The following is a 137,790-nucleotide window of genomic DNA, read 5'->3' as shown; positions in this document are numbered from 1 at the left end:
CAGCTCTTCATCCGACGGAGCAAACTCCTGCCACAGCACACGATGGAAGACCGTCACACAAAGCAAAATAAGTAATAAATGAACGATATACACCAGAGTTGAATGAGGGAGTGTTCAGACCTTCTTGAAAAGCATGACATAGCGGGTCTCCTCATCCTCCCCAAAAGAAAACGAGGTCAGGCCCGCCACTTCGGCGACATCATGTCTGCGATGAAAGGAAGTGACAACGTGCAAATGCCTGTGGCAACACAGCACGTTCTTACTCAGAAAGCAACAGCTACTCACAGAATGCTCCTTTCAATCTTCCCCATAGGGTTGTATTTCCTCTTCTGTTGGGAACTGTCCTGGATGAAATCACACACCTCCTTCTCCATCTAAGCAACACATGGGAAGCCACAAGGAATAGAAAGGAAGCCACACCAATTAACAGCGACTGTATTTGTTTTACGCTTGAGCGCTCACCTTTTTCCTGAACTCTGCTTTTTTCCTCTTTTCATCTTCCTCCATCTTCTTGATTCTGGCTGCTTGTTCTTTGGGAGGACAGAAGGTAAAATGAATACGCGTCTCGCAGAGTCCTGCAGCTACGAGTGACCTACTTCTATTTTAATGAAATAACAGACTTGTAATAACATTGGGTTGAAAGTGGCACAGCCCTTATTTGTGTCTGCATGCAAGGACTCATCACTCATATCATTGAGTCCTTGTTACAGTGTCATGTTAAATGATCCCACGTTTTATTTACAACATCGCCTAAAGTCCATACACTAAGTAGAGAGAAACGTGAAAAAGATCAAGAGGAAACTTCGTCGACGGAGAAACCATGAAACTACCAAGGATAAACAACAGGGCTCACAACACCCTAATGTCTGACAGAAAAAGCCCAGTTCAGTTAAAGTCGCATCCAGGATCAGGACCATGTTCCGGGACCAGCAGCTGCCCGCGGTCTCGACTCTGACCTCGGCTCCGCGGACCTGCGCGTTACGCGAGGCGGCGCTAACTCGGGCCACCGGGCTTAGTTGAAAGCTCGACCATCCAATGGCAGCGGCGGACGCTCGTACTATTCTAACAGTCGCGTCACGTCCACCCCTGTCGTTTCAAGCGTACGCCAGACCACTCGTTATTTAGACAATGCGTTTCGTACCTCGGGCCTTTCGTCGGCTTTCCTGGTCGCCGACTGTTGGAGGCTTTTCCATCGAGTTTAAAATTGAACCCAGGAGGTCCGCCATCTTGGAAATGATAGCGCACACCGTCCAGACACAGCACTGTTGTTGTTGGCTACAGCTGTACGAGCTGCGCACGCGCATACGGCAGGATTTTCTTCTATGTGTTACAACCCGGATAATAACAGTACTACCGCCACCCTGCGGTATAGAGTTGAATTACAAGTAACTGCAGAAAGGGTAGAATTACTAAATTAATAAAAAAAAAATAGGTAGGGTTGCATCATGAAGGGCTCCACAAATAGAAACATGTATAAGTATAAAAGTTTGGACTACCTAGTTTTGATCAATTTATGAATAAATGATTGCATTGTTTTCATTTTAAGCTTTAATTAATTGGCTTTAATTTTCCCTGCATTCACGCTGTTAGTGTAACATTTGTAGCCCGTTTATTTCAACACTTCATTGAAAGTCTAGGTGAAAGTCTCCCTACAAGAACTACTCTACCTGTAAATACAGATACAGATCTGTTATAACATTAACCACTAGGGGGCGCGCGCGACAAGTCATACTGCGTGTCGATGCCTTCTGTTATTGTGGCGTTAACAATCCTCCCCGGTGGCACTGGAGCAGTGTGTTTTGTGCAGTAGAGTGTGGTTTCACAGCATCAGCATTAAACACATGAACTACAGTACAGTACTACATGCGGGCAGAGCAGTGACCAAACTAAGAGCAGCGCTGAAAACACAGCAGCACAGACTGCACCGAGGCTTCTGCTGTGTCTAAAACAACAGTCAACCCTTTAACTGTATGTTTTGCAGGACCTTATGCTTTGAATATGTTTTCTCTGGTTTAGGAGAAGTATCTGTCTGCAGCTGTATGTAGGTGCAATACCTATATAGCCTTTCCCCTTTTTATTTATGGTCGATAGGGTTGTGAAATGCATCAAAGAACATGTATTTCCAAATAAAACTGATACACTAATTAATATTGCTGATTGGAAAGTTACAAGTGTCTTTGTCTGAACTAACATCAGTCTAATACTTTTAAGAAGCTGCGGCTCTGACCTGAAGGGAGAGAGCCGATAACCTTGACCTTCAGCTCTCAGACTCCCATCATTCAGCGATACGTTGTTATTGTGATTTGGACAGAGCACGACTGACTCCTCCCCCGCGGTTGAAATGCTGTATAAATGCAGCATCAGCGTGTCGACGGTGTCTGAAAGCTTGCTACCACCCAAACATGAAGGGCCTGAATTTGGTTCTCCTTGTACTTCTCCTGATGATGGCAGTCGGGGAGGGTAAGCGTTGTATACATATTTCTTCGTATTGTCTGACATAAAGGACATTATTATGTGGCAAATACTCAAACTCCTTCTGAAAAACAAATTAGCACCATCATTGGACAATTCTTAAAATTCCTAACCTTGCTTTAAGATTTGTTATGATTTTCTTTAGGCAATGATCCAGAAATGCAGTACTGGACATGTGGGTATAGGGGACTCTGCAGGCGGTTCTGTTATGCTCAGGAGTACATCATTGGTCACCATGGTTGTCCCCGGAGATACAGGTCAGCCTGCAGTTATTGCAACACAAACTCCTAATATCTGTACCTCTATAAAGCCTGGATGGTGACACTGGCTGTGCTGTCCTCCCTTTAAGGTGCTGTGCTATGCGATCTTAGCGTCTGTCACAGTATGAGGCCTGACGTTCAAGGCAGGAAGCTGGGATCCTGGTGACTGACTGTTCTCCTGGATCAACAGTTCTGCCAGCGTTCCTCAACCAGCGCCTCTTAGACTCCCAGCATGCTGTGCTTGAGTGAACGGATTATTATAATTAGACTGCTTCTGCTGCCCACTACCCCAACCTGTATCTCATATCACATGAAATGTCATAAGCAACCACTTGCGAGGGGTTAGTTATATTTTCTGCAATGCAGTGTGGCTAATAAATGCATGACAATAAGCACACTCTTGTTTGGTTTGTTGCTGTAATTTGATTCACCTGGGGGAAATAACAGCATGGAAAGCAGTCTGAGCTGGGTCTGGCATGCTCTGGTGCAGTGCAGTACCCACGGCAGACAATACCGGTCAAGTGACTGCCCCGAATAGCTGTCATGGAATAGAGCGTTTGTGAATGAAGTGTTATGGCTCTTGTCTGTGTTTATATTATCTCTCTATTCTGTCTGGACAACATTGTCTGGAACAGACGGACAGCGTCACCACCCACCAGTCAAAGCAAATTCATTGTCATATTGTCAGCCTGACTCCAACCAAACGGCCATCCTGCTTAACTTGGTTTCAAAAAAGCAAACACTAAACACTGACACCTCATAACCACCTGACTGATCCCATTCATTTTATCCCCAGAGTGAGCAGAATGAGGACCTGAAGGCGGCTGATGCCTGGCATGGATGCTCTCTGTAAACACCAGCCACTGCATTGTACACGACATAGTCACCTGGGTTCAATCTTTGTACTATTCAGACAGTGCAGTGTGAACAAACTACAAAGGGCTAAAAGGCCACAAACCTGCTCATGTGAGGCAGCCAGTCTTCACACATCTGACACTAAACAATGCAGAGCAGACTGTTACTGCAGGATGGATGGGTGTTTAGACTGTAACCATGTGGGCCAACGCTACAAAGACTTCTAATAGTGTCAACCTCAACGTAATCATTCAAAACATGTCATCGTTAGTTAATAGAAACAGCAAGGACAATTCAATAGAACCACTGGCCACTTTATTAGGTACACCTGACCTGAACCGTCTAATTCAAAGCAACACAGAATAGTAATCCAGGCAGTGGCCAACAATGCTACCAAACTGCTTCAGCAATGACTAACACAAAACAATGAAATGAAAGTGGCATTGCTGTAATGACAGTGATGGAGAAGGTAAGGTGTGGCCGAGGCGATACCTACAGCCTGTAGATCAGCCGTCGCCATCACTCAGCACATCCAGCCCATGACTAACTACAGCTCATGAATATGGAGGTCTCCCCTGGTCAGCTGTCACTGTCCCTATCTGTATGGGAAAAGACAATTCGAAAACAAAAAGTTTAATAACGTATTTTAAACCTACTTCCAACAAATGTCTGAAATATTGAAAGTAGCTGCAATAAACACTACTGGAATATTATTGAGTCAACTATAAAAAGTTTGTCCTTTGTGTCGACTTTTCTTTTCAAACAAACTCTGGGACTTTTATAAAGTTTGACTGCAAAGATAAAAAAATATGCCAAAACCAAATCTGGAAGGACTTTTAATCAATGAAAACGTTAAACACAGAGAAACATTCAGGTATATGTTCTTGTTCAGAGGCATGGAAATTAAAAGCTTCCCTGACAGAGGGGGTGTCAAATTCCAACAGCTTTTCTCCCACAAAACTGATTCTATGAAAGTTAAAGTACATGGAGAACACCAACTTTAACTGCAAACATTAACTAAACTAGTTTAATTCCCTCGAAGCTTGTCAGTGCAAAGTCAACATGAAACATGTGAGTGCCATTTAAAATCATACACCCCTTGAGTTTAGACATCTGTTGTGTCACTGCAGCTTTAGAATGTGTAGCTCTGGCTGGTTCAGAAACCCTGTGTGTACAGTACTTCTACATTAGACAATACATGACAAGTACCAAATAGTAAATAGTGGATTCGTGTCTGGTCCTTAATGTTTTTTCAGGTTATTGCTACGGAATGAATTGCCACTGTGAGCATCATTATCACTATGGAACTTTTGTCATATCATTTTATAAGCACAACTTCTGGAAAACCTCAAGGGGAGGACAAAATGTTTATATAGCACTCTGTATGACAACATGTAAATTCACATTTCCAGCAAAGATATGCTTTAGCTCAGATACCTCGACTTACAACTCTGGCCTACTGGGTTAACGTCTGTGAGATACTGCTGCAGACACAGTAAGGTGCAATCATAGCTTTAAACCAGTTGCTTAAAAGAAGCTCATTTCATGATGTGCCACTAAAAAGTTACATTAATAATGCAAAAAGCAAAATGCCCTTGAAATCACAGCAGTGGGGAGATCTAAGCCTGAGGATTCGATTGTCGTAGCTTAGGTAGGACAGAATTTGGCGTGCTGCATCTGACAGGCAGGACGAAGCCCGAGGTCAATTCAGTTTCAATTCAATACGAAACCTGACATTTTATTTTGTAGTTTAATATGTGTTCCATAAATCGCTATAAAAGGTTTGATTGAAACGTTTGGACTTTGAGGAAATTAAAAATGTCTACATGTCAATGATGTGTCAAATGATGTGAAACAGAGCACATTAACACCAATCATCCTTTCAAACAGTTTATAAAACAAAATAAAGAGCTAATCTAGGGATCCATGTTCCTGCCAGGACAGAACGAAGCAAACTCCTCTTGCTTTTGCAGTGTACATAGTCATTTGCTGTTACAGAGCTGGAATCGGGATCCGTTTCAGAACAAAAACTCGTGACGTACTTACAGATTGGCCGCAGACATTTGCGATAGAAAAAAAAAAGTCCACTAAAAAATGAAAATGAAGTGAACTTATGACCGACAACAGTAAAACAAAAATCAGCAAATGTATATACATTGATCAGCTACTAAAATAGAGTCAGCTATCACTTCCTACCCTAGTGTGCCAAACGCTGACTGAACCACTCTCAGCGAACATTTTCCTTGCAACATTTTATGGAAATAAAATGTTGCAGAGGACTCATGTGCAGATCAGTAAAGATACAATCACGAGAATGTAGTAACTGTCCTCATGAGGCCAAAGACTAAGAGGCGTGTTATATCAAATTTAAGAGCAAAAGACCCATTCAGTACTTTGGCAACAATTCAAACAGCATATGTAAAATTAAATTTTGGTTAAAAAAATGATAATAACAAAAACACTAATGGATATGTTCCAGTCATTTTAGTAACAAACCAATATGTACATGTGTAAGTTTTCATCAGCCAGCCTCACAGAAGCTGAGTAACTTCAGAGCTAAAAAAAAAAGCTCCTTGGTACTTTAAGGACGCTGTTTGCATTAATGCCTTCCCAGTGCCCATAGAAAAACAACGCATGTGCTTGATTTACAAAGCACTGTAGCAATAATAGGGTCCTGCCTTAAATTTGACACTCATCTGCATTCTCGGTCAGCACCTCATGGAGGATCGTAAACACCGTTTAAGGTCAGACTATGGCTTAACTGTCATTAACAAAAATACTGCATGCTACAATTTACCATTGCAAAATAGTCCATGGGGTCTGTGTGCTGCATTAAGCTGAGCTGATCCAACACCTGGGTGTCATCACGGCTCAAAGGTGCCCCCTACCATTACAATTAAGCATCAGATGGGCCTAAAGACATACATACAGTTGTTGTTGCTTTCTAAATGGTTTACACCCAAGACAGCCCAAAGTCTTTAGATGCCAAAACGAGTACATGTAAGATGATGAAATATTTTGTGGCGGTATCAATTTCATCGACAGTTAAACTACGGTCACTGATTTGCTCAATAGCCCGGGATCACCTCTGTACAGCCCTTTCAACGAAAGCTGCCAGTGAACTGTTAACATTCAGCAGGTCACTGGATGTTCCCTGTTCTGCCTGCTTTGAGTTTACCCACCTGTCACCTACACCTGCCCATCTTCATATAAAGGCCAAGGCTCGTGCAGTTAAGGAGCTACATCGAATGGATGAAAAGCTTGGTAACAGGTTAAAGTTAATTTAACTCTTAGACCCATTTAGCAACACTAATGCGAACACTACAAAATATTAGGGTTAGGAAATGACAAATAGATCAGCTTTTAATCATATTGTTTCAATGGCTCATTGACCCATTTAGTCTATTTTATAGAAAGAAATACGTATTCCTGCATCATAAAAATTCATGAATCAAATATTTAACCACTTTTTAAGCCAATACATTTGTTTTCATCAATATCCTTGTTTGCTCTTATGTGGCATTTCAAAAGACACCTTGTGAGTGATGATTTTTTTACAGACTTTGTATTCCAGTGTTGTGCTGCAATCTATCCCCCAATGCTAATATTTCTAATGCATGGTGATATGGTGGCACAGAACAATGATAAAGACATATGGCCAAAGATATTAAAATATGTCATGGTTGTGCATCAGTAGCACTAGGACAGTCCAGGGAACCTGTCAGAGCAGCACTCCTTCCACAGTGTGGCCAAGCAGTCTCCTCCAGGTTATACATTGTGGAGTTCCAGCTGAGTTCACTCCATACCTTGTAATCATGGAACATCCAGAGAGTTATTATTTTGACAGGCCTCATCTTAATGAATTTAATTCCACTTTTGGTCCCATTCTTCTGAATTTCATCTTGAGCCTCTGAGTATCCGGAGAAACCTGATTAATACTCCTCGCAGCACAGGGCAGCTGGCTGGCTTCAGTGTATTCGTGGTGGTCTTGGGCTTCTCACATTCAAAGTTCTTCAAAGGCAGAAGTGGATTTATTTGTGAAATAAGTAGATGGGCCTCTGAAAACCTGAAAAAGGTTAAACATGATAAGAAGCTAGAATTATGACTAAAAGAAATAATTGATATAGATCTGTATTAATAAATGACTGGGTTACCTCTTATGGAACATTTGGGGGCTCCAAGAAACTCAAAACTTGTAAATCCCACCTCAGTTGTAAGGTATGATGAAAACTGGTCAGGCTTGAGACAGATGCTGTTATAATTTCTGTTAATATTATCCTGTTAGGTGAGAAAGAAAAAAGCAGACATTCAGAAAACTGAACATTAAAATCTCCACGTGCTGTCAATATCCAGGCAAATATGTCTCTTACAGTCAACTTCTTTCTCCTCACGTAGGATTCCCAGGGCTGAGGTTCCAGGATGAACATGCCACCAGGACGGAGATGTCTGTAGGCTCTCTTGAAGAGACGCTTGAGGCCGCTGTCCCCCCAGTTCAGGTGAACCCATTTGGTAACGCTCAGGCACAGGATCACATCATACTCAGGTCGCTGAGTCTGAAGAAGATGGTCATTCTCCAAAACATAATTGGCCTAAAGGAGAAGAGATCTGGTGAGAAAAATATGAACTGCACAGAAACAGGTTTTGGAAAATTACAATAATTAAAAAGAAAAAAGGTAAATACGCAGCTTAATATAATAATAAAAGCCAAAGTTTCACTTGCATATCAGTGAAATTTCAGTCCATTTTCGTAAGGCATATTGTTGGTAAACCATAAATAAAGTACTTCCTAAAAAGAAGCTTTTTTTATATCTAGTAATATACTATATATTGACAGTAGTCTGGTGCAACATTCACAGACACACACCATCTAACCAGTCAATTTCACTGCTGCTCTGCCAAATAATTTGACTTACAAACATGTAGAGGGATGTAAGTAATTATTAATATCAGCGGACTTCCAGAAATTAATCTAAACCAAGGCTAAATCAGGAAGATTCTACTTTATAATGATGAAAAAAAATCATCATAATCCAACAGAAGCAGAATCCATAAAAGTAAAACAAAAGGATAAGGGTCACAGCAATAAAACTAGACTCAGGTTAAATATTGCTTAGTAACTTATAACTACCAGGTAAAAAGACAAAAAGGAAGCGTCCAGATCACAGACAAGTGACAGGAAATAGCTAAGATTGATATTTGGAAATTTAACGTAAGGAAAAGCACATACGTTATTAATATCAGCTCAAGTTATTTAATCACATCGAAGATTAGTAACAAAGAGTCAATATTTTAACATTTCATAACTTAGCAAGTGTTTAAAAATATGTACAACTGCTCTATTATATAAAATGTGCTCCCTCACATTTTTACCTTCATACCGGGGGAAGTTTGTCAAGCAAATACCACAGCTCAAATAGGCAGCCTGACCTTCTAACATACATTCTCGCTCCCATCATCTCTAATGCTCGTTTGCTTTCATTCAGAAACGCTACGGATTCTGCAGAACCAATTAATGTTGGTGTCTGCAAAGCACAAAACAAAACCTAAGTTTTACATTTATGAAAGAAAAGCTTCTACAGAGCTTCCTCAAACTTAGAGGACAATTATCATTTTCATTATGAAGCTCCAGGAAAAAAAAAAGTGGATGCACAGACTCTGCCCATTCCTTCACTCATATCAGTCAGAGGCCGCTGTGTTTTTGTTAATTGTACCTGCATCGAGGCTCATGCAGTAGTAACTACACATCCTGTATCAGGGAATCTGTGCCGTCTTACCTTGATGAAAGACACATTGGAGGGGAACTCCCCCGGCTGCGTGGTGGAACTTTCTGTCAGTGGCGGTGCAGCGATGGGTCCCCTGGAGATCCGTAGAGACACAGGGAAAGCACAGCTCCCGGGCTGATCGGCGGGGGGTGACTCGCAGTCTTTCTGCGCTATGCCCTCTGCTGTAGCGTGCTGCCCCTGGGTCTGTGCCTCGTTTGTGTGACAGTCATTGTCATTTACAGCCTCCGCAGGGCCGCTTTCTCCTTCAGCCGCTTTAACATTAGCGCCCCTGCTTGCAGCTCGACTGTGCTCCTCTTCCTCGCCCGTCTGACCGTCATTTCCATTCGTCTCCTCCTGTTTGACGCCCTTTTTCTCCTGGACTGCACGTCTGGACTCTTGGGTCTGCAGCTCAGAGAGATAATGTCTGATGTTCTTACGGGCCGCGTGCACCAGACCATTGTCAATATCCAGGCCCAATATGCGTGCGGGTCTCAGCATTTTGGCAACATAGAGCGTTAGGTGGCCAGCATTGCATCCTAAATCCAAAACATCTTTACCTTCGAACCATTCTGGACGAAACACACGTACCCGTGGGTCTTCATTAGCACCTGGGTTGCGATAACCATAGTACTTGTTGTAGTTTCCATACTGGAACTTCTTCTTCTGTTGCTCCCTTGACTGACTGTGGGGGTGGTGCTGCTGGCGCCCTCCTAGCACTGCTTTGGAGCCACTCCTGGGTGTGTGAAAGGTTTGAGGAGTTCTCTGTCCCCCTGTACCACAACTCCTGTCCCCACACCCTGCCTTGCCAACAGGGGTGGAGTGTGTCACAGGTGGCTCCAGCTTGCCAGAGTTGCGCCTGCGCTTGCGTCTGCTTATGTGCTGGTTTGGGCCTCCCGATAAGGAGGATGCAGTATCCTCCAGAGGCACCGATGCAGTCACTGGCTCCCTGCAGCTGGCTGAGGTGTCAGCAGAGTGCTCGTGGGAATTCCCTGTGCCACTGGAGAAACTGTCTGATTCTTTGGAGACATCTAGTGCAGAACATGACTCTACCACGCTACTCGGCAGTGTGGAGGTGTCCATTTTGACCTCGCTTTTTCCTAATTCTGAGAGGTTTATCTGTGAGGTTGAAATCCCACTACTGCCTCCGCCTCCTCCATGGTGTCTGTTGCGGTGTCTCTTCCTGCCGCCGCTCTTGTAGGGCAACGCCAAGAAGCTGCTGTCTGCTATGCCGCTGTTCAGGTTGAGCGGATCCGTGATGTCTCTGGGGATAAGAATTTCTACAGGGTCTCGACTCTTCGCCGGCAGTGGGGAGGATTTGGGCGTTTCGGCATTCAGCGCCCTATTGACGTCCTCATCCAGCAGGCTGTTGAGGTTCAGTGGGTCAAAGATGTTCCCACCTAGGAGGAAGTTGGTGGGCAGGACAGAATCGCTCTCAGAATTGGCCCTTCTTCTCCTCTTGCCATACGCCGGGTGCTTGAAACTGGAGTTTGCCGTGTTGCGACGCTTCGCCAGTTTCGTTTGTTGCGGTTGTTTTGAATGTTGAATGCTGTTCCTGCGATTGATGTTGTTCTCGGTCCCTCTCGGCCTCTCCCCAGCTTTATTTGTGTGGGTCAGCGTGTCAGTGGCGCTGGCTTGTTTAGGGGACGCCGTGGTACCTGGTACAGGGCAAGCAGCCGCAAAGTCGGGGGTGGGCGCAGTGGCTTCCACCATTACCGATATATTGCTGAAACTTCCAGTACAATCGGAGAGCTGCAGAGATGCAGACGAGCTGGCCTGTGGGCTGCCAATTTTCACCGTATCCTCATCAACAGACATTTTCCTTGGTTTCCAGATCTGATGCAAACACGAAAATCCCTCTGATAGACACAAAAGAAAATCTCATTACATTTTACAGAACAGTACAAATCCACTCAGTCGTGACTTTAAGGTGGGGGCTAAGCCTCTGGTTTACACTTTTTAAATACAAAGCAAAGTCACACGTATAAGCACAAGTAAACCAATATTACACCTGCGTTTCTCACATCCTGAATCTGAGGCTAAACGAGACATCGCTAATCAATCAGGCTAAATTTAACTTCAGGTCGTGATCAGTCACTTGTTATTTACAAGTTGGGATGTTTAAGATCACCTTTAGTTTCTGTTATCGTTTCTTAACACTGGTCTAGATTGATTATAGAAATCCGTGTGTGTGACTGCACCGCGGTGAGGCTGGTGATCTGACACGTAAAGCGCGTCTCTTCAGAAGCCACTGACCTGAAAAGTTTGGAGTCCTTGTGTTGGACAGTTACCCTGTTAGCAGGTTAGCTCCTAGCTGCTCTATCGCAGGCCAAACACTGAAACGTCGACTAAACGTTCAGCTGCACTCCGGCCAAAAGGCGCTATTAAACAGCCAGTAGAGCGCCCGCCTCGACCCGCCGCCGAATGAAGCCCTGTAAATCTCGGGTCACATTAATGACAGTGATACAATCTCGCAGACGGCTCTCCCCTTCCAGAGCAGTCACATCAGAATAACAGTCTCACCTCGCAGCTCTCCCCGCCTCCGGCCGGACTGTCACTAACGTTACCCAGCGCTCTCGCGACTCGAGCTAGCGTTAGCGTAGCTAGCACGCAGCTGCCCCTACATCCACGGCAGGCTAGGCTAAGCTAAGATAAGCTAAGCTAAGCTAGCAGGCGAGCAAGCAAACGCCGCGCGGCTATTCCGCGCTAGTCCGCCCGCGTCGAAGGCTCCGCTGCTCTCAGAACTCGCCTCGTCGACTTGTTCAGTCAACTCCTAGTCGCCCAGCGTCCGCCAGGTTGGTGAATAAATTATTCCACGCGCTGACAGAGTCGGCATGGCGGCGCATCCGGGCTCCGAGCGCAGCCCAAAGACGGTTGGGGCGGAGATCGGTGAGTGGGACTCCGTCAACTGGACTAATGTAACGAGCCTCACTTATCCACACGTCAGTCATATTTATTGACTTATTAAATTAGTTATTGTTACAATAATGAATGTGAAGGTGAAAAACACTAGTAATTTCTGATTAACCAACAGTCCAAACCTTATAGAAACAGAGTTTGAGGCAGCAGAACAGTTTAGAGACACGGACACTTTATCCAAGAACATTACGTTAAGATTCAAGATTTTTTTTAAGTATATTACGTTAGGATTTAAGATATGTTTTTTAATAATAGAGTTTCATGTTAATCGATTTATCGACAATCAGCAGATCCGCCACATCTCTTGTTTACACAGTATGTTTGCTGCTGCTGCTGCGTAGTTGTGTTCTAATGTTTTTAATAAGCTCTGTGCCAGTTTACACATCTAAACTAGTAAAAATAAATTAGTATGTTCATTACAAGGCAACGCATTCCGTTTTTATGATTTTAACTTCAAATGGTTATTTAATAACTGTCCAGCAAACATTTGGCAGGGTGTTTCACAATAGTCACTCACGCATGTTGATTTGCAGTCATCATTTTTTTTTAATCCATACTCACAGGGTTTGCTATCAGTATTATTATAATTATTATTATTTGACAGTCAGGTGATGAAGCCCTGCTCGGTGGAAGCATTTATGTGCAAGCTCAGTCCCAGGTCCACATTTACTCATCATACTAGCTTATGGCCAATAGATGGAGCCAAAATATGCATCTAACACAAGAACTGGTCACAGCAAATTCTGCACCTACAGAAATTTGGATTAGTACTATTTCACTTCCACCTTTGCCTTTTTGCTCTGTCATCTCATTTGTACTGAACAGTGGTGATCAAAAAGATTAATGAATACACAGTGACTGTTGTGTTGCCGCTATTTAGCTTAAAGTGGTTTTATAGGTTCTTTCTGGAAAAGGTAAACGCCGACATGTCTGTTAAAACAGAAATATTGTGGTCATGACAAAATCTGACATTGTAGTTGGTATGATGGATGAGTTAAAACAGCAGCGTGGCCTCATTGCACCGTGCGAGAGGCTCCAGCACCAGAATTCTGCAGCTGTGGCAACAGGAGTGTTTGTGTTTTTAGTTCAAGTTGCCTACAGTGAAAAGAAAGGAAAACACTACCAGGCCCCAAGGAATCTTGTTTTAAAAGCTAGTGGGATTTCAAGGTATTTTATGCACTTTCTTTACTCGTGCTCCCTCTAAAAGATCAGGAGAAATCACAAGTTTTCAAACAGGCCATTGTTCAACATTTTATTCACTACAGAGTTACAGAAATTCTAAAAATGTAGCAAAACCATGTGGTTAAAATAATAAAACCACACAAACCAAAACCCACTATCCATAATACTCACATATTTAGTCTTCATTCACAGTGTTTTCATAAACTGTTAATCTTGAGACAGTTATTCCTGGAGGCCAATGCTTAAATAATATATGATCTGAACGTCTTAAATATGGATAAGAAAACTGCATTTTTTATGCAACTTTTATCAAACAGGAGCCTCATAATAGTCACTGCTGTTGAGTTGACAGCATACTCCTAATTAGGTTCCAAATCTGTCCTGCAGATCTGTTGAGTAAATGAATCACCCCCTCTCTAATCTCTATGGACGGGGGAAATGGTAGAGGGTACCTGTTCCTCCTGCTTATGTCCCTCCCTATTCTTATGATAATAGGGGTTTGGTCCTCGATCCCTGGGCACCATCTGCCCTTCCTCGGGGTTTAGGCCCCAAGCACTCCAGACGTGTCCTATTGTTTGTGTGTGTCCAAGCAGAAAGTGGTGAGTACACATGGTTCTTGTGGCCCAAAAGGCTCCTCCATCAAGAGCACGAGCCTGCTGTTCATTAGCCTACATGTGACAGAGGGAGGGAACCGCTCGCGTGCCCCCTCAACGGGAACATCAGGGCCGGCCGTCGTGTGCTGCTCTGAGCCCTGTTCAGATTCAAAATGGGTCGTAATTGTAACTGTTCACTGATGGACAGACGGGTCAACAATGTGGAGGTTTTCTTATACTGCATTGATAGATATTTGAACAAAGTAAATTTTGTTCTTGACATTAAGATGCAAAGTTTGTCCAGTAATGTGGGGTAGTGAAGAGTTACACACATTATGATTCCCTGTCATAAATAATGTTATATCCTTTATTTATCTACTTCTTGCACGGAACTAAATGTTCTGTTTCGTGCTCCCTACTTGAGTGAAGCCTTTTTGTCTTTGTCTCCACGGAGCATAGTGAAAACATGGTGTCAGGGTTGTGACAGATGGGGAGCAAAATACGTAGATGCCCTTTGTAAATGTAATTATGGCGTGGCAAAAGTAAAATGACTGATTAAAATGCCTTTTGTGATCTTAATGATAATTGTAAATATGCCTTGGTAACCTTTGATGTAACTAGTTTAAGTAATTCAATTTATTCTGCAGAATTTGCAGAAAAAAGGCTGAGTAAATGTCAATATATATAAGTTAAACTACTTGACTGGGTGAAATAAAGTGGGTTTAAAATTGAAATATAAAAAAAGTAACCCAACGCTGGCAAAGGCATTACGGCCTTCCACATGCTGCTGGCTGCGTTGAGATTAGTTATTGAACTATCCAAGCAAAGGGAAACGAGGCCGCTTCACAGGCACAGCACACAATAAAGCAGCTGTCAGTGGGAGGGGCTCACTGGGCCAGACCAGCGTTGTCATGGATGGGGTTCTGCGTTGCCCTCTGAGGTCTGATTGGTGCTTCCTTGCTCTGATTAATATTGACACAAGACTTGATGGAGGACATGCCAGCGATCATAGCAGAAGAGTGCAGCACCATAATGTCAGTGGAGGTGAAGTGAATATGATTAGTGGGCGGATTGTGAACGTCCATGAGGGAGTCAATGTGTGAAGTGTGTGAGGCAAGCAGCGTGTGCATATTGACATGGTGATAACCCAATTTTCCCCTAAATAGGATAATAAACTACAGGATAGTTAGTGACATTGCCGCAGCTTACTCTTTTAAATACATGCATCAGAACTGACTAATGCTGGCCTTTATACGAGCACACACACCGTCCCTAGAGGCCACGGATTTGCCTCAGCACACCTGCTTTACATGCAAAGGTGTGTCTGTGTCTTTTTGGAGCATCAGAGCTGATGTGGATGCACCACAGGATGAGGCCCATAACTGCTCTCAAACTGAAGTAATACATTGTAGTTGATTGTGTATTTTATAGTTATGGTTATAATGTGGGCATCAACATCTGTAGGACTGTGTCCCATTTTGTCTTCTGTTTTCTGCAGTTTGCCAAACACAGTTTTAAAGACATGAATCCGAAGGGCCAACAGGCATCAAAAATCCTACTAAGACCAGATTTAGCATCCAGCGCAGGCTAGCATCACATTAGCATCACACTTATTAGAAAGTGCTATACAGACGATGGCACACACCGCATCTAATGTGGGGAGCCAAGGATTAGCAGTGTGGGGATGTGTTTGCTCTACTGTAGCATGTATGATCCACATCACAGAGCGGCACGGGTGAGATGAAATGCTTCCTTTTATCCGTAGCATCCTCTTTGAGTAAGCTTGTTGAAACGTGCATTAGAAACCTTGGCAAATCAGACAAGGTGTTAAGTGCTCTAATCTGTAATCACTTCTCTAGGTTGGCATGGTTTGCCGTGCTGTATGAGCTCTACCCCTGTTGGGGTCACGTACTCATATCTTTTCTAGAACCAGGAGGCGTTCTAACCTCAGTCTGATTCGTTTCGGGCTCATATCACCCATAATGCAAACAGAAGTTGATTTTCTTGTATTTCTGTGTGTTAATGTAGCTGTATCATGGATGAGCATGACTCATTGTCTTTCATGTGCCAAAGAGGGTTTATAGAAGTTAATCTGACCTGGTAAAAGGAGGACCATTTCATACACTGTTCACACCATCCCCATCGCTTCCCACATGACTATTACATTACAGTGTAATACTAAACAAAGCACATATATGATGTTTTCTGATGATTTCTGTTTTGTAGATTCAAATTTCAGGTCAGTAGGACTCACCTGCCCATCTCCTCTCATATGGTATTATTGTTTCCTGTGAGGCTTGCACGTCTCGCAGAAGCTTCCCCTACCTCCGCTCCCAAGGCAGAGCGAGTTCTACCGTAATATAATCATCTAAACCATAATTTGATGTGGTTTTCACAGTAGTGATTGACCAGTGCAGCGATTATTTGATTCCAGACCAAAGAAACTACCATCTCCAATTTCTTCCTTCCATTTAGCAGAATGATAGGTTCGTCTCGAACTGATTGAAATACACATTACTATTTACCATTCCATTCATAATGGAAGAAAGACTGCATGATTATTTCTGCTGATGAAATTTATGACTAGCTTTGCTACATTGGTAATCGAAGAGGAGCTAAAGAATTAAATAGTTGGATCACAAAATTCAAAAGACAAACAAGGAGATTATGAGTGAGGTCATGTTTAAGTTCTATAGATACATTTGGAACGTAATTGAACTAGTCCTGCTCAAAACACTAGTAAATTACAGATGTGGCCTAATGTCACCACAGGGATGTGGTCTGCCTCGGAGGATATTTATAGGATTCATTATTTAAACCTGATCACTGACAGCAGCCTCTGGATACTAGTAAATCATGCTCCTCCTCAGTGCGGCTTCCACTGGTCCTGTCAGCTCCTGATTCAAGCTTTTACATCAAAGCTTCAGAAAATAATCTGCCTTAAGGTTTACTTGACTACTTTTATAAGCAAACATGATATGTGTAGTGAGATGAAGGAAAAATTACATCACATTCACAACAATACTATAATCACTATTGGATAGATTAACTATATATACATATTATAATTATTATAGATATATTATTATAATGCTTTTTTCTAAAGGACACGAAAACACACAGAACATCACATCAATTTATAAAACCTTTTGTAGTTTTATCATATTGCAGTATTTGTGTTGTCTCAGATCCTGAAACGCTTTGATGCATTTCTATACAAAGTGTCCCTCTGTGTGACTGTGCAGTAATCCTTAGTGTCTGCTGTCAGGAGTCAGAGCCAAACATCTCTGCATAAAACGTTTGCACAGCACTTCTGAACTAAATCGCATTTGTATTTCCCTGTCTTATCTCTGTTCACACTAGTATGCCACGAAAAAACTAAACAAAACTAAAACTAAACATGTAAGATACATTTATTTCTTATTAATCTATTTAAATCTTCAGAAAGTTCAGATTTTTACAAATTTTTTTAAAGTTTTAGACATTATTGAATTATTGAATTGTGTCTTGGGAGTGTTTATAATTATGTCAGATCAATTTAATGCAATTAGCTGGAAAATGATATGAATGAACGCTCATTGGGAAGCCTGTTTTTGTACTCATTAGGTTTAAGTCCATCTGAGTGAGAGCTGTCACAGAACAGCCATATTACTCTCCGACAAGGAATCGACATTACAGGGGTTGTCAGGACAACCAGCCATGATTCAGAGAGCCTCAGATAGGCCTCCACCTAAGGCTAGAAGCACTAGCCATGAGACCAAGCAGATGCTGTGCCATCCAGCCAATCACAGGTGAGATAGAGGAAAAAGATGACATCATAGGCAAATTAGGGCAAACGCTTTGAATGTTTTGGTTGGTGTGTCCGCCTGCCTCTGAATCTGGAGTCACTATCGGGCCTGAAAAAATGACTTTAGACATCTGGCAGCAAAAGAAAAATATTTAGCTTTTTTATTCTTTTTTTTTTTCATTGAACAAAAATAGGGAAAGCTAAGACGCTGAGGAATTCATTAATGCCATAAACATAACTTTGAATACATTATATATATTGTTCAAGGACAAATAATATTTGGAGTTAAATATTCTTTTCTATTAATCACAGATAATACTCTCTACCTCTGCATCACATCTTCTTTGTGCACATTGTGCAGGTGAAAGTTAACAATCTTCCCTGTACCATTAAAAGTTACAGTAACACAGAACAACCCCTTGCCCCCATGAAACATTCGTCACAGAGGGTCTGAACACGTAACCCCTCCTTCCTGGCGTTCTCTCTCAGCTGGTTGAGACTGTGAAACAGGAGATCAACGGCGTCTGCCCGTTGGCTGCCTCCTCCCCCAAACCTGCTGCCTGCATTAATATTCAGCCTCTCAGCCAATCGGCCGAGCAGGGTGGATGACATCACGGGCTAGGGAACAGTGAGCAGCCAGTGAAGCATCCAGCCTGCCGAACAAGCTTGCTTTTAGGGTCAGGAACTGGTCTGACAAGAGAATGGCAATCCTGCCTTTAAACTGTCATTAGGACTCTGTGGCTGACGATGAATCCGCCGCCTCTTCAGGCCTGAAGGCTCAGCACTGAACAGGAGAATGTGAAGACATATTACAGGTAATTCCCTCTCTGTGTATGCAATATCGGATGTAGAGCAGGGAGGCAAAGGAGGGAGGAGAGGAGGAGGAGGAGGAGGAGGAGGAGGGGGCTGTGCATGTAGGGGTGCTTTGTAGCCTTTTTCCCCCTTCTCCCACTCTTCATTCTGCCCTGTTACAGCGGCAGCTGTTTGATGAGCGTTCGGTTGGTGAGGGTGAGATGGAAGGGGAACAGGCGGATGTCAGATGTGCTGGTCATGTTTTGTGTGCTCATATACCCCCCTCTGCATCCCATCATCCCTGCGCGCGTTCCCTTGTGCCTCACAAATAGCATCTTTAATGACGGGGAGGTGTTAGAATGAACGGGGGCGTTTGTATGGGCCTTGTCTGTATGTATCTGGGTGTGTGTGTGCGTGGGGAGGGGGGGGGGGGGGGGGGTCCTGGAGTAATGCAGCAGCTGCAGTGGCAACACTGGAACAAAAACGAAGCAATGCTATTTTGGGTCTGTGGACCCGAGGCTGATGGATGGGTCTGAGCTGTGTATGCTGTGGATGGGAGGGTGATGGATGCTTAATATGCTGATGGATGCTCTTTTGTTATGTCTGCACTGCCTCACTTACGGCCTTTTCTGGGGAGGATCCCGCGAAGAAACTGCCCGTGTTTCCATTTCTGTCCCTCTGTGGGCCTCACACAGCCCAGAGAGGCGTCTTCGCCTCCCCGACTGTGACATGGATGTGTGTAGCAGTTTCATGGCGGCTCTAGTGACAGCGAGATATACAACATCTGGTCACCTGACTTCATTGGGGATCAGAGTGGGGGTGGGGGCCGGTCCTGTGAAAGCTGAGCTATTCTGTCTTGGATTCTTCCACAGCCATCGCTGGGTGTAGGAGGATGGAAGAGGTGGAAATAGCAGGGGCTGAATGCGACGTGTGTCTCCCCATCACCTCTGCTCATTCAGATTGCAGTGTCAGGACCGGTGGAGAGCGAGCGAGAGATTCCTCTCCCAGGAAGCGCAGTCCTCCTCGGGTTTTGAGGAGCGGGGCCTGATGGGAGACCTGTTGTCTGGCGCTGGTGTGAAAGAGGGATGTTAGGGAGTCATGTCAGTGAGTGTGGGAGGGTGAGCTGATGGTAGAGGGGAATTGGGGGATGGGATATTAAAGGTGCTCCTCCTTTTCCTACACTGGGCTGTTATGTAGCATAGATGTCATACATGCTCTTCTATTCACTACATGTGTCCATACATGAACGCACAATAACTGCACTCTATTCCTTTTTTGACCGTGTTCAGTCAAGGATTTCTACAATATCCTCTCCTGAAACATAAACTGTTCCCGATGTGTAGCATGACTGTTTGTCCCTTTTCAGTTCAAATAATACGATCAACATAATTGTTGTTGTTATACAAAACTTGGTGTTTAAACATCCTTTAGTCCTAAAGTGTCACTGCTTAATTGGCTTGTTCCTCTTAGTCTTGGACCTTAAGCTCTACATGCTACAAACATCACATATATTTATCACACCTTTATCTCTACAAGCTTGTTACAGGCGTCTGGACCATTTAAAGCCCTGTGCTGTATATGCGTTATGTCTGCATGGGTTTGTGCCGAGATGTTTCAGATAAAAGTATCCATCCCTGTTTGGGCTATTGTGTGTGTCTAGGTTGCATGCACCTCATGAAAATTTTATGTGTGCAAAGAAAGAACACAGACAGAGGCGGTTGCCATTCACCATGTGAAGCAACTGCTCCAATATATACTGTGTATTCAATATTAAAACGCGTGCAAAACTCTGGCCTATTGTTTATATTGTAAACATATGTGCTGCAGGCAAAATCTAAGTATACTTTGTTGTGCCAAATGATGAACTAACTAAGGCTCCCACCCTTTTATATTATTTTGTAATATAATGTACAGACAAGAAGGAATAAAGTATAAAATATAAATAAATAGAAATATAATTTACTTCATTTATGATTAAGAATTTACGGTGCTTTTCACAGTATATTTATTTTAACGTATGTCCATACACTATAAAAACGAAGCTATAGCTGTATTTTCACCAGCAACATGTGACCTTTTGCCTAAATAATGAATGATTTTATTCTAGCTTGATTTGTCATGCAGGAATCCTTAAGGTTTTATCTCGCAGCCACATGCAAAACTCTTCCAGATGTTTCCTCTTTTGGCTTCTTTGTTTTCAGTGTGATCAACTGGACCAGCAAATACTAGGCACAAGGACATTCACAATAAAGAAATATTAATTTGTGCATTTAAACAATGTCAGGCATTTCTTTTTTGGTATGTCTGCCTGTTTGTCTCCATGTGTATTAGTGTGCCATTCTGGGCTTCCCCTTGTTTTCCATCGGCCAGTGTAATCCAACACACACAGTTTCTCTTACCTCACCTCAGTTAACAAAAGCATCAGACATAGGACCTCATCTTGGCCTGTAGCCTGCTAACTGGACTGCCTGAAATGTGATATAGCACACACAGACACAGCACAGCTCATACAAGTCGGCCTCCATCTGTTGAGGACTTAGTCCAAGTGAGCTGTGCTGCAGTTGTTCAGCGTAGCTGTTATCGTTTAGTCCTGTTGACAGTTCAAAAATGTGCAGTGGACTCATGTGGGTATTTGTGTGTGTATGTGTGTGTGCTTAAGGGCATAGCTGTCTAGAGGGGAGCAATAGTCTTATGGTAGGTGTGTCAAAGCTACAGTCTGTGTGTTGTGGATTAGCATGTAGGATTGGAAGCCATCTGGCCATTTTGTCTCAGAAAGGGAGGGGGGGTAAGTGAGAGAGATAGATGGAGAGAGACAGGGAGAGAGAGAGAGAGAGAGAGAGAGAGAGAGAGAGAGAGAGAGAGAGAGAGAGAGAGAGAGAGATATGGAGGAAGCACTCACACACTGACACATTGACACAGCTCCCTCCATAATCTCCCTACTTGATGTCTGTTGCTACTTAGAATAGCGTTGGTTCTGGGTCCATGTATTTTTCTGCTGACTGACCGTGTGCACTGCTGATATGCATTTGTCATATTTCATATGCATGAAACTTTATTTGCAGCCATGGCTGTAAGGTAATTAGAGTCCAGGGAGGGGTCAGTATGCCAGAAATAAAAAGGGTGGACTGAAGGGGTGAAAATCTTCCAGATGGACAGAGAGTGTTGAGAGTAAAAGGATGAAATGTTGTAGAGGAGGTAGTGAGTTCAGAGGGTTTATGAGATTAACAAGTTTCAATAGGTCAAGACTTGGAGAGGGGAGTTAAATGCAGAGGAACCAGCTGCACAATGTCAAATGTTGGATGATTTGGTTTAAAGGTGACAGTTTCATCCCCTTCATGTTCCCATGAAGGGGATGAAACTGTATATTCCTGAAAGGATATCACATAAAGTGTTATTCTACAAAGGGTGTGTTTTAACCCTTGCAGCTCGGAGCTGTCTGCACCAGCTGGCACAGCAGGAGCGAAGCGGCTCCCTCCAGCTGGTCCTCCAACATGCCCACCCATGAGGCCATACCTGGGCTTAGTGGTCAGTGCAGCCAAAGTCAGGGCAGGCGCCACCAGCAACTCCAAGTAAAATGTTAAATTTTTATACCAAACCCTATAAATCTGTACTAACACAAGTTCATTTATTACATTAAACCACTTACAACGAGGGCCAGCGGGGAGGATACCTCATAAACAATACAATACATGTATTATTCTCATAACTCAGCAAATTAAATGATGTCACAACACACCTAACAGCATGAGACTGTCACTCTGTGCGCGTCTGCGTGGTTGTTTATGAGAGAGCAGCACAGGAGACGGATTCAGCAGAACTAAATATTAAATGAGGGTGTGAGCTCTCAAGCCTCACTTGCAGGAGAGCTTGAGCAAGGACGGTGTCTGGTAAAATGAGATATTGTGGGTCTTGGCCTCTGTGGACCAACGGGCTGTTTTTGTGTCCAAGTATTCTATTACACGACGTGCAAGCGTTCAACCAGGAAGATCTTGTGTGGAATAATTGCTGAATGACGTAATCATTGGGAATGAATAAAATAATCGCTCATGGTTGAAGTAATAGTTAAATTGCAAAAATAATTCTCCTGTAGAGTTTTCTAGACAATCAAGAAGAAAAAGCTGACAATCAAGTGAAATATAATGAGACACAGATGACGTCTTGGTGGCTAATAATAGATCACTGGTTAAAGAAAGAGATGTATGTGCTTGAACTGAAGCTTCTAATGTCTTCAAAGAAGAGCCAATAAACCAAAAACTGTGTGAGTTCATAAATATTCTAGCCTCAGATGGCGTGTGGCAGCTTTTGCCCATTGTTCCACTAAAAGTGCTCATAGTAGGATAATATACTGTGGTAGAGTCTAGATTCTGATAATGGTTCAGTGTTACTGGACTTTTCAAATAGAGAAGGGGGTACTTCAAGTTCAATAGTTGCCTTTGATATTGTGTAATCATGCTCTAGTTAGCATATTGTGAATAGGTATAAGCCTTTTATACCAACACGATTAAAAGATGTTTTCCCTCAAGGCATGTCTAGCAGCTAAAAATAGAAGTTGGAAGAAACTTCTGTTCAGAAATGAAATCCATGACTACTCTGCTGTGGTACAATTACCAACAGCACTTGTTTCAGTATATGTTTTAGTTGTTGCTCTGAATATGTTGACAAATTGTAACGTACGTTGATGTATAACTAGAACGTGCGCGTTCCACCTGCCACCTTTTATAACTGACATAAAGGAAGCTGTTGCCTGTGCTTTTTATGAAGTGAACGCTCGCCGCCGTATGCAAAGCTGGTATTCCAGGATGAGGCCGAGGCAAAGAGGTGGAGCATCATCAGACGAGAGCCTGCTGTGGCAGATATGCCTATATCACGGTAGCCACAGTCACAGCACTGTCAGTGTGCGGTTGGTGCGTGGGCAACAGTCAAAGCTGCTCTGAGAGACACCACCAAGCGTCAAAACACTCATTCAGAACAAACAAAGCAAATATAATCTGATGTTCATTCATATATAATATGAGCTGTTTTCAGCCGCTGCTGTTAGATTAGGATGATGAGAAATATTTAACCAGATCAAGCTTTTTGTTCCTTTCCCCGTCCTCGGCCTCCATTTAAAACACTGTGGGAAGGCGTTGCATTCTGACCTTGAGAGGCCGACCATGTGAGAGAGCAGTGACGCGCTGACATCTGTGTCGTTGGCCCCCAGCGTTTTAGTGTCTGCGTGAAGTGTCTGTTCTGTGTGAAGCCTGTCAACTTAATTGGCCTTGTCTTTCCGACAGTGTTTGTAAAACTACTGCACCGACAGCACCAGGATAAGTCAGATAACAAAAGCAAACGTTTGGGTTTGGGTTTGGGGTGTCTCCCCCTCCTTTTATCCCTTGAATATCCTCCCATCCAAGTAATCAGCATCCTTCAACGGAGAACGGCCAAACCAAGTCAAACAGAGAGTGTGTCCTAATCAGGAAAATGAAGAGTTGGGCTTATGGAGCCCTCCCCCCACAGCAGGACCATTACTGGGCCGCCACGGGCTCAAGATTAGAGTTGCTTCGTGTGTTAGCTATTCAAATTCAGCATTAATGTTTGAAAGAGCAGAGAAAATGCCTACTCTTCATGGATAGATTAATATTTTAAGCAGGAGAAATGTGAAAACATGCCCAGTAATATCTTTGGGCAGCTGTGTTTGTTTTTTATTTAAACATTTAAACAGTCCTATGTCCTATGTGACGACGCCTCAACCGATCAAAGGCAGCCGAGCAGAACCGAGTCGGAGTCGTCGTTTCAGACAACTTTGCATATCGCGGATCGGCGTAACAGCTGCATGTTGGTCGTTTTGCATTTCCCAGCGACCCCAAAACAAGCAGCTCCCCAACGCCAGAAACCGGTCTCTCCGGGATCTATAATGTTTACAGACGGGCCGATGTGGGCTCCAGCAATAGGAGCTGCTTGTTTTCAGGAACAGTGAACTCTCTTACTGCCCGCCCGCCCGCTCGCCTGCCCGTCAGTCTGCTGGGTAAATAGGTCAGTGTTTTATGTGAGGGAAGAATCAGTGGTGTCTGGGTCTCCATGAATCTGCCATCCTTAGCCATGCGTGCTCTGCAGAGCTGCTGCAGCAGCTGGCAGTCAGGTGACCAGCCCAAATAGCCGCACAGCAGCCAAGACCAGGCGGAGATTTTAAGGTATAGGAAATATCTGGTGGCGCAGGTTGTCGCTGATGGCTGCTGTACAGGTGACCCCACTGGGTTTCACCTCCACCATTCATCTGCACTGCACCTTCCCTGCTGTATTTAAGCTGCTGCACGACGGATGCTTCAAAGGAAGAAGAAGCGATGGAGGAGTGCAGTGTTAAAAAAAGGCTTTAGAACCTCCTGTCACTTCATGGCTGTCTGATGTTTTGGCTATTGATTTTTTTCTGCTGTATTTCAGGCCAGATAGTGACCTGATTGATTAGATTCTAGGTGCAGATAGAATGAAAATCCGCTCCTGAGCACGACTGTAAATATGAACAATGTGTTCATATCGCATATTGCTTAAATTGGCCATTCACACTACACAGTTACCCCATTTTCAGCCTACTTTTATTGAATCTTATTTGTCCCTCTGGCCTTGTCTTCATTACTGTCCAATCTTTCTTTCCTCTATGTTATACTAGCTGTTCATCATCACTCCTCTGAGCTTCTTTTTTACTGACTCACCTCCAACCTGACCTGTCCAGACTCTCACCTGGAGCTCACTCAGCATGGAAGCTGCTCCATCACTGTGTATCAGGTCATTAAAAGTAGTTCTCTGTAGTTATACAAACTCCAGCTGAGATGCATCAAGATTGAACCTCTGCTGTTGACCATCTCTAAGGAGTGACTCACTTTTTTCATGAGTCTGTTTTGGTCAAATGAATGGTACAAAAGTATAATCTCACACAAACTCTGTATTTTATTCATGTTGATGCCCCTGTTGTCACTTGACTTAGATAAGACATGGAGAGAAACCCTTCTACTGCAGTGATAATGATAGAGCAGTTGGATTTTATTTGTTAAATTCACAAAGTCAAACAATTGAATCACTGACAGAGGAAAGTAAACATGGTCCCATTAATAAGGAATATTCAGGCTACGTCTGTGGTCTTTTATTCTAGGCTGATGTTTTATTAGTCAGGTTTATATGAATAAAACATTGGAATTATTATAATAACACAGTGTGTTCACAATGTTAACATTATGCTCTGATGGAAAGGTGTTTGACTAGATTAGGCAAAACACTGTTTAGGGATTTTGCAGGTGAGACTGTAAAATGCTGATGCAGTCGTGTTCAGAGTGAACACAGACCTGTAGTTGTCCAGCAGGTATGAGCGCACACACAGTTTGTATTTATAGGGGAGGCAGGCTGGCAGCAAAATGGGAACTGCTGACATTATATTATATGCGATACAATCATGGATTATGATCATTTTACAACTGATTTTTTCCAAACTAATATTTCTGGGAGGCGGTAACATAACATAAAACAGGTTTTATGTTAAGCCGTAAAACGCCACCGCGAAGGCGTGGGTCGTTTGTCAAAGAACCGAGGAGCGGTCTTTGTTGGCTAATGTAGGTCTCCACTAAGGGGGTGGCCTGGATGTCCCGCTTTCTGGGACAGTTGTGCTGCGCATCACATGACGAGCCTGAGGCAGTGAAGGAGTCTAACAAGGTAGATCTGCGGGAGACGAGGCAGAGTGAAGGTTTAAACTCCTCATTGTCTACAATAAGCAATAAGGAATGGTGTGAAGAAATACCAAGCTTTTCTGTGTTATATTGTTGTTTAAATATCTATCTATCTATCTATCTATCTATCTATCTATCTGTCTGTCTATCTGTCTGTCTGTCTGTCTGTCTGTCTGTCTGTCTGTCTGTCTGTCTGTCTGTCTGTCTGTCTGTCTGTCTGTCTGTCTGTCTGTCCGTCCGTCCGTCCGTCCGTCCGTCCGTCCGTCCGTCCGTCCGTCCGTCCGTCCGTCCGTCCGTCCGTCCATTCATATGCTGTGCCAATGTAAATAAACCTCTAATTAACGTTTGCTATGATTTTCTCATGACATCTCCCATTTCCCCAGACTGAGTGCTGTCCAATAGTAAAGGTTGTGGCTCGTGCACCTTAAGGGGATTTAGTAGCCGACATAATGTGCCCTCAAACGCCACTGCTGATCTATTTGCAGACTTTTTAACCCCAACCTCCTCCATCTCTTTCTGTCTCTCTCTCTCAGGACATTGTGAGTGCTACTAAAGATGTCTGATAGTGTCGATATTGAAGAGAAACCACCAGCCCCCCCCTTGAGAATGAACAGTAGTTCCCGAGACTCTTCATCAGTGAATCACGCCTCTAAACCACTTCCAATGGCTCCCGAAGAGAAAAACAAGAAAGTCCGCCTGCGCTCCATCTTCCCCGGGGGAGACAAGAGTGAGTTTCCTTCCTCACGCTTCACCTTCCTGCTCAGACTGATGTCACTTACTAGTTTACTGTGTGGAAATATTCGATTATCATCTGCTAATCTGCTTTCGTTCTTCTCCTGCAGCAAACAAGAAGAAGGAGAAGGAACGCCCTGAGATCTCCCTGCCCTCAGACTTTGAACACACCATTCACGTTGGCTTTGACGCAGTAACAGGGGAATTCACAGTGAGTTTTCACCAGATCATCAGACCTTTAAAAAGATTGATGTCCCCTCTATGGCAAAGTTTAGATTTTTGGAAAAATTTGTTTCTTTCTTCACATCGCAGATGCAGTTTGATATATTCTTACACAACTTGAGATACACAATACAACATGACGCACTAGCAGATTCTAATCTTCCTTTACGCTCAGTCAGCCTTAACAGAGTGGCTCTAGAAGTTTATATCAACCACAATGAAATAAGCAGCTGTGAAAGAAAAATATAGGTCAGCAACAATAAAAAACAAGCTCATCTCACTGTGTAACATGTAACACGGTGTATTTGACTTCCAAATATGTGGCACTGTGATATGACACCAGAATCAAATAGCTGCTTGTGCTTTGATGTGCTGTGTGATTACGACACACACAGCTCCATTAGGAAATAAACCCCTTCCATGTCACATCCTTGTGTGAGATGTTCTAGGTTTAATGAATATATTAAATAAAATAGAATAAACTGCAGCGTTACTCACTGTGGGCCTGTTTGCAGGGTATACCAGAGCAGTGGGCACGGCTGCTACAGACCTCAAACATCACCAAGCTGGAGCAGAAGAAGAACCCGCAGGCCGTGCTCGACGTCTTAAAGTTCTACGACTCCAAAGAGACCGTCAACAACCAGAAGTACATGAGCTTCACGTCCGGAGGTAAGGGGCGCTCAGACACCGGAGGAGGCTGTGGAAAAGACGATCTGAGACAGTTTAAGGGAGCGGATGTTTCTTTCTGTTTCAGACAAGTCGGCGCATGGGTACATAGCAGCGAATACTCTGGTGAGTCCATTCCCTTGCTTTAAAACTATTATTTTAAATATTAAGATTATTTGTTAATAATATAAAATCATATTAGCCACATAATGTGTATTTAACGATCAAACTAAAGGGAAATAACTTTTAGGAGTTATATCGATCTCCCTTCACGTTAGCGGAACATACTTTATTACTCCCGTCGGCAGATTTCAGCCTTTTGCAATTCCTCTCATATTTTATACCTTCAGAAAAAAACATTAACTCTAAGAAATAAAGGGAAAGCAGTTAATTTATTCCTTCATGATTAATAAAACGTGTAATAATTTACCAGGTAAGTTGGAGCATTGCTGCCTTGGAGCTGTTCCGCTCCCTGAATGCACCACGATAGTTAATTTAAACTTTTACTCTCACCAACCTTGTCTGGGGATTTCTCAACTGTGCTCCTTTCTGATTCATTTTACTCAGACCTCTCCCTTGACTGTGCAGAGGGCGTTCCCCTCTGGCTGTGCGACATAATGCCCCGACTTTCGCATACATGCCAATCAGTTCTGAAGCTCAGGCACAGAACCCGCGCGAGCCGCTGCTGCTCATTGTTTTTTTTCCAATCTACTTAGCCAGATTTTGAAATACGCATAGACAGGCTTCACTGGAGGCTCGGCCGCTTCTAGAGGGACCCCCGCTGTGCTGACCTCATTCCTGACTTTGACCAGAGTAATCTATGCTTTGAAGGCCCTGGCCTGTACACGCTCAGCTGGGTGAAGGAGTGGGATCCAAGTCCGTTCAGTGGGATTCGCTGCCCAGGGCGAACGCCACTGAGATCATTTCACGCAGGGCCATCGCTTGAATGAGCTCTTTGCCAGTGAAGGACAAGCGGGTGTGGGTTTAAAAGGTTGGACGAGCTCACTGAGGGTATTTGAGAGCATCTCAGCCTTGGACCGCCACAGTGGTCCATGGCTGCAGAGGTGACTCAGCCATTAGCTGCGGCTGCATTCTAAGTTAGTGCCACACTGGCTCAGGAGAGCAGAACTACAGGAGTCTGTGAAAGCAAACAGTTTCTTCTTGAGGAAGAAAAACTGCCCAAAATGAGATGTCAGATTACATTTAAAACCTAAATATCTGACCCCCCACCATTGTTTTTAATAAGAAACTTAATCTTACTTATATACTAAACAGCTCCACAAAGCTTCCAGACACTGTTTTATAGGTTTAAAGCCATTTTACTGTTTGTTCAAGTACAAGCCAAGAAAAACAGCCCAGATTTTGAACAGACAGTCCTCAGTCCAGCTTGATTTGTCTCTGTCACGTCGACTCGTCACATTCTAGCAGGACAGTTTACAGACCTACTGCCCACCCCTCAGGTTGCGGACCCCTGCCCTCCCCCACCCACCCCCCACCCCGCGCCTGAAGTCCACTTTCTCTTAAAGACTGTGTGGGTTTGTTTTGAGTAAATCCTCCCATTTTCAACCTTCACATTCAGAACCGACTGCTGTCATCTGGGCCTCCTGTCAGCCTTAGAACCTGCAGCGCATTATTTGACAAGGTAACTGCTCCATATTACTTTCCACATAATCACACGATGTATCTCCGCGTTGGCTTTGGAAATTTCACAATTCAATCTCTTTCTATTGTGGCCAAGGCGGATTGCGCTAAAATCTTTGATTTCAATAACAACCATCACGCTCTGTGCTGAAGTATCATGGGGTGTTTGATTGGATCCATTACCTTCTGATATTATCTTCCTACGATCATTAATGAATGGACTGTGTCTGAGCCGGCAGGGCAGGGGCGCATGCCACAGAGGGTTGTGATGACTGAAACTGCATGTATGAGCTCATACACCTCGATCGACTTTGCCAATAATGTGCTTGTAACCTCATTAGCATTCACGCATTACAGCATGGCTCTGAAAACAAAAACTGCTCATAGTTTGCCAGAGACCTACTGTACTGTAGCAGAGGCCCAGTATGTCTGAATGAAGGACTGGGACTTTCCTGAAGACAGGCCCTTTCCCTTTAATCGCTAGAACAAAGCTGCACTGCTTCATTTATGCATGACGAGAGTGGAAATGGATGAAAAGTTCCATTCCATAAGAGGCAGTCGATCCAAGGCTAGCAGAGTTTTGGATGGGGGAAGTAAAAGCTGAGCATTAGGCATAATAAATAAGTCTGAGGCATCTTAATCACACTTGTTAAAAGGTATCTTCCATATCAAGAGGATGTCTACGGTTTATAATTGCACATTACTGCAATGTTGTGGCATGTTTTCTCCCTTTAGCACAGTCTAATACAGATGATCGAAACCCTTCTGTCCCTACTTGCTGTAGCAATATTTACCACCGCTGTTTCATGACACACCGGACCGGACCATTCAGCTTGTAAACCTCTGATTAACACCACCAAATAGCACTTTGATCATTTAACACATTGCTCTACTATTAACACCATTTATCCGTCTCACAGTAGATTAACTGTCTTTGGTTTTAACTGTCTTTCCTGAACTGGCCGCATCTCAGACCCTGCACATGGCTGGTTTGGCGGTTGCCACTTCTTCACTGTTGCAACGCTAACATTTATGCTAACATTTGGGGTCTCCACCCACTCTCTCCATTCCATGCGGGTACAGGTCACACGCACCCAAACTTACTTACAACTCTGCCCCGCAGGGTGCCAAAACGTCATCGTCGGAGCCCCCGATTGCGCCGCCCGTGTCAGAGGAGGAAGATGAAGAGGAGGAAGAGGAGGAGGAGGAGGAAGAGGACGAGGACGATGATGACGAACTACCCCCAGTCATTGCGCCCCGACCCGAGCACACCAAATCTGTGAGTTCACGCGGGACGGGTTGTGAAGCTGCTCCGCTGCTGCCTCCGCTTGTCTTAGACAGTGTTTCCGTCCTCCAGATCTACACACGCTCTGTTATGGACCCACCAAAGCCTCCCACCCCCGTGAAAGAGGTGCTGACTCCACCGGAGTCGCAGGTTCAGCCGGAGAACACATCCAACACAATGTACCGTCACACTGACCGGCAGAGGAAGAAGTCCAAAATGACAGACGAAGAAATTCTGGAGAGACTCAGTAGGTGTCAATAGCTCAAAAATCTGACGAATTTTGATGAGTCTAGCATTTTCTTACAGTTAAAAATATAGCGTGTAAAAATGTGCACCAGCTCCCTCTAAAAATGTCTATGTCCTCATCCAGACTAATGTTGGGGACGTGACCTCTGTGTCCGCAGTGGTAGCCAGTGTCCTGATGTGCATCTGTGTTTGTGGCAGTATCGAATGACGTATTGCGTGTTAATCCAGAAGACATGTAGGGTGTTTGGTTTCCACTGGCTCCTTGCCACATATCACTTCCAGTGCACTAGTTCTGTGTACTGAAGAACTTAACCCACAAACGGGGAGCAGCAATAAAAACAAATTCAAATTTCTCTTCTCACCCACACACGGCTTAATCAATCTATGTGTGTTTTCCTTCTGACTCAGGGAGTATTGTGAGCGTGGGGGATCCCAAAAAGAAGTACACGCGCTTTGAGAAAATAGGACAAGGGTAAGTCCATCCAACAGCATCGAGCAGTGGTCACAGTTATTGAAATGGAGCAATTTCCAGAGCAGTCAGTCTGACCAAGAGACACGGAGCTGCAGCGATGGCTTTGGAGAGACAGAGGCAGAGGGACGGTTGGGCTGAATGACTGGAAGACAAGAAAGGAGAGGAAATGAGTAGGACCGTATCCTAATATGGCCCAGAGGCAGATCAGCTCTGCCAGCTCTCTCCCTCTCTCTTTGTTCATCCTAGTCTTTCTGCTTTTTAAAGTCTTTTCAGTGCTTTACATCCACAGACATACACCTGTGTGTGTGTCTGTCCTGACATGCTCACTATTTCCATATCAGATTAGGTGGCTCTGAACAGTAGATGCCTGTCTGTTTGCTCTCGGGTTATCTCCAACTTATTAGCAGCAGGAACTGTGCTGCATTATTTATGGCTTCTGACGGCACACAGGTGAGGGCGAGAGAGAGGGAGAGAGAGAGGAAATGCCAGAAGCCTATATTCCCAGCTGAAGGTTTTTAGGATCATCAGTTACGTTTCCAAATAAGGAAAGAGTGACTGCATACCATTCCCATGACTAAAGCATTGGAAAGCATCAATTCCTTGTGAATCTGCTGTTTGTGCTCATCACTGCTAAGGGAATTCAATATAAGTGAGGTTTCCACAGTGAGGTGAGCACATACTGTGTCTCAAAACACAACCGAAGGAAGCCTCTGTTGATTGTTTACCCTGTGGTTGTGCTGTAGCAATTTATTTATTTAATTTTTTATATAACAGTATTCTTAAAAACTAATGAATAAATGTGTTTAAATATGTGTAAATCTTCTTACAGAGCGTCGGGCACCGTGTACACTGCCATAGACATTGCGACTGGCCAAGAGGTAAAGCCTGCTGCTGCACAGTTCCCTTTCTCTGCTACTCTGCCAGGTCTGCACTTATTCTGAACCACGGATTTATGTGTTTTCTCAGGTGGCCATTAAGCAGATGAACCTGCAGCAGCAGCCCAAGAAAGAGCTGATCATAAATGAGATCTTGGTCATGAGGGAAAACAAAAACTCCAACATAGTGAACTACCTGGACAGGTCGGTTTATACTGAAACATAAGTGGAGTGTTTGCTCCCCCTGTGCAAACATGATGCAGACAGTGAGATATTTAATCTGCAGCGTATGAAACCATTCCTGTTTTTTTTTAACTTCAGACTCAAAGTAACTGTACAAACTGTTACTGTTTTTACCTTATATTTATCTTTAGTTAATAAAAAACAGAGTGCAGGTCAGCTGTCATCATGATGACATTGAGGAATCCTTGATGCCTCCGTTTCGGGGCATTTTCTTCTTCTTTTTCACGAGCACCGTCTTCTTCTTCTTCCCGATTCTTGTGGTGGTTAGCTTTTGTCTTAAAGTGCATCACTGCCACCTACTGGTGGTACAAATACAGTTCTATCTTTGCTGTCTGCCATCACAAATTGATGCATGTACTGTACGGCTGCAGCTGATGCATCATCAAGCCCACAATACTTAAGCTATAAAGATGCTTATTTTAGCTTTTCTCATCGTCTGCAATGCTAATAATTGCTCATTTACCAACGTTTGATCTGTACATAACTAAACAATATTCTTAATAATAATCCTAATCATTTTTCTTTTGCCCATTTTTTCTTTCTGGTGTAGCTACTTGGTGGGAGATGAGCTATGGGTAGTGATGGAGTATTTGGCTGGTGGCTCATTGACTGATGTAGTAACTGAGACCTGCATGGATGAGGGCCAGATTGCAGCAGTCTGCAGAGAGGTAAGAGGCCAAGATTAGACAGCAGCATGACCACTCAGCACCTCTGTGATTATGACTGCATGTAAAATCACAGAGAGAAAAAATATCCAATGTTTATTTGTATCTAAACAAGCTGCTCTTTACATAGTGTATAGGACTTTAGAACGATATGTCTTTAAGCTTTATTCTTCCTTCATAGTGTCTTCAAGCCCTGGACTTTCTTCACTCCAACCAGGTGATCCACAGAGATATCAAGAGCGACAATATCCTTCTGGGCATGGATGGATCTGTCAAGCTTAGTAAGTCATCACTTTTAAATGGCTTTAGTATGAATCGCAGGGAATGAAAAGTAGATTATGCTCAGTCAACAATATTCAGGATTTTATTAAGTGAAACATCATTTCAACAAAATATGGGCAAATACAAAAGCTAACGCTGACTCCGTCTTTTGTTCTGCAGCCGACTTTGGCTTCTGTGCTCAGATCACTCCAGAACAGAACAAGCGCAGCACCATGGTGGGAACGCCCTACTGGATGGCACCAGAGGTTGTGACTCGAAAGGCCTATGGGCCCAAAGTGGACATCTGGTCTCTGGGAATCATGGCGATAGAGATGGTTGAGGGAGAACCACCCTACCTGAATGAGAATCCACTCAGGGTAGGACATGTCGTCCAGCCCCAGTACACACACGCCTTATGTCAGCACCTCAGGTCAAACACTCACATTTTCCTCCTCGTGATCTGTCTCTGTCTGACCCGAACCTTCCAGGCGCTGTACCTGATAGCTACAAATGGGACTCCGGAGCTGCAAAACCCAGAGAGGTTGTCATCCGTGTTCAGAGACTTCCTCAACCGCTGTCTGGAGATGGACGTGGACCGCAGAGGCTCTGCCAAGGAGCTGCTCCAGGTAAACTGACACATCAGGCACACACGCATGCAGCTTCTGCTTGTGCTACTATTTTCATCTCTCTCAGTTTTATCTTCAGTTTTGATCAAGTTGCCACTAAATGTCCGTCTGTCCATCTGCAGCACTCCTTCCTCAAGCTGGCGAAGCCTCTATCCAGCCTGACGCCTCTGATTGTAGCTGCGAAGGAAGCCATAAAGAACAGCAGTCGCTAGGGTGTGCTCCCTATCCGCACCCGAGGCTGGACCCTTGCCTGTGACGTGTCCGCTCATGTGGGATGGGGTTTGGGTGTGTGTGCGCTGCAGGGCGAGGGGGTTTGTGTGACTCACGGTGACGGCACGAGGACAAACGCCCCCCAGGCCTCACATGTAGGATGGACACCTGGCCTTGCGAACTCTCGGCCCATGCTGCTGAAAAAGACCTTGCCTCCTCGTTTACTTCTCCAGCACTCTGTACATGTAGAGCAGCCTATCACAAGTATGTGTATGCGAGTGTGTGTGTGTGCGTGTGTGTGTGTGTGTGTGCGTGTGTGTGTGTGTGTGTGTGTGTGTGTGTGTGTGTGTGTGTGTGTGTGTGTGTGTGTGTGTGTGTGTGTGTGTGTGTGTGTGTGTGTGCGTTAGTGCACATCGCGGTGCGTCCTATGTCCCGTCTAGGAGGCAGTTGCTTCCAAACAAAAATAAAAAGGGGTTAAAATATTGTGCTCAATTTCAAGAAGAGGCTTCGGGAGTGAGGAGGTGAAACTGACAGGATTCCTCGCTGCTGAGCTTTAGGCCCGGTCCTAAACCCACCGAGGAGCGCGATGAGGCCACACCGACACCTGATGTGAGAGAGGGACTCTGGGCCCAGTGTTTGCCTGCATGACTATGACTCTGTAAAGAAACCGAGCTACTGCGCTGCAGATTGTCACATCCCAAGGTGGCATCTTTCCATGTGTGTGTGTGTGTGTGTGTGTGTGTGTGTAGGGGTGCAGCTACAGGGACTGAGGTCAGTAATAATTTCACTTTACCTATGCCAGCTTTAAACACAATTAATCCATTTTGTAATAATACAGAGATACAGGTCCCACATTTCATTCCAGCCTCACCTGCATTAGTGATGGTTAGTTGAAGTTAAGTTACTGACGTGCGCTGGCTCTCAGACTCACATGTGGTCATTAGAACCCTGCAACGCTTCAAATTTGTCTCGTCATTTGTGACCTTTGTTGACGTAGGCACGGGCACATAATGAATTCCATACCATGGACAGTAAAGACTTGTCACAACATTTTACATTTTAAAGACTGTCTGTTTCATTAACAATGTTTAACTTTTAATCTGCTAATTAGACAGAACATGTGAAACAGACGAGTGCATGGATCGTGATTGAACATCTCAAATAGGATCATCCATAGATATTTATTATGCCTTTCTATGTTGTGTGTCTCTAATGATTTGAAGCCGTTTCTCTAACAAATAAATGTCTAGAAGGAAGGAAACAAACAGTAAATCTGAGATTTAAAGTATAGTCTTTATTGTTCCTTGTTTATGGTGCTGGGACACGGTGGACAGTATGTAGCCCTAAATCCACACATTTCATTGTTTTTGTCTCTCTTTTCTATGACATTATAAAACAGACGATCATGTAGTTATTTACTTACAGTGAGTTAGAGGTCTATGGACACGCTTCGCCACAGTTTTATCCTCAATCATCTCTGTATCCTGTGACAAAAGGAACAAGATGGAACATAGAAACAATAGATGGATTGAAGATAAATAATATTTATTTAGTCCACAACAAAACATGTCTGTTTGCATGTGGTCATTTGAATAAATCTACCAATTTTTTGTATTACTATTAGGAGCTGAAATATAAAACACAGACAAAATAGTTTGTTTCTGTTTTTCTCTGATTCAAACAGTGATTTGGCAGATTAGACCACTATGCTGTGACCACAGTCTGAATTGAATGCCGGCATTATCTCGACCCACTGTTCCAGGTGAACGTTCACGTCCGAGTGGTTGTTGTTCATCTACAGTCGGATGAGGCTTCGCTCCTTTGTGCTTGGTTTTTTTTTCATGCTCTCTCTGACTTCGTTGGTGGTTTGTGTGTGGTTTTCTGGACGCGTGGCACATGGTTGCACTGGTACCGAGTACAAGTGCCAACCGATGATTGTAAACTGTCCCGATGAGAGCTGAGAAGCGCGTTGGCGGTGTCTCATTCTTTGCTGACATCTGTTTCCCGCATGCGGACTCCTGTACAGACGTTCTCCATGTGTCAGTATGCGCTCGCTCCAGCAGCCGTGTCCCGTGTGCTGTGCTGTGCATCCCTCTGTGCGAGAGCGTGCGACTGTGTGTGTACGAGGGCTACCTCAACCTGCACTAGAATATGCCTCACGCGTGTGTCCACCTTGACTCTGAGGTGCTGGGTAGCTGCTTAGTCACACTGTACCTCTATTGTACAGCAAATGTACAGAGAAGATCAAGGAGTGACGTTAGGAGGATGCAACAGACTTCATGCATGTAAAACCAACTATACACTGTATCTCATCTTCGAATAGGTTAAGATTGTTACGTATGTATGTATGTATGTAAATATAATGGGAGAACACCCCTTTTTGAGAAGTATGTAACGTAAAATGACAATATTCAGGTTGCTATGGTACTTATCAATACATGTTTTGCACCCTGGAAGTCAAAAGAAGTGAAGAAGAAGCAACCCCCACACACTCCCGGATGCAGCGCTCCTGTTTGGGCTTTATCGGACTCTCCTCCACCGGGACAGAGCCAACGAAGGCTGGATTCTGTGTGCGGGCCCACACAGTCTGAGTGTCGGTACGTGCGCGTGGCCCGCCGGGGCACTTCACTGACCCCGGGACCTTTGGCCTCTGCCCCATGTACAGGTCTGAACTATGAGCACAAAGGTGAATTATGGGACGAGCCGCCGCTGACGTGCCCCTTCTCTGTGGTTGCTCCTGTACATTCCTATCTTCTGAATGTGTAAACCTGTACATGTGGTGTGAAAATTCCTCTATTAATGTGTATCAAGAGAATGGAACAAAGACAAAAAATGTTACTTTTTAAATTATTATTATCATTATTATTATTATTACTCTTATTATTGTCTAGCTTTGTAAAACTGCTGATCCATCTGGCATACCTCAGCAGGCCTTTCCCCATCTTGGAAAAAGGACAAAAGATGATGGGAAAATGAGGTTTTGGATAAACTATTTTTAATTGTGGTTGAAGCAATAGACTTTTTGAACTTTGAATTGTGCATGGCTGTGTCTTGAGTGTAAAAAAAATATTGCAGTTTGGGAACTGGACGGAAATAAAAAGCGGAAGAAAACCCAAGTCGTGGCGATGCCTGTGGGTTATTGTGGCTTTTAGATTGTGTTTGAATTTCTATTTGGTGTTTAATCAATAATCATGAGAGTTCATTAATATGAAGACGCTCATTTATTCAGTGTATATGTAGTGTGTGTTTTATTTAATTGACAAATTGATGCCGTGGCTCACAGTTTGTGAGGGTAGCTTTTAAGAGAAATAATGATATCTTCAATATAAAACATCTTATAAATTATGCAAAGAAATATTTTAGAGGTATTTAAAAACAACAGGGAGTGACTCTCGAGCACTGCCAGTAATTCACCATCCTGTAGTAACGGTAAATGTGTAACGCTAGGAAGCAGACTGATGCTGCTGATGGGTTCGGTCCATTGTCTATGTACTGAGACGTTCGCTGCACAGTTGAGCGCTGCGAAGGACGGCGCTCGCTCCCAGGTCACATGGCGGTCAGCTGCGTGGAAGTGACGATCTTCAGGCTGATGGTGCCGGGCATGTCTCCACCCGCCTGGCCTCGCTTCCTCAGCTGGAGCCTCTGGGGGCTGCTGGTGTCGTTCACTGAGCCGGGCAGCACCACCTGGCCCATGAATTCATCCTGCACAGCGTTACTGTTCCAAATCTCAGGAGAAAAGAAGCACAAAAACACAATGAATACCGAGGAATTACAGTCGCGAGGAGGCGATGGCGTCCTTCCTACCTCCACAGTAATGGGCTTTGCAGGCTTCTTCCTGTAGAAGATGCCGCTGGTCTTAAACTCTGGCTGCAAGGTGTCCTTCTTGATGGTGGATTGCACTGACTTTCCCTCACAGTATATGATCACATAGGGGTCTGCACCTGTGTGAACACAAACAGACGACGTGGAATGAACGCATGGATTTTCTTCTCTAACATCAGCCTTAAAACAGCCCAACGTAATTCAGTTATACTGACTATTTGGAGGCGCTCAGTTACAGTAACTCTAAGTACAAAGTTGGAGTAAAGCCTGTTTGACCTCCTGTCTTGTCCTGATTCTGCAGCCTCTCAGCTCCGAGGACATAGACGTGAGTCACAGCTTGTGGGTATCCAACAAATGAACTCCAGCATCTGACTCTGGGTTTATCCTGTATCAGCTCCCTGCGAGAGGAAAGAGAATACATGTGAATAGAATGGATAAACTCTTAACTCTCATTAGAGGTGAACACACCGATTTGTGTGCTTTTCTTGGACGTTTTCCATCCCTCTAACACGAACAGCCCAGGAACATGTGAAAGCGTCCTGTTCAGTATGACATCAGACTGCTTCTGTCTGCCAACGTGACTCACGTTCACGCTGCTCGCTCACACTGACTCAGCCGCAGCTCCGCCACCACTGTTCAGTACCTGCAGTCCGACTCGGCCTCAGTGTACACGCGGATCATGTAGTCCCCCAGCGTCTCGGGCTTGAAGGTGGTGGGGATGATGATGTAGCGGCCCCGGTGCAGTGTGCACCTCATGAACACCGTCCGGGAGTTGATGTAGGTGGAGGTTGCCACACAATCCTGGGTGAGGATGTCATGCATGCGATACTTCCTGTTCAACTCCACCTTGGCAAAGGAAACCATTCATTTAGTGTCAATTCAGAAACCAGTGAACAAATCAGCAGCATCTGGAAGAGCATTGAGTTCTGCACAGTAGTACTATCACTGATTACTCTGCCCCCTGGTGGCAAGGTGAGGTATGACTATAATATACATTTGGTTATTCAGTGAATGGGTTATACTGAAGTATAGCAGCTTCACAGGATGGTCAGATCTGTATAGAAGTCTGAAATAGCTGCCAGTTGTGACTAAAATGCAAACACACACTGAAAGAAAGGAAGAAAATGTAGACACAGCGTCTGGAGTCGATCACACAAACGAGGAGGAAGTCAGCAATGACCACAAATGACAAGGGTCAAATCCAGGGTTAAGTTGAGTGAGGTTTAACAGGCCTTCACTTGTGTTGCAGAAGCTTTTAGTGCAAATGACATTACACAAAACGTGAGGTCATGCTTGAATGTAAAAAATCTAGTTTGCTACGTTTCAAAGCTGCTTTAACAAACAAAACAAAACTTGGAACAGTAGCTGCATTTTCACATACAAAAACCTTCAACCTGGAGGAAGGTGTTTACAACAGAGAAAAAGATAAAACTGTTTGTAGCTCATAAATGATGTAACTCATGCATTTGGAGCCGTATCAGTCATGGGAGCACTGAGCTTCTTCTACAGCGTGACTTTAAATGCTGCTTTGAGCTTGACACAGTCGCCTCTGGGCGAAATGCTCTGTTTGGCTTCTGATCAACTCATGTAATGTTGGCCTGTCATTAGAAACAGCCAGCACATCAATTGTCTGAGAGGCCAAATGACTTGTGTGAATGGAAGCCAGCATGTGATGGAATGAGCCCGTTTTCCTCCAAAATAAACGCACATTAGACTAATGACCTTTGTGTAATGTAACTAGCCAGACAAACAGCACTGTTTACACTGATCTGCAGCAAAGAATATTATAATAACCTTTCCTGATCCATTATTAAATGTTTATTAGACCATGAAAGGAGAGAGGTGACGTGGAGCTCTTACCCTGAAGACACCAAAGCCAATGCTCAGATTTTCTCCACGACCTTCTTTTCGGTAGATCTTCAAGTCTCGCTGTTGTAAGGAGATCAGGGCCTCCTCCGTTTCATTTTTAATGTCAAACAAATACTGCGAAAGACACCAAAGAGGAGTGAACGTGCAGCACGTGATCCATGCGCAGGAATGTGGATCACCGCGAGCCCTCGCGTCCGCCCGCACCTGTGGGTTCTGCAGGAACGTGGGCCTGTAGTTGGCGCAGCCGCCGCAGCGGTTCAGCAGCGGGTCGGCGTTTTTGTTCCAGCTCCCGAAGTGGACGGCCTCGTGCCACGTCTTCTGGACGCTGATCACGGACGTGTTCACCAGGCGGCACACGTCCACGTCGGTGAAGAACTTGCACCAGTCCGTGAACGACATCCTGCGGACGCCAACGGATCGCGCGTTACAGAACCGAGGGGGGGGGGGCAGTCGTCTCCGCAGTTGGTCTGAACTTACCAGAACTCCCCATCGTCCTCCACTGTGATGCCCAGGTTCTTCCTCTCTGTATCGCCGACCTTTGTCCACTCCTCAGAGCTGACAAACAACAAGCAAAGCACATTAATGATAAGCTAATTAATCACTTCACAAAGGTGAGCTGTTCGCTGATAAAACGCCTGCATGACCTTTGACCCCTTCCTACCTGTCGCTCCAGGCTCCTTTCCACTCGATCTTGCCCCACGGGTTCCTGAGGCGGATCAGAGGGATGGTCTCATTCTTGAAGAAGGCAATCAGCCCGTGACCCAAGCGCACCCTCTTCACCGCGGTCACCGAGTAGGCGTGGCCTTTCACCAGCCCGTTCGCCATCTTCAGCTCGATTTCATGGGGCTGCGCCTGATCAGACGACAGAAGCAGGGTTCTGCTCTGCGACCTCCGTTACGGCAACGAACCGGACAAACGGCGAGGAAGCACAAACCTTGATGGAGCTGCTTATGATCCCTCCGCGCTCGTAGACCTGCAGCAGATCCGCGAACAGCCGGTCCTGCTTTTCCTTGTCTTTGTAATAAGCAGCTTCTTCCAGGTTGATGGCTTCAACCACAGCGCCACTGAAATCCACCACGGCGTCACCGGTGTTCCCTCCCTCCAGAGCTTCGTAGCAGCCGGCGAGCCTGGACATCCATGAAGCAATTCAATGTGTTCGTTACACACATTAGCGCTACATTAACACATGTTTAGCAAAGGTCCGCCACTGACTTGGCGTAGGCCTTCTCCAGCAGCGCACTCCAGAACTCGTTGCGCGTCTTGGAGTGACAGTAGATGAGCTCCCCGTTGATGGTGGGCAGCCGGTCGTCCACCACCACATCCACCCACTTTCCAAAGACCCAAAACTGAAAGTGGAAAATTCCCGCGTAGCCCTCAGAGTGGTTCAAATCCCAGTCCTGCTCCTTCCAGTCAGGAATTACCTGGAAACGCACACAACGCGACGGATGCCGGTGTCACTAACGAGTCGGCGAGATGAGGAGAAGTTGTGCCCGCTCCCAGAATGCACCTCACCTTCTTCCAGAGGTTTGGCTTCAGAGCCAAACAGGCGCAGGCAGCAACAAACCAGCAGTTTCCCACAACGCCTTGGTTCAGGTCATTGGAGCTGATGCCCTCCACAAACAGATGGGGCTCGTTGGTTATTTCCTGTGACAGAGAGGCGACAACATGGACTTTATGTGCATTACACAGTGTATGGTGCGTTTAAGTCACCACTCACCCCCGGGCGCTTCCACACCACAGTACCAGGAGGAGGCTTCCTGAAATAGATGGAGGAATTGTTGGCAGGAAATTCTGGGTCTTCGAACAGCGTCTTGTGGCTGATGCAGGTCCTCTTCAGCTCAGCATAGTGCTGGTTTTTGTACGGGGTGGCAGACGAGAACATGGTCCCGATCCAGAAGCCTCACATCTGCAGACTGGGAGCAAACACAGGGCTTTGAGCTCAATACTGGACTTCATGTGAGCAGGGCTTCTTTCTTTCTCTAACCTCAGAGACTGAGCATTTTTCGGACAAAGTGCTCCCTGTAATTCCTGGCACTCCTCTGTCCCACAACAATAGCAGCCTGTCCTGTCCAGTCTGGGTTTACTGCTCTAATCTCAGTTTAATGGGCTGGCGGAGTCGCGTTATTATGTTGCTCCTCTGTCAGTCCTGTCGACTGAGACGGATAGAAAAGCTAAATAATGACACCATTCATACAACAAACCCATGGACATGATGGACACACCACAGGACGGTCTGACTTCAGCTGTCAGACGCAGTAAAAACATAACACTGTGTTTAGAGCATCTGAAGGAAGCATTGTTTTCATACAGTGGTCGACGGTACAGTGTTGCTGAGCAACAAACTAAGCGTTCAAAAAGCCTCTTATCACCCTAAAACACATTTACGGACAGGTAATGAAATGTTGAAGCCATAATTGCAACATCTAAGAAGCTGCTGCTGAGTCAGCAGCGATCGCTTCCTACCCCACAACGCGGAAGGCGTGAGGTGCAGTACAGTACCTGTGCATGACACCCACCACACCCAGATCTGCAGTCAGAATGAGACCTGAGCTGACTTTTACAGTGAACTGTACACAAACATTTAAGCTGGAACAAACTCATCTAAGGATGAGGTCAGTCAAATCTTAAATGCAAAACTCACCTGTGGCTTCAGTTCTATCAACCAGCTGTAGAGCTGCTGTGAGATAAGTTAAATTTAGTCCCGAGCTGTTGGTGTAACCTGCATCACACACAACACAAGTCTTCTTCCAGTCATTCACGCGCACACATTCTCCGAGAACTGGTCCGACGAGCTCCGCTCCACAGCAGGAAGTGGATTGAACTGTTAACACGGTGATTGTGAGTGGGAGGAAGACCGAAACCGAGCACCTTCATTCCCACCACCCAGCAGCTCGCAGGTGAAACAAGCAGAGACCTGTCCAGTCAGTCACATGTTATCATGAAGCCAACAGCAATAAGGTGGATCCAAGCAGGGCTCAAGCAGACAGGCTGGAAAACAAACCACAGAAAATAAAACAGATTAGCTGTGGAGGCAGAAGAGCCTCCACAGCTAATCTAAGCCGGGTTTCGGGGGATGTATCTAGTCACGCGGTGTGAAACCGAGCAAAGTTCTAGTCATTTAACCGGCCTGGAGCGATAACATTATTTATCTCAAGTCAAATAAGAGTAGAGGCTGCTCCACCTGCTGGGTTTGTTCTCAGTGTTTGTTTAATCATCCTATGTGACTGGTATTAAGGGACAGACTGCTTCCATTCAGTAGCATTGAATTCTGGATTTATTATAACTACAGAAAAACAAGTATTAGAGTACACCACTACCTGTAAAGAAATCTATTTGTCAATTATAACAAATACACACATAAAATCAGCAGCTGACGTCTTCTTTCTCGTACAACAGGAATCTGTGGGGACGGTTCAGACAGAGGAGCAGGCAGGGAGACCCTACAGCCAATATGTGTGGACATGAAACAATTCCCCAGGAGGCCGGGCGGGAGTGACCTTTGACCCTGAACGTGGTCAAGATGTGGAATCTGCACCCAATCCAAAGAATGAGAAGAGAAGGACAGAGGGTGGAGGAAGGGCTCTGAGGGTCTGAGGTATGAATACACAAGCTGAGCTCATCATTCAAAACAGAGACAGTCTTAAGCATTTTCAAAAATTTACAGTACATTCACAAAACAAAAAACATATCATATTATATTTTCCCACTCATTGTTTTTTTTCATATCAGTTTTTATTCATCATTTAGCATTTATATGCCTCTTTACTCTGCTAATGACCAACGGTATTGTGTCTATATAAAAGAAACAGTAGGGGGCGCTAGAGCTACACTATATATCAGACCGGGTCATCATAAAGTCCTAAATCCTCTAAATGCTTGTGTAATTTCCACATTTCAAATCTTATGCAGTTTAATAGTTTCTTGCAAGACGCGTTTGTTACCTGATTATGTCATATGCTATTTTATTAATATAAACAAAGAGCGTAAGGCATTATGGTTCAACATGAAGAATTTATCTAAACAGGTTGACATGTCTGGCCAACACTGATAATGTGAGAGACAGATTCCACGTTTCCATGGTGACGCTGGGGGCTTTGTAATTTGCACATAACCATTCTGGCTCACGGAAATATCTGCTTATTCGCCTCAACATAGCAACATTTGCCATTTAGTGGTGCACACACACACACACACACACACACACACACACACACACACACACACGCACACACACATTTAGAAAAACAATGATGAAGTCAACACCACAGAGGTGAAATACGACTGTTTTAATTGAAAAAGGATACTGGTTAATACAATGGATGAAGCACTGAAACAAGCCACTGTGACATTGTAAATTACCACTAAAAAGGACACTGTAAAATTCCAAGAAAAAGGTGATTTGTTTGATGAGAAAGGCAAAGATATGACAGGGAACAGGGAGCGTATTTACACCACAATAAAGTGTCCTGTAACTCTACAAAACCCAAGTGTGCTGACAGGCCTCATTCAGAACGTGGAACAAAGAAACAAGCGCTCATTGTCCTATTTCATTTGTTTTATCAAAAGACAATCTAAAAAAAAAGGCACCACTGTAGGTGATGAGCGCGCGCCACCCATTTTACACGGTAGCGGCCGTTTTACACAAGACAACCAACGTTTTCTGTTAAGGTTTAATAAGCTGTAGAAAACAATCAAGGAAACAAGAACATTGCCCGTATGTAAGGTTACGCAGAACGTACAGTCTGAGAGAATGACAACCACGGGGGACTTTGTACAAAATGTTGGCTTAGGTGAGGCGTCCCTGCTGTAGTGCTGGTGTCGCAGCGCTCCCTGCAGGAGAAAAGGTGTAGTTCACAGCACCAGATAGTGTCTTGAGTGTTTAGAGATAAAAAGAGCTCCTCAGCGCCTACAGTACCCAGAATGCCAAGCACCAGATCGCCTCTGAGACATACTGATACATCGACTGCATGGAGATTTCTATTAGTCTTGCTTTTGTGTAATGCTAATATGTATAAAAAGGTCATTCTCTACATGAAAGGAAAAGAGATTCTTGAAGTATGCTTGTATCCGAATGCATAGATATCAATTTAAAGGACGCTACATGTGCAGCATTTTTATTAATACATTGAGAAATTAATCGTGGTCTCACACACAGTAAAGTGTCTGTTCAGTGGCGAATAAGCAGCTCCCTGCTTTGTGCTTCAGTGTCGTCCAATTCAGAGGCTCTCAGGTTTGATTCCCTGCAAAATCTGAGAAAGCTCTTTGAAATAAAGGAGATCGAGTGGCGGGACAAACGACGCGCGATACGACTACACCAAAAAGGAAAGGTAGCGCAGGAAAGCTGCACACAGAGGCTTTTAAAAAGTACTACGCTGTAGAGCTCCTGTGAGCACGTTCAAACTAGAAAAGCAAAATCCTACACAAGCACCCTTCATATAAATTATTACATTTTATAAAAGTTTTAAACCCACACAGATTTAGACAAGCGTTACGTTTTTATCTCCCCCGCTTCTGAGAATGCTATGCTGAGCCATGCAAAAGAGGAGAAACCCCATTACTGTCGCGCGATCTGATAAAACTAATTGCCTCAGGTGGGCATGATTAAACCTTGACGTTATGTGTTTAGTTAGAAGTACCATGCATAAACCTCCGGGTGTGCTTCCTTCACAATATTTTATAAGTATTAAAGTTGCCTTTTCCCCCCTCTACACTTCGCTTTGGCTTTGGCCTTTATTCTTTACCTAAACGTGTCACACACTGTACAATAACGTGTCACCCCTGGCTGCGGGAAAGCAGCGATAAACTGGACTAAAAGAGAATTATTCTGACTTGGTTGATACAAAAAAAAACTGTTCTGAACGTGTGCTGTTTCTTTTTAAAAGGGCTCTTTACCTTTGGTTGGTTGTACGTATGCACTGCTAGGTCCTTCAAATCAACTTTTTACATGCCCAAAGACCCATAACCATCCATGACTCATCATCATTCACTGCAGTCTGTGAAAATCTATAACACAGAGGGTTTATACCATGTATAGTCTACTGTCTACGTAGAGGGTCAAAGCAGAGGAAACACCAACATGAAGCTTTCCCTTGGGACTATGTGGAATGCTTTTACTTTGGAGAGGTCGAATTCTAATTATTGCTAACACGTGTTTGACGGCTTCAATGTTCAAGCCTTTTCTTTTGGAAAACCTACTATAACCTATTGGAAACGGGTCGCATCTCACACACAGGACCTCATTTTGGTCGCTCCCTTTGCTCTGACCGTACCCTGTATCATCAACAGAAACGTAGCGATGTTATGGAAGCACAGCAATGGACATTTGGCAGAGATGTTAAGATGGGAAGCTATACACAGTATTTACAGCACGTTAGAAAGACTCTATCTGGCTTAACAAAGTGTTACCCTTTCACACCATCGGCCGCGGGGCAGAGGAACAGGAGCACATAGAGGAACGTCACAGATACGAGTGATACAAAAGTTGAGTCGGTTCTGGCTAACGCCCCTAAAAAAAAACATTTGCTGCTTGGAACAGTGGGACTGAATTGCTAAAATGAGACTGCAACCTTTAAAAGAATGCCCGACATTTATACACCGTGAAATCAGTGAGTGGATGACCTGTGCGCCCTTTTCACAAATAGTGGCTTATGCTCCACGTAGAAATATGCCTCAACATTAGTGAGCTGGTTCAAAGGAGTTCGAAAAATAATGGTATTCTCAAGCAGCAAATGTTGTCGTAGCCCTGGTGGCTAAGGCCTTAAAGAGACGGAGTGGTTCTCCTAGACAACAGGTGGCACTGTGAGTGAAGGTGGAGAGCAGCAGAGGTAAAAAACTTCTGTGTTTCAGGCCAAAAAGGAGGCAGGTTGAAGGAGAGTAGAGAGTCTACATCGATTCGCCCAGAGAATCCTCATCGTCCAGAGATAAAGGCAGGTACAGGTCCTGGAGGAAGGGGAGAAAAACAGGGTCAGGTGCCAAAAGGGAGCGATTTGGAGGATAAACTGAAGCTGAAAAGATGAAAAGGGCTGGAGGAGGAGAGACGCGGGTACCTTCTGCTTGTTGTTGAGGCCTGGGCTGGTGGGGGTGGAGGTGGGGGAATGCTTGGAAATCGGGGTGGAGAGCTGGCTGCTAGAGCCCGTCCCGTTGGCTGAGGGCCGGGGGGGGGCAGGAGAGAAGGAGGGAAGAAGAAGAAAGGTAAACAGTGGGCGGATGAGAGAGTGTGCAACAGAGGCCTGTCTGGACCCGGTCCCCGGCCAAGTTCTGCCTGAACCCTGGTTCTGGAGCAGAAGGGAGACGCTGTCTGCCGCAGGACCGCTCATTCACGGGCTGCGCGTCCGTCCCGCTACGTTGCTAGGATTCGCTCTGTGTGGGTCATTGTTCTTATCTGAGATGGAGTTGTGGGCTTTAAATGCTTTAAAAGAGGGGCTTTTTTTTTGGCTTAAAAAGACATGAAAAAGAGTTCAAAGCGCCGCGAGCCAGATGGCAGTGAATGTTAAAAACACGACGCGACTAAAGCGTCATTGTTAATGAACTTGGTGCCACTGGATTCGTTTGACCACATAAACAGGCCCACAAACACAGACTCTGCATGTCTACCTACAGTATATGACTGCACTGAATCCCTTCAGTACTGAGTCTAGTTAACTAAGACGAGCCATGGACTGTGCTTTGACCCCATTTGCCCTTGTTGAGTTAATGCTCAGCAGTTTAGTGCCATCTGATGTCAGTCAGGCAGCTGCTGTGTTAAAGGCCAGTCCTCCCCCATCAGCGATCAATAAAATATTCAAGTGTGAGGGAACCCCCCCCCATCATTTACTGAGAGTGGCAGGGAACATGTCAACTCTGTCAACGCTCATCATCAAGCGCACGTTTACCTTAGAGAGGATTAAAGCGATCAGCGCCTCCGTCTCACCGCTGACGGAGAGACGCTGTCAGTTATTAGGCCAACGAGCAACGTGTGAGGAAACGCTGCCAAATGAATCAGTGCGTCACGTCTGCAGCTGATCGGGTTTCATGGCCAACAGCGCAGCTACGTCATATAAACAGTAGAGGAGCAGCAGCGTTTGCAGCGTCGTAAGCTGTTGTTAGCATAAAAGATTCACGCATCCGGGCGCCAGCGTCTCCATTGTGTTCCGTTGCCTCCTGGATATTATTAAATGTTAACATCTCCGACTGTGAAACAAATAGCTGAGAGCTGTTTACACCGTCTTTGTTTATTTTTCATGTTTTGTTTCCTCTTTACAATTAATGTGGATCATCTTAAATGAAGCAGAGGCTGGATTTTACACTGCCCATTCTCAGATGCTGGATGCTTTTATACAGTGTTGAGCTCTGATTAAGGAGCGGATGTTTGGCCTCCACCCAGACTCAATTCACTGAGAGATGACTCTTAGTGTTCAGCTTCTAAATTCACTGAGTCACACTTTAAACAAGCGTCAGAGGTCAGAGGTCAGCATGTGTTCGCATCCTGTCTGGGATGCAGGCCCCTCTACTGCTGCACACGTTTAGTTTGAGTTTCCAGCCTCGGTATTGGCCCACTTTTAATCTTCCAGCCCTCCTTCGTTTGATTTATACTGTAGATCGTGCTGAGGTCGGTATCTGCTCTAGTTTAAACCAGTCTTATGGGCTCACTCGATTCAGCGGGAGACTTGCTGCGCTTGATCTGACCGGGACTCTTTGCTCCACCGCGCTGCGCTTTGGGCCCCTTCATCACCCGGCATTCTGTGGTACAAAAGCACAAAGAAGTCACAGTTATTAGCCACTGAAACACTACATGACTACAAACTGTATGACTGAATTCTTCTCCTCCAGTCCATGTTGCTGTACAGTATTGGTCTGTATATGCAGCTAAGTGCATGCAGTACATTCTGGGTCACTGTATTAATCAGGGTAGACAGACTCCAGACGTTTTTCTCTGTTTGTGCTGCCAGACTCTCTCTTCTCCGCCCCTCCCTCCTCTCTTCCACTTTTGATGCTAATTATACTATCTGTCCTCCCTCCGTCTCCTGGGATCGCTCCACGTCTGTCTCCTCTCTCTTAACCTTCACACACTACTGCAAACAGGCGTGCGACTGCTCGTGTGCGACTGTTTGCGAGGTGCCTTTGACGACGCCTCAGACTGGCAGCTCGTCCAGCCGACTCAGGGGTTTCAATAAGATGCTTAAAGAAGCGCAGGTACACGTGTGTCCATCTGCATAGTCTTGCATTTAGCATGAAAAAGGACCCACACAGATTAAAATGTAGTTTGATGCTATTAATCCAAAGCTTGAATGATATGAATACATGTGAAGCATTGAAGACAGAGCTGCCGCCTCCTCACTCCACTGAGGCCAATTCTGCCATTTTGTTTAGAATTGCCCCAAGGACGTCACAGGCTAAACGAAACAAGTTCCTTTTGTTCCATGGGGGAGTAAACAGTAATAAAAGAGAAAAAGGAGCAGGAGAAGGGACTAAGGGAGCATGATGGCAAATGAAACACAAAAAGTTGGAACAGTTACGTGTTCAAACTTCGAGAGAAGCTCAGTGGGTTCACATTTTCCCTCAGCATCAGCACCAGTAGATCAGCTGACCTAAACCTGTCACCAGACAGAAATAATGGCTGATGTTGCTCTGTGCTTCCTTTCCCTGCTGTCGGCAGCAACAAACTCAGTGACTAAAAGCTTGGTGTGCGAATCTAACGTAATTCACAAAAATACAATACGAGGATGCACATCTGCATAAAACCTGCATTCAATAACAGACAGCGGCCGCTCACCGTTCTCATCCAGGGAGAAGTCGTCCTGGGCGTAGCGAAACTTCTCTGGTCCACATGCGATGAAGACGTCATCGTCACCGAAGAAATCCTGCAGGCAGGTAACCTGTGAACACACGCAGTGGGAGCTACACATTAGAACACGAGCATCAATGACGCTTAAACATTATGAATAATTAAGAAACTCTCCTCAGCGGCCAAAAGGGTTTGACTTTTAGTAGGTACCAGCTAAAAAGAGACTTCAGCTTCAGCCTTAAAATGATTTACTTTCGTCCCCAGGGACTCTTGACTCTCTAGCAGCTGCTGACTCACTATGGGCTATTTAGTGGACAGATGTCTTTGGGCCACACCTTCTCTTCTGCTCCCCATTATACAGGCCCTGCTTCCAGCTCGACACGCCTGTTAGAGCCGTCCAGGATAAAAGCTGCATTAGCCCTCGCTCCCTATTTGATTCTCTTTCCTGGTGCAAGCGTCACTGTCAGTTTGTCGGACTTCCAGCACCTGCTCAGAAATCCCCGTAAAGTACCGGCTCAAGGCGACTTGAATGTAAATAACTGTCAGTTTAGTTGAGCAAATTTTGGGGCCTTGAGGGACTTTCGCCTCTTTGTGCAGGTTTATCTAAGATCTGTGGCCTGAAGGATGATCTTTTACCGGGCGATAGTCGAGGTCCCTCCTGGTTTCCCTTTGTGATACACATCCAAACTATGAGCTGCAGATAATTTGGGCTCACCCCACCCCAGCAGCTGCCGCGCTGGTCCTCTACCCTGCTAGACAAGCTAAAAGCGTGTGGTGGTGACTCGGTGGCGTGGCATCCAACCCAACAGCTGTACCTCTCTGCCTCCCACAGGATTCCCTGGATAAAAGTTCGACAGATTCCCCCTGAGGTGGAACGATGGTGGTTTGACTCCAGGGATCAGCATGTAATTGGTTTTAGAGCCAGGGCTAATTTACTAGATGCACATTTGGGGTTTTCTTGTGTCCATTATTAGGAGATTAGATACACGTTACTTTCATTAGGTTAAACTGTTGAGAAGGAAATAAGTTGGGACGGGGCAGAAGGTCCCTGCTCTAATAGCTTTAGGAGCAGAGCTGATTTAAGGGATAAACGTGTTTATCCAGAAGACGCTAATCTACGGTTAGAAACAGAGAGACGGAGCTCTCAGCTGGGTTCTGCTTACGTCACAGGCAGCCTCTGTGCATCCAGTCACCAACCTCATGGGGGAAACACCTCAGGACAAAAGTGTTGCATGAGTTTAAACAACATGATTGGAAGCGTGAATCACCGCAAAGGCAACTTTCTCTCTTTTTGTGTCTGTGCCTGAAAATAGACGGAAAATGGCCCAGATCAGTGAAATGTAGAGTTTGGTGTCTTTCCCTCGCTATCGCCTACGGAAAAAAAATCCAATCTGGAGAGATTTGAGAGCTTTGCCACCTACTAAATACAGCTCATAGACAACACATGTACTTCTGTCATGCACCATCTGATGTCTGTGTGCACTGTCTCCCAAATCATGACAAGGTTTTTTTTTTCCACCTCAAAACGGGGAGACAGTGTAACCAAGCATTCGACGTCTGTCTAGAGTTCCTGGAAATGTCGCTCTGCTTTGCATGGAATCAGATCAAGAGAAATGCCAGAGTGGCTTTGAAACGTGGCTGCAGCAACGGAAGCGTTCGGATACGAGAAGCATCCTCTTTATTCCATAAAGGTCAGTCAGCTGCACCAACAGACCCACCTGGCAACAGTATCTAGGGAGGGACGGGATGACATGACGAGATGCCACTCACCCTCAATGATCTTTCATATGGCACATTTATTTTGCGTTATTTATTTATTTTGTGTGAATATTAATATATGTGATCGCTGGGAAAAGTCATTTTTTGATATACTGGCTCCTTCCAGACTTCAGGTGCCCCCCGCCCTCTGTACCACCAAGCCTGCCCCTAATCTCTGCTTCACCAGCTGTCAAGACCACATGACCCCCCCCCCCCTTAAAAAAAACCCACCAACACCACCACCAGCGAAGCAGGGATCCAGAAACTAACAACAACTCTGACAAACCTGCCATTTATTTAGTGTGATGAGAATCACGTGGTGAAGAGCAGTATTTACCATCATTCATCATCATGGTTTCTGTTAATGCGTGGCACTAGTTGAATCCTTTAATGATTCATGTGAAGCAGCAGAAAACATAGTAACTGCGCCTTTGGTTTTTGAGGCAGGTGCAGCCGTCGCCGCTTCAGCTCAACCTTTGAGCAACAGCATCAACTGAATCGACTGCTCTCTAGCCCTGTGTTAAGTGAGGATGTGGGTGGTTCATCTAATAGGTACTTCTGATTAATGGCTTAGAGGTATTGAGTCAACAAATGTGCAGAGCACTGAATGAAATCTAACAGGAAACAATAATCTGCATCACTCTGACACACAGAGGAGGAACCTCTGATTTGCTTATGACAGTGTGACAAAAACATTCACATCTATGAAAATGGTGTCTTTTTCAGTGTAGAAACTGAAATATAAAAACACAAAAACAAAAGAGACAGCGGAGAGACCGCAACCCATGGGGAAACCTCCCACAACATCTTCTTTCCTGTAGCTCAGACTGGATCAATATCAGAACCTTTGCACTGACTAGAAAACATTCAAAAACATCGTTCAACTCAAGACAACTGCTTTAAAGAATCCACTATCCAACGGATGAAATCGAGATTTAATGAGTGTTTCACTAGAAGCGGTGTCTGTCTGACCTGTCTGTGACCTTGGTGCACGTGCGCTTTGCCCGGATGCTAGTGCTGTTGCACACGTGGGCCAGTTAGACAGCAATAACTGCACCGTCATGGGTCCCAGCTGGTGCCTGGTTGTTGCACCCCCCCCCGACCCCGAGGAAGCAGGCTTTCCTGACTGACTGACGTGGCCTCAGGATTGTTCACGTGCGCCTCCTCCTCGTCCCCCCGGGTCACGCTCGCGTGCGGATGCGGCGTTCGGTTGGTGCGGGAGCGCACGTGCGCCTCCGCGCCCGCCAGAGACGCTTCTTGGCCAGGTCCACGCCCGTCTGTCAGCACAAAGCCGGCGCGTGAGCAAGTGCGCGCGTGCCAAACGCGGCGGGAGTGAACTGTGTTGGCGGCTGAGGAACGGCCGGCGACCAGGTAAGAGCCCGCGTAAAGAGCACACTCAGCGTATTACAGCCATTGTCACGGGCTGGATCCATCACAGCGCAGCTTATTGCCATGACAACTGCTTCTGCAGCATGGCAGAGAGCGGGCAGACTGCAGAGCACTGATAACCAGAGAAAAGCAGGCTTTTCTTCCCTATTAGTGGATGTATTTTCGTCGTTAAGAAGCTCTGAACCTGTGCACGGATCCATCTCATATTCTGTGACAATTTTCTTGCCACGAGTTATTAACTATTAAAGCGAATTTGGAATCTTTTGTTCCCCCGAAAATAAAAGTGTGACCTTGTGCTGGAAGCATGTTTTAAGCTCCTCTCCCGTTCATTATATGTCTCTTTGTTGACAAATGCATTGTAAGAAGGATTGGGAATGCTTTATTTTAAACCCAGAAGAAGCTCTTAGGTCATATAAAGGCTTCTTTGGACTCGCCAACACACAAATAGAACCGCACACAATGTTCCTTCGACATGTTCAACAATGACATATTTAACATTAATTAGACAAAAACCCTCCCAAAGTGCAGTTCAGATCATCTCAAATGCAAATCGGAGCTATTTGCCTTCGCAGGAACGTCTATGACAGAGGAACGAACACAAAATGGTTGCCAGCAATTAAGCCGACACTACATGATTTAATGTGTAGTAGTGAGGGCAAATCAAGAAATGTACTTTCCTGGCACAAGAAGTAATTACTCCCCATCAGCAAAAATAAAACGCTCCTAATTTGCTCCGTGAATGGAAAATGAGTCCTGAGCCGGCTGGCCCCACCCTTCCTGGTCCAAGTGAAAAGCAGCAGAATTTGAGGGGAAAATGGGAGTGATTTTATTCACAACACTGACAAAGAGACAAGGGCAGGCTGTCGTTACTGTCTGCACAGGCCTGAGGGAGAGCAGGAAAAAACCTGCGCGGGGAGTAGCCGTCTAAAAAACATACTGGCGAGCACGACTCCAAGCGCCTTTTAATCGGAACCGACCCAATAAATGAGTGCGGTCACGTTTCCCCACTCGCACCCAGCAATGAAGGTACAGTGAAGAATCATGACGACTGATTTCCAAAACCAAAGGCTTGCATTGATGGTAAACTCTCACACCCACTACAGGATGTGGTATCTGACAGACCAGTCCACACCAGCTGGGCTCTCTTTGTGCCTGGGATGTGGTTGCCTAGCGACCGGTCCCAGCAGCTATCGCAATGGAATGGGAAGAGGAGGATCGGCGCAGAGTCAGGGAGGGGCGGGCACTGCATCAATATTGCTTCTACCATATCACCTCCACCACGGAGCAGCTGCAGTGTGCCTCAGCACACAAAGACGCCACAATGATGTGTGCAGCACGTCTCACCCGTGCATTGCAATGAACCAGTCTCCCTCATAGGATCAATGGACAGTAATTATGAAGCAATCCATCTATCGCTGCAGTGATGACGCTACAATCAATATGCACTGATTGGGAAAACCACCATGTGGTGGCTATTAGAGTCATTGTGTCATCGTGATTAAAAATGTACGACTCTGCAGACAATTCATAGAGAGATTGAGCCACAAACAGGAAACCACATCCATAAATACACAAAGCATGAAGTATAAAACATCCTATAAGCCGCCAAATATCTCAGCAAGTGTTTCTGTAGGAGAAGCAGCACGAGACCTGGGGCAAGCAGACAGCACCCCTGGGAGAAAGCATTTAAATCAAATTCCCCCATCTATCACTTCAGCGCACCTCCCCTCCCTCCCGCATGCGATCGCTCCTTATTAATACAGAGGAAAAGGGAGGAACTGCAGAAGTACAGCATCTAAACAGGCTCAGCAGGCCATGATCCCTAGTCCATCTGTAATGAATAATACAGGAAAAGGATTAGTGAACATTTAACCATATCAAAGTGAGGACTGAGGAACAGATGTCCACATTCTGATCCACACATGCTGTGAGGCTTGGGCCTCATCCACGCCTCTGCTAATGCACAGCGACTGGCAGGAGTCTGACAAGAGCAGGTATGTGATCCACGCAGTCATCTTTAAGCCTTTAATGATCGAGAGCAAAGCTCATAGGAAATAAGCATTTTATGAATATTGCGGCATCCTCATCCACGGCCTGTTCCTTTTAGGACTTCACTCCCACATCCTTCCATGATTGTGACCCTGCATGATGGCCGCTCACAGAATAAAACGAACAAATGAACAGCATCGAGTGTCCTTTTAGGAATTTAGAAGTACAAATTGAGTATCTCATTATCTTCAATAGGAATAAATTGTATTACCAGCACACTGTATTTTGTGATCATTTCCTCTGCAGCGTCTTCTCAGGGGGATTTCATTGCCCTAAATTCTGCCAGGCTACAGCAGCTAAAGGATTCAATAACTTAGTCAAGGTTACTCAGGACACGTTGCCTTTGTTTGGCCACTGCACACATATGTAACATGCAACTAAAGCAACTGCTTAGTAACATTTTATTTTCTAGACTCACCAGATTAAACACTTTCTCTAAACCTCTAAAAATCATCATGCACCATCCTTCATAGAGTAATTATTGGCACAATATGATCAAATAATAATAAAGGGTTTAGCCATAATGGGTGCAAGGCTTTCAAGCTTTTCGGAATCAGAAATACCCATGGACCAACAAAACTGCACAACAAAGGGCGTGAGAGCAAACCAATGACCTGCGCTGGACAGGAAAAGGCGCTGTGTCATCCTGAAGTCAGAACAGAGACGTCAGACAATAAAGGTCAGTGTGTGCAGAGGCTTTTTCTCATGGATGCGGAACGTTCTCATGCTCTGTTGACTGAGGGTATAGGAGCAGACAATGGCATTTTATTCTCATTGTGCTGCAGGATTAACTTAAGGGAACGCGTTGCTGTTTTATCTTTTCTCCCTCTCGCATCTGTCTGCGGCTTCGCTTTGATCCTGGTACCTGCCTGGGTGTGGGTGGTTGAATGAATGCTGAATTATCCTCATTCCCGGCCACTCATCTCCTCATTGTGCAGCCCTGCTCGCATGCTGGGCACCGCTTTCCACATTAAACATTAACTGCAGACAGTTTCATATGTGACCCGGTGACCTTTTGCCTCGCAGCGACTGTCTATGAGCTGAAGTCTCCTTCCTGAAAATGCTGAGATGAGGTGAGAGGGTCCGTGGGCGTACCTGTTTGCCGTCGAGCGTGTAGATCCTCTTGACCACGCCGCTTTCGAGCTTAATGGCCTCCGTGATGTCGGTGAGCACCTGCTCGAAGGAGTGCGCCGTCTTCTTGTTCAGCAGGACGCGCACGGCTTTGCGCGGCTTCACGCCGCTGCGCATCACCGTCACGAGCTTGGGCCGCACAAAGTCCTTGGTCTCCCGGGACTCGCCGGCGGCCTTGGCCGCCAAGGACTGCATGCTCTTCTGGCTCGCCGAGGCCTTCACGTTCACAGACCAGTTGGGGTTCACGTTCTTGGTGTAGTCGACCTTCTTGTAGAAGTTCTCGGACGCGCAGACGTAGCTTTCGCCTGAGACAGCAGAGAAAAACGAGTTAGTGGAACTGGAATTATAAGATAGAGGCTATTAAATGCTACATTTAACAATCAGAGAAGCTGCTGAGAAAGAAAACCTGACTTGGAGTTTTGGGATTATTTCAGGAAAAGCTACTGAAGAATCTGGTTTTGATCCACTGGGAATCATGGTATTATGTTGGTTTTTGTGATTTACAAAAGCAGTTCCCAAAATCCCACGTGAGGATGGAAACAGAAGCTGCAGTACTTTGGAATCTAAACTATATAAGCGATGAGTATTCCTGTGAGGGAACCCGTGATGAATGAGCGACACCTGAAGTGCGCTGCGCTGTTGTGGCGTGATCATGAATTGTGATGCAAAGCAGCTCGCGCTCGCACGTCTTTGTCTGGTGTCGAGGCAGAGGAGAAGAGCTGAAGCTCCTGTGAGCTCTGAGCGCGGATCCGTCCAGCAATGCCTGCACTTCACATCACACGCTGATGGCAGAACAATAAGGTGCAGACACTTTAAGAACCTGCTGTGCTTTTAGCTTAAAGCGTGTTTTCCCCTGATTGTTTAGGAACAAATATCCTTTTATTGATATTAAAGCAGGACTTAAAAATTGCTCTATACCATCAGCTTCACTGGTTTTGTGTGATCTTGGGGTGTTGATGGAGAGATGGGGAGACTATTTTGGCAAAAGAGAGATCCAGAAGGCAACAATTAGGCGAAATGTGGAGAAATTTAGGAAAAGACAAAGGCACAAGACGGGATTACACTCTGCGGAGAAGATTGAGCAATTAATTATAACCCGCCAGAGGAAGTGGAATAAAATGCCCCCACCCACTGCTGTGCAGACCCTGCTTCACTGCAACCAGCCACACACACACACACACACACACACACACACACACACACACACACACACACACACACACACACACACACACACACACACTCCTATCTTTGCTAAGCAGCTCAAGTAGCAAAGATGATCATCTCGTTTTGGACAAATTAAGCTGCCGTTTATCTGGTGGCTTTATCCCAAACTCAAGTAACAGCATCATCATCATCATCATCATTGCTGCATTTCAGTAGAGGTCTTCTCAGGCCACTGCATGAGTCTGACTTTTTTCAGTTTCCAAAATGGCTTCAAACGCATCTCTGGGACAACACAATAAGAATGTGTGAGCACATAAATCACCTCTTCTGATCATCCGTCAGACAAACTGGAACGACAGAACATGATGCTGCTCATGAACCCATTGACTTCTCTGTCTACCAGGCAGCACCAAGTAAGAACAACACTAAGCTGTAAACGTATCACATACTTGTATATCACGCTGTAAAACAGCACTAAATCATTTCTTTCACTGTAAATCAAAATTTAAAAAAGTGCTGTTTTAATTATGATTTCTACTTATTGTGACTGAGACATAAAAGACTCTCTCAGACTGCGTTCGGAGGCTTCCTCTGAACCATTGATCCCATGCTGAGCTGCACAGACATGTCTGCGAGTCTAAGCTATCATCCCCAACCTGAGACCTCTGAGACCATTAGGAGAAACACAGAAGATCTGCTTTCAGCTCTGTCAGCGGGAAATCTTTAAGAACTGAATCACCAAATGCAATTTATTATGAGTAACATGAGACAAATATAGAAGGGAAATATTTTGCCAGTGAGGTGTTTTTGTAAATCTTTCAGTACATGGAGTCACATTAGTTTTGTCTGAAGAAAATCAGCCTTTCAAAACTGGCAAAAGGGACCATGACACAGCACTGTCCCAAAGAAACCCTTCAGATTAAAGGTTGATACATCATATAAGAGATTACAGTCTAGACTGGACAGATAAGACTTCTAATCTCAGAAAACTGGAAATGTTACGCTGCTAAATCGTCTCAGCCAAAGGGGCCGACTCGAACCCTTACCCTCCTCCAGCTCGTCCAGGGTCGAGATCTTGCGCATGCCATCGATAGTGAAGATGAAGCGCACGCCCTGCGGCAGGTTGATGTGGTCGGACAGCGAGCGCGTGAGGTCCGCCAGGAGGGCGTCGAAGGTGCGGAAGCGATCGTTGGCCACGGCGTACACGATGCCCTTGAAGTAGCGGTCGCCGTTGCGGTAGAAGCGCACCTTCTTGGCCTTCTTCTCGCTGGTGAGGGCCTGCAGGGTGCGCGTGCGGTAGAAGCTGCAGTGGGCGCTGTGGGTGGGACTCGGCAGCCCGTTCATGCGCCCGCCCCGCGAGGCCCGGGACGACTTGTCCCGCTCGTCAAAATGTCCAAAGTCTAGCTCCATGGCGACCGGAAGTTGGCGTGGCTGGGACGGATGTGCGGCGGTGGGTGACCAGCTCCGGGGAGTCTGGAATAAGAGCATAGGAGAGCGTTCCAGTGGGTCACAGTGGAACAGAGCAATCATGCTAACGCAACCAGGAAAAGCCCAGGGTCTCCTGGTTAAGTACCCATTAATTAGGGCCCATATTAAGTGTGATTAGTCACTCGGGGTCTGGTAAATTATAATCATTTTGCTAATAATAGTCATTTCTGTCTGACTGATAACTTTTATTGTATGAATCAGTATGACATTACAGGTCAGTGTCTCCTCAGCTCAGGCTTGATGTGACACATCAAGCCTGAGCTGTGACACATCATGTATAAATGGCCCAAAGGCACATTTATACTGTCTTTTAGGGGGTTTAGTGGCTGTAGCAGATGAGTGAACTGAAGTGATGGACTCATTGGAGCAGTGGGCAGAGACAGTGCCACAGTAAAGAAGCCTGAGTACATCACTAATCTACAAACGGCCTCCAAAACCTGATACACGCCCATACAGTACGAATACCCATAACCGCCCACTCACAAACAGATCATGCGGCCAGTCCTGAAGCTGCTCCACTCACATAATGTCCTTATTCATGCACGTGTTCTTTTTTCGGTGTTCGAGTATTTGATAGGAGCGACCTGCACAAATTTACAAGTGGAATTTTAGTCCTTGACTTGGACCTAACGTTATTAAGACAGTACAATGTGTTAAAGCGCTTTCAAACCACAGGTCCTGTTTCTATTTCTGTATTAAAAAGTCTAAAAGAAAACCCTTGTGAGGCTCTAATGTGTATTTCATCCATTTAGTTTTAAGCAACAAAATCAATAAAGGACCATTTCAAACATTCCTCCTCTAACTCATGCATGTACAAAGCCCCTTTGCGCTACTCAGGCACGCACAGCAATCCAGAGGAGAAATCCTTCAAATCGGAGGCCATTCAAACAGAATGGAAGGAAGCCCGCTGCCGCCACCCATCCATGTGGCCGAGCTCTCCAAGGCCCCGCTAACCCCTGGCTGTGCCCTGCCGCTGGGCTTTTTATCACCGGCCCAGCGACCGGGGTGGGTCTCGTGTGGCCTGGGCGCCGCTCAGCTGACAAAGGCCAGGTTTCAGCCCCATCTGCTGCGCTAATGGGCTGAGCTGACTGTGACCCTTCCCCAGCGGAGCATCCGCCGGGACGGTCCATTGTCTCCGGCAGGGTGCCTGCCTTCACAGTGACATCACCGTCGCTGCTCCTGCTGCAGCCGGCCTATTCTCCAGCACCGGTCCATTAAGACCAGCTTGTCACTGGCCATTTTAAGTCACAGCCACGGCACTATGAGAGATTTCCAGCACGAAGCCCTATAACGTTACATTCTGGACACGATCATCACCTCTTTATGACTGCTTTTAACACCACCCAGCATAAATCAGCACCATGCTCTGTCAAACTGAGCCTGCACTGACTAGTGAGCAGCACTGCAGTATCACCGCGTGCAATCACTGATATTTCTGGTCAGTTGTGCGTTCTTGACTAAGCCACCCACACATCACCCCGGTGACTGCACTCCTCAGTCCTCCACACACAGAGTCCATCCATCAGCGCACGCCACGCAGAAACACTTTCAAAGCCGGGAAAAAGGAAGAAAAAAGTTACATGACGTTACACTCCTTATTCATGAAGGATGAGCGTGGACACAATTAAAGCAGATGGCAGCGGCATAAAAAGCAAGTTTTGCTTTATGAAAAAGGGGGGGTTGGGTTGGGTGCGCACACCTATTCGCGATCCACCTGCTCTTACGCACAACCGCAAAAACCTCCAAATCCCTCCTTTACGCACAGAAATGCCTCCGATGTCGTCTCAACGTGCCCGGTCCGCGCACGAGCTGTCACGCCGCTCTTTCCTCCCCGATCGGGGAAGTCTGTGCGGGCAGAGAGCGGACTCACCTGCGTCGCTGCTTGCGGAGTGAAGGGAGCGCGTGTGGGGGAGCGGATGTGAGCGCGCGCGTCTTTGCTGCAGGATAGCGGTGCGCCGTCTCTCCCCCTCGCCTTTGTCTGCCTCAGTCTGAGCGCCGGGCTGCCGCCTGCCTCGCTCGCGCCGCCACTGGGTCCTAAAGCCAACGAGCAGCGGACCCGCCCACTGGGGGTGAAGCTGAAGGTACCGCTGAGTTTGGACTGGACATCAGCGCACCGAAGGAAGCTCAGATGGCGAGAACAAGCCGGCATTAATTAATCAAAGGGCTTGTTTCATATCTAATGATGCATTTATGCCATGGGGTTAAAGGGAATTAATTTTGTTGAATTAGCCCTGGACCTCCTCATTGGAGTGTCTTATCACCCCCGCACTATTGTGGCCGTGATTATGTGACTGCAGATAATTGAGTGTGCACCGTCACGGGTGTGGTCCTTGCAGACAAACCAGGGTTTGATGCTTTGGGTCCGGTGGAGCTCTTTGTCAGCGCAGGATAAAAGCTCGGCTCCCTCAGCGCTTGTGTTTGACTTCCCTCTCTGGTTCCACTGAGGGAGCATTTCATTATCAGGCACCCGTGGTATTTTACTTTGAAAGTCTATATAAGAGGTCAACAATGGCTAAACATCAAGGTTGTTGCATTCATGAGGCGTAGTTTACTTTTTTTTACGGCTGCTGTTGACAGAAGAGCTGCTCCGTCGTTTCTCACAGCTTCAAAGCGAGGCCACTGCATTCTGAGCTGAAGTAGACTTTTCCCAAAAAGTGATTTAGATTTTTGCCAAAATTATATATTATCTTATTAGGAAGTGGTTTTACAGTGATGTCATATTATACGAGACGACAGGGATGTAAACATGTGTGTTGACTGTAAAAAACTATTGATTTGATTGAAAGCTGTGTCCTGTTCTGGGGGGAGGCTACTTAACTACTCCCAACAGGCTGAAATGTGTCAAGAAACACACGCGTGTGACACCAGGTCAAACCCCATGAAACATATGATCTCCAGTGTTGTGTGTGTGAAATTCCTCCAAGAGTCTGGGCCTCGTTACAAATGCATGTGCCACTGACACCTTATAATGATGATATTTGTTGCGCTACTGTTTTACTATTTGACATGTTGGCCTCATTATATATAACGACTATGACTATAATTAATATACATACTGCACTGTATCAACAAGGTCTTGGGTTAAACGCAGTGCAGGTGATTCATACAGAGGCCGACGTGTTCGTTAATTAATCGCCGTGCTGACAAATCACTGAGGAGTCGACTGCTTTAAATGAGAGGGCCGGTGGATAACAGGTCTCCAACAAAAGCCGCCGACTCTCTCCACAGCAGGCTGAGCTCCCTTTGTCACCTCTTCCTCTCCCCCCGGGGGCCGCAAAGCTTCACTACAAAACGCAGCTGTTGTCACATTCTGGAGCCTCTCCTTTGCATGTCACGCATGCCTCTAATTCACCCTGATCACTGGCTGATCCACACCTCCCCTCGACGCGGGCCCGACGGACCGAGGAGGTAGTTTAGTGCCGTGAGTGGGGTGCACGTGGAGGAAAGGGGCAGATCTGGACACTGGGCCCTCACTTGTGTTGCTGCCAAACTCTGACTTCCCTAATCTTATAACTTAATGCCACATTCAGCCTTCAGGTTTAGATCTGATTTAGAGAAAAGGGCACATTTCTAAACATGTGAGTGTTTTAGTTCGTCTCATTGTCTATTCATGTCCCCAGTGTTATGCAAAAGCATTGGAGCCTTTCTAATAATAACGTAATACAGTGATAAGCATACAGCGTAACTATGCATATATTGTTTACTCATCAGCTTATTATTTACAGCATGGAGACAAATGCTCCTTTGTCTGAACATTTTAATAGCGTCCAATGCAAAAAGCCAGGTGGTACCAGCGCATGTATGAAAATAAATAACACACACTTACTGGAATTATTTAAATGTTATTACTGTGAAATAAACCCACCCATGATAACAGGCTAAGATAGTTTCTACCTTTAACATTGGCTGTGCTGTACTGTTAATCTGAAGCATAAAGCTTGTAGCTCATGTTAAGGTCAGTCAGTGTTTCCAGATTAACATGTAAATGACACATGATGCTCTACTCTTGTTTCTTGGTATTTTCATATCAAATTTGAATATAAAAATAAACACAAGCTAATTAATATATAAACTACACATACAGGCCTTCAGTAAACAGACGCAATGGATGTCATAACACGCTGTCTCTATTCAACCTTATGGTCGTGACGGGCCTGGCTGAGGACAAGCAGAAGAGGTTCACAGCTGGTGTCCAGTGGAAACTTGAGAAAATGGGTGGCGAAGGCCGGCCAGCGAGGGGGAGGGGGCCGGGCTGGGTCCGCTGGTGGGGGTGGTGGGTTCGCCGCCATGACGACAGATAGAGGAGGAAGTAAACAGATGTCCACAAGCTGGCAGACAGACCCCGAGTGCTCCAGCCGCTGAGAGACAGGTGGGCATGTAGGAGCACAGTGAGAAGCCAAGCGGGGATCTGAATGCACAACTCAGATACTCCAGTAGCTCATAAATAAATCTGTCATTGTGTATCTGGGTGGAGGTGTGACCTCTTGTGCGCCAAGTCGCTGTTAAACCTTTGAAACTAAGTGTGAGTGTGACTCCTTCAGCCATGATGAGCTCCCAGACCCCTCAGACTTCAGGTGGTCACAGCATCCGAAATGTCTCCGCGCTCCTAATCGCTGTCTCGTCCAATCTGCCGACGGCCCAAATCGTGACATCGTTCGACAGTGACGCTGATGCGGCGGGAAGGCCGTCATCGCGGCAGTCCAAATTAATCCATCAGTGGTGCTCTCGAACCCCGTTTGCTCATTCTGCACAGTCACCTCCGCTGCGTTGTCTTGGGGAGCGACTTGAAAGTCGTCAGGTTGAGTCCGCTGGCAGAAAGTGGAGGAGACGTCGCGTCGCGCCGCCTCGTCCGACACCAACCTTGAGCGAGACACTTCAAACCCAGCTGCTCCGACATGACCTGTGGGACTCAGAAGGGAAATAAACTCAACACTGTCAGGGATCGAGGCGACTGTGAGTGAGCTCTGGTGACTGTTGTATCCGAAAGAAATAATGTGTTGGGCTCTTGAATAAGAAACAATGACTTTACACACACGTCATTATAATGGGCTCTGGGAGGAATGGATTTCTTGTTCCAGCAATCCATAAATGAATGAATTCAAAGTGTCATCGTCAAACTGAGTGTATAATGTCTCAAAGTGTGCAGATCACAGCTAGTGTGGGCATTAGTTCATGATATTTCTAGCTTTGCCCTATTTATATCAGTCGTCTGGTTTCCCTGGAGGCAAACCAGTCAAGACAGATCTCAAAAACCAGTAGATGGATCGACATGAAGTATTCATGGCAGGCAAAGGATGAGGTCTGGCGACCTGAAGGCTTTGCTCTTCATTTAGTCGTTGTATTAAGATACAACTGTGAAATGCTTTAGTTCCATCAGGTTCAGCTGAATGAGTAAGAATGAGCAGGTCAGAATCAAGGCAGGCTCCGATTCATGGCCGATCGTTTTTATAGGTGTTGGAAACTGAGATCACGGCGTGACTCACGGTGAGCGTTACGGTAAAAACGGGGCCCAGCACTGACAGCACTGCCTCACGGCCCACGGCTTACTGTGAGAGCTTATTCATAGGCACAAAAACCTTGAGAGGCTTGTTCGGAGCTTAGAAGACCCAGATGAGCAACAGAGGATGACATCATGCGATGATTAGAGAGTAAAGAAGCTTCAGAGACATAAACCTTCATCAGCGAAACTTCTGCTGAGTCACAGGTGTGAGTCGTCATCATGTGTGGTTGCTTCTTTATGCTTTACTGCTTTTTCCTTATACTCCATCATTTTGTCTCTGGGAGTCTGTGTGTATTTGTTAGTTATCGCTAACACAGAAATTGTTTCGCTAGCGCTCTCCATTTGCATGTGGGAGTGGGGAAATGATATCACCACAGTGTTTAAAGCACGTTGGTTGAAACGGCTCTGCTTTGTAGGTGGGCTGCTCCATAGAGAAGTCAAAACCAGGGCGAGAGGATCCAAAAAAAGTAAAACATGACCTGGATTTCTTTATGCCCTTTCAAATCACCATGTGGGGAGTCGCCATTGTGTCGTCTCAAGTAGCTTTGTTAATGAGGGGCTTTTGGAGGAGGATGACAGAGCGCTCTGCCTGTTCTGGGAGGGAGGAGGGGCTTTTAAAGGAAGCGAGCGACGCTCTGTCCATGGATACGCCTAATACTAGAGCCCCCAGCTCACATGTCCTGCTGGCAGCTTGGCAGTGCCATTAGGCCAGGGAAGGGTGGCATTAGTCTGAAACTCTCATTATGCTAGATATGCTGAAAACCTCTAATCTGGGAACAGAAATGATAGGGGTGGAATTAAATCCAACTGCACAGGAGGCAGTAGACGTACAAATTAAAGTACCCAAACCAAGTGAAGAAGTTCATTTAGAAAGATAGGCTTGGCTTAAAATAATCACTTAATATTGTCTTAATATAAATACGTTTGTGTTGTCATTAATAATGTTATCATTATCAAAGTAGTCCACTACTTCTATGATTTCAAATATAACAAATCTGCTTCCAAACATTTTTCCTCAGAGCTTTTTGGTTTTCAAATTTTGGAAGAGAAAGAACATTACAACATAAATGCAGCCACTGATTGGCCACTGAACTCTTGACATGTTGTTTTAATTTGTGATATAAAAGCAGTAGCTTGCAAACACTACTTTAATGCTACGTGTCTGCCATCTGTTGGATCATTACCACATTACAGCATCTAAGCCCACACTGTCCTCCTGTATGGATCCACACATCCATCATCTGATCCGTTTATCCTCGTGGTGCTGGAGCCTCTAATTCGTATATGTGAACAATATTTAAATATTGCAATATGCTGTCTTTGACAGTAGAAAATATGAGTGAGTGTTGAAGAAGGATATGTGTCTGTTTAATATATGTATTTGTTATCATATGTCATATTAAGATTAAACTTTGTGATTTGACTCGTGGCTCCTGTCTGGTTACAACCTTGTTGTTTACTTGCTCTTGTTTTGTCACACAAACTCACTGACCAACATAAATAGCATAAATGAATCTGTTTCCCTACCTAAGCTTTCAAAATAAAAGACAATGCTTCAGTACATTAAAGCAGGTTGGTGTTAGCTGTGCATCCTTCCAATGTAGGGCTTTAAAAAAGTTCAAAATATGGCCACAGTCTCATTTATGTGACTGAATTAAATATCAAAAAAATGTGTAGCTCTGTGTAATCTCTTATTTAATTTTATTGTTTTTCCCTCCGTCACTCAGTACAAAAACATTTATTTTGAAAGTCCAAGCCAACCGGATGCCTCCAGTTAAGCGTTCCCAGCTGGACGCGCGCACAGAAGCGGTGAAGGCTATGGTGGGTGAGGACGCGCTCGGACCTCCAGCGAGCTCGTTTCTCCGTGACTGACCCGCGGCGGCGTATCCTGCTACGAGAAGATGTCCGTGAACGAGGTGTACGTTTTCCGGCCCTTCAAGCTCATCGCGCTGCTCTGCGTCTTCCTGGCGCTGTGTCTGGACGTGGTGGCTCTGCTCAGTCCAGCCTGGGTCACGGCGGAGCATTTCACGCTGTCCCTGTGGGAGTCGTGCTCCCAGTCCGAGGCGCATCCGACGGGAGCGGCTCAGTGGAGCTGCTTCTCCACGCTCACATCTGGTAGGAGCCCGCGTGTTTGCGGTTGCACCTTTTTTTTTTTTTATTTTGCGTGACAGCGCTTTGTTGTGCGGTGTTTTTGCGCTGGCGTGGGTCCAGTAGTGGAGTAGGCTGCTCTTCACACAACTCGTGTCTTTATGTGTTACTTTGTTTCCAGGGAGACGTTTTCTAGGTCTCTTTAAACAGACTAAGGCCTCACTGGACGGTTAAAAGTAATGATTTGTTGAGCCGTTGCACAAAGCGGTCCCTGGTGGAGTTTGTTTTCCTTGTCCAGCTGCTGTGGAATTCAGGGTTCTGATCAATTTCCTCTGCTCATACCAGAGCAGTGACGCGGATATGACAAACGCATTGTGATGCTCGGCTTAACCAAATTGGGGTTTCTTCACAAAGCTTGAGACACGCGAGTGTGAATTAAACGCCACGTGGGATTTAGTCACAATAACAGCTGTGTTTTCACTTTTTTAATGTGAATAAAAGTCGCTTGCAAGTAACGGTAAAGGTCCCTTTCTTCTCCGTTCCCACGTTTAGAGTGAGAAATAAGACAAAATGACATGGTCAACATTTTGTGCTGTCGAAATAGAAACAAAACCGTTTCCAGTTAAAGCCTGAACCAGAGGCTCCTCCATCTTTTCCATCATCCACATCATCAGGGCTGTGACCAGAACTATTTTATTTATTTTTTGCTTTCTGCCAACTGCCAGGAGTGTTTAATCCCCTTCCATCCCTCTGTAACTCAGGAAATCTACATAGTAAATGAACAGGTTACATTGTAACTAGTGTGTATAGTTAGAATATAGAAGAAGCTCATACAAGTAAATATACACTTAATGAATAGGTGACACTTCTCTCCTAATCCATTTGTGTGTTTACCAGCATCATAGGCACAAACACAGCTGATAGGAAGCAGGGCCGGTGTGACTGACCGCTCTGATATGGAGGAATGTGCTGGGGTGAAAAGGAGGCGGGTTTGTTGCTTTAAGTGTCTGCACAGCTCATTAAAGCCCCAGTGAAGGGGTGCGTTCAGGTTAAAGGTGCAGTTCACCAGAAGGGGAAGCAGATCTATTATGCACATATTTCACATAGTTGTTGTCGGTGGTTTAATATTCTTCAAAGGGGCTAAAATTATCCTCACTTAACGGAGCCAGAGATGCTTCCTGGAGGCTGAGTCGAAGCAAGTTGAGATGTGTCTCCAGGGAAATGTGTTTGTTTTTACCATCCTGTAGACAAATGAATCAGGAGCTGAGAAAGAGAGACACACCCAAGATTGTTCACAAGCTCCTTGCCATCATCAAATCCAAATTTTCCACTGGAGTTGAGACTTTCTTGTGACTCGGACGAGTGGGAAATCAAAGGGAGCAGACGCACGATGCGTCGAGAGTTAAGAGTTAAGCTCAGTTCAAAAGAGAGCGGAGGAAAATCCTCTGATGCGCTGGAAGGAATTAGTTCCTCCTTTTCCATGAGGAGTTTGTATATAATAAAAAAAAAGGGATGAAAATGCTGCTAAAAAGCCATCGTGGCTGCACCGATGTGGAAAATCCTACAGAATCGGCAAATGAAACGATGCGAAGCACCCCGACTTCCCTGTGACACGGCTCAGCACGTGAAAAGTCACGAAAATATCCCAGTTTCTATGTTCAAAACAAGACGTTTAATAAAAAGCTGAATACCGCTATTATGTGAATACATATTAGTCTTTGTGGGATACGTGTGTCATTGTTGTACGTGCTGGTGTTTCACGCCGGCCCCGTCTCTGTTCTGCCCCGCTCACTTCACTCTGTGGGATTAGCGTTGTTTTGTGCGTTTTGTTTTTTTTTTTTTTCCAATTCAGCAGCTCCCGCTTGTTGTTGAGTGTGCGACGCTCCCGCCCCCCCCTCCCCCATTTAACCCGTGCCGTGTGTCCCCTCCTGCAGACTGGCAGATCGCCACCCTGGTGCTGCTGGTGGCCGGCGCCGTGGCAACGCTGGTGGCCTTCCTGGTGGCGCTGGTCTCGCTGTGCCGCGGCACCCAGCGGCAGCACTACCGCACCGTGGCCGTCTTCCTCTTCACCGCAGGTACGTGCCGCCGCCGCCGCCGCCGCGTTCGCAGAGGTGACGCCTCATCCAGAGTGACCACGAGGAGTGATGTCACCGATGGGGCGCCTCGCTCCTACTGCCTCATAGCTGGGCTGTGCTCCGCCCTGCGTGCTTGGCGAAGAGCTCCTCCGGGTGAATCCACATTCTAGCAGCGCTGAGGGAGGATCTCGGTTCCTACCGTATAATTAGAACCAAAGTTTCGGCAGTCAAGGCGCATTGTTCCGCCATCAGACGCTGTTATAGCTGACTCAGTCTGTGATGACGCGGTAACCACTCACCGCTGCCTGCATTCACTTTGGACAGCTTTCGAAATAAAAGAAGCAACTGAGGATGAACATCAGATTTGTTAGTTGCAGCTTCATATATTACTGTATAATATAAACGTCAAACAAACCTACACTAATATTAATGTGATCCATTAATGAATTGGGTGGAGGGATCTGATATGACACCAAACCTCTGTCACAGACTACAGGTCCGTGTGCAGCCGAGCTAATGGCTTCTCCTCAGACTGGGAGCCTTTGACTGGGAGGCGTGGGAATGCAGTGTTATCCTTTCCTGTGTGTAACTGCTCCAAGAGCCTTGTGAGGACGGGGGTCTCTGCAGAGGGAGAGGCCGCGGTACGCGAGCGCGCCCGTGAGCTGTTTATTTTCTATCCAGAAACATGACCTCAGCGCGGCCTGGCCTCCGTCAGCGCCGCACACATTCCCGCCGCCGGTCCTCGCTCGCGCTAGGAAGGAAAGGCGGAGTCCGAAGAAATGAACCCGAGCTCTGATCACGCTCTTCCTCACTGTTCTGGGGGATTTAAAGGGACACGGCTCACATGGAAGCGCTAACGTCACTCTGCAGGGTCAAGGTCGTCCATACTTCAAAGTCAGACCTGACACGAAATCCAAATATATCTAAAGCCAACATTCTTTATCTCCTTAAAGATCACGATTATAAAGACACTCTCTGTTATAGGCTCGGATTTTGCTAGAGGCTCATTGTGTGAACGCTGGGCAAGGTAGTCGCTTTATATGAGTGTCCCTCCGTTAGCGGCGCTGACTCTGCAGACGAGGAGCCTCTTCCTTCAGCCTTCGGCCTTTCAGTCCCCGTCGCATTCGTGCCTACGCAGCGGCTGTCAGACCTGCGTGTTCACGGGAGCGCGGCCGTTAGTGACGTCTTCTCAGACTCATCTTAGCGAATGTAGCTAACGAGGTGCTCAGATGCTGGCGCTGCGGGTGACCCTCGGCCCGTTCGCCGCCGCCGCCGCTCGGGTCCTAACGTTGCGCTGTCTCCCTTGCAGTGGTGCTGCAGGCCTGCGCCCTGGTTCTGTACCCCATCAAGTTCATCGACGGCACCGTTCTGCAGACCTACCACGAGTTCAACTGGGGCTACGGCCTCGGCTGGGGCGCCACCATCTTCATGCTGGGCGGCGGGATTCTCTTCTGCCTGCGGACGGACATTTACGAGGACGCCCTGTACTGAGCCCGACGCCGCCGGAGCGGTGCCGGTGAACCCAGACCCAGTTTCTCTCTTTCTCTCGCCGTCTTGCTCTTTCTGTTATTTTTAGACCGGTTGTAAAGACCCTATTTAGGCCAGGGCTGTATGAATAGGACCCCCCCCCCCCCCCATCCATACAGCCGATGGGTCCTTCAGCCCTGCCGGTATCAGCGGTGGGAGAGCTTTCTGGACAGGCACAAGCTCCCAGTGCTGGATGTTTCCAGTGCGTTGACCTGGATCTCTATTGTTAGAGAGCAGCAGTAGATTCTTAGCACAGACCTGAATGTGCAGTGGCTGAATATTTAAAGGCACCGAATCATCTTCACAGTAGCTGGTTTAGGATGTTTTTTTTTTTGTTTGTTTTATTTCGTAGATTCTCACAAGCTTGTGGTTCATGTATTTGGCAGCGTTTTCTGCCTCACAAGAGAGAGAAAGTCTGATCTTGTCTCTTCATGTGTTTTTGCAAAAACACATCCAGTCAGGCTGTTCTCAGATTAAAAAGCTTTGATGCCGCAGCTTTTAAGTGTTCACTAGGAAACATGTAAATGTGTACAAAGTATTTCTACATGAAGGAAAATGGAAGAATAAACAACTGTAGTTTTGGGGCTTTAAAGAGTGTAAATTATTTTTACAAAGGCCATTTATGATCAAGTTAATGCATTTCCTGCAGCAGGTTAATACTGTTTGTGATTCACCGATTGAGCCATAATGAACCAGTAGCAAATTACTGCCAACCACAAAAGGTGTTGTGCAGTTAAACTTTACAACCACCTGAGTTGTTAAACTTTACAACCACCTGAGTTCTAACCATGTGAAGTGAAAGCAAGCTGGAGGCCACGTTTGTGTTATCTAGGTAACCATCAGCCTGATGGAGCCACTTGCATGAGTAGGGAAACATTGGAGAGAGAAGTTGAAGTCATGACTGAACTTCACAACCTCTGGATGACAAAGAATCTGCTGTTTATTTAAAAATACAGCCATTATTAATTGTGAATGAGATACATTACGTTGTAGTTTGCAGATGAACACATTATGTGTAACTTCATTGTGTATAACTACAGCATGGTGTGTTTTAAGTCATAAATACACACATGAGGGTCCTGGTGCGAAGGTTCCCACACACCTCAAACTGCAACAGCTGCTGGAGGAATCTGTCGATGGGGATGAAGCGCTTCCGCTGCTGCAGCGCTGTGAAAACTCAGCAGCTGCTCCGCGACAACGTTCGCGCCGCGATCGACAGGCTCCAGGGTAGAGAGACGGGAAACGGTGTGAATAACGGAGGAACTGAGGGTGTGAGGTCAGTCGTTGGCCCATAATAGCAGAGACCTCTCAGGAATCCTTGACATGCAGCTGAATAGTTAAAGGTGACTCAGTTATTTCTGACACACACCCATGTATTTATTTGAAGCGGAACTACAGATAAGTTGATTTGTATAATGTAATACTTTACACTGACATTTTTGTTGCTTTTATTAGGCAGAAGATGGTTTCATGCATTGTGTATTTACAATTATACAGTATACTCTCAACCCTTAAGGGTGAAAAATACCAGTGGGGCTTTGTTTTCAATACTCCACCCATGCACTTACTGTGTTTCCTACATTGCACACATCTGCAGTGTGTAGTTAGGAAATCTTCTAGTTCTCATATTCCCTGTGGTCACCGTCAGAGAGCTTTACTGGCTCCACGGTTGACTTTGGTGCTTTACCGCCACCTAGTGGTCCAAGCCGGTAGCAGCTGGTGCTGTGAGACAAAAGCCGAAGCTGTGGATGTGCAGTCAACATGCAGCGACAAAATCTGTTTGTGTGCGTTTCAGGAGGAAAAAAAACGTCATTTTCTGTGACTGTAAAAATACATTTAGTTTCATGTGAATAAAGAGCTCTGCCTGTAGTCGTGGTCTTTGTAGAGCAGGCTGTCACCCAGGTGCAGTAACCAGCCAGGCCCTGCACACTTGAATCTGCAGGGACAGATTCCAGTTACTGAACCTGGAGGACAAATGAGCTCTGACGACTGGGTGCCTGAGGAAGAAAATGAATGTTTCATCATAACATCCGTGGATTTTCAGACAAATATATATGAACACACACCTGAAGTGGTCCAGTTCCTCCTACGCAGCCGAAGTCCTCTGTAAACTCCATTCAGAGATAAAATGAGTAGAACGTAAGACCTGGGCCTCAACTATAAAGCTTGGCTCCACCAAAATTACATATTAACCTCAAAAGCGTTACTCACTTCTCCCTCACTATCACTGCGTTCCCCAGGGTCCCAGTAAACCCAGTAAACCCAGCAACAAGTCTATACGCAGCTCTAATGTAACCTGCTCACAGTACTTTGGTCATGTAGAGAGATGCAGATTTTTTACAAAAGAGCCAATTAGAAACAACAAATACACAATAAGAGCAGCAGACGTGTCGTCGACCGCTCTCATAGGAGCGGGCACGAGCCGAGCGGCCTGCGGGGAGCAGCCTGGGAAGCAGTCAGCTGCTGACCTTGTGGACCGGACGAACGCTTGTTCAAAGACAACAAACAGCAGCCAGATGCCTCCTTTCCCAAATGAAAGAAGGTGTCAGTGAGATAAAATTTGGACGCTTAATTTGTACTTTAGTTGCAGCTGGAAACGTTAGCGAAGCCACTGTTGTACAGTAAATGATGGGGAGTCGACAAATACCACAGTGTGTCTTTTAATTAAAGATCAGCGCACACCTGCAGTGAATCACTGCTTCCTGTTTTAAGCCAGTTCTGCTCGTCTCACGGCACCGGCCCGTTCTCAGAGACAAGAGGATGCGTTTAAAAATGAACCATGGCATCATAACCCCCGAAAACCCAGTGCCAGAAAATGTGATAGAAAAACCTCATCACTAGGTGGCAACAGTGTCGCTTACATACAGTAATGGACAGTACTCAGTGTAAACTGGTTATTCCAGTTCACAATAAATTGCAATACAGTTCAGATAGTTTATGACATATGCTTTATTTTTGAAATAGGCCTTTAAATAAACAAAACAGTGCTGGACAACTTTAGTCTAAACTGAACCAGGAGGACACTCACTGGTTTACAATGTTTACATACAAACATACTTCACTTTACTCTAAAATGCTCAGTTGTTACTCCTGCGTTTCCTGCAGTATTCCACTATATTATACAGTGTTTCCAAAAACAAATACACTGCTGTTGTGGTCAATGATGCATAGTAACATACAAATCCTCTATTGTTATTCAGTAACAGAAACCCAGTCTACCCATAGTCTGTCCTGGTCAGGACAATATATAAGTTGAAGTAAAACGCATTCATCTTATGTAACAGGCAGCACAGTAGCAGTTATATAAGTTTTTTTACAGTTACATAATTGACACCTTTCAAGACAAAAAAAACAACAAACCAAACTCAAACGATGGCAAGGTGTGGCATCAAAGGTCCCAGCACGCACATCTGTACGAGTGCAATGGAGACAATAGGAAACCATTTCATATTTGCTATCAGCAACGTGGGCGTAGTTATACAATCATTTATAAACTCACTGAAATAAATGGCAAGATATGAGGCAAAAGTAAACAGTTAAACACAAATTCCCAAAGAATGGGAGTTTGCCCAACGACCTCTGGCTTAATGACTCGTCAAATCCTGATTTGGTATCTGAGAATTACATTTCCAGTTAAGGTGACGTCTCAGTAGTTCAAGCTTTTGTTAAATACACACTTAAAAGGCAAAGGCAGGTTACAATGCTGAAGATATAATACTGCTATTGTAAAGGTTATAGGTTTTGTGACTAACTCACTGCTGTCTTCAGTATTATATAACATCTTCATGATGGATTATTAAGTGTACAATCCCAGCTGATCATAGTGGCATCATGAGAGCGTCGAGGTACGATCTTCGGGCAGAGGCGTGGTAAAATAAGACAGACGGAGCCTAACGGTCAAACAGTGGTTCTAGGCCTCCACCACTGTGAGTGAGCTCCTGGCAAAGAGGTTGGTGAGCAGAGAGTACGGCTTCTTGTCCTGTCGCCATCGACTCCTGCAACAGAAGCGGGTTGATGAGCCGCCGGTTCCTTTGCACACCTCACTGTTTATGCACAGTGTAATATGTGCGTGTACTCACACATGAAGCACTGCCCAGACACTCATCAACAGCACCAGAGTGATGATGACGCCCACTGCGACATATACATAGATCGGTACCTGGCCCCACCCTGGTTCAGACTCTGGGAAGTCTACGGCCAACACACAAACACGCTCAGTTTATTTAGAGTTAGTTAAAACTGCTTTAAATCACGTACTGAAGTAAAAAAGTTAAATCAAAAAGAAGCATTATTACCTGGGTGACACGTCGGGCGACTCCACTCACTCCAAAAGCCGCCGTGTGCACAGTACTTGTGCAGTTTAGAGCGAACTCTGAAGCAGTATCGCTCGTTTCTGGGGCCGGGGTTCACGGTCAGACTCGTGTCCTGGGTCAAAATGTGCTGCTGTAAACGAAACAAAGAACAAATAGAAAAGGGATTAGATCATATGGTTTCACGTTTATGGCACATTTAGGCCATGCTTGTCTTGCTGAACTGCCTGTGGAGGCAGCTTTAAGAAATGCAAAGTACAGTATTTGAAAGCAGCTGATGGGTACAGTGTTGTACACGTTGCGTGATAAATCAGATCTTAAATAATCTGCTGTTATCGACAAACGTTTGGTGCTGACAGATTTCATAGTTCGCCTTAACAATTTTATAAGAGGAGTTATTAAGACAAGTGGAGTCATGACAGGTCATCACTGTGGGAACCATGCAAACAACCGGAGGCAGAAACGCTAATGAGAGAATGATTACAGTCATAAAATGCCCCCTTTATTAAAGTTGAATTAATAGACTTTCTTTCATTTTTTTTTTACAGATAATGACTCCATTTCACGTGAAGTTAGCTAAAAGTAGAATATAAAGACGCAGAAATCGTACTGATGTCAGGCGTCCATCCAGTCCCTGTCGACTGTGCTCCACTTCCCACTCCAAGCAGTCTCCAGGGACCCCCCCTGCAGGACCCTCCCACTCTAACTCCAGCTGTGCGTCACGATCTGTGTGCAGATACAGCTTGTCTGTTGTTCCTGGCTTCACTGCAAACGCATTAAACAGGGAAGTAGAGATCACAAACTGGATGAAGCTGAATGAAAAACAAACAGGTGCGGTGCAGGTAATCACTGGAAACATCGACGTAACTGTGCGCCGTGCATTGTGGCATGCGGGCCGTGTTTGCATTACACACGTACCCTGGTTCTGTGTTTGCAGGGAGATGAAAGCTGGTGTCAGCGCTCCCTCATGGGAGGAGCCGTTGACACAAAGGTTAATATCAGTGAAATCAGGGAGAGAGTTTCCCATGAAGGTGCATCCACTCCTAATTCCACCTGAAATGATGTACTTTGGACACTCCTCCGCATGTTCCAGCTCCTTGTGCCTGAGGAGAGAGCCAAACAGATAACACAATAGTACCAAAGCTTTCCTTTCAAGTGCATGTTCGCGTATACCAGAAACCTTTATTGTGTGGTTAAAAGCACCATGATAAAAGTTATTCCCGGACAAAGGGGAGAGACGACATTTAATAGTAGGACGAACATCCTCTGGGAACAGTGAATGTCAGTGAGAAACATGTAACATACCAGAAATAGAGATTTAGTTGTGAGTCGGTCGGCATTTTGGGGTTTGCTTTCCACTTGCACTCCATGAACTCCATGTTATGGAACACACAGGTTACGTCCTGCACTGCTGCACCTACAGGGTAGGAAGGTCAGAGTCAATACATGCTGTTCGTTTCCATCCAGTACACACTCATTGCACGTTAAAGCACAAAGCCTGACCTGCAGCAGGAGCCTTCTGGACCACTTCAGTGTATCTTGAACTCTGGATCGTCGTGCCGTTAGTGCAGGGTCCACTCAGCAACGTGTAAACCCGGACTCTAACGTCTTTCATCAGATCAAACTGGGCGCTGTATGACCTCCTAGGGGTCCGGATGGCCTGCAAGAAATGAACCGAATGAATGGAGCTCTTCCCTTCCTAATAGTGTTGAAACATCATTTTAAACAGAGAAAATAGAACCAATCGTGGAGCAAATTAATTTTTTAAGTCTTCTGACGTTGAACGTTGGTATGTTTTCTCCGTTGCGCAAGCAGCTTTGTCGATAGGTGAACATGTTTAGTCTACAGATCATGGTGGTATTCAAACATACCACACCCCAGGTGTGTCTCTCTACACGCAATCATTTTATCTTGGTTATCTGAGGTAAATCAAATCAAGAGACTCTTGGGTTGTTGTGTGACTGCTATATTTTGGACCGCACTTACAGACCAAGTGTCCTGGTAGGCGTCGAAGTATTCCAGCTGATAGCGCACTGAGCACTCTCGCGCACTGACCGAGCTGGACGGGGGGCTCCATCTAATCTCAAGGCGTCCGAGGTGACCAGGATCCAGTATTTCGAGGTCCTCGGGAGGATCCGCTGCGAACATATACGTATAAAAGCACGTTTATCTGTTGATCAGCAGCGTGTGAAGCGCAACAGAGTGCTCGTAGCGGAGCGTGGAATTCGTGCGCCAAAAGAGGTTCCACTGCAGATCCGTCAATCCTGCTTTGATCGAACCCGCCGATCCAGTTTTATTCCAAATGTAATAAATGACAAGGCGCCTTGATGTTCTAATATTTTACACCTCACTGCTATTGGCTTGAATTCGCACTTACAGTGCGCTGGCGCAACATCTGCCGCGCGCGTTTCTCAGTGTTATCACTGTATTTCCAGAGCCAAATTGCGGAGCACGAGTCCGTTTAGGTGCAGTTCAAATCGGATTAAATTCAACCCACCTGTGAGTCCGCCGCAAAACGCGACGTGCCTCCAGGTTAACGCGAGGAGCACGAGGGCAGCTCGGTGCGTCAGCCAGGATCGACTCGCCATCGGTAAAAGTCCGACTGTCTTAGAGGAGGAAACACGGAACACAGACGGAAGGAAAAAAGTCAACGTCCAAACTGTGGAAGCTGCACATCTCACACAAATGACCACAAAACTCTGGGAGGGAATTTGTTCTAAAACGCATAAACAAAACCTCCTTAATGTTTCCAGTCAAATGAATGAGGTGGTAAAGGCTGTCGCGTTACCTGCCTGTAGGAGAGCGTTGTCCTGAGCGGAGCGGGGGACACTGACACGGAGTGGGTGTAATAACCCATTTGTATCCCGCTGGACGCGTTCCAGTGAACCGTTGATTTCCGGTGGGTGTAAGTATTGAGGGAAGTGCTGAGTAACCATCCCTTAAGCGCAGGTGCGCGTCTTTGGCTGGTGTGAGTGAGGGACAGGGTGTCATTACTGTGGTTCTCTATAATATGAAATCATGCCTTTTCTGTCACGTGGACGTTTGTGTAGTTCAGCGTTCGCACATGACCCCAATTACCGATCATCTGCGGTTTAAGTGTAATTGGATAAAGTGGATAATTGCTGCCCACGTGTTCGTGCGCAGGTGTGCGCCAAATGTGAGTGATGCGCCAGAAGGAGAGGTCAGTGGAACAAGCTGGGAGCTGCGTTTTCTCCTCCTTAGAGGACGCCCTGGCACCGGTCTCTCACTATTCACTGTGCACAGATATGCGACTCCTTTCATGAACTTCAGCCTGAGTGGTTGAGCATCATCATATCAGCGCTGCACAAGCCTTTTTGGTCAAGTAGCTAATGCAAGCCTGTTCATGTGAATGGGTGTGCCCTACGTCATGTACCCAGGCTAAATAATAAGGTTAGAGACATTGTACTCCGCTCCTCCTCACGCCTAAATGCCTAATTCTACAGTATTATGATGTGGGACACTGTTAATTATTGCTTCAACGTGTCAGTCACATCGTTGGCCTGTGAGGCCAGGAAAACAAACAACAGCCCAGCTCCATTAGTAGCTATCTGTTGATTGTGCTTGAGTTGTGCCTTCTTTCACAGCCACCCGTGGGACCTGAACCACCACAGAGAATACTATGCAGCCAATGCAAACAAATCCTGAACAACAGAGCTGCTTTGACTGGATTTGACCATTAGTAGATTCATTTCACTGAATATGTCCCATCTGCAGGCTCTCGGCCAGGAGCAGCGTACGTGAGGCAGCAGTTAGGAGACGTGACGCGCGATGGAGAGATGAAAGCGCTCCTTGCCAGGTAAAACGTACCAGGCTCTGTGCCATCAGCAATCATCACTTTGGTTTATTGGGTCACCTTTTGTTGAAGGCAGTCATTTAAAACGATGCATTTTGCAATAACTGACAAGCAGTTAAAAACCCAACACCTTGTAGTAATAATGTCAGGGTTGTAGCGCGTTCTCAGATATCCACGTGCACCGTGTAGTCGTTTGTCATAATAATAGATAAGGCTGTGATTGATAATCACTGTGGTGGGGCTGAGGAGGCCAGAGAAACCACTTGAGCTGCTGCAGCGATTGTGATGCAAACAAAAGAGCTAAATAGGAGATGAGAGGTGAAGCAGACACCTTGAATACCAAGGCTATTTATCACTGATACCTGCCAAACCTCCCTTTTCCCAGGAATAATAGCTGCAGAAAGGAGCATGTATGTGCTTGCGTGTCTTAGTGTGCACTTAAACAGTGGTGTGAGTGGTAAAACGTAGACTTTTTGTGCTGACATGGTCAGTTCAGTCAGGTTGGAACAACTTTCCAGCTGCGGGGGTTTCACTGTATTCAGTACCTACAGGACAAATGAGTGGCGACAAATGTGGTCCGGCAAAAAGATGATCGCACAAAACACACAACCCGTGCAGGCACGACAGCTGGAGGAACAGGAATCTGCCACAGCGTCGACAGTCAGAATTACAAAAACAGCCGGAGTCTGGAGGCGAGACGTGAACCGTGTTTGACTTGGACTGGATCTGGATCACAAATGGGGCTGAGGCGCCCTAAAGTAGATTTTGTCGATAAGGGCAGGAAAAAGTGAGTCATGCTGTTTCCCGTGTCTTAGTGTAGCATCCATTGTGCTTTATATTATGAGAACTAAGCAATCCACTCCAGCAACTGCAGTTCAAGTGCGACCTACTGTCCTAGTTTCGCAGTCTGGATCTGTCCGTCTGCCAACAATTATATTAATTGTCTGTACGTAACTACTAGGTGCTGCTCCTTTAGCACTGCACAGTCAATGGATTCCCACAATTAGGGCTTTTATTTTTACTACTTCTAAAGAAACCACTTAATCACTGTTTATAGTTGAGTCAGGTTCTGTTTATGAGGCTGTGCATCCCAGCAATAAATTACTGCAGTGTCTGTGACACATTCGCTGTGCCACTGGCGTGAAATGCATGTTATGAAGAGAAGATGCAAAGATTTCGACTTTTATTTTATAATGAGCACATTTGTTTTAAGAAATTGGAAATTATACAGATGATATGTACAGATAATCTCCCGTCATCCAGGTTTGGCGCATGCACTGGCCTTGTTTTCAACACAAAAAGCCTGTACGGGTGACTCGGAGTTTCCTCGGCAGTGTAGCAGTAGACGCGACCCACTTGTGTCATGACAGGCGTTAAACCATACCACACGGACCCCCGGTAGCTGTTGTGGCACAGGAGCCAGCTACAGGTGCAGATGTGCTGCAGTTAGTGCAATAAAGTTACTACACGCACATGACAGGATTACGCATCAGACGTGTGAATGCAGCTCTCACTAACCCCTATAGGTGCTATAAAGGGAGCGTCGCCTGAAAGCAACGTGAACATTATGTACATTTGTCAGAACCAAGCACACCCTCCCACAGTCCTCATACAACACCTTGCAGGGGAATATTTGACAACCAAAACACAAAAAAGCTAATAAAAAAGTGAAAATATATGTTACTTCAGCCTAAAGCATATGTTGTTCAATAATTTAGTTAGAATAAAATCAGCCGGGGCGCATTGTCTAAGTGATTAGACTAAGTGATCAGATCATTAGTTTGAAGGGTTTTCCTTTCTTCATGGTCAGTTAAAGGAATGATTGTGACAGACATTTTAATAGAAGCATCCAGATGACCTCACAGGGGCGACTCCTCCATCATACACTAGAGTAAGGCATCAGTGTGGTGATCTGACAGGACACACACACAAAAATGTGCTGCTACACTTTACAGTATGACACATCTGTCCCAGTGAAAACCTGGCGCCCGCACACACACACACACACACACACACACACACATAAAGCCTGCACAACAGCTGTTCAGCTCAGTGTGAGAACAACAAATAATACAAACACACATTAATGTCTTCCACCTGCTCACTGACCTGTCAATCATAATCAAACATACAGTAGCTCTGAATCATCAGACGTCGTTTTTGAACATATACATTTGTGAATCCAATTTTATCCTGATTTCAGTCATCAGATCAGGGCTGCACATGTGTGACTAAAGACACACAAAGATCACAAGACAAATAAAAGTGTGTAACTGCGGAGTTGGCACTCAGCTACAGCAGGCAGTCACCAGCTGACACATGCTGATGCTACAGTTTGAAATGACTATTTAGACGTTGAACAAATGATCATTTAACTTTATATCAAATATTTTCAATGAACGCTGCCGATGAAGTGATACATTTACAGTAGACAGGATCATTTAACATGACATCTGCAGCGGCAGCAGGAGCGAGTGCAGTGACCTGTTTTCCAGTGACTGCATGAACTGCAGCGCTGCAGTTCAGCAGAACTCACACAGGATGCTCTGATCCACATCCTCACCCACAGGCATTTTCTACCGAAACGCATGCAAACAATGAGACTCTGTGGTCATCTGTGCATATTTTGAACTCGAGGTGTGATAACCTGGAAGCGCCGTGGCATGGCGCGTTTATCGGAAGCAGGAAACTGTTTTCTCCGGAACAATATTCAAATCGGGATGTGTGACGATGGGGACGTGGTGATTACGACAGCCACCGAAGGGCTGGAACATGTACTATACAAACGCTTAATTAAACCTCTCAGCCGTCTCTCAGAGGACCATAACCAACACTCAGCGTGGCGAACGTCACGATAACATATGAAGAAAATGATAACAAGCAAAACAGGCAACCGCAACCTAAAAACAATGAACAAGGCTGAGAAAAACGAAAGCTAGTCCTCATTTAAGGCACCAAATGTCACGTTGTGGGATGTTACACACCTGTGGACTGTAAAGTCACCGTTACTCAACCCTAACTCAAACACAGTGGTATTAATGCTCTCAGACAAGGTTACCTAAAATTGTCTCACTGACTGAGTTCAAGTCCTGGTGTTGTTCGCTCGCTTTTATTAGGCCACCGTGTCTGCTGAAGAGCCAGTGAGAAAAAGGCTGGTGCAGAAAAGCTGCCTGAGCAAGCGACGGTATATTCTTGTCGAAAAATTGCGCAGTAGCTTGCAAACCACCGAGTAAGATGCATGGAATGGCCCTGCAAGGATAATGCTCCCTGTCTGAGGCGATAAACGCTTCTGCTATGTCAGCTTGGAGTCACGTGTCTATTACAGTAAATCAGATATACGATGGGGCGTCATCACTGCGGGCAGGTTCACAACAAATGGCCTGGAACCCTGGCAATGAGTCATTTTTCATGTTAAGAGGTGAATCTGCTTTTAATTATTTTCTTATCTCTGGCAACGGAGTTGACTTAACACACATTAAACGCACAAGATCTAAATACTATAATTACTGTAGCTGCACTGCAACTGAATCAGTGGGTTCAACACACAGAAAGCAACAACGGATTAAAAGGAAAAATGTGAATAAATAAATACGGTAAATAATTTCACTTCCCTGAAATAAAGTATCTGACAACCATGGCGTAAACATGCTCTGATCTGAGCCCTGAACTCTGAACACAGTGGCGTGGGTTCGTTGGCGACGACGGGCTCTAACAGTATAAAAGCTCCCAACAGCTACGAGGTTTCAAAGTGTGACGCCGTGCATGAAGCACGCTGCAACGCAGCAGCGCGGTGCGTTCGGGGGCAGCCCGGCACCGTGTCTCACAGTGGTCGGCTGCTCCTTCCCCTGGAGGAAAGAAGCTGCAGCAGACGTGTGCGTGATGTGGTCGACAGCTTAAAGACGTCAAAACAAACAAAACCTGAACCACCTCAGAGGCGATTTGTTCGAAGATACCGAGGCGGCCGCTCCAATTAGGTGCATATAATATAAATTAAAAATGAGTGCTAAAAGAGAAACACATAAAGGATGTGATGTACAGTGGTGTAAAAGAGCTACGGGCACAGTAAGAAAAGCTCAGCAGGAGGTTCAGAAGATGTTCACTGAGCACATTCCAGACCCGCCGTCCTGTCTCTCGTCGAGTCTGAGCTCACACGCAGTCAGGTCCACGCGTACAGTACAACAGGAGCAGGAGTGTGACGGACGGGAAGTGGTCGGCAGCCGACATCATATGAGGAGACGGGGACCCCGCCCTCCGTCGCCCGCATCCGTCAGGCAGAAGCAGCCCCCCGAACACGCGCCCGCCGGGTCCTCTGGTCCCTGCGGCGGGTTTTTTTTTTTTTTTTTTCAAGGGGGAGGAGGGGGTGGGGCTGGAAACAGGAGTGATTGTACGCTGGATCCGACGCGCGTCACACGGCCGCCGCCGGCGCCGGCCGGCATGGCGGCAGGTCCAGCAGCGCCTGCACGGTCACGCCCACCTTCACCAGGCCGCGCTCCTCCAGGATGTGGTGAGGCAGACACAGCTTGTCCTGCTCGGGGAGGGGTGTGTTTTGACAGTTGCAGAGAAATCAGTCATGCAGATCCGCTCGGCTTTAATGAGCTGAAGTCTGGGTATTTACTTTTGAAATTCCTATAGCAACTCACGCAGCCTTATTTAAGCCAAATGCTTTGCTGCTGTGCATCATTATTGTTTTTACCTTAAGAAAACACGGGACTTTTTCCAAGGCGCCTAATGAATGGCTCACGCAGATTTATGAGGCTTCGGCACCTTTGGTTTAGCCCAGAGCTTCATTCCATCACACATTTACACGACACTGTTTCCATGAAATACTCAGTAACATCTTTATGCCAGCATCCAGTGTCTTTGATGTGTCATAACTGTCATAGCTTATAAAATGAAGGCTGAAGACAGACACAGCTAATGCAAGTGCTAACACCTGGACAGAACATGCACATTGGCTGAAACAAAATGTGTTTTTAAATGGGATTTGGGTGCTGACTATGAATAAGGTTCTTATTAATGTTAGCCGGGCCACTTTGTACATGCATGTACTGTAGCATGATTGAGGAGGATTGATAAGATCATTTTACCTGTGGGACTCCCAGCTTCTTACAGGCATCCAAGAAGTTCTCCACATTCCTGCGACATTTAGCCATGCTAAGCTTTGGCTGGAAGATACAGTGTATATGTTAGAGGCAAGTCACTGTCACGAAGCATTCTTCCCCCTCTGGCTTCTCACCACTGCAGGCGACGGTACGTGGATGCTGGCCACAGACCGGGGGCAGATGTGATTGGCCAAGTGGCAAAGCACGACGCCGTCCATCAGAGCAGCTCCAACGTCGTCTGGGAGCAACACTTTGAGTCTGCACTCAATGTTCTGCAAACACATTAAACAGCAATTATTGTTTCCTGACAAAACTGCACATTTGGGTTTAACGTAAAGTTCTGCCTAAAATCATTTTAGTGGACACGTGATTAAAAATGAGCAAATTGCTTGAGAGCGGCAGCAAGATGCAGTAAAAGCTCCAAAAAGGTGAACAGGTAAGGTTGAATTAAAATGAAACTATGGAGAAAATAACCTACATGTTCATTAAATGCACCTCAGATACTGTCTATATGTTTGTTTTAAAGTGACGTTCTTGAATCATCATTATTAAAAGCATGAACATTTCCCTCCGACTTCTCCTCTGTCTGTGCAGATTAAGACTAGAGTCATTTTACATTTGCTGAGGAACAATGATTTCATTGAAGCAGTGAACGACGTTTCAGGGTGTAGAACCGACGTTCAGTCCAACATAAACAATCAGAGTCCAAAAACGTTCAAACGTTTTTTTTAGGCCCTTATAACTTTTTACATTTTCTGAAATGAATTGTGAAAGCAAAGGTTTTCCTGTAAATGGGGGCTTTGGGGAACACAAGGGAAACACTTCTCCTAACTTGTCACGCTTTTTCACATCTTTCCTCGTGTGGAAAATCCCACACAGGCAGTAACACATTTTCTTGTCTAAGTCCAGTGATCTTACATTACGTAGTAAAAACATGTCACTCACTCACATGTCAGCGCTTCCACGGGTAAATGACTACATGTACGTGTCTGGCGGCGTTGTTTTTTGTCGCTCTGCTACAATCTGCCGATTTACATCAGACCTGCCCAAGTCTCTGCCCGGATCCTTGTTCACGCTGTTTGTTTTTTCTTGCATAATGTTTATTGGTTACTAGAACTTTTACAGCAGTGACTGATGCCACAGATATGTGGTTTTCCCATAGTGCAGTTGAGACGTGTCTGCATCCTCTGATAAGTGATGAGGATTTGAGTGTATGCAGGTGCGTGCTTTAAGAAATTTGTACAATGTACAACTTTACATACATTACATCAAAATTAATGAAAGCTGATTGACATTTAAATAAAAAAAAACATCCTTATGAAGGCAGTTAGTCTTGGTTAATCTTTTTTTTTGTTGCATGTTTGGCACAATGACTTACTCACAGATTGGATTCGCAGAACACTGACACAAACAGTTCTTCGAACATGTCATTTAGAGATCACACTCGGTGCGAGCAGCAGTAACGCGGAGTATCTGCTCAGGCTCCAAGAGCGTAAACAAGCTGCGAGGCCACTGACCTGCCGTAACAGGCCGATCTGCTCCATTTCCTCCCTTAAGTGCTCCATCTTCCTCCTCATTGTGAAACTGGGGTCTGTTGAGCTGTACTCCTGACGGCTTCCTCTGGTGAAAGCTGAAATAATGAATAAGTGCACTATTGTAAATGCTGTATAAAAAACAGATATTCCCAACATGTGAATAAGAGATACTCTATATGTACAGCTTTCCCCAAACGATAAGCTAAGTCATCCATCTGCAGCCCCCAAGTTGAACTGCAGGATCTGAGCATCCGCTATAGGTGTAGCAAATAATGGCACCGACTCCTGGGCTTTTATTGCACTAAAGCAGCATTTAATAGAGCAGACAAATAAAGCCATGAGTGGCGTCGCTCCTGGCGTTGGATTATTAATGCACTGGCAAAGAACAGATCAACAGTTCCTTGGAAGGCTTTGCACTTCCAGAGAAGGGACAATGAAACTCCAGTTCAGGTCTGTGTTTTATCTTATTGTCTGCTCCTCATTAATAAAATAATGGCTCAGCGCTAATGTAAATTCTACCTTTTATAGATTTTTAGTATTTATTCAGACAAATGAAGAAGTTTTGGTTTTTTGGTTTCCTTTTTTTTTTAACATCCACTTTTGCATCTATGCCACCATTTCTGAACTTCTCCTTAAACATATTCAAATCAGTTTGTTATAAATAGACGCGGGGCAGCGTGACGCACGGCGACAGCGGCCGCATTTGTTTCCACTCCGCTTTAGGGATGGAGCACCGCGTGGCCGCCTCGTCCCACAGCTCCACCATCACACACAACGGCAGCGCTCGAACAGGCAGCTTGGACTTCACCTGATCTGGGCTTCAGCCCAAACACCGTCAAGGTGGTGCTGAACTCGGCGCCCCGCAGGCCGTCCTGGAAGGAACACATTCATTAGACGCAGAAACGCCAATAATCCAACCAACAGAAGCCTCCTGGGACAGAAACACCTGCCCGCACCCACCTCGCAGTCGTCGTTCCCGCTGCAGTTCTTCCGAGCGCTCTGACACTTGTACTGTCAAAAGAAAAAATCAGAATGTGAGAGATTTCACGGTGACTGACAATGGTTTTGCCTCTTGATGCTTGGCGTCACGGCCGCGGTGCCAGACATTGTTTTTCAAACGACGGGATAATTTACTGTAACGGTTCTGTTTGTTTTCTGTGGGAGTTTCTGTTGTGATCTTAACACGCATGTAAAAATCCAACCGTACCTGTGAACATGGAACAGCAAAGACTTTTGGAGACAGACATGTCAAAACTCATAGACGCTAATCCAAAAGGTTTACGTGGAATGGTGCCAAAAATACTGATTTAAGCAATAAATCACCTCAGCCTCACCACTGAGCATCTAACGAGGTGTTGGTGTGGTTCATACCTTTAGATAGTCTTTTCGCAGGTACTTGTTCCGCCTGCGATCCTCGTTCTGGTTGAGGACGGGCGGGACTTCGGGCCAGTTCGGTTCTGAATCGGACTGATCGGACTTCAGGCTGCCATCGAAGGAGCACGAGGAGGAAGGCTGCGAAAAGCAAAGGGGTGAAACAAGACGTCAGGCTCTGCACACGCTGGTGGGAAACCGTGACGAAGGGCAGACGATGGAGCGGCGTCGTACCTGTCCGCTCAGCACTGACGCGCCGCTGCTGCCTTCGTCCAGAGAGGCACTAGAACAAAGACACCACTTTTAGCTTCCTGCATCTGAGGAGGATGCACGGTGCTGCTTAAGAGTCTGGGGACTCACTTTACCATTTATGTGACAGGTATCGTGAGCAGAGCTGTGCAGTGGAGACAGCTGGGCGTCTTGTGTGGCTATGCAGGAATGGCTCCACTGGGATTAATCCATTCTGCTAGAAGACTAGGATTAAGCCAGTTTGTTCTGGTTTCAGGGAGAGGAGGCTGCTGTTTCTATTGTTTTCTGGCTATTGTGTTTAGTTAAGACGCGGCTTAAGTTTGACTCAAGGCTTCTAAAGCAGAGGATTTTCAGGCCTCCCACTGTGGAGATTTAAGAACAGTGCACTGAAAACCAACTTTTGAAGACTGCTTGGGATTATGATGCTGCTAATAATATTATAATTATGATATGATTCAGAAAAATGAATAGCTGAGCTTCTGATGACACGAACGTGCCGTTGCACGTTCACATCTGGCACGGTGGCGGCTGTAAACTGGGCCGTTTCCAGGGAAGAGCAGACTCAAAAAGCAGCTCAAATTTAGCGTGACACAGAAGAATTGAACTCCGTGTTGTGGGAATGTCATTAGTTTGTTCCTGTACAACTCATTAACTTTTGTGTTATTAATGGGACACGGGTCAGGCCCTTTCTTTTGTCCACATTATCCCACATGAAAGAACTAGTTTCTGGCTTCGTGTGAAGCTGTAATTGGTGTTCGCTCTAACCTGACGGTGCCAGCATCAGTCTGTATCACCTGTATAATAGTGAAACATAGGTTGGTTCAATAGAAACCTCGTTGATCTGATGCAAAACGTCAACTGCTGGGTTTTTGCTTGCTCCAATCTCCAACCACTTGTCTTTTCTGTCCAAGTCCAAGTGGTTAGAGAGAGGGGTCATAGGGCCAAACAAACACCCCCCCCCCCAATTCATCATGCTGCTCCTTCATCTGTCCCCAGAGAACACTTAGCGACTCCCCCAAACAGCTTATTCGTCAGAGCTGTGATTGATGACGTGATGCAGCACATGGCAGGTACCTGCGGGCCGTCTGCGGCGGAGGCCTCGGTTTGCTGCTGGAGCATCCAGAGTGACTCAGGAACCTGCTCACATATGAGACACAGACACAACAGTGGGATTAGGGAGCTGCATCCCAACTGCATCCTAATGTCGATTCGCGCAGAAGAGGTGAGATCATTGCACAGCTGATTATCGAAGCAAGGAAAGAGCTCAGAGAGTAGGTGGAGAAACGCCTCCCATCTACCTGTGCGCACGGCCAGTCACTCTTCGCCTGTGAATGAGACTCTCCGCTCTACAAATAAGGGACCGACGCCTGGAAGGCAGAGAGTGGACAGAAAAAGAAGGAAAGGCAGCGAAGGAAAGGTCATGAGACTTTGATTTGATGGAGGAGATCACATGAGCATGTATTAAAAACTGATTATGAAACAGGGACTCGTTCTGCAAACAGAGTTTTAACTCCAGACGTTTCTGGAGCCAGGACAAATAAAATATCGGCTATGCAGAGGTCATGTTCCCTCGAAAGCCCTGAGCTTGGCAAATAGGAGCGGCTTATGTTCTACAAATATGCACAAGATTAAAGGAAAAGCTGCAGAACAAACAGCTGGACGCAAGGTGAGCTGAAGCAAGTGGACGAAGGAGCCGGAGCCGCACCTGTTCTGCTGCTCCTGCTGCAACAGCTGGACGGCAATCTTCCTCAGATCCAGCACCTCCTTCAGCTCATCGTCCTCCTCTTCCACCAGCTGCTCCTTATCCGACCTGGAGGAAGTCCAGGATATCAATAGAAATGTGACTTTGATTAAACACGTTAAACGGGTGTGTCGTTTCATCATCCAGAGGTTGCTGTTATGACTGTTCTATTGTATTGCATGGTGTAACTTGCGAAAAAACTGTCAACTGAAAATAAAGTTAGCCACATTTGAAGGTATGCATTAAAACAAAGCGCTCAAAGCAGCACATCAGGGACAATATGGCTTCAATCTGCTCCATGATTCCTACAAACTGTATGTCACACTGCCATAAATGTATCAGCTGCACCAAAACAATAAATGATTGTTAACTAATCCTTTAGCAACATCAATGACTCATCGGATCTCATGCAGGACACTTCCACGGAACTGGGCGGAATCAAAGATTGCTTTGTGCTTTGTGAATATCAGTAACAAAGGTGGAGCGGATACGGTGGATTCCTATTTCAAGCTAAGACAAGTGATGCTTAGAACCCAACCCCAACTCACCCAGACTCCTCTTTCCAGATATCTTTATCTTTGCTTTGGTGAGACATGTTAAGAACTTTTTCCAGTTCCTGAAACAAACACACACAATAATACACCGATGCACCAAGGTTTCCGAGGTCTCTTAATCATTTCAACTGATGGACCCTCACTGACCACTTTATTAGGTACACCTGTACAGTCTAATTCAGTCCAATACAACAACTCCATCTATTTTACTTTTAGAAGTTCTGTTCATATTTTATGTCATCTTTATGCAGAAATACAGTCAATGGTAAAACAGACAGACAGACAGACAGACAGACAGACAGACAGACAGACAGACAGACAGACAGACAGACAGACAGACAGACAGACAGACGTACCTTTATACAAGACACATGGCTGCTCTGCTGCCCATCACACTCTGACAGAGCAGGATCCTCCTCTGGGTTGGGCTCTATAAAGTCATACAGATCCTGATCTGATAGAGGGAGGAAGCATCCGCGTTGATCACATAAACCACAGGCACATTTAAGGCACTTCATTCAACTACCCCGAGTCTCTGCTACTGCTTTCAAAGCCAATGAGTGATACTTATTTTCTGTAACCTTTGCAAGAGTCCATTTTGGAGAGGAGTGAGAGAGCATCCGCACGTGCCGTCTCTGAAACCTGGGAGTGCAGGCTGACTGTGTCGTCGTCTGACGGCTGCTGGGGGAACGAGGAGTTTGGATCAGTTTCTGCGTTGCTCATTACACGTTTCACCCAGTACGTCCTGTGTGGATCAAAACGAGCCGCGCTCGGACATAACGAGCCAAGTACGTTCGTCCTGCATGGCCTGTGTGTTTGAACTCTGACCTCTGTTGTCGACAGCCTCTTGTCACCATTGTCACTCCCGATTCCAGAGTCAGGCCCGTGGTTTTTACTGGGATAAAAATCTTCCATGCTGGAAACACGCAAACCAAATAAATAAATAAAAAATTCTGTATGTGCATAAATGTGAAAATGTGCTGTTTGTTATTACCTATCTGTCAGTGGCTGTGGAAGGCAGCGCTTGCCAAGGGAGGGGAGGTCCAGAGTGTCTGGTTTCTTGTCCATCCTGCATGCCTGGATGTTCAGGTACTTAAATATGTGCACTTTGCCTTTGAGACAAATCTGAAACACAATGGAACACAGAGTCTGACGCGCCGTGGCCACTAGATGGCGCAATTGCACCAGCTAAAACATGAGGCGAACGACGACACAAAGAAACCCAGAGAATCCAGACAATGAACTGACACCACATTCACGCATCATATTATGGTATGAACCTGCGCTGGTGGAGACTGCATAGGATTGTTGTCTAGGACGATGTGCTGCAGTTGCCTCAGTTTCCTGTAGGCCGGAGGAATCTCTGTGATCTTATTGCAGGAGAAGTCAAGTCGGATGAGAGGCAGGTCAGCCAACTCTGGAAGCACAGGTGAGAAAGGGCTTCGGTGAACAAAGCAATGGTGACACAACGCTCCCAGCATCCTCCTGCAGGACGCGGACCCACCTTCAGGCAGCATGTGAAGACAGTTCTTCCTGATGTTGAGCTCTCGTAGGGAGTGCAGCCTCCCCACCTGAGCCGGCAGCGCCTGGATCTCGTTACAGCTCACGTCCTGCCAGGCAAATTGAAGAGAATTAGATCACGGGGGCTGAAACTCACGCGCCATCTGAGCTCATGCTGCTCACCAGTTCCATCAGGTCTTTGGCCTTGCCGACCTCCTCGGGGATGGACGCGAGCTTGTTGTTGCTCACGAGCAGCACTTTGAGGGGAAGGTTGAAGACGTATTTCGGCAAAACTGACAGGAGATTTCGACTGTGGAGCAAGATAAGACATTGACCCAGTTTTAAAATAGAGCACGCGAGGGAGAGAATCAGATGAGTGGGAATTGAGTTTCAGCAAAAGAGGAAACGTCTGCCTCCGTGTAATCATTTTTGCCATGTCAGTGCGCGGAAAGGGGAACAAGCACCTCTCAGGAGCTCCAGCGGCAAACACAGACTGTAAACACAGACTGAAGACCCAGGGTCTGAGACCAACCTGATGTCAAGATACGTCAGCATCTGCAGGTTGATGATGGCTTCCGGGATGCACTTGATGCAGTTGTGGTAAAGGTTGAGGGACTCCAGGGGGGCAAACAGACACACCTCCGGTGGGATCTCTGTCAGGCGATTCTTGGACAGATCTGCAGGGTGGAGCAACACAAACAACTCTGAACACACACACACATACACTAACACGCGCAATCTGGCCACAGCTCGTTGTGTTTGCTCCGGGCTTAAAGTACTGATCAATGGCTTTCCTTGATGGAGCAGCGAGTATCGTGCCACATCGCTGAACACTGGGCTAAGATTAAACCACAGTCATGGGCCTTGGGGCTACGGAGCTCAGCGTTTTAAAATCAGCCTGACTGGGAGGAGCAGAGTAACTGCTGGGTGTGTAAACAAGGGAGGAGAGTGACTCCGCAATGATCCATCATCCAACTAACGCCACTGTTTTTCATTTATTGGTCGGTTTTACGCACGTGAAAACGCAGAATCAAAGCCCGTCAGGCGTTAATTCAATGTGTCGAGACACAGTTTAGGCCAATTTACAGCTGCACTGCAACCCTGCATTATCTGGTTAGTGTCTGTGCTGCTGTTTTCAATGTGGCCATAATCAATCTTCAATTAAAGAGTCCACGTTACACGCTTCACTCACCTTCTGACCCACACTGAGTGCATAGCAGCAAAATCGCTGTATGTTTGTACACAGCTTTTTCACACACCAGCCGTGACAAACATAGACCGAAACGAGCCATTTCACTTCAACGGTGCAACATTCTACCCTGTTTGAGTTCCTCCATTTAAAATTGGTCTTCCTGAAATACACTTGCACTCGAACAAACCCTGACACAGTGTTGGGCTAATTATTAAACTCTGCCTCATCACTGCTGAAGTTCTCAATAATGTGGGAATTGTACTTTAATTCACATACAGTATAATGAAATAAAATGGGCAATGCTCATGTTGTCAACTAGCTCTGGAAAGTCCACAGTAAAAGGTTGGATGCTTTCTCTAAATGACTGACATTATTTGAGGAACTGCACCCGTCACAGAGCTTTTAATTATTCCTAATTCTACCTGACACAGAGTGGGTGAAGCAAACAGTCCACACCTTCCTCCTAACGCATGCAACCGTTTAATGCTATTAACCAGTGGAGCTGCTGTGTGCAAGCTTAACTCAAAGCACTTTGTAACAGGGAATGGTTAAGAAACACAGGAATGAGCAAACGTGATACCAGGGCTCTGTTTTACATGCAGACGTAACCTTTGCTGCCTTTTACTCCCGGCTCCCTGCGGTTACAAGACGCCATGAGGCAAGAATGAGCTACTGTACGGCTGAGAGTGGAAAAGAACTCTGGTTTCTGACCCCATCGGCGCTCTCCCTGTGCATGTAGCTGTCATCTGAGCTCTGGCAGCAGCCAATAAGCAGAAGTGAGAAGCAGCAGAAGCAGGCCGTCAGCAGCACAAAGGCAAAGGCGTCGAGGGGTTAAAGGAAATAGGAATCACCACATGGGGACAGAAGCAAAGCTGAGGTCACAGGGTATAGTCATTTCCCATTAAGAGTAAATAGTGTCTCTCCCCGAGGCTCATGTCTTGATGCTGTAACCCAGCTGTATGTGGCCGCCTCCCCCCGCCTCCATCCCTCCAGCCCCACAACTGGGGATTCTTCAGCAGCCATAGGATCATGTGGGTCGATGCGATACGGGGGCGGGTGGGGGGCGGGCGTCTTTGTGCGCCTGTCCGTCGTCTAACCCCTTCTCCCTTCCTCCAACGCCGGCCCGGCGCCATCTGCAGCCCGCGGAGGGGCTTCCATCCACCTGCCGGCAGCCGGGGGCTCCCGCTGGACGGCAGACGAGCCCCGCAGCGAGGCCGGGCTCCGCTGCACCGACGCAGCAATATATTCATTTATAGGAGCAGCATAGATCATGTCTGGCTAGGACTTCCCATGACACAGCAAACCCAGCTGAAAGAGACTAGGATCATTCACTGGAACAAGGCGTTTGGAGCAAAAGCAGTTATTTTGTTTGCTGCATATTTTTCTAGTAAAAACACACAGAACATGATTAATGGAGGTTAATTAGCGGTGCCCTGCAGCAGATGAGGCCACGTGTGTGTGTGTGTGTGTGTGTGTGTGTGTGTGTGTGTGTGTGTGTGTGTGTGTGTGTGTGTGTGTGTGTGTGTGTGTGGATGGCTGCCTACAGCTGCCAGGTACCATCTGTGGTCACACATAAAGGTGCTGGGTGTCCAGGGCTTATGGGCTGTTGTTGGGGGGGGGGGTCACCAAATCACTGTGTTGTACTCATATTTGAAACTTAGAGGAACAGGCTTATCAGATATTTCATAACAAAAGGCTCAGTGTCGTGTTTGCAGAGACAGAGGTCACATATCTGTTTTCGGGCTCAAGCGATTCCAAGAAACGGTGTTTGGACCCAAGGTTCTCTGTGAGATCCTGTGTTTTTATATGAAACAAACATTCAGCAACAGTGTATGATACAACAAGCCTTTGTGTGACAGGTAGGTACATGTCATGTCTAGACAGGTTATCTAGAGGGAAAGTGAAGAAACACCCGTCCCGAAGGCTTAAGAATGAGTCAGCCTTAAGTGGCTGTGCTTCGGTGAGCGCTGACACTGTGTTTGCACGGGTTGATTATTAAATCCAGGAATTCCTTCTTGATACTTGCGCCCTTGTGGAGATCATCCTTGACAAGTTGTGCAGCTACTGTAGTTTCCACCAGCTAAATGCAGTACGTTGGTCAAGTGTGGACACACGAGTCCATGTTCTCCATGTCTGACCCTCATGAACACACATATGACACCGTCTAAGGTGTGTTTGCTTCCTTGGGGTCAGTGTAACGTGCTGGGGTTTGAACCTGAACATCTGTCCAGGTTGACGGACTCACTCCAGCCCGTCTCCAGCGTTCTCCCATGGGACCGCAAAGAGACTGGGGACAAACTGCCAGCAGCCCAGTGCAAACAGACACCCTGGTGCGAGCAGAGCCTCCTGCTGCTCATTAGTCAAATAGAGGCCGCTCAATTAGATCCCGCTCTGCAAAACACAGAACCAGCAGCTGGATGACTGGAACCAAGCAGCTCGTTCAAATCTAAAAGGAGCAGTCGGGTCGAGTTTCAGTCTGAAAGGCTTCGGATGCGATCGATCCAGCGGCGGCGCAGACGCGTAATAGCTGCACGCGGCGTCTTTTTACAGCCGAGACTGTAGCTGACGCCGAGGTCTCTCCTTTTGCACATTCGGAGGTGAGACTTCTGGCTGGCATCGAAATCAAGATGTGAGGGAAAAGAATGCAGCGATGGAAAGAAACGCAATCTAAGGAGATCAAAGTTACGACATTGACGTCTGCTGGTCTCATGCCTTTTTAGATCACAATCTTGTTATATAACACAAAGTCGTACCAGCTGATATGAATTTGATTAAATCATTTCCAAAAATGAGCCAGTCTGTTAATTAAAGCTTAAAAACACACTATTACATCAATGTGTCCCACGCCTACAGAGCTGAATCAATGACTCTGACAATAGTGTGTAAGGCTTCAGTGTTTGTATTTTCTGGGTTGGACAAAAAAATGTCTGTATATGAAACAGGGCCGAATACTTAGAGCAGTAATTCCCTTGGGGTAGAGGCTCTCCAACTAACCAGCAGCTTGCCACGAGCTGCAAATGACAGACTAACACCATATGGTGTGTGGACTCCTCCGAGGGGAAGAGATCCAGCGACTCTAGACGTCCAAAATAATGATTAACGCAGTAATATTTCAATTGCACTAACATTCATTCAATTTGGCTGCAGTGCTCAAATCTCAACAATAAAAGATTCACAAATATCCTCATGCACAGGATTCCCCTGAATGAAATATGGCAGGGTGCAAATTCTGTCATGTGATCCTTTATGCGTAAAAGTTGTGCACAACTACGACATCAGACTTTGTTTCCTGACCGACCTGTCTGCCACACAATTGGGCGGATCTTTATTCCCACGCATTTAATTGCACAAACCCAGTTAAATACACACCCAAGGAGCGGGCCCTGTTAAATAGACATTAGCCTCCAGAAGCCAAAAGCAGGCTTTTATGGGGTGCAGGGGCACGTGCACCCAGGCATGCAGGCAGGGGGTGAGGCTGCAACTCCCCTCCATCTTTTGTCTGGTTGTACAATTTAAAACACACACACACATGCTGACGTTGGACGCTATTCACTGAGGATGAAACCACACCTGGCCCCTCGGTTCATTCATATTCTGCTCCTGCTGCCCGGTGCCCGCACTTAGCCACAGTCCCGCCCGCGAAGCCTTGCGCAGCGGCCGGCTCGGGTGCGTCTGCCGTCTCATTCATGTGTCTCAGGGGGTGCCGCTGAACGCTATCGGCGGCGATCAAAACGACCGCACGGCCGCCGGTCGGCCGAGCCCCCTTCGCTATAAGCTGCCACGATTACATGCGTCCGGGCGGAGCGCATTCAGAACCAGGGTGTGTGCGCGTACACGGCAGCCAGATGAGTGGACGGCACAGCCCTTTAAATGCCGCCACCTGCACGCTCGCACGTCCGTGCGGAAAATCTAATTCAGAAATCCATGCACAATGCGCACACGCGCCGTATTCGCGCAGCACAAAGCGCACGGGGAGTGCGCTACGGTGCCTCCCGGCGCTCCGCGCGCGCACAGGAACCCACCTGCCTGTGTCGTATCGGTCAGATCGTAGCTCAAGCCCGGGTACTCCCTCAGCTTCCTGCCGCTCAGATTCAGTATCCCCGAGCACGCGGCATCCTCCAGAGCCCGGTCCAGGCTGCGGGCCGTGTGGTGCTGCTGGTGCGGAAAGGGGCTGACTCCGGGGCTCCAGTGAGGTCCGCTAGAGTAGTGATGGCTTTGTAGAGCCGTGACAGCTCCCACACCTCCCTGACTGGACGCCATTTTCGTAAAAAAGAATTTACTCTTACAATAATAACGGCGCACAGCGGCAGTTTCTCCGCCCATGCGCAAACTGGGCGCGTTCCCGGAACGGCCGCTAGGGGATGGGCTTCAGAGGTGTCGCCGCATGTGGTGCTGCCGCTGCCGCTGCTGCTGCTGATGATGGTGGTGGTGACGATGAGCAGTTCTAGGTGGCCATTTTAGGCTTTTACCCTTCTACCACTCGCTAATAAGTAAATCCCAGCAGGGGCCCCAGCGCAGCACAGAAGGAGCACGGAGCCCTTCGGTAATTTATCAGTACCACATCATAAAACGATGAATAAAAATAGACTCAAGTTTTAGAGCTTTACTATTTATTGGTCATTCACGGCTTAAACCATCACCTTTGGCCCAGCCTGCATCCCACTCACCTGCTGCTCACGAGCCTGTCCGGAGGTTTGGAGTGCGCACAGATATTCACACAACTCAGATGAAATCACCCTGGTTTGAGTGTAATTTTAAATACAACCATCCCGCTTCTGTTTATTATTGATTTCATCTTTTGTTTTGAAAGTAGGATTTTAACAGCAAAATCCATGTTGGTCCTGAGGTCACACCAGAGCAGCATAACAAGAATAAACAAAACGAAAAAATCTAACACCTATAATAATACCTCTTTATTCCTATTAGGTGAGTGAGTAAGTAGAACTTTCGCTTATTATAGTCAAATGATGAGACTTTGGTCGCCTCATGAATATGTATGAGACCGATTCATTTGCCCCTTAAGTGACCAAACACAGCAGCCAACCATCCTCGCGCTGAGCTCCGGTCGGACAACTCGCCTCCTCGTAGCATGTTGTCATAGAAATCAAGCGTCGTCGCAGCCCGGACGATGAAGCCCGAGCGTTTAGCCGCACGTCCTGTAGTAAGCTGCGGTTGTAGCTGAGGAGTGGAGCTCGGTGCATGCACTTTATTAGCATCCCGTGTGGTCAGCGGTCGGGCCGCCGCGTTTTGACGTTAACGGCACGAACGCCAGGCTGTTGTTAGCAAGCTAGGAGGACTGCGCTGGAACGCTAGCAGTGGGTGAGTTCAAGCTAACGCGGTGGCGTTCATAGTGGGGGGCTTTCGCACGTGCGTGGATGGTTTGATCAGGATTGTACTGTATTGCCGTGTTGTATATTTTGTCGTGTAACGGCTGCGGCAGGTCCGCTTCCCGTCGCCCACGACCACTTAGCTACGCTAAGCTAGCTAAACAGCGCTAACGCTAGCTAAGTTGGGTGACAGCTAATGTGACGTCCAGGCCTTTATATGTGCAGAGGATGTAAACACGGACCTTTAGGATATATATATATATATATATATGTATACCTAAACGCGAACCAGCAACAGCTCTGACAAGCCGACACTTAATCACAAGCCACTGTAACCTCTCCTCTGCTGCAGCAGCGGGCTAGGAAATGGTTAATTAGCCAGCGACTGTGGCTTGTTTATTGGTCGCGTTTGCAAAGTTTCAGTGGTGGAAGCTCGTGTTTGCCTGCATCTGACTCGGGCATGGCTGGTAGAAGTGAAATAAAAATAACCCCGTAGCCGTTTGGCTCTAAGGCAGCAGGTCTGCATGTGTTGGTTGCCTCTACCAGCATAGTTAGTTAGATGTGTTTGCTGTTTTTTTTATGTTGCAGTTTGACCATGGCAGACAGGAAGGGGAAACCGGTCACCCCAATCAGAACACTCACAAAGAAAGAACAAGAAGAGCTCAAAAAAAAGGTGAGAATGTTGCAGATTTCAGAGTGAGTGATTATCATGGGATGTTTTAAGCATTTTGTTCTATGATGGCGTTTTTCCCAATATAAATGATTTGACACCTGTGCATATTCGTTTAAGCCTGAATACTTTGTTTCCGCTCTAATTGAAGGAAAGAAAACTGTTTTTGTCTTTTTAGGAGGAGGAGAAAGCAGCGGAGGTCTTTGAAGAATTTGTAGCATCATTTGAGACCAATGACAAAAGCGGAGTGAAAACATTTGTCCGTGGGGGAGTTGTGAACGCAACTAAAGGTCAGCAGCCAGGATTTGTCCACAAAATCGTATTATTGTGATCCTTTATATGTGGTTTACTTTTCCCTGCATTTTTACATGTAAACACAGGCCTGAGAGTAATGATAGATTATTCTTGGGTCTAGGTTGCCACCTAATAGAAATTAGACAGAGTAACAGCAACACAGGCTACTCTACTTTTTAACAATTACCTAATTTATAGTTGTTGTACCAAATTGTATTTTTTTTGCAGAAGAGGAATTGGCAGAAGTCAAGAAATCTAAGCTGTATCGACCTGCTACAAAATCTTTCTCTGTGTCCCAGTACGTCCCACCTGTATCATCCACAGAAAGCAAAAAATCTGTAAGTTTTTACTCTGAAGTTTCTGTAAAGGCATGTACACAAATGACACAAAATGTGACCTGTCCTTTCTCTATGGTTTTATTAGTAAATTATACTCTATTGGTAATCACACTGGTTGCTGATTAACAGGCATTTAAACGAAAGTCAGAGGAAAAGAAGAAGAGCAATCTTGAACTCTTTAAAGAAGAACTGAAGCTGTAAGCCTCACTTAATGTAATCAGTTCCCTTTGGTCAGTGTTTGTTTTGGTATTTATAAATGTGTCTTTATGTGTGGTGGGAATACAGTATACAAGAAGAGCGTGAGGAAAGACACAAAAGAAAGAAAACTGACCCAGGGGGAGGAGGAGGATATGGACATCTAGACGTAGCAATATCTGGACGATCTAGTAAGAGTCTGTGTACAATATAACACTTATTTAATGCACTAAACTTTAAACTCAACCATGTTTCATTTGTTGCTTCCCTCCAGCATTATATGATGACCTAACAGTGCCGACCACCACTAACCTCTACATCAGCTGCATTAGTCCAAAGGTAAAGAAACACTGTCTTTGATTGGCCTAGCTCAACACAGATGTGATCTAACTGTTTCTATTTTTCAGATGAATGAGGAAATGCTCTGCAAAGAGTTTGGTAAGTATGGTCCACTGGCCAGTGTGAAGATTATGTGGCCCCGTACAGACGAGGAGCGATGCAGGACCTCCAACAGAGCGTTTGTGGCTTTCATGACACGGAAAGATGCAGAGAGAGCCCTGGCTGCACTTGAAGGTACAGTTGGTCTTAAATGACCAGTACCCTGCTCTCCTAATGTGCCAAACCAAGTGCAAATGTGTTATGCGTTTTTATTGCAGGTAAAGTGATTATGGGTTTTGAAATGAAGCTAGGGTGGGGAAAACCAGCTCGCATTCCACCTCAGCCTCTCTATACACCGGTGGGGGTAAGGGCCACCATGCCACCTGTGTCTGGGCTTCCTTTCAACGCTCAGCCAAGAGATCGCTTCCGCAACGACTTCACCAAGCCGCTGGGCATGTCCAAAGGGGAGCTCGACAAGGTAAACCTGCCTCTGCTGTTTCCTGCATGCTTGGTGTTCGCTGCAGTGTGGAGTCCCTGTTGCCAATCTAGGCTCTTGTAGTTTAATGCTGAGGACACTGTGGTCTTGGTGATTTTAGAACAGGGTGATTTTTTTTTTTTCAGCCAGTTGATCATGTTATCTATGTACAGTAGCATAATTAGAGGATGCTGGAGTATAGCAATGCACAAGATAAAAGTAGCAGCATCACTGTGTTCAAATTGTTCCTCACCTTATAGTATAATAGTTGATCTGGTTTAAGGCTGTAGATTTCTTTGTATTAATGGTGCTGTCACTTCCTCCCCTTATTTCACTGTCTGTGAATGGTGTCATCGTTTTCTACACTATGTGTCCTGCAGTGTTAAATCTGTACAAGTACTCACTTTTTAATATCTTCACTATTTGATTTGACTTTACAAACAGACTCTGTCCGAAGCCATAGTCAAAGTGGTTATCCCAGCGGAAAGGTACACACACTCTTTATACTATGACTGACTAGTTGTCTAACCCATGTGTTTTAGGGCTGTGGTGTACTTTACAGTTTCTAGACAGGAAGTTGTTGTTCCTAGATATGTTGGCAATTTGTCAAGCTGCATTTCATAAACAGGACAATGATAAAGAACCATTGGACAACTGGTGTTTGGTGCCTTTATTGTACAATACGAATCAAAGGTCGTCGAGCCAGTGAATGTAATCAGTTTTTTTTTGTTTCTTTCTTAAAAGCTCAGACAAATAATGTTGTTTCTGTTTTGACATAAATCCAGTGTTACTTTACTCAGTTTCATAAATGGTGCTTTTAATATGCAAAGCTTCACCAAATTAGTTAGGGAAACACTATGGTAAAACCTTTGTTCTTGGTTAACAAATTAATTTTTAGAAGGGGGAGAAAGCAAGCGAGTGAGACAGAAACCCATAAATAGTCTGCAGATCATAACACTCTGTGCAGCAAGTTTCCTGTCTGTGTATTTTGGTGTCGCTGGCCTAATCACAAAAAGTTTCTAAAGCAGTAAAGCTGCAATCTACTGGCCGTTTGTAGATGTTAGTAGCAAGACAAGTATAACATTTTATTATTAATAATTAATTTAAAACCTAAGCCTGAAAGATGTCTGGTAGTAGATTTATTACCATGAGCATTACTATTACACTGTCATCTTCTCCTGCTGAAGGCAACAGGACATAATGTACAGTATGCACCAGTGTGTTTCTGCACAACAGGCCACTCTGACAGAAGACTACTTCAAAATAAACATACCACTCTACACACTCGGCCTGCTTTAACCTTCCCATCCCTGCTTCACAGGAGATGTTTAGGTTGTGTAGCTCATAAGTCCTGTGCATGCTGACCGTAGTCTGACTTACTTATCATCATTAGTGGTTCATGTTCTTTATATATTTACTCTTCTGAGGTATTGCATTTGGAAATGGGGTGTTACATGAATAAAGAAGAATCAATGGAAAACTGGGTCATACTTCCACCAAACCTTTTTATTGTCTTTTTACTGTTTGTGTTTAGTAAATGTTGGCTTATTCTGCCTCATCCCAAATGGCATTGCAGAGTAATACAGCATGACGACCGATAGATATATTATGAACAAACAAACCTAACCTGGTGATGCTTTAGGCTGAAGTTCTGGGTAAATGTGGTAAACCTTGGACTGGTTTTCACCCAAATTAGATTAAACAATGCCTGACACATTACAAGTAGGTTTGATCCTCTTCTCTTTCTCCACAGGAATCTATTATTCCTGATCCACAGGACGATAGAGTTTGTGGTGCGAGAAGGCCCCGTGTTTGAAGCCATAATAATGAACAAAGAGAGAAACAATCCAGAATACAAGTAAGCATCGCTGTACTTGGTTGTCTTGGTTGTGTATGTTGTTACTGCCTCATTAAGTACAAATGTATTTGGTCTCTCAGGTTCCTATTTGACAACAAAAGCCAAGATCATGTTTATTATCGTTGGAAACTGTTTTCTATCCTCCAGGTATGTCTTTACTGCAAAATCTGTCTCTTTGAAAATTACATGAGTTGTTATACTGTAGTTTCTTCCCCTCAACGCTACCACAGGGAGAATCTCTGACAGAGTGGAGGACCACAGATTTTCGGATGTTTCGAGGAGGCTCTTTATGGAGACCCCCCGTCATAAACAGCTACTGTCAGAGAGGTGACGATAGCGCAGAGGGGGAGGAGGCTTCTCCCGAAGAGGAGGTGAAAAAGGGACAGCTCCGATCTGAGTAAGCTTCTGTTAGGTTTGTCATTTTTGTTTAATTAAACAACAGTCACTGATTCATCCCCTGTCCTTCAGGCACAAACAGAGACTGGAGATGTTGATTAAAGCGCTTACTCCCAGCAGAGAAGACATTGCCAACGCCATGCTGTTCTGCCTCGAGCGAGCAGATGCAGCAGAGGAAGTAGTGGCTCTCATCACTGAATCGTTCTCGCTACTTCAGACACCCCTGCAGAAAAAGGCTAGTTTTCTTCCTCAAAGGCTTAGTATGATCAGAGTTGTTGTCTAGATGCTTCACTTACATTAGATGTCATTTCTTTCCTACAGATTGCCAGATTGTATCTTGTGTCAGACATCTTGCACAACTCTTGTGCCAAAGTAGCTGGTGCATCATATTATCGTAAATAGTAAGAGACGTTCCTGCAATTCAGCTTTAATCGTGTTAATTTATTCTCTACCTGGCAGTTTTTGAGTGTTTCTATTTCCGTCTTCTCAGTTTTGAAGCAAAGCTACCGGAGATATTTAAAGACCTTTATGCAGCACACAGAAACATACAAGGCAGACTGCAGGCTGAGCAGTTTAAGGTAGTCTTGTCTTTCATTTGCCTCACACAAAAACATCTAACACAACTGGGGGAAAAAACATTTACATTTATTGTCTTTCTAGCAAAAGGTCATGAGTTGTTTTCGAGCGTGGGAAGACTGGGCCATTTACCCAGATTCCTATCTAATCCACCTGCAAAACATCTTTTTGGGCTTTACTAAAGCAGTAGAGGAGGTAACGGAGATTGCAAAGGTGAGCTGGAATAATAATTGAATGTTTTTTTATTTTAATTGGCTGTTGGACAACTTGCAATGCATGTGTCTGTTTGTAGGAACCATCTGTTGATCTAGATGGTGCTCCAATGGACAGCACAGATATAGATGGCTTACCTTTGGACAGAGCTCGCATGGAGGACATAGATGGCTGCCCACTGGGCTGGGATGCCCTGGGTGGTGTTTCTGATGATGACATAGACGGTGTTCCCTTAGGAGCCACCGGTGGCATCGATGGCATACCTTGTGAGTCCACCACATACCAAAATCATGCCTCTAACCATGGTTTGTCTTGCCTCAAAAGGTTTGAGGTTATTATACTAATCCACTCTGTGTAGCTAGAAATCAGCTCATTTATGATTCTTCTTCCCCTCAGTGGATGGCAGAAATATTGCTCTGAAAGTGCCTTTATCAAAGTGGGAGAAGACAGGTGAAGCTCAAGGTAACGCGTGTCACCAGGCAGTAGACACAAATCTTCCCACCATGATCCTACTTACCTTTCTTCTATCTCTCAGCCAAAACAGAGTCTAAGTGGGACACTGTTGCAGAGCGAGACAGGGACAATGCAGCAAAAGTGAGGTAATGCTTCATCACCTTTCTACATATTGTGACAAACCTAAAGTATATACTTATAGAACTAACCAAGGCACTGAACCCTAGTTCTGTTTCATTCTGACACCAGTGTCAACTCGCAAGATGGCGGCGACAACTTGGAGAGTTACAGTAGTGACGACTCCTGTACTAAATTTGATAGTGCAGACTTCCATAGAAGTTTTCAGATTTCAGAAAGCAGGCGGAAAAGGTTGAGAGAATTGGAGGCAAGTAAACATTTTGCAATGACTGTTAGTGTCACAGAAATATATGGTTTCCAAATAACCAGTTATGCACATTATTTGATTTAGAAAAAAAAAAAAACTTGAATTTTGTATTAGTCTGTACCAATTATTGCATAGACGTTTGATGAAGTATCCTAATCCCCTAAAATATTTTCTTTACTGTACTTCAGTTACCAATCTAAAATTAAAAAAGGTTTAAATTACATAGAATAAGCAGAACTGTTGGGATATGTTTGACACAGGTTCAGGTAATGAAGATCCAAGATGAGTTGGAATCTGGCAAGAGGCCAAGCAGGCCTGGAATGAGCATACAACAACAGGTGGAGCTCTACAGGAGCAAACTGTTGCAAAAGGTGAGCTGCTGGAGACTGTAGCTCTGGATTCACCTGCTTTCAGTCTGTATCTCACCCTGTGTTTTACTATCTCCACTTAGGAGTTTGAAATAGATGAAGCCAAGAATGAGAAAACATTGAAGTCCAAAGACAGATCAAAGGAAAACCACAGGAACAAGGAAAGAAGCAAAAGAAGTGAAGATGGGGAGAAAGGACGAGGAGGGAGTAGAGATTCTGACGACCAGACCCGAAACTCTAAGAGTATCTCTCCATACAGGCAAGCTCCAGAGAGATGTCATTTCTTGTGTACAAATGTATTCGGCAAGATTCTTACTCCTGAAGGTTGTGTGTTCCACCTTTCTGACAGGACGAGGTCTCCCAAGCGGTCCAAACATTCCCGATCGCCATCTCCAGACAAGAAGGCAGGGAAGTCAAGGTCACCACATCGATCCCACAAGAAGCCCAAGAAGAGCAAACACTGACTCTGGACCCTTGTCGTCCATTAGCTTGCCTGGTTACACATTGAACCTCTGCAGTGATCTTTAACCGGACTGACATGTCTGTTAACTTGGTCCCAACTAAAACGCAAGATTCAGAGCTTTTTTGTATAAAGCTTGCACAATGTAACTATATATATTTTTGTTTTAATATTTGTTTTTAAAATGTTCCATAAATTACTGTAAAGTTCTGACACTAAATAAATCACTGTTGGAGATGAGTGTGAGAGGGGCCAGATGTCAACATACAGGTAGTGAAAACCAACCTTCAATGTTCAGAGGTTATCGACAATCATTTTTCTAGTTTGTGTGGATTTTTAATTGAGGAAATTATTAGAGCCTCCTTTGGTTTGTTTACAAAAGCAGTATGCAAGGTCACACAGTAGATTTACAGTATCATTTTATATACTGAAATGTGCTTTCATTGATCCAAGAAATGTATGAAAAGAACTTGTCAGTATTGTTACAGAAAAAAATTACAATACCCAACCCCAACCATTAGTAACCTTAAACAGACTTTCAGTCACCCACTGAAACGTTTGACACACTTTACAGAAAAGCTTGAGATGTCAAATTTGAAAAAGCAATCTAGCTTGTGTAAGCACAAATAATCTTTACATTTCAAACCAAACATTTTTCAAGACAGGTTACTTTACACAAAACATCAAAAGGTTGGACAGTTTCTTGTTCTTAGGTGCTCATTTTTATGAAATGTGGGAGCAAAACAATCCATTAAGGTGCCCATATGGTTGCAAGTAGCCTTCTAGCTATACAGCTGTAACTCTAAACCTACATGCCTGAACCGATTTAGTTTCTGTTCAAACCAGAAGTGCTTGGAATTCCCTTGTCTTTTTTATGCCAACTGAGTCACAGTCGCCTGGTATTTTTAAAAAATACAAATACGACAGAGAATCACAGCATGTCTGCTTAGAGTCCATTTGTCCTGTTCCATGTTAGGAATCCTGAAAAAGCTACACAGCTCAGTGTCTCAGAGCAATGACCAGTAGGTAGTTGGGTGATCGTCGTCCAACTTTAGGGCCAGTTTCCACAGGCCTGAACTTGAAGTGCTAGCAACATTTGAGGTGCTCAGTACTTTTTTAAATTGATAAAAACCTTTATGGCTCCAGTGAAGTCTGCAGAGAGAAGAACTTCTGTGTGATCCGTCTTCAGGGCTCCTGAAAAACACAAAACTATTAATACTTAAATATCACTGCTCAATACTCAAAATCTGTCCACGAATCAAGACAAGTGAAAATACCTGAGGGTATTGTTTCAGAGTCTGTAGAGTCCAGGCTCTTACACTCTGCTTCTGGTTTCTCTGCCCCCGTTTCCTGTGGAACAATAAGGCCTGGGTGGGGTGCAAATATGGCTGAGGTGACCACAGCATTGTGTGCTGAAAAATACACAATTTATTGACAGTTCAATTAAATGGTACAAAAACAACAACAGGCTGATTTATTAAAATGCTGCTTAAATATAAATACTACACATAGCACCATTACCTTTAATTCCTTCCCAGAAGTCATTGCGGTCTCGTCGTACGGATGTGAACTTGCTCAGGTCATGGTAAGTGCTCCAGATGTAGATGTACTTGTCCTCTGATCCACTGACTATGAAGGAATAGTCGTGGCTAAAGGAATACAGTCCCAACGTGAGTTTTTTTTGTTTAACAGGTTCAGCGCTACATAGACTTAACACACAACGAACACATCTTGCTTAAGACTGTAAACCTGACAGTTGACAGAGTTCATTAGTTGCCAGAGAGATTGGCAAATAGCTGATTTAAGCACATTCCTGACCTGAAGCTCGCCTTGATCTGGCTGCTGCTGTTGACATAACCCTTATATTTCATGGACAGTGACAAGTCCCTCAGGTCATAAAGACGAATGCGGGAATCATTTGAAGTCACCAAAATCTGTCAGGACAGAATAAGAGGCCAGCTGTCTCATAACAAGTACGATTAGCATACTGCCTGTGTAGTAGAACTGAGACATTACCTTATTCTCCCCTGGTAAAGGTTCTATGCCAGTGATCTTGCGCCCAACTTTGTTCCTGCCTCTAGTGGACCTCACATGAATCTGAGTATGGTACTTCAAACGCTACAAACAGAAAAAAAGCATGTAGTACATCCTGAAAATAATACTGTCATGTCAAAAATAAGTAATAACCGGAAGGAACCAAATACCTCTGTGTCATAGAAGATGCATCTACCATCATAGGTACCGATAACAGCATACTTCCCATTCTGGCAGAAGTTGGCAGCAGTGATGAGTCTTGTTTGGCCATCAACCTCATTCCACAGCGCCACTTTTTTGTCTGGAATGTTCCAGAGCCTCAGTTTCCCATCCAGGGAGCCGCTTAAAAAGTATCGGTCATCCTGGGAAATGAGGTAGTGGTGTCACACGGTAAATACAGAATGAAAGCCTCAATTAGTAGAAGTGTGATTCAGCTCATGTGACTGTACTTACTCTGGGGTGGAAAGCAATGGCTGTGACAAAATCAATATGTTGGAAGCAGCAGAGACACTCTCTCCTGGATATGTGCCATAACCTGACTGTTTTATCCATGGAAGAGGAGAGGAGGAAAAAGTTCTAGTTTGACATAAAAAAAAACACAAGAAGTAAGTTAAACGCCATAAATAGTACTAGTGGGCATCTGAAAAGTGTGAAGAGCAAAAAAAAAAAAACAGTAGGCTGGTAGGACCGTCACCTTAGACCATGATAAGTCCAACAGATCGGCTGTATGACCCTTGTATTTGCAGAAGGGGACTTGACGAAAAGGGGCAGTCCTGTCTTCAGTGTCTGGGTCTTCTGGAACACAACTTGGCTAGAATCAGAGTGCAACTTGTTACCAAAACGCGCCATCTGATACTATAAAACTTAACAACCATGCAATATTTGCGGTCTAATAGTTTCAATATTTTGTTCATAAATCAAAAGCACCAATTTACTCACCCCAGGATCTGTGTCGGATTTAGAGGAGCATAAACTTTCCTGAGAAGGAGACGGTGAAACTCGACCTAGAAGAGCCAGAACGAAACAAATCTTGTTTCAGTCAAAGCTGAGTATCTAAAGCAGTAAATCATCACAAAGTGCAATGCTGATGAAATTACCTTCAGTGTTGTATTTTATTCTCATGTTGTTAAAGTAATCAAAGGCAGTCTTTAACACCCAGATACGAACTACATTATCTTGGCCTGCTGTTGCCAGCAGCCTCCCACAGTGAGAGAACTTCATCGTCCAAACAGCCCCCTGAAAAAACGCCAAGAATGCTGTAAATCAAGCATTTATTGGCGCAAAACGTCTTTTTAAACATAAACTAAACTAGAGGTAGTTTTACCATGTGCTCCCCGCTTAGGTCCTGGACCACCTTAATCTGATCAAAGTCAAAAGGACCCTTGAAGCTGTGTGCGGCCTTGAACTTGGCAGGTCGGGTGTAGGGCATGCCCTCATCGTCACTAGATGATGGATCGTCCTGATCCGTATGGAACACTGAACCATACCCCAACAGGAAAAAAAGAAAATAAATGATCAGCATTATTGTATAGAAAAAATTGTATAAAAAAATCCATCTGCTTTAAATTCTTTTTATTTTACCTTCATCACGCACACTTTTAACTTTGTTCACTGCCTTCTCTCCATACTCCTCAGCAAGATGTTTCGCCTTTTTCACAGATTTGCCCAGGAACTTTTTAAACTGGGTTCTGTGTAGAATTAGAAACAATAAAATAATACATTCTGCAATAATTTATGTGGTAAAAAAAACAACACTAACATCAGATTATTAAAAAATCCTTAATCATTACGTTTTCTGTTTCAGTTTTCCCCCATCTGTGTCCACGAGTGGAGCCTGAGTCTTTTCATCATCATCCGACTGTGCTGCATCGTTTCTGAATAAAGGAAAATACAAGTCAACCTCCTGTTAACGATAAAGTGTGTGTTCTGTCTTGAGTGCTACCAAAACCACGAAACCACTACTATTACAATATCTGCTTCAGAAAGAAACCTGGGTGTTTTGAATGATGTATTCTGTTACTTTTGTATGTTGAAGTAAAAGCACTGCTCATTTTCAGATTTGCTGTGAGAACCTGTCACTAGTTCCCTAATACATAAGCAATGGTTCCTTAATCCCACTCTAGATTTTACTTCAACAGTATTGAAAAGACACACAGTCTATGTAAAATGATACTGGCTTGCTGCACCAATCAGATCTAACAATGCCACCTACAACATAGCCTTTCTGTGCTTACGTAATGTATTCCTTTGTCCTCCTCATGATGTGCAGAGTTAGGGGATTAATCCCAGCAGGAAGTTTCTCTTCTGCCTGAATTAGAGGAATCTCTTCCCCAGTGTCGAGATTCTTGATCATTACACTAGCCAGGATTTCCTGTTACACAGAAATGTATTTGAGGGTGGTCAGTGGCTTAGATTCAAAAATAATGAAAAAGAAATCCAAAGAGACTCTCACTTCATCTGTCAGTTCTCTACCAGAGTTGGAACGGGGACGCTGAGGGCCTGGAGTTTGTCCTCTAGTTTGAGACGAAACCTGTTCATCCTCATTTTCCTGACAAAAGCGATTGGGTAATAAAATAGAATGATAATTATGCAAACTGCAACATTATGTATAGGTTTTGAGTTAGGTCTGGCTCATGCCTCGCTTACCTGTGCGGTGACCACTTTGTCTCCACTTGTGGCACTGGCCAGATCCAAGGAATGTTGTAGCTCTTTGGTTAGACTCCTCACTGTGCTGTTAGGAGACACCAAGCCAGAGGGTTCCAGAGTTTCGCTGCTGACTGAACTGACTACAGACAGAAAACAATGACAACAGAAAACGTTACCTGAAATATTCATCTATTCATTATTTGCCTCTCAATATTTGACTTTCTAGTAAGCAATAAATTGCTTCCTTCTCCTCTGGCTGTACTCTGTTTTACAGCAGCAGAGTACAGCCAGAAGACTCAAGGAAGAGTACAGTTATGTTACCAGTCCAGTTATATGTCTCGATGTTAAATTTAGTGTTCTCTACCTTCCAGACTGCTTGGCCTCAGACTCTCTTGAGACTTCTTAGAAGGTAGACTCTGCCAAGATGGCGGAGGCGGTCTTGGAGGAGGCCCAGCAGTGGGAGGAGGTGGGCGGGAGGGAGGAGGCTTTTTGGTGCTGGCTACAATGTCTGGTTCTACTGTGAACTGACGTGGGGGTTTTGTTGGCCCTGTGGAGTCAACTGGCTTGTCTGTGAATGAGACTTGGTCTAAGATGTCTGCGGGTCTCTGCTCCTTCTCCCCTTCTTTGACCACAACAGCACCACCAGCCAGACTCTGACCTATAGTGCTGGTGATGTCTGGAGGCTGAACATATTCTTGTGCCCTGGCTGATGCCCCTGGAAGGTCTGGATGGTCAGAGGCAGGTATACAGCATGCTGCACTTGTTGCAGCGCTTTCCTGTTGTTCCTCTTGGCTCTTATCAAGCTGGTGTTCCACAGCTGGCAAGGCAGAATCCACAGGAACTTCCTGAGCACTATTCTCTTCCTGTGTCTCTGGTTCTGCTCTTACATCAACTTGTAGCTGATCTAAAAGCTGAACCACTTCACCAACATCACTTCCCTTTTGACTCTCCTCAATGATGCTGTCAATGATCTATGATAAAGATAAAATGGTAGTTAATCAATTACAAAGCCACTGTGACATTTCCATGTGTAGCTTAGAGTTCAAGTATTATGTTATGGCCTATTATGTGATCCGTGTTTCTTATATTTCACTGCGGATAACAACAAAAACAGCTAATAACACATGTCTGTGGATAAACTGGATGGGAAAGCCTGTACCTGTATGGAATCATCCTGCTGAGGTTCAGGTCGTGCTACTCCACAGTTCACATCTTGTGCAGTGTTTACTGATTTCTGTTAAAGATGCCGACAACAATACTGATTTTATCAATGCATCAAACACAGATCACTTAGTACACCTTTATGATTCAGGATTAACGCTCCAGTGTACACAAAGTTGACTTAATGGTTCATAAAAGCTCTCTATTGTGTTGCAAACTGAAATACTTTGCATGCATCTCCCAAGAGCATGCACCTAATTTAAATTTCAGTTGCAACTGTCAGTGTGGGAAAGGCAGACGGTGCACAATGGCCAGATGATTCATTTACATTTACTCCCTGTCAGGAGCGAGGCACAAGATAACCAAAGCAAATATCACAGCAAGGGTTGAGTGAGTCATTACTCAACAATCTGTAAATGTTTTTGCATGAGGTATGGATAGATTTCTTTGACGCAATGTAATGTACCGGTAGGTGCAACTTCAAGAAGAACTAACAAACATTGAAGTCACCTCTAGATAAATAACTGTTAGAACAATGTTTGGCATTAGTTATATTCAATGACTATTACCAAAATCTGGCACTCTTTCATTAAGGTCATATCCTGACTAAAGCATAACAGATAACAAAAAAAGATGTAATGTATCTAAAGCAATGAAACAGCTGCAATCTATCTGATACAAGAGACGACCTCATCCAACATAATATTAGGTTTGTACTTATAACTACATGAAAATCATTACCCAGCCTTAGCAAAAAGAAAATAACTTGGGGAACAACCATTGCATGAGTGGATCTACATAACACACCCCTATTTAAACAGTGTAGGTAAACATACCTTGGGTGAGGGAATGACAAACTTTGCAGGTGATCTAATAACACAAAAGAAAAACAGTTGACAATTTAACAATTGTTTCCATTCCACATTAAACTGTTCAGTTATTACACAGTACATGACCTTTTGCTGTATCTGGATATAACTGCTAATAAATGCAAACAGAAAACAAACTATGGCTTTTAAATTAGAATTTGTATCACAACTAGTAGTAAGAAACAAACATTTGTTTTCTAAAAACCTGTCATTAGTAAAATGAATAATACATTGCCTGTCAATTAAGTGGGTTGACCCTAAACGATCTATTTACTGTCCACCAACCAGCACAGCAGTTACTTCCTTCAAACTAACCTTATTCCCATATCAGAAGACATTAGGAACACCATCATGTGACTGGTGGTAGTGTTGGCTACCTGCACTAAGAGCCAGTGAACCCAGGAACTACGAAATTAGTCTTTACATGACTATTGCACTGTTTCAATACACAATTTACTGGGCAATAAAGGTCACCTAACATGTTTCCACAACTGCTGCGTTAGTAAGAGCTGAGACACCATGAATAAGCATTAAACGTCAACCACATAACCTAGCTGTCAACCCCAAGTTGGACGGCGACTCGAAACTTACGGCACAAGATACAAATACATGCAGAAAGCCATTTGCATTCATCACTCACGAACAGACATTATATAGTGAAAATGTGGTTCCTTACACTTTTGGAGATGGAGAAAAATTAACGTCCTCGGTAGCATCATAGAATTCATCAGTGTCACTTGTATCTGACGCCATGCTAACTTCAGTGTAGATTGCTAGCTACAGTAGGCATCTGTCTAAACGCCTAACTTGTCAAGGATTTCAATTTTAACCACATGCGTTTTTTTCTATACACTACCCTTTCAATATTAATGCAATAATTTTAGTGGACAACCCCAGGTGTCGTCAAACGATCACTTTGTTGCCACACGTTACGCCATAACGTTACAGTTTGCTAGCCGAGCGCTGGGCTAACAACATCTAGACGTACGACAGACCGACACCTACAGCGAGCTAGCTGTTTCAAATTTGCATCGTCCACCGCAAAGTGCCGTCCGGAAAAAGAAACACCAAAACACGCATTTATACAAGAGCAAACACTTGATCAGGTGTTTAGCTAACGCAGACAATGAACCGTGTCATAAACAAGCCAGTAAAAAATACATCTTTAACGAAGTGAGTCAAAAGGCGGGGCGCGGACTTCTTCTACTTCACTGCTATGACAGGTGAGAGGATTTGGAGACATCACCGCCCTCTACTGGACATTTTGAATGACGACTCATAAAACCACGGACAGCCTATGATGTGGAGAAATTAATTATTGCAATACGCTAAATAAAAACAATTGCCAATTTTCTTAATTTTCATCATATGAGCAAATAATGTAAAGAAACGTTTTAGATGTAATATGGCAGTTGTGCTTAGTGGAATAAAAAACATGTTTCATAAACAGCAGCACAGTTTCTTGTTTTTAGTGGCTAATATAATGGTTTGAGTCTAGTGGAGGACCTAGAGTATATACAAGATGCCACAAAAAGTATTCTGTTTATATGAATTAAATCTATGGAACCAGAGAATAAGTCACAATCATAAACAACTATTTAAAAAGTCAGTACAATATAGGATTAAGTGATTCTGACATCAGGTAATCAGCGGGAGACTTTAATTATACTAGAAAATATAATTACATGCAAGTGCATAGCAATCAGAAACTTGTTTAACAGCCAGCACAGGTCGTGAGGTCAGAATTAGTCACCTTGGTAAAACATGAACATAAATTTGCATACATGATGCAGAGGGTACTAAGTAGACCAGAATTAATGGATATGTCCTTTACACTTAGCATTTTTCTTTTAAAACCCATAAACTGTTTCCTATTCATGAATACATAATAAGCACCAAGACCATACTCACTTGTCATCAATTTTGCAAGGCTGCTGTCATCAGCATATATATATATATATATATATATATATATATATATATATATATATATATATATATATATATATATATATATATATATATATATATATATATATATATGACGTGTACCAGTAAAGTAAAACCTATATCCTCCTATATCCCAATTAGCCCACTTAGAAATGTTGAATGAAATGAAATGAATGAATCGTATTAGGATAATCAGCCTAAAAGTTCAAATTTGTGCTTCAGTCAGAGCAATCACAGCAGGAGGTTCCTTCTATATGCCCCATTCTGTACCAGTGTGCGCTGTCACTTTCAAACCGAGTGATCGCGCCGGGAGCTCAGGCCGAGTGTCGTCCAGACCAGCTGGACCTTTCGGACACACATATAAATGCCCACAAACAATGGAGTGGAGCCCAGCGATGCAGCCCATTAGTTTCCCACTTGACACGCTCTAGACAGACGAGTCTGCTTTGGAACCACTTTTTTTAGCAACACGCTTGGAGCCAATGGGAACAGATGGCCATACTCTTCCACCAACAGCAAGTTTGGATGCTCCAGCGCTCCCAGTAAGCGGCGACTGCATTGGATAAAGCGGGGAAGGAGGCTCCGGTGGCATAAGTGGATTTGAGGGCTGAGAAGGAAAACAAGGACGCTAGTTAACGCTCTGTCGGTGTTAAAGGTATGCTAGCTCTTCTTTAAAAGTCTATTCAACACACGTTTCAGACGCCGTGAAATGCCATAGACTGTGAATTGACTTGAACAAATACCAGTAAGTCACGTTAGTCACAATCATGCTGTTGGTGTCAAACCAGCCAACCATACTAACTACTAACTAACCCAACTAACTCATGGTGGGACTCCGCAGGTTGGCGGTGTCGCTGGTTAGTGCTGAGCGAACAGTTGGCGGAAAACGTCCGCATAATTTGACTGTGACTAACTTGACAGCCACGCAGGCGGCCGCCGTGCTTGTCCGACGTTATTTCCAGCTAGCCGCTGTTAACACTAAAGGGCTAGCCTAGCTGGCTAGCTTTAGCCTGCTCCCACTGGAGCTGTAATGACAGTGGGAGACGGGGAACACGCGAACGGGTTCACGGGGCTCCCACGCTCACGGGCTTCACAACACATTTGTGTAGTCGGGATTTCAACACCACGTTTGTAAACGACGGCAGCCCAAGCTTCTGCTAGCACACCGGCTACCTGGTCTTGGACTTAGTTTCCCCCTGCATGCGCCACTTAGCTAGCTCTAAACACTCCCCGTCCGTCTAAACCTCAGCACTTTGCAGAGGCGACCTGTCACCGCCACCAGCTGTGCGTCAACTACGATCGCGTCCAAAACGCGCTCACGACTACGGCTTTAAAGCAACTATCCTGCAAACTTTATTGCATTCATTACATCAGAGATTGGTTTGTGCGCTCTTTTATTTTCAACGCCCGAAACCTAAGGAGCTTTATCCTAGAAATGTCCCTCTGTCCAGCAGCGCGCACGCTACGGATATTTTTAGCTGTAATTAGCCTAGTTATGTGAAAAGCAACAAGTGAAAAACGTGTCTGCGGCGGAGACTGAGGGTGAAGGAGGTCCCGCACCTCGCAATCAACCCGAAATCCCAGCGGGGATTCTCCCGGTCCAGTTTAGCGGTGGGATCCGGGCACAGAGGGGCGTTTATGTAGTTTACGCCACGTAACAGGTTGCCAGTGTAACTTTGTCGCTTACTTTTTTCTTCCTCTCTGCACGTCGTGGAGATTGAATATCAGCTTCACACTGCGCATGTCTGTCAACAAACGGGATAAGTGCTACTTTTCTGTGTTTTGAGGTGTGATTTTGGCGAGGGTATGGAGCACCCTGTGCACAGAGGGGAGACGATGCCTGTTGGACTGCATGACAGGTAACAACACTGACTCCTGCTCCGATGTTGTTGTTAGGACCTGTTTTATTATTGATTCAATACAAATAAGCACCTTTCTTTAGGTTGTCAAAGTTTGCTTTCAGTCTTTTTTGCTGTTTTTAACATTACCACCTGGAACTGCGTGACTGATGTATTGCTTCCCCCTGGAATCCTAAGCGTTAATCAGATAATCCCTGATTAGGTTGTAAGAAAGAAAAGCAGGACAGGTACTTAAAGCACAGAGGGGGGTGGGTTGCAGCTCTTCTGAATCCTTTTACAGGTGTAGTGCGTTCGTATTTCATTGTCTCACTGTCCATGACAGAACACCCCAGTCACAGAAGCAGGGAAGTGGGCACCTGCCCATTTAAAAAATAAATCTTAACTGAACATACTGTAGGTTGGAAATTTATTCAGATTACACAATGGAAGTGCTATAATAAGGAAACTGTAGTGGATTGTGGACTATCAGCAAATGTAGAGAGTAAACAGACTGTCAATACACAATGCAACACACAGGCACTTTTCTTTTAAGTAATTATTTGCTCGCCTGTGGCTAAACCTAAATTGTTCTATAGCTGTTTGTGTTTAGACAACACAATTCGTGTTAACATAAAGGCATTTTGCAGCTTCACACGTGGCTATCTTGAGTTCAATATGCTACGCGTGACTTCCAGCAAGAGAGAAAATAACAGATGGCTCAGCACATTTGAACACGTTTTATTTGGGTATGGAGGATTGACAGTACAAGGATACACATGACTTACTGAGGTCAATATTGAAATAGACATTTAGAAGTTATATTAGGACGTGGTAATGCTGGCTTTGTTTTTCTGCTGAAAGTTTTAGCTGTACAAATGTCCTTTTTCTTTCTTTCTGTGGGCAGTATCCATTGGCTTCATATGGGAATATCTTGGAATTAGACCTGCACATTGAAGCATTGGGGACATGAACTTGCTTGGCAGTTTTTGAGTGTTTTATCAAGTCTGTTGCAGAAAAGCTCTCTGAACAAAAGTGTCACTGTGTGGAGGTGGATGAGAAACTACACCAACTGGATAGGCAGTTATGGATGTAGTCAGTTTTTAGACCAAAGAACTGTAATTAATGCAGGTAGAGGATGCAATAAAATGGAAATTACAGATTTCTCTTTAAAACATAATTTTGGCTTTATTTAAGTGAGTGAAAGAGAAATGTGGAAAGTGTTGTTGAATTACTCAGATCTTGAATTTAACATCGATGTTGACAGATAATGTGTTTAAAAGAGGCCTCTTTTATACTTCAATTCAAAATGCTTTCAATAGTATGCAATCACACTCTGCTACACACAGTGTGAAATGTAAAAGCCAAGAAGTAATGATTTTTCTCACACATCAGAGTGGGTGCCAGTTTTGGGAGAACAGCATTGTAGAGCTGAGGATAACAGGTGTAGCTTAGAGCTTTTAGGCTTTGTCAGAGGAGACATGATGGCTGCCCTGCTGCAGACAAGGTCACTCCACCGTTTAAGGTATAAGCTATGAGGCCCAAAGGTGGACCGACAGGCTTGGCAGAAAATGGGGAAAGGGTCAGTACAAGGATGTCTATGTAAAACAATGAGTCATACCCAGGATGCCTTGAAACATGTCTGTTTTACAAGTTAATATACATATTCATATCTTTTAAATGCAACAGTCCAGGGAACTAATTACCAGAGTGAATTAATTACTATTAGCTTGCCATTATCATTTGGGGTTAAATGGAAAAAGAAATGCAGAATAAAGAAATAACCTCAGTCCTTGTACTTGCACATACTGTACAGAATGAAGCTGAAATGTGGCATTAGGACCAATTATCTAAACTGATGGACAGCTTTTGAGAAGAAATATCAACTCTGTCAAGAGAAGCAATTTGTGCTTCCACTTTAAAATGTCTAATGAAACCTTTTTGATCAATAGTTTGTTGGAATGGTAAATAATGTAGAAAAGGAAAGTTTTCCAAAGTTTGTTTTGTGACAGTATTGACTGAACGGGCCGCCCTTGTTATTTTGACTGTGGCAGTTTAATCTTTACCCGATGGAGCAGAACTAATCGGAATTGACAATATGTCAAACAAAGTGACTACTGTAAGTAAGCTGGAAGATACTAGATTACAACATTGGACTACATTTAATGCCTGTATATATTTTATTACTACACCTTCTTAAAAATGCAAATAGTGCTCTTTTTAATATTTTCTGAAAATTCGCTTCTAAATTTACTTAAAGCTAAACTCACTTTTAATGTTATGCTTTACCACTCACTAAAATAACTTACTGATTTCGCATATATATGGGTGTCATTGAACATTCAGTTCTTAATTTTCTTTCCTGCGATTGTCTCCCAGAACCGTGATCTCAACAAGGGGGCGCTGTTGCTCATTTTCTAGGCGGTTCACAAACTCTGAAAGGGTGATGGGAAGGCAGGGCTTGTTTCCCCCTCCTACCACGAGACAGCCGTGAATGCAGCAGGGCAAGCAGTCGTGGTGGATGCAACCTATTGGCTTCCCAGCGCTGCCGCTAAAGTCACAACCCTGGCTGTAGCCTGCACTGCCTCGACCTGTGTGCGTTAACTGCTGCTCTCCCACCCCCTTGAATGGTGTGGGCAGAGTGGGATGGAAGACTGCACTGGAAGTCTTTTCGTGGAAATGGTTTTTGCTGTTGGTACTGCTTTAGCACCATTCTGGTGACAACAACATGCCGTTGAAATGGAAAAGCGGTTCTCCTGTCAGCTGGAAATTCCCAGTGCCAGTTCTTAAGACATCCAGGTCCTCACCCCTTTCGCCTGCCTACATGTGAGTAAGAGCTGGACACAATTCACATTGTGCTGCTTTGGCAATGTATTCAGAGTGTAAATTTGTTTGTTTTCAGGTTTATGTTAAGCTTTAAAAAATTACCGCCACGCAACTGTGTTTTTGTTGCAGACCTAATTAGGCAGAATGCGATTGAACCTTGTAGCGTGTCAAGCGGTTTGGCTTGTTCAGTATGCATTTTATGGTCTGTTGGCAGAACGCTTTGCTCTTGGGCAGAATGACTTCCATTGTCACCAGCCCGGACATGGCAAGCACCACATCCCCAGCTCTTGCCCTCTCCCTGTGGCTGTGTTTATTTGGGAGCAGGGATTGAGCAGCTTGGGAGGAGCCTGCCTTTGTCAGGATGTCTGGTGTGCCCTGGTTTAGAAGCTATTGTCATCTGCTACTGTTCAGGAGGGGGGGAAGGGTAAAATGAAAGGACTTCACATAGGCTTTCGCCATCCTCCCCATCAGCCTGGTTTCCAGAGATGTGCTGAAATAGGACGAGTGTCTTATTTGATTTCTCATCAGTCAAGTGCCAACATTGCTTTGACCTACAGAGAGAGAGAAGCAAATTCTTGGTGGGGTGGGGGCAATTTAAGTCAGGCTAGGTTAGCTGATAGCCTAAAGGTAGTTTTATAGGCTAGCAGGGCTTATACTTGGATGGGTTTTTACAAAATTGGATTAATGCAGTTTTCACTTACCATTACTTATAAGCTTAAGAGCCTATTTAGCTAGTTTTACACAACTGTTTACTTTGAACATGAGTGCAAGAGAAATTCATGCTTCAGATTCAGTTTTTGCATTATTTATAATTTATTACATTGTATTTTAAATTGTTACTTAGTAAATTTTAATTTGTTCAATATTGACACTATGCATATTGTAATTTTATATATATGATTTTTTTTACTTATACCTATTGACATTCATGCCTGTGTCCTTGCCAGTAATTTTCTTATCTTATTTGTAGCAATAATAATAATAATAATAATAATAATAATAATAATAATAGTTGTTATTATTATTATTATTATTATTAGTGATAGAATCTACAGTGTATATACACAGTACCTAACATTGTTTAAAAAGCAAAAAGAAGACAACTCATAAAAGCCTGGAAGCACAATAAGTGCATCCACTACTCAAGTGACTCAGCTTTACATATTTATATCAAATACTGTACACACACTGGGCAAGTGAAGCATAGTCAAGCCTTAAGACTCCACCTTATGCTGCCAGTGTGGTTCTGACCCACTAGACCACTTACTATTTTGAAGCATGTTTATTGTAAGCTATGTTTTCAGGCAGCATGATATTAGATCCCCAATTATAGGTTTCTCTGTGGTCAGGCAGCACTCGCTTTATAGCCTCTTGATTGGTCTGTCCATTTGGCTTGAGACATTTTTAACTTGGTTTGCTGGGAGAGTAATACTTTGTCATTGTGATGCGTTGAGTACACAGAGTTCTTGGAATACCTGACATACGTGAGGTGTTAAGTATTTAGACTTGTTTGTGCAATGTGCTCGCCTTTATTTTAACCACCTTAATCTTTGACTGCAAGTATAGGTCGTGCATTCATAAGGGCTTTTCTTTTGTTTTGACTTAAGTTATTGAAATAAATATCATCCTTCGTCTTAGGGTGGTTCAATTCTAAGCTGTGTGTGTGTGTGTGTGACTGCTGTCTTTAGTAATCCCATTCATCGTTACTTGTTTTCTTTTTTGCACGTTGTGACATTCAATGTTAAAAGGTACATATCTGCATCTGTTTCTCATAGGTTGTTTTTGATAATAGGACCTTCCCCACCCTGGTTACAGTAGATGCTTGTAAATTGCAATAATATGTTTTTTAGACTTTGCTCAGTCTTTAAAAGTAGAGTCTGGAGGACTATTCTTAGGGTGGCAGGATCTGAGGCTCTAGTAAAACCTTTTAACATACTTGCATACAACTTTAAAAAAAATAAAAACTCTTAAAGCCTATTTAATAGACATTTTCAAATGTAGATGCTTCTCATATCACGGTCATATCCTGTGCTGCTGTTATTATGTTACGCTGTCAGAGGTAAATGGCGCATTAGTTTACATACATACAAGCATACATACCTACCTAATAGGCCAGATGCATTACTTTTTAATCATTAAACAAATCATCTTTTCTAAAATAATCAGAACATAGTCGCTATTACGAGTGACATCCACCTGCATGAGAGCTGGAGTCTGCACTTGACGGTTGACCTTTTAATTTGAGTTTAAATATTAACCATCACTGACAAAAAACGCTAAAACTACAATACTTGTCAGCATATTGTAAATTTGCTGATCAGTGTAGTGATGGCAGGACCCACCATCAGGCGTAGCATACATTTGTGACTTTGCTTAAGTATGCATACCAGCATGTGCGTTACGGGAACTACTCTCTCATGCTTTTTGTGCTATATCGGTCAAGAAGAATGTCAACTGACAGCTTTCAGATGTAGATTTTTAAATTAAATGATGTATCTTTTTTTTTCTTGCCTACCGAGTCACTGATCACAGTGATGTAAAATGACATGATCATTTTTGTTTTACATTTGCATGTATTATTGTTTATCTGAGAAACATGGGATAATGAATGACCCCGTGCTGAGTGCAACATCTGCTGGTTTTCCTAAATATGGCCCGCACTGTGCTGCATTTTCAACATTCATCTGTCCATGTTTTCTCTGGACACGCAGTTAAAGCCTATCTGTGCTGCCGATAAGTTTAGTAAACATTTTAAATGGTGATAGAGCTTTTAATTTACCAGCCTTTTGAAATAGGCTTTAAGATTCTTTTGATTACTTGCTATTTGTACATAATGCAATATTCACCCAGGGATTTCAGTCTGAAAAAAGTAATGTCTTTGCCCGTGTCACTTTCTCACTCACTCACTCATGCACACACACATACACTGTTAAACTGTAATGAAGCTAGGTGAGGATTCACTACACAGCTGATTGGTCAAGGATGTCTGGTTTAAAAAAAAAAAAAAAAAGTAAATAAATCAAAACCTAAAATAAAAAGAATGTGGTGTCTTGAACTCCATTATGGAATGAATCATATTAAATTCACCTTGGTAGTGTTAATTATCTTTACAATGGGGGGGTTCACTTTAACGATTGCGTTTGTGTTTAGATTGCGCCGTCTGTATGCAGAACTGTGCCTCTGCTCATTTGAATCCAGGCAAAATTATGCTGACACTTATTCCCCGCTGCTTTGACACATATCTTGCCGTTTTGTTTAGAGTCTGGATTCAGTACTTGAGTGCACATCCCCTACTTAGTCTACATATGCTGAATAATGCCCCAGATCTGCAGACTGGCCTATTTTTTTGTGGTTGCTGAAAATATTTAAAACTTTCTACCCACGGTAATATTACTTTGACTGCAGTTGTGTGTTGTTTTTTTAATATTCTTAGCTGGGTCACGTTTCTACTCTCAGGACCCTTCAGGTTAATTTAGCTTTTGGTTCATGTTGACAGATTTGTGTGCACCACCCACATGAAAATGCATTCTGAAGCTTCCTTCCTTGCTCGGCTTAACCACGTGCTTTTGAAATTTTATTTTTAGTTACACTTGAAGTTGTCAGCACATTGATGAGAAGGCCTTGACCTTAATGTGCTCTTTGATTATAAAGTTTAATTACAGAGTCATTAAGGCGTACAGTCTGCTAAGATTATAGTAGCAATTGGAACAATTATCTGGAGATCATGGGTAGTTTATCCTACAGATGGAGTGAAACCCTTACTTTGTCACTTCATTGTTCCAGATCATAAATCTGAATTGAATCTAAAGAATGCAACACAATCACAGAATATAGATTTTTAATTTCTTGAGCTTTTTTTACACTATGGCTCTTTGTGCGTTTGTTCAACATTAAGCAGATTTCCTTACACTTTTTTATAAGTGCCCAAAAACTGATTTTCTTTATGTAATTTCCATAATGCATAAAAGCATTAATATTAAATTTCTCATTTGCAGCTATCCATTGAGTTAGTTAAGCCAGAGCAGTAATTAGGAAGTGCAGATTTTAATCAGAATGGGCACAGCAAAATCCCATTTGTCTGACACATGGGACACAGATGTTTGCAATAATATGATAAGTGATTGCTTCCTTTTTACCGCAACTCTAATAAATGGCTGGAAAAACCAGTGTCTGTGTTTAAAAAAACAATCAAAAAAAACATCTTCCATTTTAGTATTGCATAAATTCTCTGCATTCAATACAGTGCACATCTAACACTTTCTGCCGTACATCGTTTGTGTGTGAGGTTGGGATACGGAAGCAAGAGCTCACACCTTCATGAGATACTGACAGATTTTTAATTTTTTTGTTTCCTAGTGTTCTAATAAGGGAGGTGTGCTGCAATGAGAGATGCTGTGGTGGAGTGGTTACTACTGTGGGGAATAAAATGTTGTATGTAAACTTGAACTGGTTCACAGGAAACACAAAAACCTAGCGATTAGTTATAAATAAATTAAACAAAGGTTTAATATAGCAAATAAAGTCACACCTTAAGCTGCCATTGCATTAGTATTGTTAGTATTGTGAACTTATGAAGGAGGGGTCTAGATCTTGGTCCAGGTTTTCCTGGACCAATTCAGAAATGGCTGAGTTGTGCTAAAGTTTTTTTTGTTGTGTGTTTTGTTCTTTTTCTCACTGACTGGTCATATTTGCAGTTAGAGATTTGGCCTGTGATCTCTGCTGTCTTTGAGAAGAGCAGAACTTTTATGTGGGATGCTGTAGCTGTTGTCTTCTTTGTTTCGTTCTGGCAGCCACCAACACTCCTTTGTGGTTTGGACAACCCACTCTCTCCTCGCTGCCTGTCCGACTTACCACCTGACGGGGTAAATGTACCAGTACATTGCCTGTGCTGTGTGTCAGTGTGATTGTGACCACCGTTTGAGCCGTGCCAGATTCTCAGCGTTTAGTGGTGTGCAGAAAATACAAGATGTGGTCCATGATCATCTCCTTGTAAATTGTGCCTTGTTTTTGATCCCATCCTCTCATTGTCATTGGAGAAATGTACCTGTTGTAGAGTATTAAACATTTAGTTATGTATGTAATAGACTTCAGCATGTGTAGTGTAGACCATCAGGTTGTGGTTTTCCTTACCTCCTGTGGCTTTGTGTTTGTTTTCTTTTTGATATCTCCTCACTGGTCTTTCCACTTGTTCCTTGGTTTTCGTACAGCATGTGAAAAGAATGAAGATTAGATTCAACCTGACCTTCTCCCAGTATTTGTCTAATGCTGCTTATACCCCAAATGTCTTTAGCCTAGTACTTTTTTGGGGGGGGACTGTTGGCACCAGTTTTTACATGTTCAAATGCAAAGATACGAGTCGACATGGGATGACAAAATGTTCAGTCACTAAAGTGAAGTGTGTTTCTGGAATAAAAGTTGAGTTGTTTCCTCTTGGACCCACAGATGTTGCAAATCCTGCATTTCTGACTTTAACCAGATTATACAACCACAGAATTATGCTGGTGTCTAACTGTTTTTCAGATCCAGATTACTTTGGGTAATTGTGACTCACAGCTTTGCCATGAAATGTGTAATCAAGGGTGGTCCATAAACCTGTCTCCAAGTATTAATAGGTTTAAACTCCCTCAGACTCTGCGTGCAGTAGCCACACATACTGTAGCATGACGAAGGTCCCCTTCTATATGAATTATATTTATGGCAGTATGCTTGACAAACCTTAAAGGGATCACTTCATATAAACCTTTACTGATAAACAAATTGGATGAAGTGTCCTTATGTCTGCTATTTTTTTCATTAGAAGCCCAACACTAACAGTTATAGACTATAATTTTAAAAATGCAAATAAAAGACTATTTTGCTGGTTATTGGGATTGTAAACTAGCTAGTTGTCCGTCCCCTTTATGTCTGCATTAAAATGTCTTTTGATCCTGAAAATACAAGGACTATTTTGTTATGGTAAAATGTTCCACTTTCTAAAAACAGACATTGAAACAGACATTATTGAATTGCTTCCTTATACAGTTGCAAGTGTATAAGGAAGCAATTCAACACCCCACCCATTTGCATAAATTGGTCATGAAATGAGGTTTGATCTTCATCACTGTCACAAATATTAGCAAACACAACATTTCCAATGATGTGTTAAAGTACGTTTGCTGTTTCTTTTTTCTCGTCACTGTGTTAAATAGGTGTGGTATATACAAAAGATCAGACCTTTCTGTGCACCATATTGTGAGTATGGTGATGCCTAGATCACATTTTATGTTTAATTTATGCAGAAAACGAAAATATTGTAAAATGTAATTTAATTTTTCTTTGTTTGTTTGTATAATCAACCCAAAACGCATTAGTCTTTGTCACCTGACAAGCGCTGGGATGTTTCAAGATGTGTACATGTGAGATGTATTTGAAGCTGAACCACATATTTTTATAAGCAGGCCTGTCTTCACCTGAAGATGAAGTCTCTTGTGTCTCGAATGTCACATTCATTGACTCTATTGTTATCTCGCTATATATATTGAAGGGGAATAGTTGTAGTATTTTAAGATAGCTCATTATTCAGTGTGTTATTCATAGACGTTGCGTCTCCCCGTACAGAGACAGGATTAAAATCAAATGGATGCTGCTATCGAATTGTTCACTTTATTTCAGTCACAAGTGATCCGTAAATGATTAACATACAATTTTACCATATTAATTATAAGCATGTATCATCCTAAACCTTTTCTGAACAGGTTTAAAAGATTGGTTGTAACCTTGGAACAAGGGAACCCTCAGGAGCTTGTCTTAATTTGAGCCTGTCTCTACTTATATATATAAATCTATAGAGACAATCTTGCAACATCCCACGGACTCTTTCTTTTTTTTTTTTTTTTTTTTTTTTTTACTACCCAAATGAGCTTTTTTGTTTGTCAGTTTTCTCAGCACAAATTGTACTAATATCCCAGGAGTGATATCCCGAGAGTGTTCCCCCTGGGGTTTTGAGTCACACTTGCTGTCTTTCCACTTCATTCTCCGTGGAGCAGTTATGGGATTTACTCCATATTAGACTGCAAATTTTGGTTCTAGTTATTGCACAATTTGTGACGTGTAAAGCATTTTATAGTTTGACTGTTGAAAAAATGAAATTATAGACAGCTATAATATTAAACTCAGTTTAGCATTTTTCTCGTTGCTTTTCCTGACAGATGTCTGTTTACAAAATGATTACACAGTGAAAAAAACTTTACAAAAAGTCATTTTATTTCAGTCATCAGCAGTCTCCCAGGTTGTTTTATGTATCACTTGTCAGATTACAAAACATAGCAATTCTGCGCTAGGTTTTCTGCTGGGCAGTTTGTTTATTTCATGTCGTATTCACTTCTCATCGCTCTCTGTGCACTTAATCAAGGAAGGAGACATCCACACCCAATATGCTTCAAAGCCTCACACATACTAAAGGTTTTATTATATTTTAACATGTTGACTATAGCTTTAAAACACAGAAGTTTGTAAATCAGTTCTCTGCTTGGTAAGACCTAGGAAAGGTATTATTAAAGGTATTTATGACCTTTCCGCTTATAAATACTCAAGCAAAGACAAAGAAATATAAAGTTTCCTACATGATTGATAGCAGCAATGTGTTTGGCGCATGGCTTTCTCTTTCAATTTCATTGTATTCTAATGGGAAATCGCTGCATTTTTGTGTAGGACAGAAGTGCTTTCATCAAGAACACTAAACAGTGACAGGCTTGACTAAGTTAGAAACATCACCGTACCTGGCCTCCCCGTTGTTGTGTGTCAGGCACAATTTGGGTTATATACATAGCACATTTATTGCTGCTGCTTCTCCGATTACACAACCCAGCAATTTAGTACATAACTGAGATATTTGTCTTCTAAACCATTAGATGACTGATCCATGTACTGAAAAGTCATTACTGTTGTTTGGGAGAAAAATGTCTTGAAGCTATAATTTGGTTATAATGTACATCCTGAGCTCCTCCTATACAAAATGTTATTTAATACTGACATCTCAGGAAGTAGAAAGAAAAGAAACACCGCATACTGTGTATTCAAATATTTTGAAGTACTAGACAAAATCAAATATGGAAGCTGCCAGTCATAGTGTGACCTCTGAGGAGTTGTTTAGATGGATGGATGTCATTATTTCCCCCCTCCTGTTGGTCCAGTTTTACAAATGTGCAACTTTTTAGGTAACCGCTTATCTAACAATTGGGCTACCACCACCCAATATGTCCTTAAGTAGGGTCACTTTGGAAACTTCTTTGTCCTACTTTCCATAGGCTAAAATTAGATAGAAACATGTATTTTTTTTATGTTTTTAAGCAAAACCCTCTTCTCTCCTTTTTCCTACTAGATCCCTTGTGGAGGACGACGACGCCCACATGAAAGTGGCTCTGGGCTATGGTGATATGGGCATCTCTGCTCACCTTCAGGCATCAAAGACAGGAAACACTCGATTTTTTACAAGCAACACACACAGCTCAGTGGTTCTTCAGGTGAGAGTTCAGATGCATAACAACACAATGAATGTTTAGTCAAATGTCAAGCTTGTGCAATAATAATAATTTGCCTTCTCCTTTGAGGATTCTTTGAGCAATGTACAGTAGTCTAACCAGCTCTCTGCATAAAGGTTTGCCATCTGAAGCATTAACATTACAATACAGGACCTCTCTTAACCCGAACAGCAAAATCAAAACCGTTTCAAATGGCAAGAATTACTGTGAACAATTAAATAGATTAAATAACACTGCAGTCATTAGATTTGGAATCTGGCTTCTGTGTAATTTGAAAAGTGAGCAAAATGTGAATGTGCTGTTAAATTCCTTATAAAGATAATGTATTGTAATAACTATTGAACTATTGTTAGATCCTCTATTGGTAGCCTGCACTTAACAGTCCAAGGACATCGAATTCAGAAAACAACTGACCTCTGCCTGTGTTAATACCTGATTTGTAATAGTTTCTGAATAGCAGAGCTGAATAACAACACCATTACAGAGAAGAAGGCTTCTTTTCATTTGCATAATGTGTATTGGTTAAGAATCTGTCTTAATATGTAGTGGGTGCTGGCGTTGCGCTTAGTCCCAGGATGCTGTAGCCACAGGCCTTCATCACAAACTCTCATTGAAAAGGATAGACTAGTTCTGCTGCTTGTTTTCTCTTGGTGTCAGCACATTACCAGAATCATAATGATTATTCAGACCATATTTCTTTGCTTCCTGATGGTAAATCTCAGTTTACTGGTGGCTTTGTAAACAGCCTACTGTATATAAACAGGAGGTACGTATGTTAGAAAAGTTTTCTGTTTGGAAAGTAGATAAAAGACCATATAGTAATTGTGCGACTTTAAGCATGCAGGAGACCACTAAACGGTAAGGAAAAAAAAAATATCTCAAACTCTATCTAATGCCTCCATGCTGAACAACTCCCCTCTGTGTTGCTATGCCTACAGGGGAACAATATAGCTGTAGTTCTGAACATGCCATTCTCAACCAGTTAAACTATGTGCAAGACAGTCAAGAAAACAAGCAGTCCACCGTCAGTCAGGCAGCTCAAGTGGACCAGCGGGACACCACGTACCATTCAGGGCTTTTGAGCTCACATTTGACAGACCATGAGTAAACGGTGTTTTAGTGGGAATTACAGTTTTGTACGGGTCTAACATTGAGTCTGTTTCTGTCAGTTCCCTTCTCTGTAATCAGGCCAGGACATCTCTCTCTCAGCAAAGCCTGTTAACGCTTGTACTGTATGTAACTTTTTTTGGTACTCAGGGATTTGACCAGCTGAGGATAGAGGGTCTGCTATGTGACGTCACCCTGGTAGCCGGGGATGGAGATGAAGCGTTCCCTGTACACCGCGCCATGATGGCCTCCTCCTCCGATTATTTCAAAGCCATGTTCACAGGTGTGTTACTACAAAGCTTCAAAGCCTCTCACAGACCAGAAGACCTGCTTCTTAGTGCAACAGGCATTTTACCGGTACTAATTAGACACTTATTTATTTTATGTGGGGTGAACTTGTTTTTGCAGTCTTGCGTGAGCTTGCCTGCTTTAAATGTGCTCCCTCCTGCACAGTATTTTTATGCTTTTACACCGTCATGTCATGTCATGTCATGTCAGTGAGTAATTTCTCTGGGTTACAGTAAATGACAACCTGACCTTGTTTCCCCCATTACTCCAGTATCATGTTACTATTATTCCAGACCATCCTTATCAAGCCATTATTATGCATTTGTGGTTGTTTTTTTCTAATAAATACTGGATCTGAATCTAAACGTGGCCGAATAAAATCTTTGACACACAAAATGTAAAATAATCTTCATTACCTTTTTTAAATCAACTGTGTGGAAAGAATTCTATGTAGTGGATGTTAAATGATGATGTTTTAGGATATTATTTTTTTGGTTTGTTTTTAAATGATATATTGTCAAATATAATAATAATAATGCTACGAAAAAATTAAAACTACATAAAGTTTAAGAATTTTTGTACAGTTGACATTTAAAATAAGTGTTATGGTGTAGAAAGTTTTTGAAATGACTTGAAGTGAGAAATTGCACTGCAGAGTTAGGGTACTACACAGTAGGTGGTGATACTGGAGAGCTGGGTAGGCAATAATGCAAACGTATCCTTTAAGACCATAAATCCATACTCTTGAACTAAACCTTTTTCATTAACATCTAGACATACATAATAGCAGCTTTAGCTTTGTGTTAGAAGTGGAAGAAATAGCTACAGTATAAGACCACTCATAGGTTTGATTAAGAAAGTCTAATTAAATAAGATATGCATGACTTGTACCCTGTTGAAGTAGCTTCCTTTTTGTTCTAAAGCTTTCTCTTTTCTGCTTCAGGTGGGATGAAAGAACAGGACTTAATGTGCATTAAGCTCCATGGAGTTAATCGAATAGGCCTGAAGAAGATCATTGACTTCATCTACACAGCCAAGTTGTCACTTAACATGGAGAATCTTCAAGACACACTCGAAGCAGCCAGCTTCTTACAAATTCTCCCTGTGCTGGACTTCTGCAAAGTGTTTCTTATATCAGGGGTAAGGAAACCAGCTACGGATGGTCTTGTAGTAGTACTGCACGAAAAAATAAAGGGAAAACATTGTGAATTTGTAAGGATTTTTAAATTTGTTCCCTAGATCCAATGTATAAATTGTTTAGAACTACATAACAATAGTCAACGTAAACCACAATCCAACAGCCCAAAAAAGCTCAATTATGCTGAAAATCAAACTGTCAAGATGTCAAGTTTCACACTTATCCAAGTTGTGTGGATTTCATCTGGGGTTTCCTTCCCAGACCTGGATCAGGGCTCAGTGAGCTAATGGAAAGTCTGTCATGTTACTTGGTGGTATTGGGTACACCGATGCATAATGTCCCACAGGTGCTCAAGGAAGCTTGAGAACCAGTCAGGGGCATGCCTTTGCCTTTGCCTTCCAGCAACTGCCTACACACTCTGGCCACATGAGGCCATTATCCTGCACCAGGAGAAACCCAGGGCCCACTGCACTGTGCAGTGTGATAGGGCCGTAGGTATTGTCTCATCCTGCCAGTAGTGACGAGGATACTAGCAAAACGCATCACGGTTTTGCTGTTCCTCTCCATTTATTGTCACACTTTCGTTCAAAAATCAGATGAAACCGATTCATAGTCGGCTCTACTTCAAAATGGACAGAATAATATCTCTAAAATATCAGTTTAACACGAAGTCAGTCATATTTCAATGTTCCCTCAGTGTATAAGTTTGCTCATTTCTTATTGATGCAGTCTAAAGCTAAAATGTGTTACAGTAAGTTTACATTGATGTAAAACCGAGAAAAACTTCCTCTTGTACACTCCTTGCTGCGTGTGCTCTGTGCTGTCTTGGTAGTTTTAGTTGAAGACTGCAGCATCCCTTTTATGCCAGATTCTGTCTTTGCAGAATCATTCTACAGAAATGAGATTCTATACACAAGATCCAGTTGTTCATGCTCTGTGGTTTGCTGTCAGCTGCTGTTTGCCAAAATTTAGATTTTTCTTCTGTGCAGGTTTCTCTTGACAACTGTGTAGAGGTGGGGCGCATTGCCAACACATATAATCTCACAGAAGTGGACAAATATGTCAACAACTTCATCCTGAAGAACTTTCCCTCGCTGCTGGGTACAGGAGAGTTTGTCAAGCTACCGTTTGAACGATTGGCTTTCGTACTATCCAGCAACAGCTTGAAACACTGCACGGAGTTGGACTTGTTCAAGGCCGCGTGCCGTTGGCTGCGCTACGAAGACAGCCGCATGGACTATGCCGCGAAGCTCATGAAGAACATCCGGTTTCCCCTCATGAACCCGCAGGAGCTCATCAATCACGTGCAGACGGTTGACTTTATGCGCACGGACAATACCTGTGTCAACCTTCTCCTGGAAGCTAGCAACTACCAAATGATGCCCTACATGCAGCCAGTTATGCAGTCAGAACGGACAGCCATCCGCTCGGACAGCGCCCATCTCGTCACCCTGGGTGGGGTCCTGCGCCAGCAGCTCGTCGTCAGTAAGGAGCTGCGACTGTTCGACGAGAAGGCCCATGAGTGGAAGGCCCTGGCGCCCATGGATGCACCGCGGTACCAACACGGCATCGCGGTCATTGGCAACTTCCTCTATGTGGTGGGCGGCCAAAGCAACTACGACACCAAAGGCAAGACGGCGGTGGACACGGTGTTCCGGTATGACCCTCGCTACAACAAGTGGATCCAGGTGGCATGCCTTAATGAGAAACGCACCTTCTTCCACCTCAGTGCACTCAAGGGACACCTCTACGCTGTAGGGGGACGGAATGCTGCCGGGGAGCTCGGTGAGTGTTTTTCCCTGCTTTCTTTGTTTTCTTGCCAGTAGTAAGAGCTTTTTGTCAATATTGGATGACATTTTCCAGTTAAATATCAAAATGCAGCAGGAGAATGACTGTGTTTAGTTTACCCTGCCAGCATGCTGACATGGGTAATCAAGTCTTGTACCTATATATCATTTGCTCTTCCATGTTGCATGCATAATGGCTGTGTCATTTAATAAAAGGTAGTCACTATGTACAAGATCATCAACACCTTTAATACGGGAGAATGCATCTTAATATTGAGTTTAATGTATTATATTATGTATTACTTCGCTTAAGATCTGCATTTTGTGATATCTTTATCTGTTTATTGTTGTTTGGTTGATGTTGAGTAACCCGTCTGGAATCTGCACCCGTAACTGTGGACCACAGAGAGGTGCCACCCAATACTTAAATCCTGCTCTGAAGCTGCAGTGGGCAGATAGAGGCCAGTGTGCAGAGTGTCTCTTCCTCTGGGTTATAATTAGACCGAAGAGCACAGCCACAGTTCACTGCGTGTCTACACAACTGCCTTTTCTGCTTTACGTTCCACTGACCTTGCGCTGCATGTGGTTTGTCCATGATGTTTTTCCCTGGTGTGCCCAACCCTTGTTATTTTTTTTTCTCTGGGCTAGGCCATATACTGGTTTTATTGTTATCTTTAATGAATTTAAAAGGCGGAGGTGGAGGAAGGTTTTAATCTGGTTTGGTGCTCTTAGTTGTGTGTTCTGATTTTTTTTTCTTAAAAAATTATACTTTCAACCAACAAAGATGTTATTTTTAATATGCTTGTTTACATTTGAAAATCAGTGAGTTAGTAGAGTACAGTATTTATTGTCCCACATTCAGATTTAATCTAATGAGATCTTGGGATCAGTGGTTCACAGTTACTGCAATGTTCATATCTCCATATTAATGAGGGGAAAAAGGCTTGATTCATAAAAATCATTGATATTTCTTTGGGATTACTTTTGACACAGTTTTATTATAGAAAGGAGAATGGGAATGTGTTAACTTCCTGTTTTACCTCCTTTTTACGAGATGCACTACATACGAGAAATATTACACAGCAAAAATCCCAAGGTCGATGGTTCTCAGTTTGTTTTGGCTGCAAGCTTGTTCAAGTAGAAAATATTTAAAGACAATATTAATGAAACAATACCGGATTGTGTCTTGTGAAACTCCTTTTTTCTTTTTGCTTTTGTGACCTGTCTCCACGGAGTATTTACTGTGTCTTTGACCCCCACCCTGGGATTTGCTGCTGTATAAGGTCAGAGAATAATGCCAGCTGCCAGCTCGCTCCTTGGAGGGTACTCTTGATTTTTAGTAGGAACAGAAATTAGTGCTAATCAGAATTGTGACCTTTTTAGGCTTTTTATAAGAAGATTAAACCTTCATATGAAATCAAATGCATTTTTTGTAACTGCTCTGGTTCTGTTCTTGTTTGTACAGTAGGTACATTAGCCTGATTGAACTCCTTGTTCACTACCTGAATGTTTTTCAGTTTTAACTTTGACCTGAATGTGAGCACCTCGTGAACACACAATTCAACAGTTTCTATACCAGCATTGTTTTATGTACATTGTGTCCTACCTCCACAAAATAGCTGCTGGATTCTTTTTACACTTTGAGGAAGCAGACTAGACGAGCTCTCCTCAGCTGGCCCAGTATGAATGTTTTAAAATTCTCTTTAATTCAACCAATACCTTTTTTTTTTTTTTTTTTTTTTTTTAAACCATCCGGTCTTGAAGTTGATCAAAACGTCTTCTACTGGCCCTCTGCTTTGACAGAATTTCCAGCAAGGTCCTCCTTGTTGCTCTAAGCCTTTTCACCAGCAGCTCCATCTACGCTGGTTATTAGGGGTTCACCCAGCCTCCACGTGCTCACCTACAAATACTCTAACTCTTGATGTTCACATTGATCTAGTGAAAGCATCCTCAGGGACCTTTACAGAGTAGGATCTCAGTTTTCCTATTTCCCATGGAGTCGGTTTGTTCAGTGCTGGTAGGGTTGTGTGCTGTATTTAAATCCATGTTGTAGCTCCCACGCCGAGTCCCTCCAAGGCCTCATTTGCTGCTGTTTGTCCTTCTTAGTTGTGTCTTGACCTACTTTCTGCTAATATCTTCTTTTTTCTCTCTCTTCCTTTAAGCTACTGTGGAGTGCTACAACCCAAGGACAAATGAATGGACATACGTTGCCAAAATGAATGAGCCACATTACGGCCATGCAGGAACAGTGTATGGTGGCTACATGTATATTTCAGGTAAGTGGCTCAAATGAATAAATCTGCAATGAGCCCAAAGTCAGGGAAGCAGTGTACTGTTAAAAACAGATCTAACATCTTGTCATCGTAATTGGATTTCATTTCAGTTCGCTGTAGTTTCTAATTAGGTCAATTTTTTTTCTTCTCTCTGCATCTCGTGGTAACAAATAGCTGATTACATCTTATAACGATCAACACCAGGAAATCTGTTCTGGTTACCTCATCTGACAACTTTCTTCCAAGCTTCACTGCATGTGTCATGTGTTGCATGAGTCATCGAGAGATGTGTGTTCGCGTTCGTGAGTTCTGCTTTGTCTTCAGTAAAACACAATTAAATTTTGTGTCATATGCCAATTTCTCACCTATTGGCACCTTTTGAGAGTGGAGAGAGTATATTTTAAGTAGTATTGCTCACACCACGCTGAACACAATGTTCGACAGGGGCAGCGAGGGGGCACTGAGATGGAGCCTATAGGCACTCACTACTGACTCTTTAGGTGTCACCTCTGTCCTTGTTCACTTCATAGGATTGAAAACAAATCCTGCATTATGGAGATGAGCCCTAGTTCTTCTGTGTGACTAATCCAGAGCGATGCTACAAAGGAAGGGGGGAGTCAGAAGGGGGGGTGGCAGTGAAATGGGGAAGGATGGAGAAAGTAGAGGACTGAAACCTGTGTAGGAGGTGTAACACAGAAGAGTCTGTGTTAATCCCTTCTGGCCGTGGGTACTGTCATCCCTCTACAGCACACGAACAAACACTTTTCATAAATGTGGAAAATGTGAAGCTATTTTTTAATGTGGTAGGTAACAAATGTAAATGTGTCGCTTCCTGAAAGTCACTAAAATAAATACACGTTTACAGTGCTTTTGAAGGAATCACAGTTCAAATTCCAGAAAGATCTAGTAAAAAAGCACAGAGTACACAACAGCAAGGAAATAAACCAAGTGTTTGAGATGTGCAGCTGCACATAGGAATTTCAATGAGAGCCTATGGAATGCTTAAATAGAAGATAATATTTACCTTGACACTGGCAAATGAATGAATATATAAAATATTAATCTCTAGCAACAGCAGTATTAAGCTTATGGCAAACGCACACAGATTTGACACATACTCCTTGATTTTGATTACTGTGCACAAAGCCATTGAATCAAATCCATAATCCACAGATCTTATTACTTCTGCAACACCCTTGTCAGCAGCGTGTAGGTCTAGACATGGGACATTACCTGCCATGGTTCTTCCAGCAATCAGACCTCTTGTTTCTCCTGCTCCCAAACACGAGCGTTGCAGGAGCTGCCACTGTGTGCAGTGAAGTGTGAAACTGACCAGTGCGGCCCCTTAATTCACTTTCATTCTTTCTGGAAACGTTGTACAAACCAATAACTGGATATTTTTTCACAATTATTTTTACAAAGGGCCAAGTAGCTGTATTTGAATTAATTGGTATTTTCTTTTGCAAGCAGAAGGCTGGGGCATAGTTTAAACTACGCTTCCCACATGACTTGTCGAAGATTGATATCACAGTAGAGCAAAGATGAAAGTCAGGTTTCCACTTTTTAAAATAAATACACAGAGAACGTGAACAGCATCCAGACGGAGCTCATCTATTGGTAGCCAGCTGTTTTTCAATCATTTTTCCTCAGACGGAGGAACATATCTGCTCTTTATTCACTGTATTTATTTTCCACATATTTCAATAGTGAGTGTTTTTTCCATTTCTGTTTTCATCTAGGTGGTTTAAAGCCTCCAATTTTATTACTGTAACACCTTGCTGAGCCATGGCCTGGTGTCATGCTCTGCACCTGCAGCAGCTGAAACGGTGAAGATGCAGCGTAGCGCTGATCAAGCAGCTAAATGCAGCTGTGCACTGTAATTCATCATTCGAAGAAACGTGCACAGCTTAGCTGGAATAACGGCGCTGAGCAGGGAGTAGCGCTTTTAATGCAAATGGTGCAGGCAAACAAGTGTAATTCATTAGAGGACTTTTATGGCACCCAGGCCATAATGTCACACCCACAGTCTCAGGGTTTGTAGCCTCGCTGTGCAAGGTGAACCACACCGAAGTGCAGTTGTGTGTCTCTCCGTCACTGCAGATCAGGTCACATTCTCGGGCTCCGCCGCTGTGCTGTCTGGAGGTATTTTGTCAGCCGGATGAACCTGACAGATGCACTCAGCCCACAGACCATCACAGCTCAAGTGGTGTGGCAGAGTTCAGACATAAATTCTGAGTCGGAGTGCATCCTCTGGTCTACGGTCACACGTGAGAGTAAAAGGGCTGCGTGAGATCATGTGGTCTTTATAGTTCAGACTATTTAAGTTCTCTACAGTAATTGAAAATACTGAAAGCTTTGAGTAATTCAGACCTTCAGGTGTTTTGAGACACATCGTTACAGGCACATATTTGTTATTATCATATTTCCAAATCCGTGCGAGTGTTTTGAGTGTACCTATCCAGATAGCATTGGTTCTTATTGCAGCACAGGGTGGGTAGTGTGTCTGTAATGTCTGCACACCAAATGTTGTGCATATTGACATACTGTCATTGCTCATTGCTAATAGTGTGGGTGTCGGTTAAAACTGTTGCAATCTATATAGTGCGCTGAAAATATCCTGCCTCCTACTCGTTGTAATATAGTGTCCAAAAGTCTGTTCTGTATGCTCTGCATAGTACACACAGCGCCTTCATAGTCAACACAATGCGCTGAACCTCATAGACATGGATAGGACCATTCTGTGACTCAGCATCTGTCAACAATGGCCCAAATGCCCGAACTTGTAATCTTCTCCTGTGCAGTATATCGAACAGCAGCTCAAATTAGTTTGATTGTAGAAGGTCAGGGTCCCTTCAGGGGCTGATATGGAGGAACGTGGCTTATTAATCGGTGATATGATGGAGGGATTTGACTGCACTCCATTTTTTCTGGAACTCGTGTTGGGACAGTTTCATTACAGTCGGTGCATTTCACTGGATTCGTTGGAATTTGCTGATGCCTGTTTTTTTTTTTCTTCTTCTTCTCTTCTCACCTTTTGTGTCATTGGCTTCTCTCAGTTCCAGCACTGATTTAAGCACCCAAGCTGGCGACTGGTTTTACAAGGAAACTTTCAGCGAAACGTGTTTTATGCACTATGAATGTGTAACAGACAATATACTTAACAGCTCTGGTCTTTGCCGCTTATAGAAGGAAGTGAAGTGTTTGGCTTCAGCTTGGCAAATATTTGCCTGTTCTGCCATTACTTGGTACCAGAATACTCATCAAATGTCACTGTAACAGTGAAAGACCAAAGTCCTTAAAATAAATTGAAACGGCAGCAGGGCCTCTTGAGAGGAATTATAAGGACCCTACCTCCCCTCCAGCAATGTTCTGTTGTCAGGATTTTAATAGCCGACTCGCCCCGCGGATTACTTGGATAAAGAAAATGGATAGTCAGGCTGTCGTTGGATTTGATCAATTAAGGAGGTGATCTGAGTCATGGCAGCCGATGAGGCAGCGCAGGCCGCAACAATCAGCCGAGCACACGATCACTGGGCAGCAGCAAAAAGAGGGTTTGTGCCTCCATTCAGCGTGCTCCGTAAATCTTCGCTGCATTTGCTGCTAGTCACTCTGCCTTGGGGGGGAGGGTTGGGCTGGCTTCCACCCAAATGCATGCTGGGATTGTGTTCCTCTTTTATTTTAAGCCTTCCCTGTAGACATGTCCCGTTTTTTTGTTTTTTTTTCTCTTCCTCCCCACTTTTTTTTGTGTATCCCATCGCCAGCCTGTGTGTCTGCATGCTCTGGCTCTGTAATGACTGCTCATCATCTGCTCAACATTACACTGTACAACAATACAATATTGGAATATTGGTGTCACTCCAGTTTGTAAATGATGGTTTACACTGTATTGAAGGTTGAGTCAGGAATGATGAGGTTTATTTTTTTTTTTTTCACTTCCTATTAGATGGTTTTCGGTGAAAGTGAAAATGTAGCTTGATCAGTGAACGAGTCACTGCTTGGTCTGACTGACAACTGTAAAATCTGTTTTCTTCCCCTAAATGCTCTCATTTGAGCCTTTTGCTTTGTTCCTGCAGGGGGAATTACTCATGACACTTTTCAGAAGGAGCTAATGTGTTTCGACCCGGATGCGGATAAATGGACTCAGAAGGCGCCCATGACTACAGTGCGTGGCCTCCACTGCATGTGCACGGTGGGCGACCGCCTTTACGTGATCGGTGGAAACCACTTCCGAGGTACCAGCGACTACGACGACGTGCTGAGCTGCGAGTACTACTCCCCCGCCCTTGACTTGTGGACAACTATATCCCCCATGCTGCGAGGCCAGAGTGACGTTGGCGTGGCCGTGTTTGAGAATAAGATCTACGTGGTGGGGGGGTACTCGTGGAACAATCGCTGCATGGTGGAAATCGTACAGAAGTACGACCCAGAGAAGGACGAATGGCACAAAGTGTTTGACTTACCGGAGTCACTGGGCGGCATCCGGGCCTGCACTCTCACAGTTTTCCCCCCTGAGGATATTTCAGGCTCCCCCTCCAGAGAGTCGCCCCTCTCAGCACCTTGATGAGCAAAGGGGGGGAACCCACTATGCTCACACCCCCCTTCCCTCCTCCCACCCAACCCCCTCAACAAACACACCTTATAGACATTGTTTGCACTTCCTCTTTGGACTACATCTGTACTGTATCCCCAAGTTCCCAAGTCCACCTCCCCTCAAGCTGTGCAGAACCCCCTCCCTAAGTCAATAAAGCTACATACCGAAACGGTTCGGCAACCTAATTACATGTTAATGTTGCATACTCGGTATATTTTGGCAGGAAGTACCTTGACTTGAAAAGTGACTTTGCAAAATCAACTTTTCTACCTGATGTCTACAAAGTTTTCGTAGGACACTCCACCTTGAGACGCTGACTACCACACTGACTCTCTCCCTCGTCTAGTCTCTGCCAGGTTAGATGCAGGTGACCCCAGAGAGCTGAAGCCTAGGGACAGACGAGCTCCGAACCTCGGCTGGTTTTTAACTCAGGGGTTGGCCAAGGCCCCATCTACGTCTCTCATACAGTTTCAGTTCTTTCCTGCTATTGCTATGAAGCTGTTAACAAAATGGTGTTTTCTAAATTTAATAAACATGATTTTGAAAGTAATTAAATGTTGTCATTGATGACTAAAGCAGTCGATTCCCTCAAGTTGTTGACACGTGCGATACATGTTCTGTGAAGTCAGATGCAATTTGATGTGGTGACTTAAGGTGGGAGCTGTGGATCGATCAGTGGACTCCATTTGTATTTGCTGCATGAACAGTATCCAGGGTAACTGGATCAGATTGATGATGATTTCCCTGAAGCCTTGCACGTCGGCCACAAGCTGTATGGTCATTAATAAGCTGTGAAAGAGAAGATGGCCTCCCCTGTCCTTACTTGGTAAACTATTGAAATGAATGAGCTGCAGAGGTGAAGTGAACCCAACAGCACACTGCTGACCACTGTTCCCTGGAAACCGGCGCCGCCACCTCTGTCCTTTCTCCTC

The 137,790-nt window shown here is 44.4% G+C and overlaps 12 protein-coding genes across 28 annotated transcripts in view; 5 read left to right on the top strand and 7 right to left on the bottom strand.

The window, feature by feature from the left end:
* spag7 (sperm associated antigen 7) overlaps window positions 1-1,301 on the bottom strand; it is a 2,651-nt gene extending 1,350 nt beyond the window's left edge. Inside the window, exons 1-5 of the mRNA XM_029174511.3 lie at window positions 1,142-1,301; window positions 463-530; window positions 286-374; window positions 121-205; window positions 1-27 (exon numbers count right to left, since the gene is read on the bottom strand). The exon at window positions 1-27 is cut by the window's left edge and continues 63 nt beyond it. Of these exons, the coding sequence (XP_029030344.1) occupies window positions 1-27; window positions 121-205; window positions 286-374; window positions 463-530; window positions 1,142-1,226 (354 nt within the window). The 5' untranslated portion in view covers window positions 1,227-1,301. The remainder of the gene's footprint in view (window positions 28-120; window positions 206-285; window positions 375-462; window positions 531-1,141) is intronic.
* Window positions 1,302-1,789: 488 nt separating this feature from the next.
* On the top strand, window positions 1,790-3,129 carry defbl2 (defensin, beta-like 2). Its single transcript, XM_041073655.2, has 3 exons — window positions 1,790-2,460; window positions 2,618-2,729; window positions 2,822-3,129. The coding sequence occupies exons 1-3, from the start codon at window positions 2,403-2,405 to the stop codon at window positions 2,841-2,843; spliced, it is 192 nt and encodes a 63-aa protein (XP_040929589.1). The 5' UTR covers window positions 1,790-2,402; the 3' UTR covers window positions 2,844-3,129.
* A 1,281-nt stretch (window positions 3,130-4,410) lies between these two features.
* Window positions 4,411-12,236, bottom strand: mepcea (methylphosphate capping enzyme a). 3 transcript variants are annotated; one of them, XM_029172848.3, is made up of 5 exons: window positions 12,096-12,236; window positions 9,362-11,205; window positions 7,958-8,176; window positions 7,742-7,865; window positions 4,411-7,653 (listed from the first exon to the last, which is right to left on the bottom strand). In XM_029172848.3, the coding sequence occupies exons 2-5, from the start codon at window positions 11,162-11,164 to the stop codon at window positions 7,619-7,621; spliced, it is 2,181 nt and encodes a 726-aa protein (XP_029028681.1). In that variant the 5' UTR covers window positions 11,165-11,205; window positions 12,096-12,236; the 3' UTR covers window positions 4,411-7,618. The 3 variants fall into 3 exon arrangements, with proteins under 3 accessions (XP_029028681.1, XP_029028682.1, XP_055370518.1); XM_029172849.3 differs by lacking the exon at window positions 12,096-12,236 and adding an exon at window positions 11,870-12,009; XM_055514543.1 differs by lacking the exon at window positions 12,096-12,236 and adding an exon at window positions 11,603-11,742.
* On the top strand, window positions 12,097-37,570 carry LOC114869052 (serine/threonine-protein kinase PAK 3). 4 transcript variants are annotated; one of them, XM_055514544.1, is made up of 16 exons: window positions 12,097-12,235; window positions 26,844-27,037; window positions 27,153-27,253; window positions 27,780-27,933; window positions 28,019-28,056; window positions 29,510-29,572; window positions 30,695-30,850; window positions 30,929-31,103; window positions 31,511-31,574; window positions 32,404-32,452; window positions 32,541-32,653; window positions 33,243-33,360; window positions 33,539-33,638; window positions 33,799-33,995; window positions 34,107-34,244; window positions 34,367-37,570. In XM_055514544.1, the coding sequence occupies exons 2-16, from the start codon at window positions 26,866-26,868 to the stop codon at window positions 34,454-34,456; spliced, it is 1,728 nt and encodes a 575-aa protein (XP_055370519.1). In that variant the 5' UTR covers window positions 12,097-12,235; window positions 26,844-26,865; the 3' UTR covers window positions 34,457-37,570. The 4 variants fall into 4 exon arrangements, with proteins under 4 accessions (XP_055370519.1, XP_029028688.1, XP_029028690.1 ...); XM_029172855.2 differs by lacking the exon at window positions 12,097-12,235 and adding an exon at window positions 18,445-18,642; XM_055514545.1 differs by lacking the exon at window positions 12,097-12,235 and adding an exon at window positions 22,048-22,188.
* On the bottom strand, window positions 37,428-43,002 carry LOC114869051 (calpain-5-like). 2 transcript variants are annotated; one of them, XM_029172851.3, is made up of 14 exons: window positions 42,787-43,002; window positions 42,130-42,298; window positions 41,863-42,058; window positions 41,658-41,789; window positions 41,358-41,566; window positions 41,080-41,272; window positions 40,807-40,997; window positions 40,623-40,700; window positions 40,350-40,545; window positions 40,137-40,259; window positions 38,920-39,122; window positions 38,553-38,674; window positions 38,259-38,395; window positions 37,428-38,180 (listed from the first exon to the last, which is right to left on the bottom strand). In XM_029172851.3, exons 3-14 carry the CDS (start codon window positions 42,025-42,027, stop codon window positions 38,001-38,003), a joined length of 1,929 nt encoding a protein of 642 aa, XP_029028684.1. In that variant the 5' UTR covers window positions 42,028-42,058; window positions 42,130-42,298; window positions 42,787-43,002; the 3' UTR covers window positions 37,428-38,000. The 2 variants fall into 2 exon arrangements, with proteins under 2 accessions (XP_029028684.1, XP_029028683.1); XM_029172850.3 differs by lacking the exon at window positions 42,130-42,298 and having other exon boundaries at window positions 42,787-43,000.
* Window positions 43,003-44,416: 1,414 nt separating this feature from the next.
* On the bottom strand, window positions 44,417-60,894 carry LOC114869644 (neuronal migration protein doublecortin-like). Of its 2 annotated transcripts, none has more exons than XM_029174038.3 (7): window positions 60,761-60,894; window positions 58,449-58,875; window positions 56,200-56,540; window positions 49,897-49,999; window positions 48,774-48,863; window positions 47,192-47,289; window positions 44,417-47,084 (listed from the first exon to the last, which is right to left on the bottom strand). In XM_029174038.3, the coding sequence occupies exons 2-7, from the start codon at window positions 58,810-58,812 to the stop codon at window positions 47,028-47,030; spliced, it is 1,053 nt and encodes a 350-aa protein (XP_029029871.1). In that variant the 5' UTR covers window positions 58,813-58,875; window positions 60,761-60,894; the 3' UTR covers window positions 44,417-47,027. The 2 variants fall into 2 exon arrangements, with proteins under 2 accessions (XP_029029871.1, XP_055370675.1); XM_055514700.1 differs by lacking the exon at window positions 60,761-60,894 and adding an exon at window positions 60,590-60,611.
* A 5,274-nt stretch (window positions 60,895-66,168) lies between these two features.
* On the top strand, window positions 66,169-70,672 carry LOC114869879 (transmembrane protein 47-like). The gene is made up of 3 exons (XM_041073827.2): window positions 66,169-66,505; window positions 68,413-68,553; window positions 69,863-70,672. The coding sequence occupies exons 1-3, from the start codon at window positions 66,292-66,294 to the stop codon at window positions 70,042-70,044; spliced, it is 537 nt and encodes a 178-aa protein (XP_040929761.1). The 5' UTR covers window positions 66,169-66,291; the 3' UTR covers window positions 70,045-70,672.
* A 2,339-nt stretch (window positions 70,673-73,011) lies between these two features.
* On the bottom strand, window positions 73,012-79,220 carry il13ra2 (interleukin 13 receptor, alpha 2). 3 transcript variants are annotated; one of them, XM_055514476.1, is made up of 10 exons: window positions 77,179-79,220; window positions 76,888-76,992; window positions 76,377-76,528; window positions 75,894-76,050; window positions 75,696-75,807; window positions 75,309-75,493; window positions 75,001-75,155; window positions 74,376-74,523; window positions 74,160-74,271; window positions 73,012-74,075 (listed from the first exon to the last, which is right to left on the bottom strand). In XM_055514476.1, exons 1-10 carry the CDS (start codon window positions 77,324-77,326, stop codon window positions 73,991-73,993), a joined length of 1,359 nt encoding a protein of 452 aa, XP_055370451.1. In that variant the 5' UTR covers window positions 77,327-79,220; the 3' UTR covers window positions 73,012-73,990. The 3 variants fall into 3 exon arrangements, with proteins under 3 accessions (XP_055370451.1, XP_055370450.1, XP_029029251.1); XM_055514475.1 differs by having other exon boundaries at window positions 77,183-79,220; XM_029173418.3 differs by having other exon boundaries at window positions 76,888-76,996; window positions 77,179-77,391.
* A 154-nt stretch (window positions 79,221-79,374) lies between these two features.
* Window positions 79,375-95,857, bottom strand: lrch2 (leucine-rich repeats and calponin homology (CH) domain containing 2). Of its 3 annotated transcripts, none has more exons than XM_029173413.3 (21): window positions 95,471-95,852; window positions 90,789-90,933; window positions 90,440-90,566; window positions 90,261-90,366; window positions 90,037-90,173; window positions 89,751-89,881; window positions 89,585-89,672; window positions 89,338-89,437; window positions 89,113-89,210; window positions 88,751-88,818; window positions 88,167-88,271; window positions 87,760-87,828; window positions 87,536-87,598; window positions 86,447-86,495; window positions 86,213-86,353; window positions 85,802-85,852; window positions 85,650-85,713; window positions 84,824-84,936; window positions 83,441-83,578; window positions 83,292-83,369; window positions 79,375-82,729 (listed from the first exon to the last, which is right to left on the bottom strand). In XM_029173413.3, the coding sequence occupies exons 1-21, from the start codon at window positions 95,769-95,771 to the stop codon at window positions 82,610-82,612; spliced, it is 2,292 nt and encodes a 763-aa protein (XP_029029246.1). In that variant the 5' UTR covers window positions 95,772-95,852; the 3' UTR covers window positions 79,375-82,609. The 3 variants fall into 3 exon arrangements, with proteins under 3 accessions (XP_029029246.1, XP_029029247.1, XP_029029248.1); XM_029173414.3 differs by having other exon boundaries at window positions 89,338-89,434; window positions 95,471-95,849; XM_029173415.3 differs by lacking the exon at window positions 87,760-87,828 and having other exon boundaries at window positions 95,471-95,857.
* Window positions 95,858-96,473: 616 nt separating this feature from the next.
* zgc:163098 (uncharacterized protein LOC100037380 homolog) lies at window positions 96,474-104,074 on the top strand. The gene is made up of 24 exons (XM_029173543.3): window positions 96,474-96,767; window positions 97,364-97,448; window positions 97,624-97,735; window positions 97,968-98,077; window positions 98,207-98,274; window positions 98,363-98,463; window positions 98,547-98,611; window positions 98,680-98,845; window positions 98,929-99,128; window positions 99,570-99,613; window positions 100,879-100,983; window positions 101,064-101,130; window positions 101,214-101,380; window positions 101,452-101,614; window positions 101,701-101,780; window positions 101,870-101,957; window positions 102,040-102,168; window positions 102,248-102,434; window positions 102,565-102,630; window positions 102,704-102,767; window positions 102,871-103,006; window positions 103,267-103,377; window positions 103,458-103,633; window positions 103,724-104,074. The coding sequence occupies exons 2-24, from the start codon at window positions 97,371-97,373 to the stop codon at window positions 103,836-103,838; spliced, it is 2,598 nt and encodes an 865-aa protein (XP_029029376.1). The 5' UTR covers window positions 96,474-96,767; window positions 97,364-97,370; the 3' UTR covers window positions 103,839-104,074.
* A 162-nt stretch (window positions 104,075-104,236) lies between these two features.
* Window positions 104,237-111,756, bottom strand: wdr44 (WD repeat domain 44). Its single transcript, XM_029173542.3, has 20 exons — window positions 111,221-111,756; window positions 110,512-110,545; window positions 109,674-109,748; window positions 108,879-109,485; window positions 108,515-108,654; window positions 108,321-108,416; window positions 108,103-108,239; window positions 107,659-107,742; window positions 107,450-107,556; window positions 107,193-107,344; window positions 106,966-107,104; window positions 106,808-106,872; window positions 106,563-106,679; window positions 106,322-106,444; window positions 106,039-106,230; window positions 105,851-105,952; window positions 105,653-105,768; window positions 105,356-105,483; window positions 105,112-105,246; window positions 104,237-105,028 (listed from the first exon to the last, which is right to left on the bottom strand). The coding sequence occupies exons 1-20, from the start codon at window positions 111,295-111,297 to the stop codon at window positions 104,940-104,942; spliced, it is 2,715 nt and encodes a 904-aa protein (XP_029029375.1). The 5' UTR covers window positions 111,298-111,756; the 3' UTR covers window positions 104,237-104,939.
* Window positions 111,757-112,816: 1,060 nt separating this feature from the next.
* Window positions 112,817-137,413, top strand: klhl13 (kelch-like family member 13). Of its 6 annotated transcripts, none has more exons than XM_055514678.1 (9): window positions 112,817-113,149; window positions 114,282-114,353; window positions 121,946-122,017; window positions 125,515-125,656; window positions 126,932-127,064; window positions 128,013-128,209; window positions 129,197-129,992; window positions 132,157-132,270; window positions 136,341-137,413. In XM_055514678.1, exons 2-9 carry the CDS (start codon window positions 114,301-114,303, stop codon window positions 136,826-136,828), a joined length of 1,995 nt encoding a protein of 664 aa, XP_055370653.1. In that variant the 5' UTR covers window positions 112,817-113,149; window positions 114,282-114,300; the 3' UTR covers window positions 136,829-137,413. The 6 variants fall into 6 exon arrangements, with proteins under 6 accessions (XP_055370653.1, XP_055370654.1, XP_055370655.1 ...); XM_055514679.1 differs by having other exon boundaries at window positions 112,817-113,239; XM_055514680.1 differs by lacking the exon at window positions 121,946-122,017 and having other exon boundaries at window positions 112,822-113,239.
* The last annotated feature ends 377 nt before the right edge of the window (window positions 137,414-137,790 follow it).

Source organism: Betta splendens, chromosome 14 (genome assembly GCF_900634795.4).
Source record: "Betta splendens chromosome 14, fBetSpl5.4, whole genome shotgun sequence".
NCBI lineage: Eukaryota > Metazoa > Chordata > Actinopteri > Anabantiformes > Osphronemidae > Betta > Betta splendens.
Note: the sequence above shows the minus strand (reverse complement) of the source record. Positions and strands in the feature narration are given on the sequence as shown.

Bases quoted from the DNA above. Each gene is read 5' to 3' on its own strand.
- il13ra2 (XM_055514475.1), bottom strand. From the start codon at position 77,381: ATGACACCCTGTCCCTCACTCACACCAGCCAAAGACGCGCACCTGCGC. The intron at 75,808-75,893 runs GTCAGGCTTTGT...CCTACCCTGTAG, and splicing joins CCAGAAGGCTCCTGCTGCAG to GTGCAGCAGTGCAGGACGTA. The intron at 74,076-74,159 runs GTGAGTACACGC...CTTCTGTTGCAG, and splicing joins GTCTGGGCAGTGCTTCATGT to GAGTCGATGGCGACAGGACA.
- lrch2 (XM_029173413.3), bottom strand. From the start codon at position 95,771: ATGGGCGGAGAAACTGCCGCTGTGCGCCGTTATTATTGTAAGAGTAAA. The intron at 89,211-89,337 runs GTTACAGAAAAT...TCCCTCTATCAG, and splicing joins CAAAATGGACTCTTGCAAAG to ATCAGGATCTGTATGACTTT. The intron at 86,354-86,446 runs GTACGACGCCGC...TGCTTTTCGCAG, and splicing joins CGTCAGTGCTGAGCGGACAG to CCTTCCTCCTCGTGCTCCTT.
- LOC114869051 (XM_029172851.3), bottom strand. From the start codon at position 42,027: ATGTTCTCGTCTGCCACCCCGTACAAAAACCAGCACTATGCTGAGCTG. The intron at 41,790-41,862 runs GTGAGTGGTGAC...TCTCTGTCACAG, and splicing joins TGGTGTGGAAGCGCCCGGGG to GAAATAACCAACGAGCCCCA. The intron at 38,396-38,552 runs GTCAAACAGGCT...GTGTTCACACAG, and splicing joins GAATCAGGACAAGACAGGAG to GTGCAGACCCCTATGTGATC.
- wdr44 (XM_029173542.3), bottom strand. From the start codon at position 111,297: ATGGCGTCAGATACAAGTGACACTGATGAATTCTATGATGCTACCGAG. The intron at 108,417-108,514 runs GTAAGCGAGGCA...CGCTTTTGTCAG, and splicing joins ACAAAGTGGTCACCGCACAG to GAAAATGAGGATGAACAGGT. The intron at 107,105-107,192 runs GTAAAACTACCT...GCGTTTTTTCAG, and splicing joins ACCTAAGCGGGGAGCACATG to GGGGCTGTTTGGACGATGAA.
- LOC114869644 (XM_029174038.3), bottom strand. From the start codon at position 58,812: ATGGAGCTAGACTTTGGACATTTTGACGAGCGGGACAAGTCGTCCCGG. The intron at 50,000-56,199 runs GTACGCCCACGG...GTGTGTTCACAG, and splicing joins ACACGCTCGACGGCAAACAG to GTTACCTGCCTGCAGGATTT. The intron at 47,290-48,773 runs GTGAGCCCATAA...CCCGGCCCTCAG, and splicing joins CAAGTCTCCCGCTGAATCGA to CCAACGGGACGGGCTCTAGC.
- klhl13 (XM_041073752.2), top strand. From the start codon at position 117,058: ATGCCGTTGAAATGGAAAAGCGGTTCTCCTGTCAGCTGGAAATTCCCA. The intron at 122,018-125,514 runs GTAAATGTACCA...TTTTCCTACTAG, and splicing joins CCGACTTACCACCTGACGGG to ATCCCTTGTGGAGGACGACG. The intron at 125,657-126,931 runs GTGAGAGTTCAG...TTTGGTACTCAG, and splicing joins ACAGCTCAGTGGTTCTTCAG to GGATTTGACCAGCTGAGGAT.
- LOC114869879 (XM_041073827.2), top strand. From the start codon at position 66,292: ATGTCCGTGAACGAGGTGTACGTTTTCCGGCCCTTCAAGCTCATCGCG. The intron at 66,506-68,412 runs GTAGGAGCCCGC...CCCCTCCTGCAG, and splicing joins CTTCTCCACGCTCACATCTG to ACTGGCAGATCGCCACCCTG. The intron at 68,554-69,862 runs GTACGTGCCGCC...TCTCCCTTGCAG, and splicing joins CGTCTTCCTCTTCACCGCAG to TGGTGCTGCAGGCCTGCGCC.
- mepcea (XM_029172848.3), bottom strand. From the start codon at position 11,164: ATGTCTGTTGATGAGGATACGGTGAAAATTGGCAGCCCACAGGCCAGC. The intron at 8,177-9,361 runs GTAAGACGGCAC...CTTCTCCTTTAG, and splicing joins CCAATGTGTCTTTCATCAAG to GCCAATTATGTTTTGGAGAA. The intron at 7,866-7,957 runs GTAAGAGACATA...CTCACCTAACAG, and splicing joins TGAGGAGAAAGAAGTTGACT to GATAATATTAACAGAAATTA.
- defbl2 (XM_041073655.2), top strand. From the start codon at position 2,403: ATGAAGGGCCTGAATTTGGTTCTCCTTGTACTTCTCCTGATGATGGCA. The intron at 2,461-2,617 runs GTAAGCGTTGTA...GATTTTCTTTAG, and splicing joins GATGATGGCAGTCGGGGAGG to GCAATGATCCAGAAATGCAG. The intron at 2,730-2,821 runs GTCAGCCTGCAG...CCTCCCTTTAAG, and splicing joins GGTTGTCCCCGGAGATACAG to GTGCTGTGCTATGCGATCTT.
- LOC114869052 (XM_055514544.1), top strand. From the start codon at position 26,866: ATGTCTGATAGTGTCGATATTGAAGAGAAACCACCAGCCCCCCCCTTG. The intron at 27,038-27,152 runs GTGAGTTTCCTT...CTTCTCCTGCAG, and splicing joins CTTCCCCGGGGGAGACAAGA to CAAACAAGAAGAAGGAGAAG. The intron at 33,996-34,106 runs GTAGGACATGTC...CGAACCTTCCAG, and splicing joins TGAATGAGAATCCACTCAGG to GCGCTGTACCTGATAGCTAC.
- zgc:163098 (XM_029173543.3), top strand. From the start codon at position 97,371: ATGGCAGACAGGAAGGGGAAACCGGTCACCCCAATCAGAACACTCACA. The intron at 101,381-101,451 runs GTAAGCTTCTGT...CCTGTCCTTCAG, and splicing joins AAGGGACAGCTCCGATCTGA to GCACAAACAGAGACTGGAGA. The intron at 102,768-102,870 runs GTAATGCTTCAT...TTCTGACACCAG, and splicing joins GACAATGCAGCAAAAGTGAG to TGTCAACTCGCAAGATGGCG.